General features: G+C 42.8%; 3 protein-coding genes and 1 pseudogene across 3 annotated transcripts; 2 read left to right on the top strand and 2 right to left on the bottom strand.

The window, feature by feature from the left end:
- Positions 1-34,971: 34,971 nt before the first annotated feature.
- Positions 34,972-80,575, top strand: cdh26.1 (cadherin 26, tandem duplicate 1). The gene is given in 20 exon segments (XM_055892940.1): positions 34,972-35,309; positions 44,145-44,216; positions 44,313-44,405; positions 44,628-44,786; positions 44,890-45,037; positions 45,283-45,455; positions 45,591-45,719; positions 45,873-46,058; positions 46,373-46,653; positions 48,186-48,331; positions 53,636-53,863; positions 54,096-54,317; positions 56,276-56,406; positions 57,082-57,174; positions 62,153-62,221; positions 64,150-64,257; positions 78,127-78,165; positions 78,314-78,385; positions 78,935-79,093; positions 79,095-80,575. Coding segments are annotated over 20 exon segments (2,565 nt in total). The 5' UTR covers positions 34,972-35,279; the 3' UTR covers positions 79,122-80,575.
- A 20,548-nt stretch (positions 80,576-101,123) lies between these two features.
- LOC129830388 (cadherin-13) lies at positions 101,124-125,278 on the top strand. Its single transcript, XM_055892938.1, has 17 exons — positions 101,124-101,274; positions 103,566-103,688; positions 103,900-104,049; positions 117,205-117,349; positions 118,020-118,195; positions 118,280-118,411; positions 118,553-118,738; positions 119,032-119,354; positions 119,701-119,843; positions 119,962-120,189; positions 122,116-122,337; positions 122,503-122,624; positions 122,709-122,786; positions 122,899-123,012; positions 123,116-123,157; positions 123,272-123,376; positions 123,570-125,278. Exons 1-17 carry the CDS (start codon positions 101,239-101,241, stop codon positions 123,777-123,779), a joined length of 2,535 nt encoding a protein of 844 aa, XP_055748913.1. The 5' UTR covers positions 101,124-101,238; the 3' UTR covers positions 123,780-125,278.
- A 69-nt stretch (positions 125,279-125,347) lies between these two features.
- LOC129830390 (uncharacterized protein SCO4629-like) lies at positions 125,348-126,661 on the bottom strand. Its single transcript, XM_055892939.1, has 4 exons — positions 126,526-126,661; positions 126,221-126,370; positions 125,850-126,005; positions 125,348-125,603 (listed from the first exon to the last, which is right to left on the bottom strand). The coding sequence occupies exons 1-4, from the start codon at positions 126,659-126,661 to the stop codon at positions 125,485-125,487; spliced, it is 561 nt and encodes a 186-aa protein (XP_055748914.1). The 3' UTR covers positions 125,348-125,484.
- A 2,834-nt stretch (positions 126,662-129,495) lies between these two features.
- On the bottom strand, positions 129,496-130,469 carry LOC129830391 (mitochondrial ribosome-associated GTPase 2-like; annotated as a pseudogene).
- Positions 130,470-134,872: the final 4,403 nt, after the last annotated feature.

Below are 134,872 nucleotides of genomic sequence, written 5' to 3'. Positions count from 1 at the left end.
TTAGCAGATGTTAATGCGAGTGTAGTGAAATGCTTGTGCTTCTAGTTCCGACAATGCAGTAATAACAACAAGTAATCTAACCTAACAATTCCACAACTACTACCTTATACACGCAAGTGTAAAGGGATAAAGAATATGTACATAAAGATATGAATGAGTGATGGTACAGAACGGCATAGGCAAGATGCAGTAGATGGTATAGAGTACGGTATATACATATGAGATGAGTACTGTAGGGTATGTAAACATAAAGTGGCATAGTTTAAAGTGGCTAGTGGTACATGTATTACATAAAGATGGCAAGATGCAGTAGATGATATAGAGTACAGTATATACATATACATATGAGATGGGTAATGTAGGGTATGTAAACATTATATTAAGTGGCATTGTTTAAAGTGGCTAGTGGTACATTTTTACATAATTTCCATCAATTCCCATTTTTAAAGTGGCTGGAGTTGAGTCAGTATGTTGGCAGCGGCCGCTAAATGTTAGTGGTGGCTGTTTAACAGTCTGATGGCCTTGAGATAGAAGCTGTTTTTCAGTCTCTCGGTCCCTGCTTTGATGCACCTGTACTGACCTCGCCTTCTGGATGATAGCGGGGTGAACAGGCAGTGGCTTGGGTGGTTGTTGTCCTTGATGATCTTTATGGCCTTCCTGTGACATCGGGTGGTGTAGGTGTCCTGGAGGGCAGGTAGTTTGCCCCCGGTGATGCGTTCTGCAGACCTCACTACCCTCTGGAGAGCCTTACGGTTGTGGGCGGAGCAGTTGCCGTACCAGGCGGTGATACAGCCCGACAGGATGCTCTCGATTGTGCATCTGTAGAAGTTTGTGAGTGCTTTTGGTGACAAGCCGAATTTCTTCAGCCTCCTGAGGTTGAAGAGGCGCTGCTGCGCCTTCTTCACAACGCTGTCTGTGTGTGTGGACCAATTCAGTTTGTCCGTGATGTGTACACCGAGGAACTTAAAACTTTCCACCTTCTCCACTACTGACCCGTCGATGTGGATAGGGGGGTGCTCCCTCTGCTGTTTCCTGAAGTCCACAATCATCTCCTTTGTTTTGTTGACGTTGAGTGTGAGGTTATTTTCCTGACACCACACTCCGAGGGCCCTCACCTCCTCCCTGTAGGCCGTCTCGTCGTTGTTGGTAATCAAGCCTACCACTGTAGTGTCATCCGCAAACTTGATGATTGAGTTGGAGGCGTGCATGGCCACGCAGTCGTGGGTGAACAGGGAGTACAGGAGAGGGCTCAGAACGCACCCTTGTGGGGCCCCAGTGTTGAGGATCAGCGGGGTGGAGATGTTGTTACCTACCCTCACCACCTGGGGGCGGCCCGTCAGGAAGTCCAGGACCCAGTTGCACAGGGCGGGGTCGAGACCCAGGGTCTCGAGCTTGATGACGAGTTTGGAGGGTACTATGGTGTTAAATGCTGAGCTGTAGTCGATGAACAGCATTCTCACATAGGTATTCCTCTTGTCCAGATGGGTTAGGGCAGTGTGCAGTGTGGTTGCGATTGCGTCGTCTGTGGACCTATTGGGTCGGTAAGCAAATTGGAGTGGGTCTAGGGTGTCCGGTAGGGTGGAGGTGATATGGTCCTTGACTAGTCTCTCAAAGCACTTCATGATGACGGAAGTGAGTGCTACGGGGCGGTAGTCGTTTAGCTCAGTTACCTTAGCTTTCTTGGGATCAGGAACAATGGTGGTCCTCTTGAAGCATGTGGGAACAGCAGACTGGGATAAGGATTGATTGAATATGTCCGTAAACACACCAGCCAGCTGGTCTGCGCATGCTCTGAGGACGCGGCTGGGAATGCCGTCTGGGCCTGCAGCCTTGCGAGGGTTAACACGTTTAAATGTTTTACTCACCTCGGCTGCAGTGAAGGAGAGCCCGCAGGTTTTGGTAGCGGGCCGTGTCAGTGGCACTGTATTGTCCTCAAAGCGGGCAAAAAAGTTATTTAGCCTGTCTGGGAGCAAGACATCCTGGTCCGCGACGGGGCTGGTTTTCTTTTTGTAATCCGTGATAGACTGTAGACCCTGCCACATACCTCTTGTGTCTGAGCTGTTGAATTGCGACTCTATTTTGTCTCTGTACTGGGACTTAGCCTGTTTGATAGCCTTGCGGAGAGAATAGCTACACTGTGTGTATTCGGTCATGTTTCCGGTCACCTTGCCCTGGTTAAAAGCAGTGGTTTGCGCTTTCAGTTTCACTGAAACTCAATCTGTGTTGCCATTCTATACCAGTTCTGAAAGTAATTGAAAATAGTAGTAGGTATGCCTAATAAACTAAACGTTCTCTCATTGTCAACTGTGTTAATTTTCAGCAAACTTAACATGTGTAAATATTTGTATGAACATTACAAGATTCAACAACTGAGACATAAACTGAACAAGTTCCACAGACATGTGACTAACAGAAATGGAATAATGTGTCCCTAAACAAAGGGGGAGTCAAAATCTGAATTATATCTGAATACTTCCTTCGATGTGAAATTAATTGAGATATTTGAAATGGTATTTGAACACAGGTCTGGTAACCTCCACACATAGAAAGGGGTTAACACTGTTACACAATTCTTTCACTAAGTGTCACGTTCCTGACCTATTTCTGTTAGTTTGTTGTATGTGTTAGTTGGTCAGGACGTGAGTTTGGGTGGGCATTCTATGTTTTCTGTTTCTATGTTGGTTTATGGGTTGCCTGGTATGGCTCTTAATTAGAGGCAGGTGTTTGGCGTTCCTCTAATTAAGAGTCATATTTAGGTAGGTTGTTTCACAGTGTTCGTGGTGGGTGGTTGTCTCCTGTGTCAGTGTTTGTCGCACCATACGGGACTGTTTCGGTTTGTTTGTTCATCGTCATTTTATGTGTAGGCTTAATTAGAGGCAGGTGTTTGGCGGTGTTTGGCGTTCCTCTAATTAAGAGTCATATTTAGGTAGGTGGTTTCACAGTGTTCGTGGTGGGTGGTTGTCTCCTGTGTCAGTGTTTGTCGCACCATACTGGACTGTTTCGGTTTGTTTGTTCATCGTCATTTTATGTGTAGGCTTTTTTCCCTGTTCTTGCGTTCTCGTGTGTTATGTGAGTCCGTCGTTCAGATCTGTCTACACCGTTTGTTGTTTTGTTAGTTTATTAGTCAAGTTCGTATTTTTGTGTTTTTTCTTTAATAAATCATGTCTTCAAACTCCGCTGCAATTTGGTTCAATCCCTGCTCCTCCTCTTCTGATGAAGAGGAAGAAGAAAACCGTTACACTAAGCCGGGAAGGACTGCCTAACAAATTCAAGTTAGACACTCTAGCGCGTACAGTTGAAGTCAGAAGTTTACATACACCTTAGACAAAAATATTTAATCTCAGTTTTTCACAATTCCTGACATTTAATCCAAGTAAAGATTCCCTGTTTTAGGTGTTAGGATCACCACTTCATTTTAAGAATGTGAAATGTCAGAATAATAGTAGAGAGAATATTTTTTTTCAGCTTTTATTTCTTTCATCACATTCCCAGGGGGTCAGAAGTTTACATACACTCAATTGGTATTTGGTAGCACTGCCTTCAAATTGTTTAACTTGGGTCAAACGTTTCGGGTAGCCTTCACAAGCTTCCCACAATAAGTTGGGTGAATTTTGTCCCATTCTTCCTGACAGAGCTGGTGTAACGGAGTCAGGTTTGTAGGCCTCCTTGCATGCACACGCAATTTTTCAGATCTGCCCACAAATTTTCTATAGGATTGAGGTTTGTGATGGCCACTCCAATACCTTGACTTGGGAAGTATGCTTGGGGTCATTGTCCATTTGGAAGACCCATTTGCGACCAAGCTTTAACTTCCTGACTGATGTCTTGAGATGTTGCTTCAATATATCCACATAATTTCCCTGCCTCATGATGCCATCTATCTTGTAAAGTGCACTAGTCCCTCCTGCAGCAAAGCACCCCCACAACATGATGCTGCCACCCCCGTGCTTTACGGTTGGGATGGTGTTCTTCAGCTTGCAAGCGTCCCTTTTTCCTCCAAACATAACGATGGTCATTATGGCCAAAAAGTACGATCTTTGTCCCCATGTGCAGTTGCTGAGCGGCCTTTCAGGTTATGTCGATATAGGACTCGTTTTACTGTGGATATCGAAACTGTTATACCTGTTTCCACCAGCAACTTCGCAGGGTCTGTTGTTCTGGGATTGATTTGCACTTTTCTCACCAAAGTACGTTCATCTCTAAGAGAGACAGAACGTCTCCTTCCTGAGCGGAATGACGGCTGCGTGGCCCCATGGTGTTAATACTTGCGTACTATTGTTTGTACAGATGAACATGGTACCTTCGGGCGTTTGGAAATTGCTCCCAATGAACCAGACTTGTGGAGGTCTACAAGGACGTCAAGCAAAGAGGCAGTGAGTTTATAGGTAGGCCTTGAAATACATCCACAGGTACACCTCCAATTGACTGAAATTATGTCAATTAGCCAATCAGAAGCTTCTAAAGCCATAACATAATTTTCTGGAATTTTCCAAGCTGTTTAAAGGCACAGTAAACTTAGTGTATGTAAACTTCTGACCCACTGGAATTGTGATACAGTGCATTATAAGTGAAATAATCTGTCTGTAAACAATTGTTGGAAAAATGACTTGTGTCATGCACAGAGTAGATATCCTAACCTACTTGCCAAAACTATAGTTTGTTAACAATTAATTTGCGGAATGGTTGAAAAACGAGTTTTAATGACTCCAACCTAAGTGTATGTAAACTTCTGACTTCTGCTGTAGCTCTCTCCATATAAGCTATAGAAAAATGTATCTGGTTTAGTCACAGGCTTAGCATGCTAACACTAATCTGGGAGGTTTTAAGTGTAGCCAAATTGGTTAAGCAAGCTAAGTCCTTGCTTTTTTCGCGTCATGAAGACAATATGCTACTGTTAGCTAGCAATATTCCTAAAATGTGTTTTTAATGTGTTTGTGTGTTGGGCGGAGGATAGCTATTTGTCTCCAAACCGTTTAATCTCTGGAGCTTTAGTATCTCTATGCTAAGTGTCTGTGAAGTTGATGGAGACAGAGTTAGTCGTGTTCTAAATTGAATTAAATGGACAGCCGTGTGACGGGCTGAAGCCTCAAACATGCATTTACCCTTCACTGAAGTGCTTTAATGGCTCTGGGAATACAGGACTACAGGATAGGCCAACGGTTAGCGAGTCGACCTCCCTCTTCAGGTCCAGGGAGAATAGAGTCAGGCACAGGAATCTGTATTAAGCACTTCTCCTTGGAGATATGGAGGGATGAGAAAGATTGACATAACGGTGCAAGAATTCAGACCCCTTGACTTTTTCCTTATTTTGTTACGTTACATCCTTATTCTAAAATGTAATTTAAACAAATCCTCATCAATATTAAACACAATACCCCATAATGACAAAGCAAAAAAAGGTATTTTGACATTTTTGCAAATTTTGAAAAAAAAAATGAAATATCACATTTACATAAGTATTCAGACCCTTTACTCAGAACTTTGTTGAAACACCTTTGGCAGCGATTACAGCCTCGAGTCTTCTTGGGTATGACGCTACAAACTTGGCACAGATGTATTTGGGGAGTTTTTCCCATTCTTCTGCAGATCCTCTCAAGGTCTGTCAGGTTGGATGGGGAGCGTCACTGCAAAACTATTTTCAGGTCTCTCCAGAGATGTTCGATCAGGTTCAAGTCCGGGTTCTGGCTAGGCAACTGAAGGACATTCAGAGGCTTGTCCTGAAGCCACTCCTGCATTGTCTAGGCTGTGTGCTTAGGGTCGTTGTCCTGTTGGAAAGTGAACCTTCACCCCAGACTGAGGTCTTGAGCGCTCTGGAGCCGGTTTTCATCAAGGATTTCTCTGTACATTGCTCCGTTCTTCTTTCCCTCGATCCTGACTAGTCTCCCAGTCCCTGCCGCTGAAAAATATCCCCATAGCAAAATGCATCCACCACCATGCTTCACCGTAGAGATGGTGCCAGGTTTCCTCCTGTCGTGACGCTTGGCATTCAGGCCAAATAGTTAAATCTTGGTTTCATCAGACCAGAGAATTTTATTTCTCATGGTCTGAGAGTCTTTAGGTGCCTTTTGACAAACTCCAAGAGGGCTGTCGTGTCTTTTACTGAGGAGTGGCTTCCGTCTGGCCACTCTACCATAAAGGCCTGATTGGTGGAGAGCTGCAGAGATGGTTGTCCTTCTGCAAGGTTCTCCCATCTCCACAGATGAACTCTGGAGCTCAGTCAGAGTGACCATCGGGTTGATTGCTCAGTTTGGTCGGGCGGCCAGCTCTAGGAAGAGTCTTGGTGGTTCCAAACTTCTTCCATTTAAGAATGACGGAGGCCATTGTGTTCTTGGGAACTTCCATGTTATGTGCTTTTTTTTTATTGGTACCCTTCCCTAGATGTGCCTCGACACAATCTCTAAGGACAATTCCTTCGACCTCATGTCTTGGTTTTTGCTCTGAGATGCATTGTTAACTGTGGGACCTTATATAGACAGGTGTGTGCCTTCCCAAATCATGTCCAATCAATTGAATTTACCACAGGTAGGTGGACTCCAATCAAGTTGTAGAAACATCTCAAGGATGATCAATGGAAACAGGATACACCTGAGCTTAATTTTAAATAAGGTATTTCTGTTTACATTTGTATAAATGTGTAAATATTTCCAGAAACCTATTTTCACTTTGTGATTATGGGGTATTCTGTGTAGATTGATGAGTGGAAAAAAATATTTTATCCATTTTAGAATAAGGCTGTAACGTAACAAAATGTGGAAAAAGTGAAGCGGCCTGTATTCTTTCCGGATGCACTGTAGATGGACAGAGAGATCGGCTAGACGGAGGATGAATGACCGATCTCTTACAGTACCCTATGACCACTAAGATAAGCCTAAAGGTCGTCTAAAGGTCGTCTGCATAGCCTCATGATATACTGTATATGCAGTATGTCTAACATAACTTGTGGCGGTGAGGTTGGTGTGTTTAAAGTGCCCTAATGGTGATGGTGGTTGGGGGAAGGTTCAGCCCTGCCCATTATCACTCTACTCCACTGTATGAGTGTTGTACTAATGATCTATTGTTTACTGACCCTACGCACACTCACTAGACTATATATACACACCCTATACACACTCACATACACTACATTGACCCTCCCACACACACACGCACACACGCACACACACACACACACACACACACACACACACACACACACACACACACACACACACACACACACACACACACACACACACACACACACACACACACACACACACACACACACATACACTTTAACAGTCATCATTTTCTGCTCCTACTTTCTGTTTTTTATTTCACTCTTATTATTATCTATCCTGATGCTTTATCACTTTATTCTGCCTTCATGTACATATCTATTCCTCTTGTGTTACTATTTTATTTTTATTTGCATTATTATTTTCAAGCTCTGCATCACTGGGCAGGGCTCGTAAGCAAGTATTTTATGGTAAAGTCTAGATCAGTTGATTTGACACAACTGTGTGAAGGAGTAGGTAGCAGCCTGTTGTGGTGCTGCAGTGAGCTCACACTAACAACTGATGTATCACTTGCCAGACTGCTGTGGCTGAGGGGAGAGAGGGATTGGGTCTGTAAATAATGGCAGAAATATGTAGAGATGGTACAGCTAGAGACCGTAAAGAGATGGGGGAGACTATCGCTGCATCCTCAGGGGAAGAGGAGTGGGTGTGAGCCGGCCATCAACTGTCAGAGTGATTGAGAATCACTACACTCTCTATTTCTCTCAAACATACACACACACACACACGGACAAACACAAACACACACAGAGAGAGACACACACACATACATACGAAAAGGATGACGACGGATTCATTTTGCCACAAGGGAAGCCACATAAAAGACAATGTGTAACATATGGTTTGCTACTGCTTGGTCCTCACAAGATATGGTCAGAGAGACACGCCCATTGAGCAGGGGAAGCCTACAGGTCGGCAGTGTAAAGTGGAGAGGAGGCAGACAGGTCTCACCACAAATGGATAACCATGGGGATGAGGGGTAATCATGTGGTCAGTCTCCCCTATTGGCCCCGGGCCTTTTAACCTGTACTTCCCCCCTCATCCCCCTCTCCTCTATCTCCTCCTCCTCTCTCCTCTACATGCTGGGGGAAATTCGTGGAGAGATTAATCTGCTACCCAGAGAGAAAGCGGCAGAAAGCTGATATACAAAGGGGATGGAGAAAAAAGCTAACGGGATAGAGAGGAATGACATCAGTCAAAAAGAGAGGGTGGAAACAGTTTGAAAAAATTGGATGCAGCTCTATGGGAAACTTATTTGTTTCATGGCCTGCAGAGTTTTGTGTAGCAATCCAAGTGTTTCATTGTGCAGAGCACTTAACCTGCAAGATTCATAAATCCAAACACTCACCTCCTGGTTTTCTATTGTATTCTATTCAGTTCTAGTTGGTTCTATTCTGTTTTTTTTCTCAGATAAATACTGTAGATTCTCTTGCGTGCTGAAATAATGATAAATATGTTCCACTGTAAAACTGTAAGTATAACTAATTACTGACTTTCCAGCATTCTTTTGGTTGACCTCAATATACATAACGGCATTAAAATACATGACATCATATCCTTGCCTGAGTGCTATTATGGTAAGCACTGAAACACAGCTCACAAAGCCCTTACAACGAATCGGTCAAATGACTAAAACATCAGGTATAATGCACAATAAGGCACAGACGCTTGGGTTGAGTAAAGTCCCTTTTCTTTAACTGACACGCACGCACACGCACGCACGCACGCACGCACGCACGCACGCACGCACACACACACACACACACACACACACACACACACACACACACACACACACACACTAAAAAAACAAGCTAAAACCTAGAGCAGAAGGATTGTCTGTGTGCTATGTAAGGGACTGAGGGCTTTAAGGTAATTCTGTACCAGTATTGGGTGAGACAGGAAGGAGAGGATTGAAGATGGCAGAGATCTTGTTATGGATCAAAAGTGTTGGGGAACGGCTAACTAATGTTAGCTCTGCGGATGGCTTAAGTTCGACTAATGGCCTACTACTCTGGGCCCAGTTTCCCAAAAGCATCTTAAAGCTAAGATAGAACCTTCATCAAAACATTGTTAAATAGTAGATTAATAGTGATTACCAACTGACTCAGACCATTTTTAGAACAGCTAAAGGTGTGGTTAGATCCTTTATTTCCTTTCACGTCACTTCATGCATTGAACATCTCTGCTGAACATACAATCAAGATGTCTATCCGTCTCAGATAACTTCAGAACAACGTTAAATAAAAAACAAGCGAAGGATACAAATGTGCTTCAAATGTAAACAGAGATGATTGCATTTATATAAATACAGTGAAGGCTACATATATTGAAATCATATTGACATCAAGTTCACGTTCAATCAAATGAGTTCTATTTTGCTATTTGTAGGCTACTGTCTGTAAACTCTGATATAGTGCATTATTATAGGGCAGACATTAGAATAAGGCACCTCAATATTTGCAGACATAGGCGATAATATCTCTCTGTCGTCAGTATTGTGGACTAATTCTAATGTTATTAAGGTAAGATTTGAATGGATCTTATCAGTATTGGCGTATGCTCCAAGGACATACTTAGTGAAGGTTAAATCTATGTGGTGTTTCGGGAAAAGCATGTGACATCTTCGGCAATTATAGGAAAGATGCATCGTTATAAACAACTCGTAAGCTTTAGTTCCATTGTTATTGTGAAACCAGGCCCAGGACTGTACAAAATAGTTTAGATCTTTCTGTTAACTCAGAATGATGTTACAGTGTGTCTCCAAAGTCATATCATGGGACAAGGAGAGCTTGACTTAGTCATAATAGCTTGTATGGAGTGGAGGCTAAGACAGAAAAGTGTCTGACATGTTGGGTTCACTGAACAGGGCTTTGTATGTGTTGCTCATACTGTGCATTGGTTGGCCAGTAGAGAGCAAGGGAGAAAGAGAGAGAGAGCTCTGCTATCAGACTGCTGATCTGCTGCTAGTGTTTTGCCATCAGAGCTAGAACTACCTTAAGACTGCTGGCCTTGCTGCTAGTGACATCATGATATGTTGCCATGGTCTTAGACCTTATAATCTTATGACTAGGCTCCTTTGTTTTGGTTAATCATGTCACATGGCCTTAATTTTAAGCCTTTTCCAGAGATGAGAATTGGATCAAGAATTAGACCAAGAATTAGACCAAATTAAATCAATTGTCTGAGGATGGTGCTGCACCATCTGATATAAAAGTGGGACAGTTTGATGAAAAAGCTTTAAATAAAGATTAACATCCAGGTCATGTAACCAAAACACAGGGCCCTATATGACCACTAATGTCATACACTTGTCGTGACATGACTATCATTCATGTGATGACTACTATTTATTGAATAATTACCTACTACGTTTAATAATTACTCAATTAACTGACTAACGTACAGTTAACTCATTAGGAATTTGGGGCACCACGGGTAAAGTCCTTTAACAAGTTACTATCTCATGACATAAACTCAAAAAATATTTAAATATCTCTTATGTCAATAACCGTCAATTATTGATTATTACCTCAGTCTCATTCTGAACGTCGCACAATTCGTGGATATCTGCACGAACCCTAACCTAAGTGATGAATCAGTGATACACAAATTGGCTTAATTATTTATTTACTAACTAAATCATCACACAGAATAAGTAAACACACACAACATAGGTTATTGATCATAAAAACAGGTCCCTAGTGGACTAACAAAAGCATGACCGTTTGGTTACACAATGGAAGGGAGCGGTATGTAAGGAGATGGGGAGAGAAAGTGAGTCAACTTATCGTACATGTATTTGGAAGCTACACTCACGGGAATATGAATAATATGCACATGAACGACCGCTCATTTGGAAAAGAAATGCAATGCACACTACCATTCAAAAGTTTGGGGTCACTTAGAAATGTCCTTGTTTTTGAAAGAATAGCACCTTGTTTGTCCATTAAAATAACATCAAATTGATCAGAAATACAGTTGTACAGTATTTCAGTTGTAGACATTGTTAATGTTGTAAATGACTATTGTAGCTGGAAACGGCTGATTTTAAATGGAATATCTACATAGGCGTACAGAGGCCCATTATCAGCAACCATCACTCCTGTGTTCCAATGGCATATTGTGTTAGCTATTCCAAGTTTATTATTAGAAAACCCTTTTGCAATTATGTTAGCACAGCTGAAAACTGTTGTTCCGATTAAAGAAGCAATACAACTGACCTTCTTTAGACTAGTTGAGTATCTGGAGCATCGGCATTTGTGGGTTCGATTGCAGGCTCAAAATGGCCAGAAACAAAGAACTTTCTTCTGAAACTCGTCCGTCTATTCTTGTTCTGAGAAATTAAGGCTGTTCCATGCGAGAAATTACCAAGAAACTGAAGATCTCGTACAACGCTGTGTACTACTCCCTTCACAGAACAGCGGAAACAGGCACTAACCAGAAAAGAAAGAGGAGTGGGAGGCCCCGGTGCACAACTGAGCAAGAGGACAAGTACATTAGAGTGTCTAGTTTGAGAAACAGACGCCTCACAAGTCCTCAACTGGCAGCTTCAGTAAATAGTACCTGCAAACCACCAGTCTCAATGTCAACAGTAAAGCGGCGACTCCGGGATGCCGGCCTTCTAGGCAGAGTTGCAGAGAAAAAGCCATATCTCAGACTGGCAAATAAAAATAAAAGATTAAGATGGGTAAAAGAACACAGACACCGGACAGAGGAACTCTAGAAGGCCAGCATCCGGGCGTCACCGCTTCACTGTTGACGTTGAGACTGGTGGTTTGCAGGTACTAATGAAGCTGCCATTTTCTTTTCTGAATGAGCAGTCGTTCATGTGCAAAGCATTCATATTCCAGTGAGGGTAGCTTCTAAATGTATGGACAATAAGTTGACTCTCTTTGTTTCCCCCTCTCCTTACATCTTAGCTACCGAGTGGCACAGTGGTCTAATGCACTGCATCTCAGTTTAAGAGGTGTCACTACAGTCCCTGGTTCAACGTCAGGCTGTATCACATCCGGCTGTGATTGGGAGTCTCAAAGGGTGGTGTAAAATTGGCCCAGCTTCGTCTGGGGTAGGCCGTCATTGTAAATAAGAATTTGGTCTTAACTCACTTGCCTCGTTAAATGTATTTTTTTTTTTTATTAAACCCACCATGACTTGTTAATTAGCCAAATCTGTTTTTGGTCCAATAGCATATTTCAAATAATCCATCTTCCTTGCGGATCTGTTTGCACAATCGGATCAACATTTGTATTGATTAGTATAATCACCCCTTTTGAGTTTCTTTGCCCATGACAAAAATATATTTCTCCCTCCCAGTCCTTTTTCCACCCAACCTCATCTATATTTGTAGAATGAGTTTCCTGTAAACAATAGATATTCTATTCTTTTAGCCATGTAAAAATGTATCGTCTCTTTTTATGATCTGCTAAGCCATTACAATTATAACTTGCTATACTTATTTCCCCACTTACCATAATGATACCCAAGTTTCAATTATACTTACCACAACCAATGTTTGTTAACATACCATTAAAAAGCACCATGATGATTAAGTGTCCACATAGTTGTACCATAATCATTTGCACTGTTAAGTGCACTGTAGCTGTAACTTTGTAAACCTCCAATTGTCCTAATATTCCACCCACTAAAACCTCCCCCCGTATCTAGGTCTGTTGTCACTAAGACCATCAGACCATCTCCCTGATTCATGATGCACCTTTGCGTCCTAAGGGAAACCCTTGGCCGACAATTGGTGTTGGCCAGAGGGAAAAATGGGCAGTCCCATGATAACATACATATCTATGAGGACACTTAAGAGAACTAACCAAATAACATGGAAAACAATACAAATGTAAAATAAAGAATAAAAATAGTAGCAATAATAGATAATATGAATAGAAATAATAACAACACAATGGTATAAATGCATACTCATATTACAAAGTCCTAGCAAGAATATAAGAATGTCAGCCCAGCCTGCTCACCTCATTGGATTCAATTGTTCCAATTATTTATGAAAGAATGAAGAGAAAATGACCTAAATATATCACAAGACCAGTCCTTTTTTATGTCCATTACATGCAAGACATATTTCATTTAGTCCTCATTATATCCTGTTGTATTCCGACAAAATATATATATATATATAAAGAAGAAGGAAAAAGGATTGGACGATTGCAAATAAAAATGTGATTTGTCTTAGGGTTCACGTTATATCCTGTTGTGTCGTGCCGTGGCTGTGCCAGAGCCGACTGCAAGCCAAACCCGGGCAGCCCTCTATGGGAAGACATACCCAAGTTCAACTCACATTCGACTCCGACACAGCCACGGCACGACAGCCAAGAACACATGCAGTACTGTCAATCCAGAGCGAGTAAACCTGTAAAACCAATCCTCTCTCCACCCATACTAATTATGTTTTTTATTCCAGGGTCGTTGCTCTATCACCTCGGCTGTTTTACACCTAGGCCTATATCATTAGGATCAAGGATATAAAAGGGTAGCACAAATAGCTTATGTAGAAATATATAATATACCTGTTTCTCGCTTGGAGAAGTGCTTAGCCAGTTATTTTATTAGTTCTACCGTTAACTTTAATCTCTTTATCTCATTGTTAATCAGCCCCCCACACACTAGAGACAACAACCTTGTTGACAATAGCTAATCCATCCATTTGCCGGTGTGTATCAGAAAAAGATTCATCCTTTACATTTTTGATTTTGAGATTCACTTTTTAAAAGGGTAATAACACCAATTATTTTAGGATCGTATAGACCTTTTCCAACAGAGAACCTAGGCAGGGTTTAAATTATATAATCCCTATAATAAATCTATTAATATTCATTAAGTTTTATCTTCAAAGCTATTCGTTCAGATTCACATCGGCGAACAAGGGCCATACTATATAACAGCTTTTAAGTCATAATATGCCCCGACCTCTACAATTAGCCATATCATATTGAACGAAAAAAACAACCTTGGCATTTCTAATGTTCAATCTGCAACATGAATAAATAAAAAATCATGAAGAAAAAAAGGTCATCTTTACCTGTCTTCACCTTCCCCTAAATCAAAATCTGATCTTACATCCATATAGTTCAAAGTTCCATATTTCCTAAAAAGCAAAAGGATAACTTCATCATACCCATTCAGCAATACTATAAATCCAACTTTATTCTAAGTCCACATAGTCGACGGTTCCATATGGCATGAATATAGAAATATTGTTATTATAATGTTTTTTTTTAAATCGTTCATGCAACAAAAAAATACAAATGAATCCATATTTGTACTATGTAATGCGATGCAAATATGTATCGGGGCCTACTTCAACAGGAGGTAACTATAATTCACAGCCACGTTGTAATCTTCTAGTCCTTGAACATTTGGTTGTTTACGTATCATTTATCCACCACTAGACGAACATTCTGCTTCTCTGCTTGGAGCCTTTTGAAAGTGGGGTACAGGGCACATCGACTCTCCACTATTTCAGGAGGAAATTGTACATTAATAGAGAATGGGGTGTTCTTCAATTCCCTACCCTGTTGTAACAAGGCAATTTTCATTTTGTAGTGGGCCCACTCATCCAGGCCTGCCTGCCACCCGGGCTCCCGTCGGACCCTGGCTTATGTGCCACAACGCTTTTGGTGGCCTACCATGGTTCCGGATGTCTCCTCATTCGTCGCCACTTGCATGGTCTGTGCACAGTACAAGACACTTAGACAAGTTCCAGCTGGTCTCCTTCAACCTCTGCCTGTCCTTCACCATCCCTGGTCTCACATCTCCCTGGACTTTGTCACGGGTCTCCCCCCGTCTGATGGCAACATCGCCATTCTGACCAATGTCGATCGGTTTTCCAAAGCCGCCCACTTCATTCCTCTCCCCAAGCTGCCCTCTGCCAAAGAGACGGCCCAGCTCATGGTGCAGCATGTCTTCCGGATCCATGGATTGCCAGTAGACATGGTCTCCGACCGGGGTCCTCAGTTCTCGTCCCGGTTCTGGAAGGCGTTCTGCACCCTCAGTGGACCGATAAACTACTCTGCGCCGCCTGGTCTCCGCCAACCCCACCACCTGGAGCCAGCAGCTTGTGTGGGTTGAGTACGCCCGCAACACCCTTCCCTGCTCTGCCACGGGCCTATCACCCTTTGAGTGTTCCCTGGGGTATCAGCCCCCGCTCTTCCCTGAGCAAGAAGAAGAGTTTGACATACCTTCGGCGCAGATGTTTGTCCTTAACTGTTGACGTACCTGGAGGAGAGCCCGATCAGCCCTCCTCAAGACCACCTCCAGGTATTGACGACAAGCGGATCGCCACCGGACCCCGGCACCCCGGTATCATCTCGAGGACAAGGTATGGCTGTCCACCCAGGATCTGCCCCTCCGGGTGGAATCTCCCGCCGGTTTATCGGCCCTTTTCCCAACTCCAAAGTCATTAGCCCCTCTGCTGTTCATCTTCTGCTGCCCCGTACCCTCCGTATACATCCCACCTTTCATGTGTCCAAAGTTAAACCCATGTCTCACAGCCCTTCGTCTCCTGTTTCCCAGCCCACCCCTCTCCCCTGTCTCATCAACGGCCAAACGGCGTACACGGTGAGGTGTCTCCTGAAGGTTCGACCTCGGGGCAGGGGGTTCCAGTACCTGGTTAACTGGGAAGATTATGGCCCAGAGGAGGGGTGTTTGGTCCCCGCTAGGGACATCCTGGACACAGGCCTCATTGCCGATTTCCAACGCCGGCGCCCCAAGGGGAGGGAGGGGGGCGGGGGGGTACTGTCACACCCTGATCTGTTTCACATGTCTTTGTGCTTGTCTCCACCCCCCTACAGGTGTCGCCCATCTTCCCCATTATTACCTGTGTATTTATACCTGTGTTCTCTGTTTGTCTGTTGCCAGTTTGTTTTGTTTGATGAAACCTCCTGTCTGTTCTTTCTCCTGTTTTCTAGTCCTTCCCGGTTTTGACCGTACGTTGCCCCACCTCTACCGGATTATTGACCCCTGCCTGCCATGACCCTGAGATTACCTGCTGTTCTGGACCTTTTGCACCCTCTCTGGATTACTGTCCTCTGCCTGCCTTTTGTTTGCCTGTCCCTGTACTAGAAAAAAACTTTTGTTTCTTTGACACTGTCTGCATCTGGGTCATACCTGAAACCTGATTTGACCCAATTGAGATGGTTTGGGATGAGTTGGACCGCAGAGTGAAGGAAAAGCAGCCAACACGCAATCAGCATATGTGGGAACTCCTTCAAGACTGTTCGAAAAGCGTTCCTCATGGAGCTGGTTGAGAGAATGCCAAGTGCATGCAAAGCTGTCATCATGATTCCATATGTGTTATTTGATCGTTTTGATGTCTTCACTATTATTCTACAATGTATAAAATAGTAAGAATAAAGAAAACCACTTGATTGAGTAGGTGTGTCCAAACTTTTGACTTGTACTGTATGTGTAGTATAGGTTGACATTTACATTATCAGGTCAACAGTGGGATATAAAACAATAACATTTCCAGCCATGCCATCGGACGCATTTGGTCTTGGATGTATTGATTATATAGATATCCATTAGCAACAACATATGTAAATCACGTTGGATTTACTCTGCTTCTTGTACTTTCATGACAATGAGGAGACCAAGAACAATGCACTTCTGACATGAAGGAAAAATAGAATTTGCATTTTAGGGATATACAGTAAGCTATTTCTCTGGGGCAATTATGAAATTGAGCTAACAAATAATAGTCTATACTGAGGAGAATGGGAAGAATGTCCCCAGGCACATGTCTAGTTAGGCTTGTCCTATCCTGTCCTGGTCTATCCAACTGTGTTGTGGTTGTCCTTACCACCCTCCAGTCAAACTTCCACTGGGCTCAATGAGCTGACGCTGACTCATGTCACCCCCTGTGTCTGTGTGTGTGTGTTTGTGTGTACACATGTATGCAAATGACCTGACACTGTGACTCATGTCATCACCATTGTGTGAGATGAATTACGGGGAGAGGGAGACAGCCTGTGTGCATAAACATTCAGTAAACACACAGATCTCTCTCTCTTGCTGTACCTTTGGATGTGGCTGTCAGTTCAGCCAACAATGTAAACGCTACCTGCTTCAGAGTTCATACCGACAGGGTACACAACGTCATTTCAACGTGGACATTTAGGTACTATTTGGTTGAGGCCCTGATTAATGAGATTTCTACTTTTATTCACCCACTCAAGAATACAGACAGAAGTTTGTTAAGTTCCCAATGTGTTATTACTGCACTTTCATACATCTAAAAGCACAATAAAGTTCAAATGGGATTACAATGTCAGATATTTTGTATTTATTTAACGACTTAATGTGTTTATCACTGTGCTTCCTCTCATAGCACAACCAAATTACCTGGATTGCAGTTGAGATTACATTACAAGTACATAGTGCAAGTAACTCATGCTGTTTGAGACTCTGCACAGACGTTTTAGTGAGAGGACCAATTTTCGGGATGTCTCATGCTCTGACAAACACCGGTCCAGCTCTGCCAGCTTTCACCGCAGAAGCGGAAATGCGACATCGACGGATGCGGTGGATGAAGATACATCCAATGAAAAAAACAGATATCTCTAGCTTAAACTGACTGGTTTTGATGAGGGCTTTTTATTACGTCAGTTTGATTGATGCACCGGTGTGTCAGTCGACTCTAGGGGGCTAATCAACACTCAGCCTGATACTGGTTACTCAGTTCCTACTCATTGCTTCTGGAAGCCATTCGCTCATTTGTTGGAGGCAGATAACTTTTCTGCATCCAGTTTGTTTGACTGTAGACTAACTGTTAATATACTGCAGTGGCGGTCGGTGCTGTTTAAGATGAGGGAGGACAATATATATTTTTTACGAGCATGGCCTTATTTCTGTTACAACATATTGGATGACTGTCATTCATATTCCATTCACCCAGCTCAATATAACATCGTTAAGTTTAGGCTACTACATGATATTTCAATTTTCCCTATACCTATCATGAGGTTGCTACAACGTAGGTGCACAGGTTGAGAGAATTTTATGTTTAGAGACACATTTTTGTAATCAAAGTGACATTCAATACTGTCTTGCACACTCTTGCCTGCACCTAGCTGATCTAGGGTGTAATCATTAGTCCAACAGTGGCACACGAGGGTTTTTATTCAACAAATTCAGGAATGTTTATCCTTGTTTCGTTCCGTTTGCTTCCATTTAACCATTTTTTTCAACAGAAGAGAATGAGGGAATGAATACACCCCTGATCACACGACGCCGGACATGAGAAGCAGGTACGAAGAGGGGGGTTGAACATTTAATGCAGAACAGACAGGTAACAGGACAGGAACAGCATCAGCACACGGGTAACAAAGACATACGAACATTAATGCTAAATCAGGGAACAGAGCGGGGAACCAAACAGATTTAGGGAAGGTACTGACAGAGGTGATTGAGTCCAGGTGAGTCCAATAATCGCTGATGCGCATGACGGGTGGAAGGCAGGTGTGCGTAATGATGATGGCAGGAGTGCCCAATGCTGGGGAACGCCATGGGTGGGAAGCGGGATTAGGCGTGACACACAGTTCACCCTTTCCCTTTGCTTGTGGACTTCAGTGTACAACACATCAGCTGTCATCATTGTCACCATATTAGTTAACATCATAGTCAACATAGCTTATAGAACTATTGAGTTGGTAAATCCACTACAATCATGCAGTACAGTAAGACAGCAAGCAGTTTAGCAGTAACAACGGCGGGCACATGTGGCAATAAATTAATAAACCAAAAGCTTACCTTGACATGGAAGAGTTCCAGTGTTGGATAGCAATAGCCAGCTAGCTAACATAGCATCCCTCTCTGTTTGAGCTGGGTGTTTGAGTAGGCTAAACTAGCTAGCTGCATTCGCTAGCTGAGTAAGTGAAAGGGAAAATTGTATAGGATGGTCCTTCCCTTCCTGCTCTGAAGAGGCTCTATTAATATGCCCACTGCAGAAGGGCAGGGGGGAGGAGAGACACCAACAAACCCAGGGGGTGCTCTGATAAGACAGTCACACAGGGATACCACGGCAACGAAGAGACAGCTGATGATGATTTGTGCCCTTAGCCTAAGTGCCCTTAGCCACAGACAAGGCAATAGGCAATTAGCAAGACACAAGACTTCACAGAAGTGTGATTGACTTGGAGTTACATTGTGTTGTTTAAGTGTTCCCTTTACTTTATTTTTATACGCTATTTGTGCTACCCTTTTATATTATTTTTTTAATTTTTAAATGTTTAATTTCACCTTTATTTAACCAGGTAGGCAAGTTGAGAACAAGTTCTCATTTACAATTGTGACCTGGCCAAGATAAAGCAAAGCAGTTCGACACATACAACAACACAGAGTTACACATGGAGTAAAACAAACATACAGTGAATATTACAGTAGAAAAAAATAAATTAAAAAAAATTAAAAAAAATAAGTGTTTCCAGTTTCAGAGATTTTTGTAGTTCGTTCCAGTCATTGGCAGCAGAGAACTGGAAGGAGAGCCAAAGGCGGCCAAAGGAGGAATTGGCTTTGGGGGTGACCAGAGAGATTTACCTGCTGGAGCGCGTGCTACTGGTGGGTGCTGCTATGGTGACCAGCGAGCTGAGATAAGGGGGGGACTTTACCTAGCAGGGTCTTGTAGATGACCTGGAGCCAGTGGGTTTGGCGACAAGTATGAAGCGAGGGCCAGCCAACGAGAGCGTACATGTCACAGTGGTGGGTAGTGTATGGGGCTTTGGTGACAAAACGGATGGCACTGTGATAGACTGCATCCAATTTATTGAGTAGGGTATTGGAGGCTATTTAGTAAATGACATCGCCGAAGTCGAGGATCGGTAGGATGGTCAGTTTTACGAGGGTATGTTTGGCAGCATGAGTGAAGGATGCTTTGTTGCGAAATAGGAAGCCGAATCTAGATTTAATTTTGGATTGGAGATGCTTAATGTGAGTCTGGAAGGAGAGTTTACAGTCCAACCAGACACCTAGGTATTTGTAGTTGTCCACGTATTCTAGGTCAGACCCGTCCAGAGTAGTGATGCTGGACGGGCGGGCAGGTGCAGGCAGCGATCGGTTGAAGAGCATGCATTTAGTTTTACTTGTATTTAAGAGCAGTTGGAGGTCACGGAAGGAGAGTTGTATGGCATTGAAGCTCGTCTGGAGGGTTGTTAACACAGTGTCCATTCTTGATCCTAATGATATAGGCCTAGGTGTAAAACAGCCGAGGTGATAGAGCAACGACCCTGGAATAAAAAACATAATTAGTATGGGTGGAGAGAGGATTGGTTTTACAGGTTTACTCGCTCTGGATTGACAGTACTGCATGTGTTCAGTTGAACTTAGGTATGTCTTCCCATAGAGGGCTGCCCGGGTTTGGCTTGCAGTCGGCTCTGGCACAGCCACGGCACGATACAACAGGATATAATGTGAACCCTAAGACAAATCACATTTTTATTTGCAATCGTTAGCGGCCGTTACAATCTTTGTTCCTTTTTCCTTCTTCTTTATATATATATATATATTTTGTCGGAATACAACAGGATATAATGAGGACTAAAGGAAATATGTCTTGCATGTAATGGACATAAAAAAGGACTGGTCTTGTGATATATTTAGGTCATTTTCTCTTCATTCTTTCATAAATAATTGGAACAATTGAATCCAATGAGGTGAGCAGGCTGGGCTGACATTCTTATAGTCTTGCTAGGACCTTCTAATATGAGTATGCATTTATACCATTGTGTTGTTATTATTTCTATTCATATTATCTATTATTGCTACTATTTTTATTCTTTATTTTACATTTGTATTGTTTTCCATGTTATTTGGTTAGTTCTCTTAAGTATCCTCATAGATATTTATGTTATCATGGGACTGCCCATTTTTCCCTCTGGCCAACACCAATTGTCGGCCAAGGGTTTCCCTTAGGACGCAAAGGTGCATCATGAATCAGGGAGATGGTCTGATGGTCTTAGTGACAACAGACCTAGATACGAGGGGAGGTTTTAGTGGGTGGAATATTAGGACAATTGGAGGTTTACAAAGTTACAGCTACAGTATGCTTAACAGTGCAAATGATTATGGTACAACTATGTGGACACTTAATCGTCATGGTGCTTTTTAATGGTATGTTAACAAACATTGGTTGTGGTAAGTATAATTGAAACTTGGGTATCATTATGGTAAGTGGGGAAATAAGTATTGCAAGTTATAATTGTAATGGCTTAGCAGATCATATACATGGCTTAAAGAATAGAATATCTATTGTTTACAGGAAACTCATTCTACAAATATAGATGAGGTTGGGTGGAAAAAGAACTGGGAGGGAGAAATATATATTTTTGTCATGGGCAAAGAAACTCAAAGGGGTGATTATACTAATTAATACAAATGTTGATCCGATTGTGCAAACAGATCCGCTGTCACGCCCTGGCCTTTATATCTTTGTTTTCATTATTATTTTAGTTAGGTCAGGGTGTGACATGGGGAAGTTTGTGTGTTTTTTGTATTGTCTAGGGTGTTGTATGGTTTAGAGGGTTAAGGTGTATAGATGGTTTAATGTTGTATGTAGTTGTCTAGGAAAGTCTATGGTTGCCTGAATGGGTTCCCAATTAGAGACAGCTGATTTCTGTTGTCTCTGATTGGGAGCCATATTTAAGGTAGCCATAGGCTTTAGCTGGTTGTGGGTAATTGTCAATGTCGATGTTCTATGTTGCATGTATGCACTAGTTCATTCTTAGCTTCACGTTCGTCAGTTTTGTTATTTTGTTAGTTTGTTAAAGTGGTTTCGTTTTGTGTTTGTTCTCTTCTTAATAAAAGAAGATGTTCTTTTCACGCGCTGCGCCTTGGTCCTCACTCTCTACCTTTGACGATCGTGACATCCGCAAGGAAGATGGATTATTTGAAATATGCTATTGGACCAAAAACAGATTTGACTAATTAATCTATATGACCCACACTTTTTCGAAAATATATATAATAATTTATTGAGCTCACAAGCAATGAAAGAATCTATTATTATGGTGGAAGACTATAATACGGTACCTCAATGGATCGTAAAGGAAATCACTCTACAAACTATCACCCTCAAGCAAAAAAAAAAAAATCCTGTCAAAATGCAAAGCACATAGAATATAAAAGGTTTTTACCAGATATTGTTCATCCTGTTCAGGCAGGTTTTTAACATGGACGACGTATTGGAGATATGAGAGCGAGATAGGAACTGGTTGTGCCAGACAGGTACTTTTACCTGTCTGAGACACGAGAGGGAAGGTACATGGGTAATTTAGCATGGAGGAATTTGTTAAGTACCTCTCGCCAAATGTCTCTCTGCCTAAGAGACGTCAAAGTAAACTTGATAAGTAGCATTTGGATTAATCCATTGATTCCCTCACTATCAAGACACTAAGAAGGTGGTCAGGTTTATTCAGTCCCTATATGTTCACTGTAGGCCTACACTGTTATCTGTCCATGCAGGAAGTTGTAAAGTAAACATTGATGTTAAATATTACATTGTAAATGCATACCTTATCCGACAAGTGCTCCTGGAAAAAGGTATATGCCCCATCTATCATCAAGGGATTTAGCTCATCAGTCCATTCCACCTTTCCACCCGTTTATTTATTTAATTACAGAATTAACACTTCTAATCTCAAATGTCATGGCAGTGCAACTGAGGACATCCTGTTGTTTACACAATACTGAGAAAATGATGAGGCACTGAGAAAGGATGGTAAACTGTCAATTATATTTAAAATGACCCCAACTAGGGTTTGATACACATTTCTATCAGTGGTAATTGTAGTCTTATTCTTTTAACAATTTTTATACCTTGAACGTCACTGTCATGATGTTTGGTTCCTTTTCCTATTCCTTCCTACTCATCTCTTCTGTCTGCTCCTCTCGCCCACATCAGATGTAGACAATGAAGAGGAAGACGAGGAAGATGAGAGCAAAGAGGTTGTTTACTGGGAGCGTGTGCCAATTTTGTCGGCATATCGACGGTCGCTGGGGGTCAGAATCTCGTATGTTCTCCACCTCCTCTGGTTTGAGTGACGCCAGCTGGGGCTGAACCGACAATGTGGTCCAATCAGATGAAGAGGAGGTGCACGCCGACACCCTCTTGCTGACCTCCGTGCCCCGAATGAAAGATGAAGAGACAGAAGAGGAAGAGGAGCTTATCCACTCCATCTTAGAGACACAAGTCAATCAGCTGTTCTGACAAGGAAAGGGTAAACGGACTAACTCAGAGATCGATACATACACAGTACCATCACTGTAACTTTCCATGTTACCCTGGCCGGGGTATCCTGGAATGACATTGACCTCATCCCGTCAGTAGATGATGACTGGCTATTCTTTAAAAGTGCCTTCCTCACCATCTCAGATAAGCATGCCCCATTCAAAAAATGTAGAACTAGGAATAGATGTAGTCCTTGGTTCACTCCAGACCAGCACAAAAACATCCTGTGGCGTTCTGCATTAGCATCGAATAGCCCCCGTGATATGCAACTTTTCAGGGAAGTTAGGAACAAATATACGCAGGCAGTTAGGAAAGCTAAGGCTAGCTTTTTCAAACAGAAATTTGCATCCTGTAGTACTAACTCAAAAATGTTCTGGGACACTGTAAAGTCCATGGAGAATAAGAGCACCTCCTCCCAGCTGCCCACTGCTCTGAGGCTAGGAAACACTGTCACCACCGATAAATCCACTATATTTGAGAATTTCAATAAGCATTTCTCTACGGCTGGCCATGCTTTCCACCTGGCTACCCCTACCCCGGTCAACTGCCCGGCACCCTCCACAGCAACCCGCCAAAGCCCCCACCATTTCTCCTTCACCCAAATCCAGATAGCTGATTTTCTGAAAGAGCTGCAAAATCTGGAACCCTACAAATCAGTCGGCTAGACAATCTGGACCCTCTCTTTCTAAAATTATCTGCCGAAATTGTTGCAACCCCTATTACTAGCCTGTTCAACCTCTCGTTCGTATCGTCTGAGGTTCCCAAAGATTGGGAAGCTGCCGCGGTCATCCCCCTCTTCAAAGGGGGTGACACTCTAGACCCAAACTTCTACAGACCTATATCTATCCTACCCTGTCTTTCTAAGGTCTTCGAAAGCCAAGTTAACAAACAGATTACCGACCATTTCGAATCCCACCGTACCTTCTCCGCTATGTAATCTGGTTTCAGAGCTGGTCATGGGTGCACCTCAGCCCCGCTCAAGGTCCTAAATGACATCATAACCGCCATCGATAAGAGACATTACTGCAGCCGTATTCATCGACCTGGCCAAGGCTTTCGACTCTGTCAATCACCACATTCATATTGGCAGACTCGACAGCCTTGGTTTCTCAAATGATTGCCTCGCCTGGTTTACCAACTACTTCTCTGATAAAGTTCAGTGTGTCAAATCAGAGGGCCTGTTGTCCGGACCTCTGGCAGTCTCTATGGAGGTGCCACAGGGTTCAATCCTTGGGCCGACTCTCTTCTCTATATACATCAATGATGTTGCTCTTGTTATTGGTGAGTCTCTGATCCACCTCTACGCAGACGACACCATTCTGCATACCTCTGGCCCCTCTTTGGACACTGTGTTAACTAACCTCCAGACGAGCTTCAATGCCATACAACTCTCCTTCCGTGGCCTCCAACTGCTCTTAAAAACAATTAAAACTAAATGCATGCTATTCAACCGATCACTGCTCGTACCTGCTCGCCTGTCCAGCATCACTACTCTGGACGGCTCTGACCTAGAATACGTGGACAACTACAAATACCTAGGAGTCTGGTTAGACTGTAAACTCTCCTTCCAGACTCACATTAAGCATCTCCAATCCAAAATTAAATCTAGATTCGGCTTCCTATATCGCAACAAAGCATCCTTCACTCATGCTGCCAAACATACCCTCGTAAAACTGACCATCCTACCGATCCTCGACTTCGGTGATGTCATCTATAAAATAGCCTCCAACACTCTACTCAACAAACTGGATGCAGTCTATCACAGTGCCATCCATTTTGTCACCAAAGGTCCATACACTACCCACCATTGCGACCTGTACGCTCTCGTTGGTTGGCCCTCGCTTCATACTCGTCGCCAAACCCACTGGCTACAGGTTATCTACAAGTCTCTGCTAGGTAAAGCCCCGCCTTATCTCAGCTCACTGTTCACCATAGCAGCACCCACTCGTAGCACGTTCTCCAGCAGGTATATCTCACTGGTCACCCCCAAAGACAATTCCTCTTTTGGTCGTCTTTCCTTCCAGTTCTCTGCTGCCAATGACTGGAATGAACTGCCAAAATCTCTGAAGCTGGAGACTCATATCTCCCTCACTAGCTTAAAGCACCAGCTGTCAGAGCAGCTCACCGATCACTGCACCTGTACATAGCCCATCTGTAAACAGCCCATCTATCTACCTACCTCATCCCCATACTGTATTTATTTGTTTATCTTGCTCCTTTGCACCCCAGTATCTCTACTTGCAAATTCATCTTCTGCACATCTACCATTCCAGTGTTTAATTGCTATATTGTAATCACTTCGCTACCATGGCCTATATTATTGCCTTAACTCCCTTATCTTACCTCATTTGCACTCAATGTATGTAGACGTTTTGTTTTCTTTTGTTCTACTGTATTGTTGACTGTATGTTTTGTTTATTCCATGTGTAACTCTGTGTTGTTGTATGTGTAGAATTGCTTTGCTTTATCTTGGCTAGGTGGCAGTTGCAAATGAGAACTTGTTCTGAACTTGCCTACCTGGTTAAAGAAATAAAATAAAATAAATGCCACTGGAAACACCTAGCATGGACACCTCTTGTAGTGTGTTGTGTGTTGTTGCGTAACTATGAAAATGACTTATTGATGACGTCTCATCATTTCAACTTAGCTCTATTGAACTTAGCTCTATAGTTTTCACTGGGTGTTTTTTCTGTTGCTTCAGAGTATTATACTCATATTTTGCTTAACCATTATCAAGTTGCCAATAATGTGTTTGTCATATTTGTCATACAAAGAATATAATTATCAGAGGGAGAAATTAAGACTGATCCAGATGTCTGTCATAAGAATCTGTGAACATTGAGAGACTACATCCTAGATCCAATCGTATCCATTCCTTGATGCTGCTATTAAACACTGAATTCTGATAGATGAGTCTCTTTGCAGCATGATTGGGTTCAGTTAGTGGTAGTGTTAATAACCTGCTTGGGATAGGGGGCAGCATTTTCACGTTCAGATGAAAAGCGTCCCCAGAGTAAACTGCCTGCTACTCAGGCCCAGAAGCGAATATATGCATATTAGTAGTAGATTTGGATAGAAAACACTCTGAAGTTTCTTAAACTGTTTGAATGATGTCTGTGAGTATAACAGAACTCATATGGCTGGCGAAAACCTGAGAAAAATCCTCCAGGAAGTGGGAAATCTGAGGTTTGTAGTTTTTCAACTCATTGCCTTTCTAATATACAGTGTCTATGGGGTCATATTGCACTTCCTAAGGCTTCCACTAGATGTCAACAGTCTTTAGAACCTTGTTTGAGGCTTCTACTGTGAAGGGGGAGAGAATGAGAGCTGTTTCAAACAGATGTCTGGCAGAGTGCCATGACATTGCATTTCTAAAGACAAAGGAATTCTCCGGTTGAAACATTATTGAAGATTTATGTTAAAAACATCCTAAAGATTGATTCTATACATCGTTTAACATGTTTCTACGAACTGTTATATAACTTTTGGGACTTTTCGTCTGAACTTTTGCCTGGACTTGCCCGCGCCTCCTGAGTTTGGATGTGTGAACTAAACGCGCGAACAAAAAGGAGGTATTTGGACATAAATGATGGACTTTATCGAACATTAACAAACATTTATTGTGGAACTGGGATTCCTGGGAGTGCATTCTGATGAAGATCATCAAAGGTAATTTAATATTTATAATGCTATTTCAGACTTCTGTTGACTCCACAACATGGCGGGTACCTGTATGACTTGTTTTTGTGTCTGAGCGCCGTACTCAGATTATTGCATGGTGTGCTTTTTCGTAAAGCTTTTTTGAAATCTGACACAGCGGTTGCATTAAGGAGAAGTATATCTTTAATTCTGTGCATAACACTTGTAACTTTTATCAAAGTTTATGATGAGTATTTCTGTAAATTGATGTGGCTCTCTGAAAATTCGCCGGATGTTTTCGAGGCACAACATTACTGAACATAATGGGCCAATGTAAACTGAGATTTTTGGAAATAAATATGAACGTTATCGAACAAAACATTAATGTATTGTGTAACATGAAGTCCTATGAATGCCATCTTTTAAAAAATATATATATTTTATCGTTATTTAACTAGGCAAGTCAGTTAAGAACAAATTCTTATTTTCATTGATGGCCTAGGAACAGTGGGTTCAGGGGCAGAACAGCAGATTTGTACCTTGTCAGCTCGGGGATTTGATCTTGCAACCTTTCGGCTACTAGTCCAACGTTCTAACCACTAGGCTACGCTGCCGCCCCAAGATAATCAAAGGTTAGTGATTCATTTTATCTCTATTTCTGCTTTTTGTGACTCCTCTCTTTGGCTGGAAAATGGCTGTATGTTTTTTTTGTGACTAGGCTCTGACCTAACATAATCATATGGTGTGCTTTCGCTGTAAAGCCTTTTTGAAATCGGACACGATGGGTAGATTAACAAGAAGTTAAGCTTTAATTTGGTGTATTGCACTTATATTTGAATTTCGCTAGCAGAACCCCTAGCCGTAAGAAGTTTTTAAGCAGTTTGGTTTCATTTGTTCTCAGTCAAGGCATTTACCTCCCTTCATGTAACAGTTGAAAGGGGATAAATATGTAGCATCAGTCACTCACACTCTACATGTAGACTGGATTTTCTGATTTGGTTTCTGCTATTACTATTACCTCCAGCTCAGCACACCTTGATCACACCCATTTTCTTTGAACTTGAGAGGGTGAGAAAGAGGGGGAGAAAGATCAAAGTGTGGTAGTTCAACATTAACAGAAACAACCCAGTGTGGCATTCTCCCAAGTAAATAGGCCTATGAGTTAGGAATTTACCAGGTCAACACCTCACCAGAACAACACCTTGGTAAAGGCCTCTATATTGCTTTGATAATTCTGCAATGACATTTCAGATTACATTGTGGACCAGGGTTTCCCAAACTTATTCCTGCAACAAGGTTTCCCAAACTCGGCCCGGGTTTTGGTTTTTGCCTTTGCACTACACAGTTGGTTCAAATAATTAAAGCTTGATGATGAGTTAGTTATTTGAATCAGCTGTGTACTGCTAGGGCAAAAACCCAAAACCCAGGACCGAGTTTGGGAAACCCTGTTGTAGGCTTATCGATGCATGAAACAAGAGTTGTGTGTACAAACAGACTGTCTTTCCTCCCTGTATCCTCCTCCTGAGATGAGTGTTGAGCGCTACAACCAAAGTGGTTTACGCAGCTCTACAGGTTTAAGAGTCTATCAACAAGCTGGAATGGTGTGTCTGTTTGTGTTTGCTTCAGTGAGCGTGTGTACATGCGTGTGATGATTGCATGGGTATAGGAATCCTCATGCTAAGTTTGTGAGTGTGCATCTGCTTTTAAGATAGTCCTTTTTGACAGTGGAAAAACTTTGTGTATGTGTATAATTTCTCTCTCTCTTTTTCTGAGTCAAGATCAAGAATACAAATATGAATAGAATTATTCAATAAATAAGTACAACTTTTGCATCCTTTTTTCAGAGTAAAATGCTGTTGGTTGTGTTTGTTACCTCAAGCTCTCTAGACGAAACCTTTAAAGGTCATACAACCAAGTAAATTGGAATGGCTTTTTGAACACTTCTAAGCTTGTTACATAGGTTGCTGCTAAATTACAAACCATGTAAGTACCTGTATGAAAATGTTGGAACACTACCGTCATTCTTATCCTCTAAGAAAATTGACTGATGTTGTTATAGGTTGAGGTTCAATCCATTGACTCCACATATGCCTCTGTTTAGTTAAAAACGTCTTATGGCTGAAGGGGCAGTATTGAGTAGCTTGGATGAAAGGTGCCCATATCAAATGGCCTGCTCCTCAGTCATAGTTGCACATATTTGCATATTATTATTAGTATTGGATAGAAAACACTCTAAAGTTTCTAAAACTGTTTGAATTATGTCTGTGAGATTAACAGAACTCATATTGGCAGGCAAAATCCTGAGTTGAAATCAAAACAGTCAGAAATCTGAGCTTGTATGTATTCACCAGAGTCACCCATGCATACCCTACAAGACATGCCACAAGAGTTCACTTCACAGTCCCCAAGTCCAGAACAGACTTTGGGAGGCACACAGTATTACATAGAGCCATGACTACATGGAACTCTATTCCACATCAAGTAACTGACGCAAGCAGTAAAATTAGATTTAAAAAAACAGACGGGGACTGTGAAGCAACACAAACATTGGCACAGACACATGCATACACACACACACAGATACGATAACATCCACACTATACATACTAGAGGTCGACCGATTATGATTTTTCACCGCCGATACCGATACCGATTATTGGAGGACCAAAAAAAGCCGATACCAATTAATCGGACTATTTATTTTATTTTATTTGTAATAATGACAATTACAACAATACTGAATGAACACTTATTTTAACTTAATATAATACATCAATAAAATCAATTTAGCCTTAAATAAATAATGAAACATGTTCAATTTAGTTTAACCTCTACTTCCTCAGAAACCCGGGTCCGGGAGCACCCCCACCAGTAAAAAAGCTGACTAGCATAGGCTAGCATAGTGTCACAAGTAAATAGTAGCATCTAAATATCATTAAATCACAAGTCCAAAACACCAGATGAAAGATACACATCTTGGTAATCAAGCCATCATTTCTGATTTTTAAAATGTTTTACAGGGAAGTCACAATATGTAAATCTATTAGCTAACCACGTTAGCAAAAGACACCATTTTTTTTACTCCACCAGTTTTTGACTCCATCAGTAGCTATCACAAATCCGACCAAATAAAGATATAAATAGCCACTAACCAAGAAACAAATTCATCAGATGACAGTCTGATAACATATTTATTGTATAGCAGATGTTTTGTTAGAAAAATGCGCATATTTCAGGTATAAATCATAGTTTACCATTGCAGCCACCATCACAACTCGACTAGAATAACTACAGAGAGCAACGTGTATTACCTAATTACTCATCATAAAGCATTTCTTAAAAATACACAGCGTACAGCAATTGAAAGACACAGATCTTGTGAATCCAGACAATATTTCAGATTTTCTAAGTGTTTTACAGCGAAAACACAATATAGCGTTATATTAGCTTAGCACAGTAGCAAACCAAACAACAGCATTGATTCCAGCCAAACATAGCAATAACGTATTCACCACCAAAATATATTAATTTTCACTAACCTTCTCAGAATTCTTCAGATGACAGTCCTGTAACATCATATTACACAATGCATATAGAGTTTGTTCGAAAATGTGCATATTTAGCGGCACAAATCGTGCTTATACAATGAGAAAAGTTGCCAAGCTGCCCAGATAATTTTGGGCGCCATCTTGGAGAGTCACCTAGTCTTATCAATAAATAATCATAAACTTGACAAAAAAATACAGGGTGGACAGCAATTGAAAGACAAATTAGTTCTTAATGCAATCGCTGAATTACATTTTTAAAATTAACCTTACTGCGCAATACAGGGTGCAATACAGGGTGCGATAACGCAAGGCTACACGGCAAATAATGGCGTCTTATGCATTTTACTTTTTCAACAGAACAACGAATTATCAGCATAAATAGTTCTTACTATTAGCTGAACTCCCATCAGAATCTTGGGAAAGGTGTCCGTTGGCCAAAATAATCTGCTGGGTTGGAGAATGTTTCCTTCCACGTTGCAATTAGCAGTACACAATGGCATGCGAGAGAGAGATACCCAACTCAATACAACGTCAGAAAAGGAAATGCCCAAAAAAATCGCAATATACTGACATAAACTGATATAAATCGGTTTAAAATAACAAGATTATGATGTCTTTAAAGCCTATATCGAATAAAAACAGAGCCGGATATATCTAGTTTCTAAAACCAGAGCTTCTAAAAAGACATGCCAAGACCCTCTCTGCGTCAGCGCGAAGATCCAAAAGGGTGGACACCTCGATTCCAATCAATTTATAAACTTTGGGAACTACGTAGAAACTCCATTTCAAGTCTCCCTATTCGCTAACAACCAGGGGAAGGCGTATGCAGTGCATCTCAACCAATAGAGGACAGGAAAATTAATACACAGGTCTCAGAACAGCCAGCAAAATTCTGCACTCTGACATAGACATAGGAAAATTGCTCTAAGTCAAATTCTGTTTCACCCACAGATATAATTCAAACGGTTTTAGAAACTAGAGAGTGTTTTCTATCCAATAGTAATAATAATATGCATATTGTACGAGCAAGAATTGAGTACGAAGCAGTTTAATTTGGTAACACCAAGAAAAAAATTGTGCTAACAGCTCCCCCTATTGACAAGAATTAAATAATGCAAAAACAAAGTGTTGGAGAAAAAAGTAAAAGTGCAATATGTGCCATGTAAGAAAGCTAACGTTTAAGTTCCTTGCTCAAAACATGAGAACATATGAAAGCTGGTGGTTCCTTTTAACATGAGTCTTCAATATTCCCAGGTAAGAAGTTTTAGGTTGTACTTACTATAGGAATTATAGGACTATTTCTCTCTATACCATTTGTATTTCATATATTGGATGTTCTTATAGGCACTTTAGTATTGCCAGTGTAACAGTATAGCTTCCGTGCCTCTCCTCGCTCCTACCTGGGCTCGAACCAGGAACACATCGACAACAGCCACCCTCGAAGCAGCGTTACCCATGCAGAGCAAGGGGAAAAACTACTCCAAGTCTCAGAGCGAGTGACGTCACCGATTGAAACGCTATTAGCGCGCACCCCGCCAACTAGCTAGCCATTTCATATCGGTTACACCAGCCTAATCTCGGGAGGTGATAGGCTTGAAGTCATGAACAGCGCAATGCTTGAAGCACAGCGACGAGCTGCTGGCAAAACGCACGAAAGTGCTGTTTGAATTAATGCTTACGAGCCTGCTGATGCCTACCATCGCTCAGTCAGACTGCTCTATCAAATCATAGACTTAATTATAACATAATAACACACAGAAATACGAGCCTGAGGTCATTAATATGGTCGAATCCGGAAACTATCATCTCGAAAACAAAACGTTTATTCTTTCAGTGAAATACGAACGGTTGCACTACCTTCAATGTTATGTCATAATTACGTAAAATTCTGGCAAATTAGTCCGCAACAAGCCAGGCGGCCCAAACTGTTGTATGTACCCTGACTCTGCGTGCAATGAACATAAGAGAAGTGACTCAATTTCACCTGGTTAATATTGCCTGCTAACCTGGATTTCTTTTAACTAAATATGCAGGTTTAAAATATTTACTTCTGTGTATTGATTTTAAGAAAGGCATTGATGTTTATGGTTAGGTGCATGTTGGAGCAACGACAGTCCTGTTTCGCGAATGCGCACCGCATCGATTATATGCAACGCAGGTGTAACGGCTGTCCTAGGGATTGGACCAAAGCGCAGCGTGATGGTTTAACATAACGAAGTTTATTAAAGTTAAAACGAAAACCGAAAACACTTCAACAAACTACAAAATAACAAAACGACGTAGACAGACCTGAACATGGAACTTATATAAATACACAAAGAACTCACGAACAGGAACAGACGAAATTTAACGAGCGAACAAACCGAAACAGTCCCGTGTGGTGCAACATACACAGACACGGAAGACAATCACCCACAAACAAACAGTGTGAACAGCCTACCTTTATATGGTTCTCAATCAGAGGAAACGTCAAACACCTGTCCCTGATTGAGAACCATATAAGGCTAATTACACCTGACCTAAACATAGAAACACAAAACATAGAATGCCCACCCCAACTCACGCCCTGACCAACTATACACATACAAAAATAACAGAAAACAGGTCAGGAACGTGACAGCAGGACACGCTAGATAAACTAGTAATATCCTCAACCATGTGTAGTTAACTAGTGATTATGTTAAGATTGATTGAATAATTGTTTTTTCTAAGATAAGTTTAATGCTAGCTAGCAACTTACCGCATTTGCGTAACAGGCAGGCTCCTCGTGGAGTGCAATATAAGGCAGGTGGGTAGAGCGTTGGACTAGTTAACCGTAAGGTTGCCAGATTGAATCCCCGAGCTGACAAGGTAAAAATCTGTTGCTCTGCCCCTGAACAAGGCAGGTAACCCACCGTTCCTAGGCCGTCATTGAGAATAAGAATGTGTTCTTAACTGACTTGCCTAGTTAAATAAAGGTGTAAAAAAAAAAAAAAAATCGGTCAAATCGTTGTCCAAAAATACCGATTTCGATTGTTATGAAAACTTATACATACACATGGATTTAGTACTGTAGATATGTGGTAGTGGTGGCGTAGGGGCCTGAGGGCACACAGTGTGTTGTGAAATCTGTGAATGTATTGTATAAACTTGCTTAATTTTGGTGGACCCCAGGAAGAGTAGCTACTGCTTTGGGAGCAGCTAATCGTGACCCATAATAAATACGCATACATTCAAAAACAAAAAGAGCCAGAGAACCAAACAATTTTCAGTTTGCATTCAACCATCAGGAGTCTCTTCCTTGGAGTTGAGGTTGGGTGGAAAATAGATCTGTTAATCCCTGGTATGTTTTAAAGCCCAGGGGCACTAGTGGAGCTGATGATGAGAGCGAGATAGTAACTGGTTGTGCCAGACAGGTACTTTTACTCTCTCTTACAAGGAAACACAAGAAGGAAGGTTCGGGGTAATTTAGAAGGGAGGAATTTGTTAAGTACCTCTCGCCAAATGACTCTTTGCGTAAGAGACGTCAAAGTAAACTTGATGAGTAGCATTTGGATTAATCCATTGATTCCCACACTATCAAGACACTAAGAAGATGGTCAGGTTTATTCAGTCCCTATATGTTCACTGTAGACCTACACTGTTATCTGTCCATGCAGGAAGATGTAAAGTAAGCATTTATGTTAAATATTACATTGTAAATGGATACCTTAACCTACAAGTGCTCCTGGAAAAAAAGTATATGTCTCTGTCAGAAGTAGTGCCAATGGAGATTCTAACAAGAGTGTGGTCTTTGTCATCTATCCATCTTAGTGTTATGTAAGTATGTAGACGTATTATCCTTAGCTGCCAACCATAGCGCTGAGTCGACATGAAATCCAATCTGTCAGTCAACCATAGCAAAAAATGAATTTTGTCGAAAGTAAAATGTACAATTTAAGTCAAATCCATACCTCTTCACTTCTAGACACAGCTCAGCTGCCTAGAGCATAGAGCACCTTGTCGTAAAGTCTGGCATCTTCTCACACCCCCAGGACACAAAGCAGATTATTGGGTTGTGTTCTGAGAAATACTTGCGTTGCAAAGGGTTGGGTCGTGAGGAGGGATAGGCTGGGATAATATTTGTTTGAATTGTGTTTATAATGTTCACTGAGCCAACCCTCTGCCATATGCAATTCTGATGAAACCTGGACACTCAACCTACTACACTTTATTGACCCTAACCTCGAATACAATACAAAATTCCAACAACAGTATCTGTATTGTCTGCAGGCCTATAAAATCCTTTCTGATTTAGACATAACCCTAGAAATCTGGGTAATGTCTAGGATGAGTCATCTCGTCCTGTAGGACGAGGTTTAATAAAATATGAGAACCTGAGAACGGCAGGGAGGGTCTTACTCTGACCTCACAAACTACGCCCCTCACTAAAACCCTGGGGACCTGAGATGTGTCACATAGCAGGCAACAGGTTATTAGTGGCACACCTATACACGCACACACTAACGCCTGCATGCATGCACACACAAACACACATGTACACGCGTATATACTAAACACCTACACTCACACGCACACTCGCTCACACATACACAATCTCTCTTTCTTTCTCACGCACACACACATACTTGGTGAGGACACATATCTGGGACAAAAGGGAAAAAAACGACTGTGTCAGATGTTCAGTGAGCCTGGAGGGATAGTGGGCCGTCCCTCACGTGCTGCCTGTACCAACTGTCTCAAGTACCTCTACCACATTTGAGTTCTTGACACTTACGCAAAGGATATCAAGAGGAACGGTCCAAAATGGCGAAGGTGTCCTTTCTTCTACTGATGGTGAGTACAAAACCAGCTTCTGCACAATTAGCTTTGACACAATAGGTACATTTGCATAAACGTAAACACACATACATTTGACCTTCTAGTAATTTTGCAGACGCTCTTATCTAGAGAATGTGAGTGCATACTTTTTAAAATACTTTTTCATACTATATGTTGTACTGAAATATAGATCACGGAAGTGTCATGTGGGTGCAGTATATCATGTCATAATATTAGTATGACACTTTGCAATTCTTTGAGTTTTTTCTCTCTGAACGCTGAAAGGTTATGAGTCTATCTAGCCTACCTTATAAACAATAGCACAAAATGGCTGCCAGTGGTTTTAATGATGTTCAGTCAGAGACGGTAGAGAAAGCTAAACAAGCCACTCCCTTTTTCTGATTGGAGCTGAGCCACTCTGGTCTTCTTAAGTATAGCCCCCGACCCGCAGAGGCATCTCACTGGCTATATTTTTTATTAAAGTCAAAAAATGTATTGAAGGGTGTCTCCCGGGTGGCGCAGCGGTATAAGGCACTGCATCACAGTGCTTGAGGAGTCACTACAGACCTGGGTTCGATCCCAAATGGTGCCGTGACCAGGAGTTTTACTTGGCTTTACTTGGCTCATTGTGCTTTTGTGGCGGGCCGGGTGCCTGCAGGCTGACTTCGGTCGTCTGTTGAACAATGTTTCCTCTAACACATTGGTGCTTCCGGGTTAAGCGGGCAGGTGTTAAGAAGTGCAGTTTGGCAGGTCATGTTTCGGAGGATGCGTGACTTGACCTTCGCTTCTCCCGAGCCTGTTGGGGAGTTGCAGTGATGAGATGGGATATCATGAAATTTGGGAGAAAAAAGCTGTAAAAATAAACTGGCTCATTTATTCAATAATTATTAGCGTTCCTTATAATTATTGGATCATTCATCGGGTATCTTGGTCTTCAAGCTTTTTTTCTTTTGTGGTCTCTAACAAATTTATTTTTATGTATTATACATGTCAATTGGTTGCAGTAAATATGATCCCAACCCAATTGTTATAAACCTCACCTTGCGTTCAACCATAACAGCTTTGGACTTAAATAAATGAATGATATGATATGATATAAAAAAAACATTGTACCCCATCTGAACTCAAAATATAAGCTTGTTTTACTCCAATGTTAGCAAACAAAGTAGATGTAAACAACCAAAACATGGTTAAAACTCTCATTTTTATATAATGGAGTCCTTGCATCCGTAGCTCTGTCTATGAATTTGAGAGTGATTACATTTCTCCAGTCCCATCCCTCAGCTTTTTACCGAAACTGGCGGGAGAACGCTTTGTTATTTTTTCTACTGCTGATTGCTGCTTTAAATCCTCATAACACACACCCCATTGAATCTAAAGCCTGACTCTGAATAAACATACTTTATGTTGTTTATTCATTTTCAATTTGACCATCCCTTTACCAAGTTCACCAACCCAAGGTGACTATCCCTTAGTTGGTCTTCAAGCTTTTATATTTTTTTATTTGTTGTCTATAAAAAAATGTATATGAAATGTTTGGTAGCCATATTTTCTGTGCTGTATACAAAGTGAAGGTGTCTCGTGCATTGTTGCTCTCTGTTTGCTGTGGTACACTGTCTGGAATCTAAATGGGTTCTTCGGCTGTCCCCTTCGAAGAACCCTTTAAAGAACCCTTTTTGGTTCCAGGTAGATCTCACAGAGGTTTCTACATGGAACCTAAAAGTGTATTGACCGCTAGTCAAAGAAAAAAGGTCCCAATCGCTACTCCACCATTCATTTTTCCCAAATTAGCATTTCTTTTTGGGGGGGTAATTACAGGCGAATATATTGATAAAAGTCACCTTGTCCTAGAGCGAATATATTGATAAAAGTCACCTTGTCCTAGAGCTATTTACACGGTTATCAAAACGTCACGCCAGGATAAGCCTACACGAAAACACAGCCCTTATTTCAAGTGTTTCTAAAAACTCATATGGGAAAAATGAATGGTGGAAAAATGATTGGAACCATTTTCCTGTTTGACTGCTAGGTTTTATGGGTATTATGAATCATACTGTGGTACTCTATGGGGACAGCCAAAGAACCTTTTTTTCCAAGAGTGTAAAAGATCAAATGTATGTAGTTTCATTACCATTTCATGGCTTGCAATTTTGGGCATTGTTGTCTGATTGTTTCAATATCACAGGTTTATGATCAAATGAAATTCTATTGATTATATGTGCCGAATACAACAGGTGTAGACTTTACAGTGAAATAGTTACTTATGAAACCATTCCCACAATGCAAAGTAAAAAAAAATCTGACTAATTAAAAAACTATTGGTGGCTAAATAAGGAGAACTGACAGACCACGTAAAAAACAGCTGGTTACTAAATCTGACTCGAAGGACCATGTAAAAACAGTTGGCTGGAATGCCCTCACCCGTCTGAGCGGTCGGCTGTGAATAACCTCAAACATTATATACTTATAACTGATTGGTTTGGTTCTGCCCACTATAGTGCTGTCCGGTTAGAACACGATGTTGAGGCCCATACTGAACACTTTGTCAACACCACATGCTCAAACACACACACGCAGACACAGCTGTTTCTATTTGAGGATATGATTGCGGTAATCCGAATGACTTGGAATCTTATTGTTGTGGTTCTATAAAACAAAGATATGCACACATGTAAACAGTACCAGTTAAGGGTCCTAACTATATAATATACATACACACTACCGTTCAAAAGTCTGGGGTCACTTAGAAATGTCCTTGTTTTTGAAAGAAAACCACATATTTTTGTCCATTAGAATAACATCAAATTGATCAGAAATACAGTGTAGACATTGTTAATATTGTAAATTACTATTGTATGTGGAAATGGCTGATTCTTTAGGGAATATCTACATAGGCGTACAGAGGCCCATTATCAGCAACCATCACTCCTGTGTTCCAATGACACGTTGTGTTAGCTAATCCAAGTTTATCATTTTAAAAGGCTAATTGATCATTAGAAACCCCTTTTTCAATTATGTTAGCACAGCTGAAACCTGTTGTTCTGATTAAAGAAGCAATAAAACTTGCCTTCTTTAGACTAGTTGAGTATCTGGAGCATCTATCAAGTATCCAAGACCCAAGTGCAGACCATGTTGAAGTAGCTATGTTTTTTGCAGCAAACAGAGGCAAAGGTACAGGGCGGCAGGCAGGCTCAGGACCAGGTCAGGCAAAGGTCGGAATTCCAGATAGGGGCAGAGGTACCGGACAGCAGGCAGGCTCAGGGTCAGGGGCAGGCAGAGTGCTCAGGTGGGCGGGCTCAGGATCAGGACGGATAAGGGTAAAAAACCAGGGGGGCGAGAAAAAGAGAGGCTGGGAAAAGACAGGAGCTGACAGGACAAAACACTAGTAAGCTTGACAAACAAGATGAACAGGCAACAGACAAACAGAAAACACAGGTATAAGTACACAGGGGATAATCGGGAAGATGGGCGACACCTGGAGGGGGTGGACACAAGCACAAAGACCAGTGAAACAGATCTAGGGGCGCCACCTGGCATCCTACCTGGGCGCATACCTGGTTGACCGTGGTTCCGGTAGAAGTCGGCGATGAGGGCTGGGTCCAGGATGTACCTAGCGGGGACCCAGAACCTCTCCTCCGGGCCATAACCCTCCCAGTCAACCAAGTACTGAAAAACCCCGCCCTGTGGTCGAACCATCAGGACACGTCTCACCGTGTATGCCGGATGGCCATCAATGACACGGGGAGGAGGGGTGGGCCTGGAAATGGAAGACAAAGGACTGTGAGACACAGGCTTAATAAGGGATACATGAAAGGTGGGAAGGGTACGGGGCAACAGAAGATGAACAGCAGAGGGACTAATAATTCTAGAGATGGGAAATGGGCCTATAAACTGGGGGGAGAGCTTGCGGGTATCCACCAGGAGGGGCAGATCCCGGGTGGATAGCCATACGTTCTGCCCATAATGATACCGGGGAGCCTTGATGATCCCGGCGATCCGCTTGGCGTCAATACCTGTAGGGGGTCTTGAGGAAGACCGACCAGGCTCGCCTCCAGGTATGACAACATCGGTGGACAATCATCTGGGCAGAAGGTATGACGACCTCTTCCTGCTCAGGGAAGAGCGGGGGCTGATACTCCAGGGAACACTCGAACAGTGATAGGCCAGTAGCAGAGCAGGAAATGGTGTTGCGGGCGTATTCCACCCAGACCAGCTGCTGACTCCAGGTGGTGGGTGGGGTTGGCGGAGACCAGGCAGCGTAGGGTGGTTTCCAGGTCCTGGTTGGCTCACTCCGGCTAGCCGTTGAACTGCTGGTGGAACCCGTAGGATAGGTTTGCCAACGACCCAATGAGGGTGCATAACTCCTTCCAGAACTGGTACGAGAACTGAGAACCCCGGTCGGAGACCATGTCCAGGGGCAGTCCATGGATCCGGAAGATGTGCTGCACCATGACCTGGGCCATCTCCTTGGCAGAGGGTCGTTTGGGGAGAGGAATGAAGTGGGCGGCTTTGGAGAACTGATCCACCATGGTCAGGATGGAGATGTTGCCATCAGACGGGTGTAGACCCGTGACAAAGTTCAGGGAGATTTTGGGAACAGGGACGGTGGGGGACAAGCAGAGGTTGGAGGAGATCAGCCGGAGCTTGCCGAGTAGTCTTGTTCTGTGCACAAACTGTGCAAGCGGCGACGAATGCGGACACGTCTGGGATCATGGTAGGCCAGGGTCCGGGTCCGACGGGCGTCCGGGTGGCAGACCAGCCTGGAGGAGTGGGCCCACTCCAGGACCACGGAGCGGACGGTGTCAGGAACCAACATCCGTTTTTTTACTGGGAACGCTGCGCTTCACGAACCTGCTTCCCTATTCCCCAGCTGAGTGTCGTCGCCAGGCATGAGGTGGGAAGGATGGTCTCGTGTTCCAAGGTAGTAGTCCTGGGGCTGTAGCGGTGGAACAGGGCATCCGGCTTGACATTCATGGATCCCAAGCGGTACGAGAGGGAAAAGTTTAACCGTGTGAACAGCAGGGCGCATCTGACTTGCCTGGAGTTGAGGCTCTTGGCGGTGCGGAGATACTCCAGGTTCTTGTGGTCAGTCCACATGAAGAATGGATGTTCCGCCCCCTCCAGCCAGTGCCTCCATTCCTCCAATGCCATCATCACCGTGAGAAGCTTCTGATTCCCAACATCGTAGTTTCTTCCCATGGCGTTGAAGCGAAAACACAGTTGCCCCCTGGAGCGGCTCGAAGGCTGAGGAGATGAGTGGTAGCGGGTAACGGTTCTTAACTGTAATGTCGTTGAGTCCCCGGTAGACAATGCACGGGCGCAGGGGCTTGTCTTTTTCTCCACGAAGAAGAAGCATGAGCCAGCGAGAGAGGAAGAGGGATGGATAAATCCAGCAGCTAGGGAGTCCCCAATTTAGGTATCCATAGCCTTAGTCTCCCGTCCCAACAGAGAGTACAGATGTCCTCGGGGCGGCGTGGTGCTAGTTAGATGGCGTGCCAGAACGAGCTCCAACCCAATACCACGGGAATCAGAGGGGACTTGATGAGCAAGAACTGGATAGACTGGTTCTCTGACACCCGTAGGTGGATGGGAGTGGTGTTGTGGGTGACTCGGCCTTCAGAGCGCCCGTCCAATGCTCTAACGTCGATGGGAGTGGAGAGGGTCTGAGTGGGGTTGTTCAGCTCGGACGCCAGGGTAGCGTCCAAAGAATTATTGTCGGCCCCAGAGTCACCCACAGCAGAATGCCATGAAAAGGGGTGTGAGCAGGGGAAGCAGGAACATTCTCCAAATCCTTGCTCTTACCGGTGAGCCTGGCTTCTTTAAAAACAAGAGGACACAAAATGGACAAGAGTCCCGCAATACAGACAACTCTTCGTGTCAATTCCATAGTACCGTTCTGCTGGCAATAGCCCAGCTCTGCCTAGTGGCATAGGCTTAGGAAGCAGTGACTCGGCCGTCTTCGGCAGCCTTCGTGGAGGGTCGGGAAGCGTCTGGTCCTCTCGGCAAAGAGACCGTCGGGCGCTTCCGGGTTGGCAAGGTGGGATCCCTGGGCATGCAAGCAAAATCAAATTTCCTCTCCCACCGTCGTTCCCGTAATCACCTCCGGGCTGCTTCTCTCCCGGAGAACAGGGCGCGAAAAGCCTTCTTCACCTCTGCCACGAATCCCTCCAGACTAATGCATATGGCCGGCAGTAGCCCAGGTGAGAGCCGTGCCGGATATCAGCATGATGAGGTAGGCGGTCCAAGGGGATGAAAGCTCGAATACAAGGGCACACTGATCTAGGAATGCCTGACAGGTGCTCGGCTCTCCATGGAATCGTTCCGGAGGAGGTAAGCGGGGCTCCAGAGAAGGTGGAGTGACCAATGAGCCGGCGCTGCTAGCAGCTGAATTGCTGAGAAGCTGTGGGGTTACCACCATGGTAGGCGGCCTCCCCGACAACCTGTGGAATTGCTCAAGCAAACTGTCCAACGCTCGGTCATGGCGTTCAGCTAACGTTTGTACCCCCTCCGCAAGGCCACAAATCAATTCCTCATGCATACCTATGGTGTCTCCCTGGAAGGAGATGGCGTTGTGCAGCGGGCCCGGGTCTGCTGGGTCAGTCATGGCCAGTTCGTATTATCCATTATCGTAAGTATCCAGGTAAGACCCAGGACAACAACCTCTTCCTTAATGTGATCAAGACAAAGGAGCTGATCGTGGACTACAGGAAAAGGCGAGCCGAACAGGCCCACATTAACATCGACGGGGCTGTAGTGGAGCGGGTTGAGAGTTTCAAGTTCCTTAGTGTCCACATTACCATCAAACTATTATGGTCCAAACACACCAAGACAGTTGTGAAGAGGGCACGACAAAACCTTTTCCCACTCGGGAGACTGAAAAGATTTGGCATGGGTCCCCAGATCCTCAAAAGGTTCTACAGCTGCACCATCGAAAGCATCCTGACCGGTTGCATCACCGCCTGGTATGGCAACTGCTAAGGCGCTACATCTGACCATAAGACCCCCGCTACTCGCTGTTTGTTTGTTACCTATGCATAGTCCCTTCGCCCCCACCTACATGTACAGATTACCTCAACTAGCCTGTACCCCTGCACACTGACTCGGTACCGGTGCCCCCCTTTCTCAGGACAAGAATAGACTGACGAGTTTCAGAAGGAAGTTCTTTGTTTCTGGCCATTTTGAGTCTGTAATCGAACCCACAAATGCTGATGCTCCAGATACTCAACTAGTCTAAACAAGGCCAGTTGTATTGCTTCTTTAATCAGGACAACAGTTTTCAGCTGTGCTAACATAATTGCAAAAGGGTTTTTTGATGATCAAATAGCCTTTTAAAATGATAAACTTGGATTAGCTAACACTAGTTGCTGATAATGGTCCTCTATATGCATATGTAGATATTCCATGAAATAATATGCTGTTTCCAGCTTCAATAGTCATTTACAACATTAACCATGTCTACACCGTATTTCTGATCAGTTTGATGTTATTTTAACGGACATAAATGTTGCTTTTCTTTCGAAAACAAGGACATTTCTAAGTGACCTCAAACTTTTGAACAAGTTTGAATAACTTGTTTGAATTGTATAAATGGCAAATGGCATTATATGTAAAACATGTCTTTAAAGGCTTATAAACATTAGCATCAATATAAACATACACTTAAACCTTCAGTTCTTGGAGGGAGAGAGAAACGAATTACTTAGATTGACAAAGGGTCTAGATTTATGGCACCCTCTTCTCCAGCCTTGTGTGAGAATCAGCCAGGCTGAGGCCATATCAGATCTGGCCTGGCGCCACAGGGTCGTAAATGAATCTGTGCATGCTGAAGAGCTGTCTGGGAGGACTCTAGAAGCTCGCCCATGGCAGCGCACTAAAACACCTTAATAAGGCCACTATGGAAAACGCTGTGTTAGCGTTCGCATGCAAAAGACTATGTTTACCAATACGTCGAAATAAAAAATAAAACCACTTCTGCAAAAGTACTTGTGCAACGCAATAATGACACGTATGGCAGTACGGAATAATACTACATACGATAAACAGTACACAAAGCAGTATTGGCACCTCTTAGTAATACTTAGTAATACTATAGTAGGACATATGGCTGAAATGTATCAAAGTAACATGAAGTGAATGACCTATTATTACACATCATGTAAAATCCCCAATAAAACCCCCCTGCAACTTACATATCGATGCACGACCCTAAATTCAGACATTTGTGTTACTGTCGACAATACTAAGTCCTCCGAAACATGCTTCTTCTCCCTCCGGACTACGGTAACCCTCTGACCTGAGTGGGCCGGTGCAGTTCTGATTGGTTGGGAATGGCAGGGCTATGATTGGTGAGGGATATGTGGGTTAAATAAAGGTGAAATAAAATCACATTTAAAAAAAAGTAGGCTGAGCAGCCAAACTAATGGGACGGGACTTAAGAGAAACTGAAGGGACCTTGCGGGGAAGTTAGGTAGAGGAGAGGAACAGGGTGGCCTTTTTTACAATAATAGTTACAGTGTTCAGTTAATCATGCAATGTGTTTGCATTGCAACTTTCTGGCATGTGAGACTAATACAGACAATACACAGAATGGCAATGGCAACACGGCTCCATACAATCATCCCCTGCTGCATATAATCTACCTCCCAACCGTCATCATTGCTCATCATGCACGCACACACAAACGCACGCACACCACTATACAGTACACCCAAACTCTCCCACTATCATGATGGCTTCCACAGGTCTGTCACCTGCAATGATTCATACCTTCATCTTTATGTCTTTTTTTACTACACACACACCTGTGTACACATTCTCTCTAATTGCATGTTTGCACTCTTATGTCATCAGGTCTCCATGGCGGTTGCATTAGCACTGGCACATGACACTGGCAACTATACACTGAACAAGCGGGAAAAGAGGGTATGTCATGAGTATTTCCAGAAATGAAAATACATTTGAGTTTAAAAACACAGGTACAGTGACCCTCTTCCCCTCACCTTCTCTGATCTCCTAAAGGAGCTGCTGCTGCGTTCCAAGAGAAGGTGGGTCCTATCCACAATTGAGCTAGTGGAGGAGGACCCTGGACCTTTCCCTAAATTCGCCACACAGGTAAAAACATCATACAGCAACAAACAAGACACATCTGTCTACACATGCGACCTCAGTAAATGTAGAAAACCACTGGGCCCATAAATAGTACATAATCATTCAAGAGAAGAACAGTTCCAACATAACTCTGTAGTAAGCTGTACTGTGAACCCTCTACCACTCTCGGGCTTCTCCTAAACCAGACCCAGTGTACATAGCCCTGAAAACTGGTCATCTTTCCAGATGTTCAACGATAGAACGGCTGTTTTCGAAAGACATCAGTTCCGTTTGTCTGGAACTGGAGTGAACGAGGAACCGGTGGGCGTGTTCTCCATCGACGACAATGACGGAGTGGTGTACGTACACAAGCCGATCGACAGGGAGAAGTACCCCTTATTTCATGTAAGCATCAAAAGATAAAGACCGACGGATGGACGGACAGACAATCTAAACAGACAGACCAACCGAATATCTAACCACAACAGTAATACATTATTTCCCACAGATTGTGTTTGACATCATTGACACGGAGACTGGTACGCCGGTGGACAAGACTCTCGCGTTCGACGTGGCAATTACGGACATCAATGACAACGCCCCTTACTTTGAGCAGCCTGTCATGAAAGCAAGTGTAAAAGAGAACATGCCAGAGGGTCAGTACACACAAAGGGATGTAAATCATGTGCCTGTATATAAAGTATACTTAGCTAGACTGTTCGCCCGAGAACCAGGCAGTTGTCGCGTTCGGCTGAGAAATGAAGTGGCAAGTGGTTCCTCTTTCTTGATCATAGAGAACATGTAAAGGGGAACTAATTTCCCCTCTTCTCCTCCTCCTATTCCTGTTATCCTTCTCACACCCCCCCCCCCCCTCTCCTCCTTCCCTCTTCCCCTGTATCAGGGTATCTGCCAGTGCCTCTGACAGCCAGGGACATGGATCAGGTGAACACACAGAACTCTAACATCAGTATAAGGGTGTTGTCTCAGGAGCCAGCCGAGCCCAAGATCAAGCTGAAGCAGGTGGAGGGCACCAAGATGAGCCAGCTCACCTTCACCGGCTGCTTTGACTATGACGTATGGCTCCACTATGACACACACACAATTGTGCAAACACACACAATTGACGCACAAACTCTCTCACGCACACACAATCAATAACTGTTTGTAAAATGGTGGATCAACATTTCACTTCTTTTGTTGTTCCCGTAGAAAGTAAAGATGTATAAAGTGGTTGTTGAAGCTAAGGATCATGGGATGCCAGCCCTGTCCTCAACTGCGGTGGTCAACCTCCACATAACGGACTCCAACACTCACCAGCCAGTGTTCAAAGACAAGACCGTAAGTTCCAAGTTGATCGATTGATTGACTGGTTGATTGATTGGTTCAATGATTTGTTGGTTGGTTGGTTGTCTGATCAACTGATCGATTGATTGAAAATGTCTTTATTGATTTTTGAAGCACAAATGCTTACTTTACCGTCTTTCTTTGCAGTACAATACTCACATGATGGAGATGGAATCCAATAAAGAGATACTCCGAGTGGCTGTGACTGATGCAGACACCCCCAACACCCCCGCATGGCGAGCCGTTTACTCCATTGTGATGGGGAACGAGGAAGGAAACTATAAGATCGAGACCGACCCCAAGACCAACGAGGGTATACTGACTGTCATCAAGGTGAGTCTGTTTGACCTTATGACCTTACATGAGTAGGTCAACAACGTCCTGAGCATGAGCATCACTTTGTCAGTCCCTCCAGGATTTCACAGTTTTTTTTGTGTGATACAGTAGTTGCAGTCCAAAATGCTTGATTTTGCTGCAGCAATAAATAAAAAAATGTCACGAAAATGTGCTGACAAGGGAAAACATTTTTGATACTTGATTGATCTATTTTATATAAGAGAAGCGCAGTAATTGGTTAGAATTGTGCACCCCGTTTTTGTAGTGTTGTGATTGAACAGTTAACGTGACGATTTGACTGTTTTTCTCAGGGGAAGGATTTTGAGAAGACAACATTAACCAATGTGCAGATCGCCGTGGAGAACGAGGAGCCTTTGTTTGTCTGTAGCGCCGGCGGGGCCGTGTCCTCTGGTAAGACCCTGACCGTGCCCCCCCAGACGGTCAACGTGACTGTGAAGGTGATTGACGTGAACGACCCCCCGGTGTTTGACAATAAAGTGACAGACGTGTATGGAAAGGAAGAGCAGGAGGTGGGAAAGGTGCTGTACAAACCCAAAGTCACCGACGTTGACTCAGATGTGGACAAAATCAGGTGGGTGGCATAACATGTTGTGCCTCAGAAACATCATGATGATTCTTCATTTACCTAGGTTGTGATATTGATTCCCACAACTTACAATATATATACAAAAGTTTGTGGACACCCCTTTAAATGAGTGGATTCGGCTATTTCAGCCATGCCCGTTGCAGACAGGTGTATACAATTGAGCACACAGCCATGCAATCTCCATAGACAAACACTGGCAGTAGAATGGCCTTACTGAAGAGCACAGTGCCTTTCAATGAGGCACTGTCATAGGATGCCACCTTTCCAACAAGTCAGTTCATCAAATTTCTGCCCTGCTAGAGCTGCCCCAGCACTGTAAGTGCTGTTATTGTGAAGTAGAATCATCTTGGAGCAACAACAGCTCAGCCACGAAGTGGTAGGCCACAAAAGCTCCCAGAACGGGACCACTGAGTGCTGAAGCGCGTAGCGCATAAAATTCATCTGTTCTCGGCTGCAGCACTCACTACCGAGTTCCAAACCGTCTCTGGAAGCAATGTCAGCACAAGAACAGTTCGTCGGGAGCTTCATGAAAGGGGTTTCCATGGCCGAGCTGCCGCACATAAGCCTAAGATCACTATACACAATGCCAAGCATCGGCTGGAGTGGTGTAAAGCTCTCCATTGGACTCTGGAGCAATGGAAACGTGCTCTCTGGAGTGATGAATCACGCTTCACCATCTGGCACTCAGACGAATCTGGGTTTGGCGGATTCCAGGAGAACGCTACCTGCCCCAATGCGTAGTGCAAACTGTAATGTTTGGTGGAGGATAATAATGGCCTGGGACTGTTTTCATGGTTCGGGCTAGGCCCTTTAGTTCCAGTGAAGGGAAATCTTAACCCTACAGCAAACAATGACATTCTAGACGATTATGTGCTTCCAACTTTGAGGCAACAGTTTGGGGAAGGCTCTTTCCTGTTTCAGCATGACAATGCCCCCATGCACAAAGTGAGGTCCATACAGAAATGGTCTGTTGAGATTGGTGTGGAAGAACTTGACTGGTCTGCACAGCGCCCTGACCTCAACCCCATCAAACACCTTTGGGAGTAATTAAAACCGTGACTGCGAGCCAGGCCTAAACGCCCAACATCAGTGCCGACCTCACTGAGCTCACTAATAATGCTCTTGCGGCTGAATGGAAGCAAGTCCCCGCAGCAATGTTCCAACATTTAGTGGAAAGCCTTGCCAGAAGAGTGGAGACTGTTATAGCAGCAAAGGGGAACCAAATCCATATTGATGCCCATGATTTTGGAATGAGATGATTGAGGAGCAGGTGTCCACATACTTTTGGTCATGTAGTGTATATTGAAATTGTGTGTTCACATTAAGCATCTGCACTTTATTTGAAGCCTTTGTTTAAGTTGGTTTCACCATTATTACTTATGACAGTATAGAAAAGCCATGTGTTGACCTGTCTGTCTGTCTGCCTGTCTTGTCTGCCTGTCTGTCTTGTCTGCCTGTCTTGTCTGCCTGTCTTGTCTTGTCTGCCTGTCCGTCTGTCCTCTCCGTGTCCTGACCAGGTATGAGTTAGTTGAGGACCCAGCAGGCTGGTTCACCATAGATCCCAAGACAGGAGAGGTGACTACAGTAAAGAAGATGGACCGGGAGTCACCTTACGTCAACAAAGACAGCATCTACACTATTCTAATCCAAGCCATAGACAACGGTTAGTGTGTATGTGTGGATGTGTTTGTGTGTGTGCTTGCATGCAGCTGTGTGTGTATGTACAGTTGAAGTCGGAAGTTTACATACACTTAGGTTGGAGTTATTAAAACTTGTTTTTCACCACTCTACGAATTTCTTGTTAATTAACAAACTATAGTTTTGGCAAGTGGGTTAGGACATCTACTTTGTCCATGAGTAATTTTTCCAACAATTGTTTACTTATAATTCACTGTATCACAATTCCAGTGGGTCAGAAGTTTACATACACTAAGTTGACTGTGTCTTTAGACAGCTTGGAAGATTCCAGAAAATTATGTCATGGCTGTAGAAGCTTCTGATAGGCTAATTGACATGATTTCAGTCAATTGGAGGTGTACCTGTGAATGTATTTCAAGATCTACTGTAACGGCGTTCCTCTCTCTCTTCATAAGAAGAGGAGGTGTAGTGATCGAGCCAAGGCGCAGCGGGTTGTGAATACATGATTATTTATTAAATAAACAAAACAGACCAAACTAATACGAAAACGAACTATACTTGATATAACTAACAAAATAACAAAACGATGTAGACAGACCTGAACAAACGAACTTACAAATACACGAAGCACGCCGACACAGGAACAGACTACATAAACGCACGAACAAACCGAAACAATCCCGTATGGTGTAACATTGACACAGAAACAGGAGACAATCACCCACAAACAAACAGTGAGAACACCCTACCTAAATATGACTCTTAATTAGAGGAGAACGCAAAACACCTGCCTCTAATTAAGAGCCATACCAGGCAACCAAAACCAACATAGAAACAGATAACATAGACTGCCCACCCAAAACACATGCCCTGACCTAAACACATACAAAAACAACATAAAACAGGTCAGGACCGTTACAGAACCCCCCCCTCAAGGTGTGAACGCCGGGCGCACCAGCACAAAGTCCAGGGGAGGGTCTGGGTGGGCAGTTGACCACGGTGGTGGCTCCGGCTCTGGACGCTGTCCCCACACCACCATAGTCACCCAACGCTTCTGTCTACCCCTTCCAATGACCACCCTAAAACTCACATCCCCTAAATAAACGGCCAGCACCAGGAGAAGGGGCAGCACCGGGACAAGGGGCAGCACCGGGACAAGGGGCAGCACCGGGACAAGGGGCAGCACCGGGACAAGGGGCAGCACCGGGACAAGGGGCAGCACCGGGACAAGGGGCAGCACCGGGACAAGGGGCAGCACCGGGACAAGGGGCAGCACCGGGACAAGGGGCAACACCGGGACAAGGGGCAACACCGGGACAAGGGGCAGGTCCCGGCTGATATACTCTGGCAGATCCTGGCTGAGGGACTCTGGCAGGTCTATGCAGGCTGACGGCTCTCGACGCTCATGGCAGGCTGACGGCTCTCGACGCTCATGGCGGGCTGACGGCTCTCGACGCTCATGGCGGGCTGACGGCTCTCGACGCTCATGGCGGGCTGACGGCTCTCGACGCTCATGGCGGGCTGACGGCTCTCGACGCTCATGGCGGGCTGACGGCTCTCGACGCTCATGGCGGGCTGACGGCTCTCGACGCTCATGGCGGGCTGACGGCTCTCGACGCTCATGGCGGGCTGACGGCTCTCGACGCTCATGGCTCTCTGACGGCTCTCGACGCTCATGGCTCTCTGACGGCTCTGGCAGATCCTGTCTGGTTGGCGGCTCTGGCAGATCCTGTCTGGTTGGCGGCTCTGGCAGATCCTGTCTGGTTGGCGGCTCTGGCAGATCCTGTCTGGCGGACGGCTCTAGCGGCTCCTGTCTGGCGGACGGCTCTGGCAGATCCTGTCTGGCGGACGGCTCTAGCGGCTCCTGTCTGGCGGACGGCTCTAGCGGCTCCTGTCTGGCGGACGGCTCTAGCGGCTCCTGTCTGGCGGACGGCTCTGTAGGCTCATGGCAGACGGGCGGCTTTGCAGGCTCATGGCAGACGGGCGGCTTTGCAGGCTCATGGCAGACGGATGGCTCAGACGGCGCTGGGGAGACGGATGGCTCAGATGGCGCTGGGGAGACGGATGGCTCTGGCCGGATACGGCGCACTGTAGACCTGGTGCGTGGTGCCGGAACTGGAGGCACCGTGCTAAGGATAAGCACCTTCCTACTAGTGCGGGGAGCAGGGACAGGGCACACTGTACTCTCAAAGCCTACTCTATCCCTGATGCGAGGTACCGGCACTGGTGACACCGGGCTGAGGACAAGCACATCAGGATTAGTAGGGGGAGAAGATACAGTGTGTTCAGGGCTCTGGAGACGCACAGGAGGCTTAGTGCGTGGTGCCGGAACTGGAGGCACCGAACTGGATACACGCACTACAGAGAGAGTGCGTGGAGGAGGAACTGGGCTCAGGAGACGCACTGGTAGCCTAGTGCGTAGTATAGGCACTGTAGGTACTAGGCTGGGGCGGGGAGGTGGCGCCGGAAATACCGGACCGTGGAGGCGTACTGGCACTCTTGAGCATTGAGCCTGCCCAACCTTACCTGGTTGAATGCTCCCGGTCGCCCGACCAGTGCGGGGAGGTGGAATAACCCGCACCGGCCTATGTAGGCGAACCGGGGAAACCATGCGTAAGGCCGGTGCCATGTATGCCGGCCTGAGGAGACGCACTGGAGACCAGACGCGTTGAGCCGGCCTCATGACACCTGGCTCAATACCCAATCTAGCCCTACCAGTGCGGGGAGGTGGAATAACCCGCACTGGGCTATGCACTCGTACAGGAGACACCGTGCGCTCTACTGCGTAACACGGCGCCTGCCCGTACTCCCGCTCTCCACGGTAAGCCTGGGAAGTGGGCGCAGGTCTCCTACCTGCCCTTGGCCCACTACCTCCTAGCCCCCCCCAAGAAATTTTTGGGAATTACTTACGGGCTTTTTGGGCTTCCGTGCCAGACCGTTCCCTCATAGCTCCGGTTCCTCTCTCCGGTAGCCTCTGCTCTCCCCAGTGCCTCCAGCTGCTCCCATGGCTTTTCGGGCTTCCAGCCACGTCTCCTTGCTGCCTCCTCAAACCACCGCTCCTGGGCTTTAGCTGCCTCCCTCTCTTCCTGAGAGCGGCGATTCTCTCCTGCCTTAGCCCAGGGACCTTCTCCATTCAATATCTGCTCCCAAGTCCAGAAATCCTTGTTTTCCTGTCCCTTACTCCAATTACTCCGCTGCTTGGCTCTGGAATGGTGGGTGATTCTGTAACGGCGTTCCTCTCTCTCTTCATAAGAAGAGGAGGTGTAGTGATCGAGCCAAGGCGCAGCGGGTTGTGAATACATGATTATTTATTAAATAAACAAAACAGACCAAACTAATACGAAAACGAACTATACTTGATATAACTAACAAAATAACAAAACGATGTAGACAGACCTGAACAAACGAACTTACAAATACACGAAGCACGCCGACACAGGAACAGACTACATAAACGCACGAACAAACCGAAACAATCCCGTATGGTGTAACATTGACACAGAAACAGGAGACAATCACCCACAAACAAACAGTGAGAACACCCTACCTAAATATGACTCTTAATTAGAGGAGAACGCAAAACACCTGCCTCTAATTAAGAGCCATACCAGGCAACCAAAACCAACATAGAAACAGATAACATAGACTGCCCACCCAAAACACATGCCCTGACCTAAACACATACAAAAACAACATAAAACAGGTCAGGACCGTTACATCTACCTTCCTGGGGCGGCCTGGGGGCGGCAGGTAGCCTATTGGTTAGCGCGTTGGACTAGTAACTGAAAGGTTGCAAGTTTGAATCCCCGAGCTGACAAGGTAAAAATCTGTCTTTCTGCCCCTGAGCAAGGCAGTTAACCCACTGTTCCTAGGCCGTCATTGAAAATAAGAATTTGTTCTTAACAGACTTGCCTGGTTAAATATATATATATCCAATTTGTAAGTCGCTCTGGATAAGAGCGTCTGCTAAATGACTTAAATGTAACTCAGTGCCTCTTTGCTTGACATCATGGGAAAATCTAAATAAATCAGCCAAGACCTCAGAAAAAACATTGTAGACCTCTACAAGTCTGGTTAAACCTTGGAAGCAATTTCCAAATGCCTGAAGGTACCACGTTCATCTGTACAAACAATAGTACGTAAGTGTAAAGACCATTTGACCACGCAGCCGTCATACCGCTCAGGAAGGAGACGCGTTCTGTCTCCTAGAGATGAACGTACTTTGGTGCGAAAAGTGCAAATCAATTCCAGAACAACGGCAAAGGTCCATGTGAAGATGCTGGAGGAAACAGGTACAAAAGTATCTATATCCACAGTAAAATGAATCCTATATCGACATAACCTGAAAGGCCGCTCAGCAGGAAGAAGCCACTGCTCCAAAACCACCATAAAGAAGCCAGACTACGGTTTTCAACTGCACATATGGACAAAGATTGTACTTTCTGGAGAAATATCCTCTGGTCTGATGAAACAAAAATAGAACTGTTCTGGCCGTAATAACCATCGTTATGTTTGGAGGGAAAAGGGGGAGGCTTGCAAGCCGAAGAACTCCATCCCAACCGTAAAGCACGGGGGTGGCAGCATCATGTTGTGGGGGTGATCTGCTGCAGGAGGGACTGGTGCACTTCACAAAATACATGGCATCATGAGGAATGCAAATTGTGTGGTTATATTGAATCAGTCAGGAACTCCAAGCTTGGTCGCAAATGGGTCTTCCAAATGGACAATGACCCCAAGCATACTTCCAAAGTTGTGGCAAAATGGCTTAAGGATAACTAAGTCAAGGTATTGGAGTGACCATCACAAAGCCATGACCTCAATCCCATAGAAAATGTGTGGGCAGAACTGAAATAGCGTGTGCGAGCAAGGAGGCTTACAAACCTGACTCAGTTACAACAGCTCTGTCCAAGGAGGCCTACAAACCTGACTCAGTTACAACAGCTCTGTCAGGAGGAATGGGCCAAAAATCACACAACTTATTGTGGGAAGCTTGTGGAAGGCTACCCAAAATGATTGACCGAAGTTAAAACAATTTAAAGGCAATGCTACCAAATACTAATTGAGTGTATGTAAGCTTCAGACCCACTGGGAATGTGATGAAAGAAATAAAAGCTGAAATAAATCATTCTCTCTGTTATTATTCTGACATTTCACATTCTTAAAATAAAGTGGTGATCCTAACTGACCTAAACGTCAGGAATTGTGAAAAACTGAGTTTAAATATATTTGGCTAAGGTATATGTAAACATCCAACTTCAACTGTACATATGCATTTGTGTATGGTATTGAGCATAATAAAGTATTCAAAGTCTCTGTCTTCGTTTCTCAGGGGAGCCCCCTGCCACGGCTACAGGCACCATTCTGGTCCACCTGGGGGATATCAACGACAACACGCCCTATGTGGTGGAGAAGAAGCTGGTGATGTGTGGTAACACGGTGATTGTGCCGGTAGCAGACAAGGACCAGTCTCCCTTTGGATGTCCCTGTTTCCTCTCCCTGGGAGTGGACAACGGAGACAAAGCACTGAAGAGCCACTGGAAACTGGACCCTGCCACTGGTTAGCAGAATCACACACGTCCATATACACACACACCAAAGCTCTGCATTTATCCTGATAATATAGTAATCTACTATTTCCGCAGTCACAGACCTCTTCCAAAGTCCATAAATATACATGGGCATTTCAGCCAATCTCAACACAACCTGCTAACCTAGAATTGAATATAATTAACCCCCTACCTTATTTTCCTCTCCCTCCACCCCACTCTCTCTTTCTCCCTGGTGGTCAGGTGTGGAGGCGAGTCTGGTCAGTTTGAAGAGTCTGCCGTACGGTAACTACACAGTGCCTCTGGTGATCCAGGACCAGCAAGGGATGGTCGCAAATGACACTGTCCAGGTTATGGTGTGTGACTGTGGGGGAGGGGACAAGTGTAGGGCCTCTCTACCCCGGACCTCCAGCCTGGCCTTGGCCGCTATAGGACTACTGCTGGCTGGACTGCTTCTCCTCTTACGTGAGTTAGAAGGGAATAGGTAGGGATTACTGTAGATAGAGATAAAGGATAGTTAGATGGATAGTCACTAAGTCAGTTACTCAGACAGTCTTAGAACTAACCATAGTGCTTATAGCCTGAAATCTGGAGTGGAGAAAGATTTGAAAGATACCAATTCAGTCTAACCCAAATCACATCTATCGAATTGAGATCAGATTTGTGACGCAATATTGCTAAAACATGTTGACAGACAGCAGTAATATAGCAATGACACGCTATGAAGTGTTATACAAACATGGCTTTAACTTCTACTTGCACACAATCCCGGATCCGGGAGCACCCTCATCAGTAAAAAAGCTGGCTAGCATAGCCTAGCATAGCGCCACAAGTAAATACTAGCATCTAAATATCATGAAATCACAAGTCCAAGACACCAGATGAAAGATACACATCTTGTGAATCCAGCCATCATTTCTGATTTTTAAAATGTTTTACAGGGAAGACACAATATGTATTTCTATTAGCTAACCACGATAGCAAAAGACACAACTTTTTTTTCCCACCATTTTTTTACTGCATAGGTAGCTATCACAAATTCGACCAAATAAAGATATAAATAGTCACTAACCAAGAAACAACTTCATCAGATGACAGTCTGATAACATATTTATTGTATAGCATATGTTTTGTTAGAAAAATGTGCATATTTCAGGTATAAATCATAGTTTTACATTGCAGCCACCATCACAACTCTCACCAAAGCAACTAGAATAACTACAGAGACCAACGTGAATTACCTAAATACTCATCATAAAACATTTATGAAAAATACACAGCGTACAGCAAATGAAAGACAAAGATCTTGTGAATCCAGCCAATATTTCAGATTTTTTAAGTTACAGCGAAAACACAATATAGCATTATATTAGCTTACTACAATAGCCAACCACACAACAGCATTGATTCAAGCCAACAATAGCGATAACGAATAAACCAGCAAAATATATACATTTTTTCACTAACCTTCCCAAACTTTTTCAGATGACAGTCCTATAGCATCATATTACACAATACATATAGAGTTTGTTCGAAAATGTGCATATTTAGCGGCACAAATCGTGGTTATACAATGAGAATAGTAGCCAAGCTGCAAACAAAATGTCGGGAGAAATCTTGGGAGAGGCACCTAATCTAATCGATAACTAATCATAAACTTGACTAAAAAATACAGGTTGGACAGCAAATGAAAGATACATTAGTTCTTAATGCAACCGCTGTGTTAGATTTTTAAAATTAACGTTACTACGACATACAGCGTGCGTTAAAGCGAGACCGCACCGAAATTAATGGCGGAATAGTAGGTCAAGATTTTTCAACAGAACAACGAATTAACTTCAAAAATAGTTCTTACTTTTTGATGAGCTTCCATCAGAATCTTGGGCAAGTTGTCCTTTGTCCAGAATCATCGTTGCTCGGTTGTAGATTGCCGTCTTCAACTTGGGAATTAGCAGCAAACATTAGCTATGTGGCCCAGACGTGCCCAACTCACTATAACGCAGCACAAAGAAATATCCGAAAATCGCAATATACTGATATAAACTGATATAACTCTGTTTAAAATAACTACATTAGGATGTCTTTAACACCTATATCGAATAAAATCAGAGCCGGATATTTCTAACTCCTATAACGAGAGCTTTTCAGAATGCATTCCTGAGGTCTGTCTTGCGTCATGGCGAACGTTAAAAAGAGTGCACCCCACGTTCCAAAACCCTTTATATGGCCTCAGATCGGCCTAGCAACACCATTCCAATTCTCACTGCTTGCTGACATCAGGGGATGGCATATGCAGTGCATGTCGACCAATAGAATACATGCAAATTAATAAACTGACACCCGTGAGTTGTTTGTACGGTAACATGCGATGTGATACGTATGACTGTTAGTAGTGACAATGTGGTTGTGTGTCCCTCTCCCAGTGCTACTGCTTTTCCTCCTGCTCTGTGAGTGTGGCGGTAAGACGTTCACACACCTCCCCCTCAACCTGCAAGACGAGGGGAACCAGACTCTCATCAACTACAACGAGGAGGGAGGGAGCTCCGCGTGCAGGGTGCGTGTGGGTGTGTGCATGTGGGTCACCCGTGCAAATGTGTGCTCATGTGTGCATCCGTGTGTGTGTGTAGTAATAATATAGGTTTATTAGCTATTCATTGTACACAATGTGCAATGTTTGGGGTGTTCAGCACACAGGCAGGAGTGTACAATACAATCCCTTACCGGGTTGTGATGTGCTTACATCATTGTGGTTATTGAGACTGCGTGTGGCAGGTCTGGGTATGACAGGTCTTTACTGGCATGTACTCATGGCAAGACAGGTGTTCTCCCTCTGGTATGCGAATGGCTCTGTATTTATTCTGACATGTTTCATGTTGTAATAACGTTTAATTGTTCTTGTCATTTCCTCTTTTAATGTTCTCTTCTCTCCTCACCCCTTTTCTCCTTCTCGTTCCGCCACTGCTTTCTTAAACTCTTCTTTTCCAATCCTCTCTGCTATCCTCTCCTGCCTCCACTCCTCCTCTCTCCTGCCTCCACTCCTCCTCTCTCCTGCCTCCACTCCTCCTCTCTCCTGCCACCACTCTTCCTCTCTCCTGCCTCCACTCCTCCTCTCTCCTGCCTCCACTCCTCCTCTCTTCTGCCTCCACTCCTCCTCTCTCCTGCCCCTATCCTCCCCTATCCTCCTTCTTTCCCTCCCTCCTCTCTCTCTCCTCCTGTCCCTCTCTCTTAGGGTGAGCCCATGTTGATCTTGACTCGCCCCACTCCCAACCATGTAGCCGTGGACGTGGTAGATGGAATGAAGCAGGCCACCACAGACATAAAGGTAAACTGGCCACTATTCTTACTTTCCTCTCTTCTTCTTCTTCTTAATTTTGTCTTTAACTTATCTCTTTCTGCTTCACAACCCTTATTAATAAATGGTCTATGGTCAAAACAGGGTTTGAGGTTTTTCAATGCTGTGTGTGTGTGTGTGTGTGTGTGTGTGTGTGTGTGTGTGTGTGTGTGTGTGTGTGTGTGTGTGTGTGTGTGTGTGTGTGTGTGTGTGTTCTGCACGGTTAGGTGGAGAGAGTGTATGAGATGTACCGTGATGGAGGAACAGAGTTAATAGAAGTCATTAATACAATGACAGCTACAGCTGATTAGTAGTTTCTGTGTAGGGTGTGTGTTTCCCTCTAATATGTACTATAAGTATGGAAAGCACGAACTGAAGCAGGTTCTGTCACCACTAGCATCATTTATTTGCTATTGTACCAATGAGAGAGAGTAAAATAGCTCACATACATGATTTGGGTGTGACTCGTGGCTTGTGACTCATGAGCACATGTGCCACATGCAGAGTGAGTAGGCTTACAACACTGACCACATTCTCCAAACCACACATCCATGTCTAGTTTGACTGGGCAGGGAAGACGAACCAGTCTGCTAATAGAATGTGTTGGTGGCCCCGGAAATGGTGGCAGTTACACTTGCTTGTAAATAGCTGTAGGCCTAGTTGATCGGCTTGGATGACTTGTCTTTTGTATTAAGTATAGAATACAGTACAGACAGCGGCCTCCCGAGTGGCGCAGCCATCTAAGGCACTGCATCACGACATGGAAACCCAGGTTAGGGGAGGGTTTGGCTGGTAGGGTTTCCTTGTCCCGTCACGCTCTAGCGACTCCTTGTGGCGGGCCGGGAGCTTGCAAGCTGACTACGGTCGCCGGTTGGACGGTGTTTCCTCTGACACATTGGTGCGGCTGGCTTCCGGGTTAAGTGAGCAGTGTGTCAAGATGCAGTGCGGCTTGGCAGGATCGTGTTTCGGAGGACACATGGCTCTCGACCTTCGCCTCTCCCGAGTCCGTAGGGGAGTTGCAGCGATGGGACAAGACTGTAACTACCAATTGGGGAGAAAAAGGGGTAAAAGTACAAAAACCAGAAGAAAAAAAGGCATATCATAGTAGTACTAGACATTATTGGAGTGTACGGGATAAAATGGAGTGAAGTAATGTGAACTAAGATATTTAAAATAGTGGACTGTGTAGGGCACAGTGTGCACTAGAGGGCATAGTAAAGTAGGATGGGGGGAGAACATTCGTGAGATTTAGAAGATTTATGAGGGCGCTAAGTTATATAGTGCATAATCTTTTATGATGGTTTCCTAAAAATAATGGACTTGTTGGTACAAGCATGCAATCAGCTTGTCAATGGAGAATGAGTTCGAGCCAAGTCTCCAAACAGTAAGATAGCCCTACTGTTGAACAGAGCTACCTACTATCTACCTTAGGGCTCTATCTGCTACGCTACACCTCTTCATATATCATATTATTAAATCTTTCACCAACAACAACAAGACTAGTTACTATATACAGATGTGGTAGCTTAATCTGAGCCAGTTTGCTACAGCAGGAAAATAATCCTGCAGCAACAGGAAATGTGAATTATTATGTGGATTATAATTAATGGACATTTTTGTAGGCGTTGATACATTTTCAGGTAGCACTTTATAATAACGTCACATAATTCCAATGCAATAGTAAATTGTTTATTCATAATTTGTTAATCATTACTCACACGTTTGTAAATGTTAGTAACCTAGTTATTTACATATTTGTAAACAATGTTTCAAGTATTTAATAATGATTCGTAAGATAATTTATAAGACATTTAATATAGATCCTTATAAACCATTTACTAATCATTAGTTGTCTTTTTGCATGGCCTCGTCTAAAGTGTGGGCTATTTTTACTTTATAAATACTATAGAAATGTTTTGAGTGACCAGTGTAATTTTTCTCCAAAAGATGGACATGCCATTGGTAGACATTCTATCTGTTAAGAGCAGTCCGTAGATTGCTTACGAGGTAAGGAAAGAAATATCGGAATATTTATTTTTTGCTGAACTATCCTATTACATTTAAATAGTTACTACCTGCCCAGTAAAGATCCAGCCAAGCAAAGCCATGTGTGAAAATTGTCTGCTGTTTAAAGAGTGAAGCAATGGAAGCATTTAAAGGTCATGATGTAACATGTCAACCTGTAAATCATACTTGTAACATGTCTTCCTCAATCACATATCAGTAGTAAGGAAAGAATACAAACCCACTCGACAAAAGCTGTCTGGTCCTGCCAGCTGTTGTGTGTAGAATACCTTTCCCTGTTTTATGATTAGTTTGCGTTTGAAAGGTTGCAAAACGTTAGCGAAACATTAGCCCACACTTTAGATGAGGCCACGCAAAAAGACTTCACTAATGATTAGTAAATGGTTTATGAGGACCTATATTAAACATCTCATGACTGGAGTAAGGATGAATTATATTATGAAAAAACTATTTACTAATCCATTATAAATGCTGTGTTATTTGAAGGTTATATAAAGTGCTATTAGATTTCGTAAGGGAAAATTAAGTCTGAAATGTAAAAGTGGAAATTACAAACTTCAGAAGCCTTTTTAAACCTCAAATGCACTAAAAGTTTTACATTTCCTGCATTTCTACTGCAAAACGGGTGATCAAATTAAGATCCTACATCTGTACTCCACTCTTCCACCATTTCACTACAACACAGTGATCACAGTCTAAATCCCTGTTGTTTAACCTGTCTAGGACTGGGGTGCCCCCCCCACCCCCACTGAAAAGGCAGAGCCGCGAAATTCAAAATGTTTTTTTTTTTTTTTTTTATATTTAACTTTCACACATTAAAGTCCAATACAGCTAATGAAAGACACAGATCTTGTGAATCCAGCCAACATGTCCGATTTTTAAAATGTTTTACAGGGAAGACACAATATGTAAAGATGTAAATCTATTAGCTAAACACATTAGCATAATCCACCATCTTTTCTTTGTCCACCAACACCAGTAGCTATCACCAATTCGGCTAAACTAAGATATTGATAGCCACTAACCAAGAAAAAAACTCATCAGATGACAGTCTGATAACATATTTATGGTATAGGATAGGTTTTGTTAGAAAAATGTGCATATTTCAGGTAGATGTCATAGTTTACAATTGCACCCACCGTCACAAATGGACTAGAATAATTACATAGAGCAACGTGTTTACCTAATTACTAATCATCAAACATTTCGTAAAAATACACAGCATACACTAATCGAAAGACACAGATCCTGTGAATACAGACAATATTTCAGATTTTCTAAGTGTCTTACAGCGAAAACACAATAAATCGTTATATTAGCATACCACATATGCAAATGTTACCAGAGCATTGATTCTAGCCAAAGAGAGCGATAACGTAAACATCGGCAAAATATATTAATTTTTTCACTAACCTTCTCAGAATTCTTCCGATGACACTCCTGTAACATCATATTACACAATCCATATACAGTTTGTTCGAAAATGTGCATATTTAGCCACCAAAATCATGGTTAGACAATGACAAAAGTAGCTCAGCTGGTCAGAAAATGTCCAGCACCATATTAGACAGTGATCTAGTCTTATACATAAATACTCATAAACTTGACTAAAAAATACAGGGTGGACAGCGATTGATAGACAATTTAATTCTTAATACAATCGCGGAATTACATTTTTTTAATTATCCTTACTTTTCAATACAGTTTGCGCCAAGCGAAGGTACGTCAAACAAGATGGCGTCCTAAGCCATTAACATTTTTCGACAGAAACACGATTTATCATAATAAATTGTTCCTACTTTGAGCTGTTCTTCCATCAGAATCTTGGTCAAAGAATCCTTTCTTGGGTCTAATCGTTTTTTGGTCGAAAGCTGTCCTCTTGCCATGTGGAAATGCCAACTGCGTTCGGCATGAACTGGAAACCTGCCCGGCTCTTCAAAAAGTCTCAGAAATAAATGTCCCAAAATCGCACTAAACGGGTATAAATTGCTATAAAACGGTTTAAATTAACTACCTTATGATGTTTTTAACTCCTATAACAAGTAGAAACATGACCAGAGAAATATTACTCCCTACACTAATGCTTGGAACAAGTGCAGGTCGGTGGCCACCGCGCGCCTGACGCAGCTGGAAAAGAGTTCCTACCTACAGGTTTTTTTGATTTATAGTGGCTGTGATTGGGCAATCGACACCATTCAAATCGTCATCACGTAAAGGCATCCAGGGGAAGACGTAAGCAGTGTCTGTATGCTCATAGCTATAACAGTGGCCTTTAAACTGACTCCAGATCAGGGGCCAAAATGTGTGAAATCTGACTCCATGTCAGGGAAATTGCTGTAGAATGAGTTCTGTTCCACTCAGAGACAAAATTCCAACGCCTATAGAAACTAAAGACTGTTTTCTATCCAATAATAGTAATACTATGCATATTGTACGATCAAGAATTTAGTAGGAAGCCGTTTAAAAAATTACACGATTTACATAAATAGTGACAACAGCACCCCCTAGCCTCAACAGGTTTTAAAGGAAACGCCTGAAACTAGATCCCCCACATCAGGGCCCTCCAACCCTGTTCTTGGAGAGCTACCGTCCTTTAGGTTTTCAATCCAACCCGTAATCTAGCACACCTGATTCTAATTAGCTGGTTGATAAACTGAACCAGGTTAGTTAAAACTGGGGTTAGAGTAAAAACCTACAGGAGGGTAGATCTCCAGGAACAGGGTTGGAGACCCTTCCTCTACATACTGGTCTTGACGTGAAGGGAAAACAACTGTTGGGGGAAGTTCTCTTCTGCACTGTTCAACCAATCCAGTAAAGTTAAGTGTAACCTTGTTAACGTTCAAAAGCTCTCTTTCCATATCCCCTGAAAACCGAAACATCCGGTTTTTGGCTACTCGGCAGAGGCTTTTTATGCTGTGCTTGTCTTTCTGCTCTGATCGGACAGCTTACTCGGGAGACCAATGGGATGACCCAAGAGACCAAGGAGATGTACAGAACCACAGGGAGGTCCGTGGTAGGTGACAGCCTTGCTGACCAACCTGATTTCTCAAGCGTTGAAGTTTCAGCCTAAGTTCAGCATAATGGAAACATCAAGTATATGTTTTAAAACGTGTTGTGTTTTAAAATACCTTTGAACTACTTTTCCCTGGAGAGCTACTGTCCTGTTGGTTTTCACTCCAACCCTAATCAAGTGCACCTGATTCTAACAATCACCTGGTTGATCAGCTGAATCCGGTTAGTTACAACTGGAGCTGGAGTGAAAACCTACAGGAGGGTAGTTCTCCAGGAACAGGGTTGAAGTGCCCTGCTCTAGCTCCTTCTGAAGTTTGGGGAACTTTGTAAATTGCCAATGTTTTATCTACTACAGCTTGGACCAGTTGTACTATCCCTGACTGTTCAATTGCACTGAATAGCATTGTCTTTGACCCGTGTCATCTATTTATGAGAGATGTAATCAAAGAGCATTACATGTTCTTTCTACCTGTCTCAGTAGTGTACGTCTCATAGTTCTATGTTGAGTGGTACTACATCACAGTGTGCAAAACACAATTTAACTCTTTGTAGTCCTTAGTTAAAGTTTCATTTAGCACTTTGTGCATTTACACTTTTACCCTGTCATTATCTAACATGCGCATATCATGGCCTTACTTAGCTCAAGAAAATAGTGGTGACAACAGTGGTACACAATTCTGATGGAGGATACTCCTAGCTGATGGAGTAGGGCATCAGTGTACACTACATGCTTGTCGGACATCTCATTTCAAAATCATGGGCATTAATATGGAGTTGGTCCCCCCATTTGCTACTATAACAGCCTCCACTCTTCTGGGAAGGTTTTCCACTGGATGTTGGAACATTGCTGCGGGGACTTGCTTCCATTCAGCCAACGAGAGCATTAGTGAAGTCAGGCACTGACGTTGGGCGATTAGGCCTGGCTCACAGTCGGCGTTCCAATTCATCCCAAAGGTGTTTGATGGGGTTGAGGTCAGGGCTCTGTTCTGGCCAGTCATGGACCTCGCTTTGTGCAAGGGGGGATTGTCATTCTGAAACAGGAAAGGGCCTTCCCCAAACTGTTGCCACAAAGTTGGAAGTACTACAGAATTGTCTAGAATGTCATTCATTATATACTGTAGCGTTAAGATTTTCCTTTACTGGAACTAAGAGGCTCCAGACCATTATTCCTCCAACACACTTTACAGTTGGCACAATGCATTCGGGCAGGTAGCGTTATCCTGGCATACACCAAACCCAGATTCGTCCATCAGACTGCCAGATGGTGAACTGTGATTCATCACTCCAGAGAACGCGTTTCCACTGCTCCAGAGTCCAATGGTGGCGAGCTTTACACCACTCCAACCGACGGTTGGCATTGCACATTGTGATCTTAGGTTTGTGTGCGGCTGCTCGGCCATGGAAACCCATTTCACGAAGCTTCCGACGAACAGTTATTGTGCTGCTGTGGCTTCCGGAGGCAGTTTGGAACTCGGTAGTGAGTGTTGTAACCGAGGACAGATCATTTTTGCTCGCTATGCACTTCAGCACTCAGCGGTCCTGTTCTGTGAGCTCGTGTGGCTACCACTTCGTGGCTGGGCCATTGTTGCTCCTAGACATTTTCACTTCTCAATAACAGCATTTACAGTTGATTGGGGCAGTTCTTGCAGGGCAGAAATTTGACGAACTGACTTGTTGGAGAGGTGGCATCCTATGACGTCGCCATGTTGAAAGTCACTGACCTCTTCAGTATGGCCATTCTACTGCCAATGTTTGTCTATGGAGATTGCATGGCTGTGTGCTCGATTTTATACACCTGTCAGCAACTGGTGTGGCTGAAATAGGCAAAACCATATACTTTTGTGTATATATAGTGTACATTATAAGGTATATCATGTATAATGGCAGTTGTGCCCATTATCTCAGTACTCATCCTCCATCTCTCCCCAGGTCACCAAGCTGTCCTCCTCAGGAGGGGGAGGGTTCTCAGGAGGGGGAACATTCCAGAGAATGAGCGAAGCCAACGGAACTCTGAGAAGCCAGGATGGGCAAGGCAAGGTAAGTGACATCTGCTCCAGGCAGCCACAAGTGGGTGACATAACCCTCCTTTTTCTACCTTAGCGCTGCATACAGTGCCTTCAGAAAGTGTTCACACGTCACACCCCTTGACTTTTTCCACATTTGTTGTGTTACTACCGGAATTGATTATATTGGCATTTTGTGTCACTGGCCTACACACAATACCCCATAATGTCAAAGTGGAATTATGTTTGCAGAAATAATGTACAAGTTAATAAAGAAGGAAAAGCTGAAATGTCTTGAGTCAATACGTATTCAACGCATTGGTTCTACTAATACTGTAAAGAAAGATAGCAGATCAAAGGGCGGGTGGTACGGCAGGTGCTGCTTCTCCTCCATATTCTGTTATTTTATCTAAAAGATCAGGTGTATGCCAACCTGGTCTCAGAGCATTTCATATTATTCTGCACGTAAATCTATCAGGGATGAAGGTAAGACACAGATACAGACCACATCGAATAAACACTAGTTTAATATTCCAACAGCGGCAGGCAATAGACAGGTCAAGGCAGGCAGGGGTCAGTAAACCAGTGGGGGGCAAAGGTACAGGTCGGCAGGCAGGCTCAGGGTCAGGGGTAGGCAGAGTGGTCAGGCAGGCGGGCTCGTAGTCAGGACAGGCAAGGGTCAAAACCAGGAGGGCGAGAAATTGGAAAAAGCAGGAGCTTGGACAAAACGCTGGTTGACTTGAACAAACAAGATTAACTGGCAACAGACAAACAGAGAACACAGGTATAAATACACAGGGGATAATGGGGAAGATGGGCGACACCTGGAGGGGGGTGAAACAGATCAGGGTGTGACAAAATCTGAAACAAGCTTTTAGTTTGATATGTTATGTTTCGTATGATATGCATTAATTTGTGGATGTCCATCACCCATTTTGTCTGATATATTACGAATTACAAATCATATTATATGTTGTGAATTTGCAAACCTACAAAATGTAAATTTGCAAAAACGTACAATATGTTACGAATTTGCAAAATGTATGATATTTTAAGAATTATAGCTAGGTAGCTAATGTGAGCTAGCTCACTAACATTAGCTAGGCTAGGGGTTAGGATTAAGGTTAGGGTTATGTTTAGGAGTTAGGTTAAATGATTAAGGTTCGAGGAAGGGTTAGCTAAAACGGTTAAGGTTAGGGGAAAGGTTAGCTATCATTCAAAGTAGTTGCAAAGTAGCTAAAAAGTAGTAAGTAGTTGAAAAGTTGTTAATTAGCTAAAATGCTAAAGTTGTCCGTTATTGACATTCAAACTCACAACCTTTAGGTTGCTAGACATTAGCGTTTTACGCCCACTCCGACCAACTATCCACCTTTCGTTTTTGCCTTAAGTAACCACAGTACTTAAGGCAGTATCTAAAGCCGAGAGTGTCTCGGCTTTAGATACAGAATAATACGAAATGCTCTGAGACCAGGTTGTGTACGCCAACCATAGCTAAATAACTCACAAAGATTTAAAGCGCAATTATGCATTTTATCTCTAGTAAAATTGTCAGCTATGTAGCTCTGTTCTATTGATAATTTCAGTGCATCCTTGCTGGGATGACACAATGAATCTACTGTCGGCGTCGGGGAATGCCATCTCTGGACAGGACACAGCATGATGTCCTGATTAATGGCCAAGTCTACCTCGCTTCCTACTTGACTGAAACACTTGGGAGTAACAAACAAGTCCTTCAACCCCTATCGGAAACTGCTAAGCTACCTGTTGACTACCCTCCTGCTCTCCAGGGACGGACACTTCAACCCTGGGCCTAACATCACCAAGCTAAAAAACTCACCGGAGTGGAAAGCAGTGGATGGCAGTGGTCCCATGATTTCTCTTGAGTCGTCCGTCTCCAAGATGAACTTTGACTGTCCAAACATAGTGCATACAAGTTCCAATACGTGACAACCAACTCTGCTTCTGGCACGCAAGCTGTTTTTAATTAGTTCCTCGCATGCAGTGCAAGCACGAGGGATAGCTAATTGCACTACCGAACTATCCCCCAATCAAAACTAAACAGCCTAAACCCAGCAGTCAGAAAACACTGAATATATATATATATATCACTCTCGAGTCATCTGGAACCCACGAGCTAAGCCCAAGGGACTACTAGGGGGGGGGGTACTTGAACATTTGCAGTGTCATTCCAAAAAGTTCTCAAATTCAACATCTGTCTGGTGAAGTCCACAAAGCATATTGTGTGTAAAAAACAGTTACATGACCTATAGCATGGTCAAGAAAGTTAATGTTTCAGACATTTTCGGAATACAAAAAACTATTGATTTACAGTACCAGTCAAAAGTTTGGACACACCTACTCATTCATGGGGTTTTCTTTATTTTTTACTATGTTCTACATTGTAGAATAATAGTGAAGACAGACATCAAAACTATGAAATAACACATAAGGAATCATGTAGTAAGCAAAAAAAGTGTTAAACAAATCAAAATATATTTTAGAATCTTCAGATTAGCCAACCTTTGCCTTGACGACAGCTTTGAACACTCTTGGCATTCTCTCAACCAGTTTCACCTGGAATGTTTTTTTCAGCAGTCTTGAAGGAGTTCACTCTGCAGTCCAAATCATCCAAAACCATCTCAATTGGGTTGAGGTCAGGTGATTGTGGAGGCCAGGTCATCTGATGGAGCACGCCATCACGCTCCTTCTTGGTAAAATAGCCCTTACACAGCCTGGAGGTGTGTTGGGTCATTGTCCTGTTGAAAAACAAATGATAGTCCCACTAAGCGCAAACCAGATGGGATGGCGTATCACTGCAGAATGCTGTGGTAGCCATGCTGGTTAAGTGTGCCTTGAATTCTAAATAAATCAAAGAAAGTGTCACAAGCAAAGCACCCCCACACCATCACACCTCCTCCTTGCTTCATGGTGGGAACCACACTTGCGAGATCATCCGTTCACCTACTCTGCGTCTCACAAAGACACTGTGGTTGGAACCAAAAATCGCAAATTTGGACTACTCATACCAATGGACAAATTTCCACTGGTCTAATGTTCGTTGCTCGTGTTTCTTGGCCCAATCAAGTCTCTTCTTATTCTTATTCTTCTTCTCTCTTTTAGTAGTGGTTTCTTTGAAGCAATTCGACCATGAAGGCCTGATTCACGCGGTCTCCTAAGCATTTATTCGGGCTGCATTTTCTGAGGCTGGTAACTCTAATGAACTTATCGTCTGCTGACTTGCCTAGTTAAATAAAGGTCACAGAAAAGAAAAACAAAATAAGAGGAAACTCTGGGTCTTCCTTTCCTGTGGCGGTCCTCATGAGAGCCAGTTTCATCAGAGCTCGAGGGTTTTTGTGACTGCACTTGAAGCTTTCAAATTTCTTGAAATTTTAAAGGATTGACTGAGCTTCATGTCTTACAGTAATGATGGATTGTTTGTCTTTGTTTACAGTGACTTGCGAAAGTATTCACCCCTTGGCATTTTTCTTATTTTGTTGCCTTACCACCTGGAATTAAAATAGATTTCTGGGGGGGTTTGTATCATTTGATTTACACAACATGCCTACCAATTTGAAGATACAAAATATTTTTTATTGTGAACAAACAAGAAATAAAAAAAATAGAAAACGTGCGTAACTATTCACCCACCCAAAGTTAATACTTAGTAGAGTCACCTTTTGCAGCAATTACAGCTTCAAGTCTCTTGGGGTCTGTCTCTATAAGCTTGGCACATCTAGCCACCGGTATTGTTGCCTATTCTTCAAGGCAAAACTGCTCCAGCTCCTTCAAGTTGGATGGGATCCGCTGGTGTACAGCAATCTTTAACTCACACCACATATTCTCAATTGGATTGAGGTCTGGGCTTTGACTAGGCCATTCCAAGACATGTAAATGTTTCCCCTTAAACCACTCAAGTGTTGTTTTAGCAGTATGCTTAGGGTCATTGTCCTGCTGGAAGGTGAACCTCCATCTCAGTCTCAAATCTCTGGAAGACGGAAACAGGTTTCCCTCAAAAATGTCCATGTATTTAGCACCATCCATCATTTCTTCAATTCTGACCAGTTTCCCAGACCCTGCTGGTGAAAAACATGGGGGGATGGCGTTCTCGGGGTGATGAGGGGGCGGGTATGCGCCAGACATAGCATTTTCCTTGATGGCCAAAAAGTCTTATCTGACCAGAGTACCTTCTTCCATATGTTTGGGGAGTCTCCCACATGCCTTTTTGCGAACACCAAACGTGTTTGTTTAATTTTCCTTTAAACAATGCCTTTTCTTCTGGTCACTCTTTACTCTGTGGAGTGTACGGCTTAAAGTGGGCCTATGGGACAGATACTCCAATCTCCGCTGTGGAGCTTTGCAGCTCCTTCAGGGGTATATTTGGTCTCTTTGTAGCCTCTCTCTTTGTAGCCTCTCCTTGCCTGGTCCGTGAGTTTTGGTGGGCAGCCCTCTATTGGCAGGTTTGTTGTGGTGCCATATTCTTTCCATTAAAAAAAAATGATTTATTGGTTCTCCGTGGGATGTTAAAAGTTTCAGATTTTTTTTATAACCCAACCCTGATCTGTACTTCTCCAGAACTTTGTCCCTGACCTGTTTTTGAGAGCTCATTGGTATTCATGGTGCTGCTTGCTTGGTGGTGCCCCTTGCTTAGTGGTGTTGCAGACTCTGGGGCCTTTCAGAACTGGTGTGATCATGTGACAGATCATGTGACACTTAGATTGCATACAGGTGGACTTTATTTAACTAATTATGTGACTTCTGGTGGTAATTGGTTGCACCGGATCTTATTTAGGGGCTTCATAGCAACAGGGGTGAATATATATGCACGCACCACTTTTCCATTTTAAATTAATGTAATTTAAAAAAGTTTTTTTTCCCATTTCACTTCACCAATATAGACAATTTTGTCCATTTCCATTACATGAATTTAAATTACAGGTTATAATGCACAAAATAGGAAAAATGCCAAAGGGGGATGAATACTTTTGCAAGGCACTGCAAGCCTGATCAGCTCAGAACACCTAAGGGTGAGTTAAATGATTTTGAAAAAAGCAATTACGGGAATTAACTGGAATGATCTTCTGTCCTATAAAAATGTGGAAGCTGACAGTCAGGTTTTTCTATCCACAATTCAGACTACAAATGGCTACAAGGAAATCGAAACCTGGCCAAAAGAGCACTCTTCCTTGGCTAAATGGAGAAATCTGAAAACTGATGAAAATGTTATATTTTTTTATTTCACCAGGTAGGCCAGTTGAGAACAAGTTCTCATTTACAACTACGACCTGGCCAAGATAAAGCAAAGCAGTGCGACAAAAAACAACACAGAGTTAAACATAGGATAAACAAAAGTACAGTCAATAACACAATAGAAAAATCTTTATACAGTGTGTGCAAACGCAGTAAGGAGGTAAAACAATAAATAGGCCATAGTAGCGAAGTAATCACAATTTAGCAAATTAACACTGAAGTGATAGATGTGCAGATGATGTGCAAGTAGAAATACTGGTGTGCAAAAGAGCAAAAAAGTCAATAAAAACAATATGGGGATGAGGTAGGTAGTTGGGTGGGCTATTTACAGGTGGGCTATGTACAGCTGCAGTGATCGGTAATCTGCTCTGACAGCTGATGCTTAAAGTTAGAGAGGGAGATATAAGTCTCCAACTTCAGCGATTTTTTTGCAATTCGTTCCAGTCGTTGGCAGCAGAGAACTAGAAGGAAAGGCAGCCAAAGTGGGTGTTAGCTTTGGGTATAACCAGTGAGATATACCTGCTGGAGCGTGTGATACAGGTGGGTGTTGTTATGGTGACCAGCAGCTGAAATAAGGCGGAGCTTTACCCAGCAAAGACTTATAGATGACCTGGAGCCAGTGGGTCTGGCGATGAATATGTAGCGAGGGCCAGCCGACGAGAGCATACAGGTCGCAGTGGTGGGTGGTATATGGGGCTTTGGTGACAAAACGGATGGCACTGTGATAGACTACATCCAGTTTGCTGATTAGAGTGTTGGAGGCTATTTTGTAAATGACATCGCTGAAGTTGAGGATCGGTAGGATAGTCAGTTTTACAACGGTATGTTTGACAGCATGAGTAAAGGAGGCTTTGTTGCGAAATAGGAAGACGATTCTAGATTTTGGATTGGAGATGCTTAATATGAGTCTGGAAGGAGAGTTTACAGTCTAGCCAGATACCTAGGTACTTGTAGTTGTCCACATATTCTAAGTCAGAACCGTCCAGAGTAGTGATGCTCGGCGGGAGGGCGGGTGCGGGCAGCGATCGGTTGAAGAGCATGCATTTAGTTTTACTAGCGTTTAAGAGCAGTTGGAGGCCACATAAGGAGTGTTGTGTGGCATTGAAGCTCGTTTGGAGGTCTGTTAACACAGTGTCAAAAGAAGGGTCAGATGTATACAGAATGGTGTCGTCTGCGTAGAGGGGGATCAAGGAATCACCCGCAAAGAGAGTAACATCATTGACCTATACAGAGAAAAGAGTCGGCCGAGAATTGAACCCTGTGGTACCCCCATAGAGACTACCAGAGGTCCGGACAATAGGCCCTCCGATTTGACACACTGAACTCAATCTGAGAAGTAGTTGGTGAACCAGGCAAGGCAGTCATTTGCGAAACCAAGGCTGTTGAGTCTGCCGATAAGAATACGGTGATTGACAGAGTCGAAAGCCTTGGCCAGGTCGATGAAAACGGCTGCACAGTACTGTCTTTTATCGATGGTGGTTATGATATTGTTTAGTACCTTGAGCATGGCTGAGGTGCACCCGTGACCAGCTCGGAAACCGTATTGCACAGCGGAGAAGGTACGGTGTGATTCGAAATGGTCAGTGATCTGTTTGTTAACTTGGCTTTCGAAGACTTTAAAAAGGCAGGGCAGGATGGATATAGGTCTATAACAGTTTGGGTCTAGAGTGTCTCCCCCTCTAAAGAGGATGATGACTGCGGCAGCTTTCCAATCTTTAGGAATCTCGGACGATACAAAAGAGAGGTTGAACAGACTAGTAATAGGGGTTGCAACAATGGTGGCAGATAATTTTAGAAAGAGAGGGTCCAGATTGTCTAGCCCAGCTGATTTGTACGGGTCCAGGTTTTGCAGCTCTTTCAGAACATCTGCTATCTGGATTTGGGTGAAGGAGAAGCTGGGGAGCCTTGGGAAGGTAGCTGTGAGGGGTGTGGAGCTTTTGGCCGGGGTCGGGGTAACCAGGAGGAAAGCATGGCCAGCCGTAGAGAAATGCTTATTGAAATTCTCATTTATTGTGGATTTATAGGTGGTGACGGTGTTTCCTAGCCTCAGTGCAGTGGGCAGCTGGGAGGAGGTGCTCTTATTCTCCATGGACCTTACAGTGTCCCAGAACTTTTGGGAGTTAGAGCTACAGGATGCAAATTTCTGTTTGAAAAAGCTATCCTTTGCTTTCCTAACTGACTGTGTGTATGGGTTCCTGACTTCCCTGAAAAATTGCATATCCCGGGGACTATTCGATGCTAGTGCAGTACGCCACAGGATGTTTTTGTGCTGGTCGAGGGCAGTCAGGTCTGGAGTGAACCAAGGGCTATATCTATTCTTAGTTCTACACTTTTTGAAAGGGGCATGCTTATTTAAGATGGTAAGGAAATTACTTTTAAAGAACAACCAGGCATCCTCAACTGACGGGATGAGATCCCAGGATACCTAGGCCAGGTCGATTTAGAAAGGCCTGCTCGCAGAAGTGTTTTACGGAGCGTTTGACAATGATGAGGGGTGGTCGTTTGACCGCGGACCCATAACGGGTGCAGGCAATGAGACAATGAGGCAGTGATCCTGATTGAAAACAGCAGAGGTGTATTTGGAGGGCAAGTTGGTCAGGATAATTTCTATGAGGGTGCCCATGTTAACGGGGTTTAGGGTTGTACCTGGTGGGTTCCTTGATAATTTGTGTGAAAGAACGAGATCATGCACCAGAAAACAGCCATGAAGTCCAAATTAGAACATGATGGATGTAGGTTTACCATGTTGAGAGAAATAAGACAATGAAAGAAATCAGACAGGCCAAGGCAAACTTATTTTATTAACATAATTGGTGAAGCTAAGAAATTCTAAATTGATCTGGGAGAATCTAAAGAAGCTAACAGGGAAAGACCATAGTAACACTGTAAAAATACTAGAAATCAATGTGAATGTCAGTCTAACACAGGATGCAGTCGAAATAGCAACAGCCTTCAACTCATACTTTGTTGTCTCTGTCAAGGTACTAACACATAACTCCTCCACTGGTTTCTTGGGCTCAGCGCCAGTGAATGAGACTCAACATGTCTTCACCATAAAGGAGGTTTCTGAGTCAGAGGTGAACAAGGTGATTAGCTCACTAAAGAAATCTAAAGACAAATATGTGTTTTGGCTGGACTCTACCTTTCTTAAAACTACAAAAATCACTCACTGGCCCCATTACCTAGGTCACCAACACATGTATTGGTCAGTGGGTGTTTCCAAGTGTCTGGAAGTCGGCCATAATAACATCTTTAAATCAGGTGACTCTGCTGACGTGAGTAACTACAGGCCCATTAGTATACTACCTGTGGTGTTGACTTTACTAAAAAAGTGTGTAGAACAACTGATTGCCCACCTCAAAAAAATCCCCTTCACATTACACTCCATGCAGTTTGGCTTCAGAGCAAACAACTCCACAGAAACGGCCAACTGCTTTCTTCTGCAAAATGTGATGTCCAAGATGATGGTGGGACTGTGTTTCTAGAAAAGCCTTTGATACTGTTATCCACGAGGTTCTCATCACAAAACTGTCCAAATTCAACTTTTCCCCTGATGCCTTGAGAAGGATGAAATCATACTGTACCTTGAAGGCTGAACCCAGTGTGTCAGTAAGCAATGAGATGTCGCCCACCCTCAGCTATGATGTGGGTGTGCCCCAAGGGTCAATACTGAGGCCCCTCCTGTTCAGCCTGTAAATTAATGATCGGCCTTCTGTCTGTTCTGGGTCTGAAGTACAAATGTAGGGAGATGATACAGTGATATATGTGCATGCAAAGAGCAAACAACAAGCTTCAAAATAGCTCACTACTGTAATGGTCCAGGTTACAAAGTGGCTCAGTGTCTCATGTTTGCATCTCAATGTGAATAAACAGTCTGTATGTTCTTCACAAAGAGGGCAACTGATGCTACTGGGCCAGATATGTGTCAGGGGAGAAGTGGTAGCTTGGTATCATGGTAGCTTGGTATCATACTTGATTCGAAACTATCTTTTAAAAAGCAGGTGGAAAGGTTTACTCAAGTTACCAAATTCAACCTAGCTAATGTCCCCCCAAAAAACATTTCATTGACTACAAAGGCAGAAAAACTGTCATTCAATGCTATGATACTCCTTACCTTAACAGACTGCTTGACAAGTTGGGACCAAGCTTGCAGTACAACATTAAAACCCATTCAGTCTGTAAACAGGCTCTCAAAGTGATTGGTAGAAAGCCCAATAGCCATCATCACTGTTACATCCTCAGAAAGCATGAGCTGCTAATTTGGGAAAATCTTGGGCAATGCACAGACGCGTGTCTTGTATTCAATATCCTAAATGGCCTGGTCTGCCATGAGAGGTGACTGTATAGTCCCATTAAGGAAAAGCACCATTATTCAAACTGCTTTTTCTGTAGGAGCTTCCCATGTCTGGAACACACTGCCATCAGACATACATATTTGCACCACCTATTGCACATTCACAAAATAAAACAAAGACATGGCTAAAAGACTATCAGACTTGTGAACATAATCCCTAGCTGTGTATTGCCACTTTCCATGTAATCTGTTGTTGTGTAGCTTGTGAGGTGTAGAAACACTTTGTTTCTTCTATGTATTTTGTATCAGGACTCAGGCTAAGACCCAGATGCAGACACAGAAGGCGGATAGTACGAGTCTCAGAGTTTATTTTAGTACAAGAGGCAGGCAAAATGTAAGTCAAGGCAGGCAAAGTAATCCAAATCAGAGTCAGGCAGGTACAGGACAGCGGGCAGGATCAGGGTCAGGACAGGCAGAAAGGTCCGAACTGGGAAGACTAAGAAAAAATAAAACTAGAGCACAGGAAACATGGGAACACGCTGGTGGGACTTGACGGGACAAGAAGAAATGGCAACAGACAGCCAGGTGGCTAAAACCGGCACTTTTACTGAAACGTTGATTAATATGCACTATCCCTTTAAAAATAAACTCAATAAAAATAAACCCCCTTTGATAAGGCCTAAATAAGTTCAGAAGTAAAAATGTGATTAAGTCAAATAATAAGTTGCGTGGGCTCACTCTGTTTGCTATAATAGTGTTTAACATGATTTTTTAAATGACTACATCATCTCTGTACCGCACATACAATTGTCTGTAAACTGTTCTTGTCACATACAAATATTTAGCAGATGTTATGCGGGTGTAGCGATATGCTTGTGTTCCTAGTTCCAACAGTGCAGTAGTATCTAACAATTCACAACAATACACACAAATCTAAAAGTAAAAGAATGGACATAAGAAATATATAAATATCAGGACGAGCAATGTCGGAGACCGGAGTGTGTATACCTACAGTTGAAGTCGGAAGTTTACATACACTTAGGTTGGAGTCATTAAAACTCGTTTTTCAACCACTCCACAAATTTCTTGTTAAAAAACTATAGTTTTGGCAAGTCGGTTAGGACATCTACTTTGTGCACGACACAAGTAATTTTTCAAACAATTGTTTACAGACAGATTATTTAACTTATAATTCACTGTATCACAATTCCAGTGGGTCATAAGTTTACATACACTAAGTTGACTGTGCCTTTAAACAGCTTGGAAAATTCCAGAAAATGATGTCATGGCTTTAGAAGCTTCTGATAGGCTAATTGACATAATTTGAGTCAATTGGAGGTGTACCTGTGGATGTATTTCAAGGCCTACCTTCAAACTCAGTGCCTCTTTGCTTGACATCATGGGAAAATCAAAAGAAATCAGCCAAGACCTCAGAAAAAAATATGTAGACCTCCACAAGTCTGGTTCATCCTTGGGAGCAATTTCCAAACTCCTGAAGGTATCTCATCTGTACAAACAATAGTACGCAAGTATGAACACCATGGGACCACGCAGTCGTCATACCGCTCAGGAAGGAGACACGTTCTGTCTCTCCTAGAGTTGAACGTACTTTGGTGTGAAAAGTGCAAATCAAAACCAGAACAACAGCAAAGGACCTTGTGAAGATGCCGGGGGAAACAGGCACAAAAGGTGGAGGCTTGCAAGCCGATTAACACCATCCCAACCGTGAAGCACGGGGTGGCAGCATCATGTATTGGGGGTGCTTTGCTGCAGGAGGGACTGGTGCACGTCACAAAATACATGACATCATGAGGGAGGAAAATGATGTGGCTATATTGAGGCAACATCTCAAGACATCAGTCAGGAAGTTGAAGCTTGGTCGCAAATGGGTCCTCCAAATGGACAATGACCCCAAGCATACTTCCAAAGTTGTGGCAAAATGGCTTAAGGACAACAAAGTCAAGGTATTGGAGTGGCCATCACAAAGCCCTGACCTCAATCCCATAGAAAATGTGTGGGCAGAACTGAAAAAGTGTGTGCGAGCAAGGAGGCCTACAAACCGGACTCCATTACACCAGCTCTGTCAGGAGGAATGGGCCAAAATTCACCCAATTTATTGTGGGAAGCTTGTGGAAGGCTCCCCAAAACGTTTGTCCCCAGTTAAACAATTTAAAGGCAATGCTACCAAATACTAATTGAGTGTATGTAAACTTCTGACCCACTGGGAATGTGATGAAAGAAATAAAAGCTGAAATAAATCACTCTCTCTATAATTCTGACATTTCACATTCTTAAAATAAAGTGGTGATTCTAACTGACACAAGACAGGGAATTTTTACTAGGATTAAATGTCAGGAATTGTGAAAAACTGAGTTTAAATGTATTTGGCTAAGTAAACTTCCAACTTCAACTTTATATACAGTACCAGTCAATTTTGGACAAGGGTTTTTTCTACATTGTAGAATAATAGTGAAGATTTTAAAACTATGAAATAACACATTTGGAATCATGTAGTAACAAAAAAAGTGAATAAATCAAAATATATTTTATAATTGAGTCTTTAAAGTAGCCAATCTTTGCCTTGATGACAGCTTTGCACACTCTTGGCAGTTTCTCAACCAGCTTCATGAGGTAGTCACCTGGAATGCATTCAATTATTAACAGGTGTGCTTTGTTACAAGTTAATTTGTGGAATGTCTTTCCTTCTTAATGAGTTTGAGCCAATCAGTTGTGTTGTGACAAGGTAGGGGTAGTATACAGAAGATAGCCCTATTTGTAATATGCAGTATATACATTTGAAATTTGTAAAACATTATGTAAAAATTATTAAAATGACTAGAGTTCCATTTTTAAAGTAACCAGTGATTCCATGTCTATGTACATAGGACAGCAGCCTCAGGTGCAGGGTTGAGTAACTGGGTGGTAGCCGGCTATTGATGGCTATTTAACAGTCTGATGGCTTTTTTCAGTCTCTCAGTCCAAGCGTGGATGCACCTGTACTGACCTCGCTTTCTGGACGATAGCGGGGTGGCTCGGGTAGTTGATGTCCTTAATTATCTTTTTGTCCTTCCTGTGACGTTCCTGTGAAGTCAGCTGCTGTAGGTGTCCCGGAGGGCGGGCAGTGATCCCTTGGTGAAGCGTTGGGCAGACTGCACCACCTTCTGGAAAGCCCTGCTCTCAATTGTGCATCTGTAGAGGTTTGTGAGGATCTTAGGGGCCAAGCCAAATTTCTTTAGCCTCCTATGGTTGAAGAGGCGTTGTTGCACCTTCTTAACCACACTGTCTGTGTGGGTGAACCATTTCAGATTATCATTGATATGTACGCAGAGGAATTTGAAGCTTTTCACCTTCTCCACTATGGTCCCGTCAATGTCGATAGGGGCGTGCTCCCTCTGCTCTCAGTCCACGATCGTCTCCTTTGTTTTGTTGACGTTGAGGGTGAGGTTATTTTCCTGGCATCACACCGCCAGGGCCCTCACCTCCTCCCTGTAGGCTGTCTCGTCATTGCTGGTAATCAGGCCTACTACTGTTGTGTCGTCTGCAAACTTGATGATTGAGTTGGAGGCGTGCGTGGCCGCGCAGTCATGGGTGGACAGGGAGTACAGGAGGAGGCTGAGCATGCACCCTTGTGGGGCCCCTGTGTTGAGGAACAGTGTAGTGGAGGTGTTCACCACCTGGGGGCAGCCTGTCAGGAAGTCCAGGATCCAGTTGCACAGGGCAGTCTACCGACCCAGGGCCCAGAGCTTAATGATGAGCTTGGAGTGTCTTATCAAGACGACATGGAATGTTCCTGAGTGGCCTAGTTACAGTTTTGACTTTAACCTCCTTGAAAATCTATTGCAAGACTTGAAAATGGCTGCCTAGCAATGATCCACAACCAACTTGACAGAGGTTGTTGGTTGTGCAAATATTGTACAATCTAGGTGTGCAAAGCTTAGAGACCCAGAAAGACTCACCGCTGTGATCGCTGCAAAGGTGATTCTAGCATGTATTGACTCAGGGTGTGGATACTAATGTAATTGAGATATTTCTGTATTTCATTATCAAGAAATTTGCAAGAAATTCTCAATATGTTTTCACTTTGTCATTATGGGGTATTGTGAATAGACTGGTGAGAATTGATTTTGTTTTTAAATCCGTTTTAAATTCAGGCTGTAATACAACAAAATGTGGAACAAGTCAAGAGTTATCAAAACTTTCTGGAGGCCCTGTATATGATTCGACAGTTGTATAGATGCAATTTATGACAGGTTATTACATATTTAACTACAGATGATCAAGGTTTTATACAGTGAAGTGGGTGCGTTAATGCAGTCGATCATTCTCATATCAACAATGTGAATATGAATTTTCCAATTGCAGTACCAGGCGTGGACTACAAGCAGGAACAATACCATGAGGGTAAGTGTTGCTGTGCACTAACTATCAGAATCGTGTCTACTTGACACCACACCATTGACACATACGCACTACATAAAATGTTGTTTCCGCCATCAAGCCTTCATGTTAATTTTCCTGTGTTTTCACGGCTCCTCTGCTCTCTCCTTAGAGTAACTCTTCGAAGTACTCCCGCTCTTTCGGCCTGCTGTCGGACCAGCACATTTCAGAGCACATAGACCGGGTAAGATACCTGTCCCCAAGCAACACAGCTATTACAGAACCGGTTGTGTGTACACCGGTTGTGTGTTCCCAGAGAGGGAACTGTGGGTCCCAGAGGGGGAACCACCTCAGGCCAGCCCCTGTGTAATCACATAATGAGAGCCGTAATCCTCACTAAGAGGCATTTTAGCACAACTTATTTGTATTAGCGTGGTAGAGTACTGTGTAACACCAGGTGTTTGTACAGTACGAGGGCTTAAAACATCAGACCTGACACGTATGTGACATGTAGAAAATGTCCCAAATAGCCTGTGCTGTGAAAACAGAGACTGACAATTACGTCAAGATGTAAATGATGCACCATGTGGTCTTGAAAACAGTAACTATGGTGGTGATATGTCTTATCGCTACTATATACATTCTTTAATGTAAGAAATATCCCTCAGTTGGATATATTATAAAGACTTAATTAGTTACTAGTATTGAGAGTTTTTTTAAGATCTTGTAGAAATGTAATTCTTGAAAAGTTGAATAGTTAACATCCTCTAACGTTGGCGTATTGGTTCCCCAGAGGCTGTATATGATTGGAGATGAGGTGGACGACCAACCCTACGAGTACAGATACGAGGGGAGAGGCAGCACGTGCCAGTCGCTGGATGAGCTATCGCTAAGTAACCTGGGGGATGACTTGAAGTTCCTAGAGGACCTGGGGTCAAAGTTCAACACCCTGGGGGGGCATCTGTCACCAGGACATGTAGGAGAGGAACATTAGGGTGTAGACACACACACCTGGCTGGACTGGGAAATGGTGCTTATTAGCCACATTAGACTGGGGGGGGGGGGGGGTGACCTATCAGTTGGAGAAAAGGACACAGCTACACCACACTTCCTCCATTTTGCTTTTAGAACAAGCTTTGCATTATCGACATAAGTGGGGCATTTTCGTACAGACCGAAACTGTTTTGGATTGGCTTTTACCTAGAAGAAGGACTGGGAGAGACACTTCTGATATTTTTTTTTCCTGACACAATGAATGATGAAATGACTGTACTGATACGGTTTGTATCATGCTCGGATGGCGTTATGGACTTTGGTTTTGACAGGGCTGGGTTGTGTTTATATGGCAATTTGTTTTGTTTTGTTATGTGTTTTTTTATCATCGCCACGCTTCACAGTATTTTCAATAGAATTGTATAATCTCTTGATCTACTGGTTATGCCAGAATGGGCTTTACGGGCTTCACTTCAATGCTATGACTTCGATAGAAATGTCGAAATGTCAACATCACTTCTGTGGGAACATTAGCATGGTGTGTATCATGCTTTTTATGGCCTTTTTCTGCTTAGGTTATGGATATGGATTTACCCAAGTAGCTTAAAATATTAATTACAAAAAAAATCCTGGAATTAATGTGTACATTAGCCATTATGACAACCCACCACAGAGTAGATGTAATATCTACATAAGTACAATGTAATTACTAGGTGTTACACAGGATTTAGCTAGTTAAAATGAAGTGTATCTTGAGGGGTACTTACTTGTAATTAATGTGTACTTATATAGTACATTACCCATCCTGACAACCTGGCCCTCAATTTAAAGCTTCTGGAAGCCCCACCTAAGTGAGAAAATAAACACATTAGTATGCCACAGAGTACATGTAATATCTGCATAAGTACAATGAATTAATAGGCGTTACACAGGATTTAGCTAGTTTAAGTGAAGTGTATTTAAATGTAATTACTTACTACTCATTACCAAGTGAAAATACCTACAATCATAAGATGAGCTTCTACTTTAGTCAACTTTTTTGCAACATCTAAAAAATACCTTACATTTCTTACCAAATAATAAAGATTTATATTGTCAATAAACTGATTAATTAGATTAAACAAACATATAGGCCTCCTCAATAACATAAATATGTGGCCTACAGTTTGGTGAGTAGCTTAGATCATTGTTTCCCAACTCCAGTCCTGGACTATCCCCAACATTAAACATTTGTTGTAGCCCTGGACAAACCTGACTCAACTCATAGAGGGCTTGACGATTAGTTGACAAGTTGAATCAGGTAGTGTTTGCCTGGGGCTTCAATAAAAAGGTGTACTGTTTGGGATACTCGAGAACTGGAGTTGGGAAACACTGACCGAGATAGTTCATTTAGAACAACATGATTGTATTTTTCTTCGCTTTTGAATAACCCTTAAGAGTCTAAGGGGGGGGGGGGGGGGGTCATACCAAGGATCATTTACGAAGCTATTTGATTTTGAATTTTAAGACCATTTGATGTATCAAAAATATAAATAAATACATTATTTGATGAAAAAAAATGTTTGGGTCTCATTCCTATTGTGCTATTATCCCATACAAACACATTGAATAACAGATTCACTACACGGAACAACAGTCCCCCCCCCCCAAAAAAAATCGAAATGAAGTTTGTTCTGAAGTGTCTGTCCTATATCTGAAAGATATAAAGAATGATCAGTAAACATTAGTTATTTTTTGTATCTAAGCAGTCTCCATATACAGTATATTGTACTTCCATTCGTTTTTTTCAACTGATACTGTGGAACTTTCAAACGAGTCTTGTTAGGCCTGTGGGCATCATAGAGCAAAACATGTAAGTGTTCGTGAGAGTCTCACCTTTACATAGATGGGTCATGTTATTGTGTTGCCCAAACTGTTTGGACGCTACAGACAGAAGTTTTCAGATCGACTTCAGAGTCCCAAGACGCTTGTGGATGTTACCCTGTTCTTTGTGCACTGTCACATAGTGCAAAACGGAGAACACCATCGTGTTCGGGAGTCTTATCTTTCCATAGAGGGATAATAATAGTTTGTAGACGCTACAATAAGGTGACCAGATTTCTGAAATTAAAACCGGGGACATTTCCAGTTCGGCGGTCAATATATCATTAAAATATCCAATGTTATTATCTATGAAATAAAAAACGGGGACAATTCCGGTTTCATGTATTTAGTCTAACGGACACACTGTGATAGAGAAAACAACTATATTACAGAAACACTACAGACAAGACAGAACTGTCCGATCTGAACAGCCATTCAGTGGTCCTGGTAGAATAAGAGCAGAAGAGAACATGAGAAAAATAAAAAAAAACAGACAATAGTCTATGTGAAATACTTAACATAATAAAGAAATAAGACGGAGATATTATGTAGTTACCACTTATACCAAGCTAATCTGTATATTTCTCAGAAGAATGTATCTTCTTCAGGATTGCTCTGTCTTTGGCCAGCTTCTCCATGAACTCCTGGCAGGGGAGGTTGAAGTTTGTCTTCACAATAAGCATGGCCTTGATGGTAGGAACTGTATTTCTTGCTGCTGTCCATATATCATTCATTTAGGAGAACACTCTCTCGACTGGTGTATTACTTCCAGGTAAGCACATGACAACAGACGCTAATCTAGCCAGGTTAGTGTGTGGGATGTCGTTCTCTTTAAAGTGGGTAACTCCATCTTTGACTAAGCGGTGTCTCCAATGTTTTCCATTCTTCAAGCGATCGCCCCCTTTAGGAACTCTTGCAGGCCAGTAACCTCGTCAAACAATGCATCCTCATTGATGGTCACATGGGGGCATTTTTCCTGCAGTGTGCCTGCTGCCTTCTGGATCTCTTCAAGCTGAGGTTGCCTTTTTAAAAGGAGACAATGTAACCCTTTTAGATTATCTGTGTGCTTTCCCCATGCTTGCAAGTAGTTCACAGCCATAGTGAAGAATGATTGAGATGTTTTGAGAAAGCTCTCTTTAGACATTGCACCATTACCCTCTAGCTCTCTCAGAAATCCTCTGACCAAAACTGGAATGATGTTGTCATCACGTCTTGCAGTCAATTTTGCATCAATGTTTCTCAGAATAGCAGCTGACTCCACAGCACAGCGGTCCTGGCCTCCAAGCATCTTGATCGTGTCACTGAATACGGTCAAGTTTCCAAGGACAAAGGCCAGCCAAAGTTCAGTCAGTGGATCTTCGAACATTGTTCGCAGGACAACAGGGCATTTGTCTTCAGAAAGAAAAAAGGATTTCAATGGCACATACCTTTTCAGCACTCTTTCTAGAGCAGGGAGCATGGACATCCAGCGAACATTGCTGTGTCCTAATATGCTATGGTACTCCTGGCCAACAAACTCACAAAAGCCCTTCAGTCTTTCTACTCTGACGGTGAAAATATGACAATATCTTTGTGAGCAGGCACTCAACATCAAGGGGAATCCTATCCAAAGCTGTTCTGGCCGTGTTATGAATGATGCGGGCAGGACAACCTAAGCCAATCACCTCCCGCTGCAGAGCATTTTTAACTTTGGTATGGACATTGACCTTCCCCAGTCTATTCAGTCCTCCAAAGTTGGTATTTGTGTTGTCGGCAGAGAATGCCACGACTTTGTTTTGCAGGTTACATTTTTGGATGACCACCAGGACCTCAGCTGCAATCTCCTCTGCTGTTTCTCCTTTCAATTCAACAAAATCAAGCAGTTTTGTTTCCACATATATCTGACTACTATTGGCAGCAGCTTTACATGTCCATGACTGGACACATCAATGGACAGGGACACACATTCAACCTGGTCTAGGTCCTGTGTTACCAAAGTAGTTGCCCATGGTGCTAACACTTTACTCACTGTGGTGTCACATTTTGTCCTAGCACATGTAAACTTCGGCTCACAAAGCTTCCGTGTCAGTTGTGCTGTGCAGCCCAGAGATCTGTAACTATGATTGTGTCACATAGTGTGGTATGCAAAGACACCCTCCTGCACAGCTAAACGATATTCTTCTTGGGAAGGCTCTACCTTCTTGAAGAATGTGGTGACAGAGGGCATACCAACACGGGCAATCAGAGAGGCTTTATGCTTTTTTTGTCTGTTGATGTTCTACCACTGCCGTTCTTCTCGGGCTGCCAATTGAAAAAGAGGAATTACAAAGGGTGCAGTTAACCATTCTATCGTCTTGACCTGAGCGTATAAATGGAAATTCTCTCGTCATGTTGTCATTAAAATGGCATTTCCGTTTCTTGGAAAGAGCTATTGTACCTCCTCTGTCTGCTCTTCTTCACTCTCCTTGTGTCACTCTTCTTACTCTCTTAACTTTTTCTTCTCCTCCAATCATCTTCCTGATCTTTCTTCCTTTCCTTCTCTTTACCTTTCCACCTCACTCTTCCACACTCTCCTCGCTTCACTCTTTTTACTCCCTTAATTTTTCCTTCTCCAATCTTTAATAATAAATATTACACTATTAGATAAAATATTTTGGTTAACAGATTCCCATTGCTTGCCTCATTTTGTATTTTATCTCAAAAACATTGTTTGGAATAATAAATTGGCAGGCTCTGTAATCATATCTTTACCTTTCCTCCTCTATCTCACTCTGCTTCCTATCCAGTCTTCCTCCTTTCCACTCTAACAGAAAACATTATGCTAATGTTATCCATGAAAATGTCAAAATATATTTTCACACTACATATAATGCCAAACCATTTAAATTGTAATCTACAAATAAATATTCTCATAATTGTGCATTAATTTAAAATAATCATATTTTCAAAATAGGCCGTCCACTGCATGTTTACATGTGAACGTTTTTTAACCTAGCTAGCTAACTTAGTCGACATAGCTAATGTTAGCTAGCATAACCTATTTAAAACCATATAACACAGACCATTTAACTATAAAATAAGTTGTGAAAGAACATCATTAGCTAGTATCTCAAACGAGTGTAACTTACCTGGCTTGAAAAGACGTGTGTGGTAATGTTATGGATTCACTTGACACTTGCTAGCTTCTGGCCGAGTTTTCCACAGCAGTTTTCTCTAAAACTAGCGCGAACAAGTAGTTAGAAGAAGTAGAAGAGTGAATGAAGCTGATATAGCGAGCGGCCCCCTCTGCTGGACAAAACAAGCACAACAAGATTGAGACGTCAACCGGTAGACTCTGATGCCCGGTCTTTTTTGCCACGTAAAATATTATTTCACGCACAGTTAAAAACGGGGACATTTCCGGGGACAACTCCAGCCGGGGACAGGCCACTAAAAACGGGGACTGTCCCCAGAAAACGGGGACGTCTGGTCACCCTACCAGACGATTTGGGAGGAGACTGATTTTCGGGATGTCTCATGGTCTGACAAACACTGCTTTAGCTCTGTTGCCTTTCACCGCAGATGAGGAAGTGTTACATAGGTGGATGAGGTGGATTAAGACGCATCCAATGCAAAACTGATATCTTTAGCTTAAACTGACAGATTTTTATGGAGATTTTTGCATTATGCAAATTAAATTTCAGCAGACATTGATCTTACAAAATGGAAATCTACAACTGTCTCTGTCTTCATCTGTTTCTTTCTTGAATTTCCCCATCCTGGAGACTGAGACCTTGTAGAAGTCTGTGGTAGAGAAAAATTATATATGACAATTTTGCATAGACACTCATCATCATGATTTCTATAGTTTAGGCATACCTAGCTAGTTGTTGTGTTATCCTTACTAGCAATAATAGTGCTTACCTAGCGTTTAGCTACATTGAAAAGGAATGTTACGCGTAGTGTGTTGGCACAAGTAGCTAGCTAATGTTAACATGCTGGGTGTGTCTCACGTATAACCCTTGGGGTACGGATACCCTGTAAACAAGGTTCAGGGAAGATAAGACCATCGGGCCCAGTTAACGTTAGCTAGTAGCGACCATAGCATAATTGCCAGCTTTAGGTAGCTTGTAGGGTGACCAGACGTCCCCGTTTTCCGGGGAGAGTCCCCGTTGTTGGTGGCCTGTCCTCGGCTGGAGCTGTCCCCGGAAATGTCCCATTTTTAACTGTGCGTTAAAAACAGAACAAAGTGAAATATTTTACTTGGCAAGAAAGACCGGTCAGCAGAGCTTACCAGTTGACGTCTCAATCGCGTTGTGCTTGTTTTGTCCAGCAGAGGGGGCTGCTCGCTTTAGCAACTTCATTCACTCTTCTTCTACTAGCTACTTGCTCGCGATAGTTTTAGACAAAACTCCTGTGGAAAACTCGGCCAGAAGCTAGCAAGTGTCAAGTGAATCCACAACATCACCAGAAATGTATTTTCAAGCCAGGTAAGTTACCATCGTTTGAGATACTAGCTAGTGATGTTATGTCACAATTTATTATATTAGATAGATGATCTGCTCTATAAGGTTTTAAATGGGTTATGCTAGCTAACGTTAGCTATGTAGACTAAGTTAGCTAGCTAAGTTAGCTAGCTACTGTTATGGTAGCCAGGTTAAAAAAACATTCACATGTAAACATGCAGTGGATGGGCTGTTTTGAAAATATGATTATATTAAATGAATGCACAATTAATTCGGAGAATATTTTTGTAGATTACAATTTTAATAGTTTGACATTTATAATAAGTAGTGTGAAAATATATTTAGAAATGTTCATGGATAACATTAGTAGTGGAGAGGAAGAAGAGTGAAGGAGACAGAGGAGGAAAGGTAAAGATATGGTTTCAGAGCCTGCCAATTTATTATTCCCAACAATGTTTTTGAGATCAAATACAAAAATGAGGCAAGCAATGGGAATTTGTTAATTATCTGATAGTATGCTGTTTATTAATACAGATTGGAGAGAAAGGAGAAGGAAAAATGAAGGGAGTAAAAAGAGTGAAGCGAGGAAAGTGTAGAAGAGTGAGGTGGAAAGGAGAAGAGAAGGAAAGGAAGACGAGTGAAGAAAAGAGGAGAAAGATTTGAGGAGAAGAAAAAGTTAAGAGAGTAAGAAGAGTGACATGAGGAGAGTGAAGAAGAGCAGACAGAGGAGGTACAATGGCTCTTTCCAAGAAACGGAAATGCACTTTTTATGAAAAACATGATGAGAGAATTTCCATTTATACGCTCAGGTCAAGACGATAGAATGGTTAACTGCACCCTTTGTAATTCCTCTCTTTCAATTGGCATCCGGAGAAGAACGGCAGTGGTAGAACATCAGCAGACAAAAAAGCATAAAGCCTCTCTGATTGCCCGTGTTGGTATGCCCTCTGTCACCACATTCTTCAAGAAGGTAGAGCCTTCCCAAGAAGAATATCGTTTAACTGTGCAGGAGGGTGTATTTGCATACCACACTATGTGACACAATCATAGTTACAGATCTCTGGGCTGCACAGCACAACTGACACGGAAGCTTTGTGAGCCAAAGTTTACATGTGCTAGGACAAAATGTGACGCCACAGTGAGTAAAGTGTTAGCACCATGGGCAACTACTTTGGTAACACAGGACCTAGACCAGGTTGAATGTGTGTCCCTGTCCATTGATGCGTCCAGTCATGGACATGTAAAGCTGCTGCCAATAGTAGTCAGATATGTAAGATATATGATGGCAGCACATCTGTGGAAAAAACTGCTTGATTTGGTTGAATTGAATGGAGAAACAGCAGAGGAGATTGCAGCTGAGGTCCTGGTGGTCATCCAAAAATGTAACCTGGAAAACATTCTCTGCCGACAACAAATGCCAACTTTGGTGGACTGAATGGGCTGGGGAGGGTCAATGTCCATACCAAAGTTAAAAATGCCCTGCAGCGGGAGGTGATTGGCTTAGGTTGTCCTGCCCGCATCATTCATAACACGGCCAGAACAGCTTTGGATATGATGTTGAGTACCTGCTCACAAAGATATTTGGATATGTTCATATTTTCACCGTCAGAGTAGAAAGACTGAAGGGCTTTTGTGAGTTTGTTGGCCAGGAATACCATAACATTTTTGGACACAGCAATGTTCGCTGGCTGTCCAGGCTCCCTGCTCTAGAAAGAGTGCTGAAAAGGTATGTGCCATTTGAAATCCTTTTTTCTTTCTGAAGACAAATGCCCTGTTGTCCTGCGAACAATGTTCGAAGATCCACTGACTGAACTTTGGCTGGCCTTTGTCCATGGAAACTTGACCGTATTCTTTGACACGATCAAGATGCTTGGAGGCCAGGACCGCTGTGCTGTGGAGTCCGCTGCAATTCTGAGAAACGTTGAGGCAAAATTGACTGCAAGACATGATGACCACATCATTCCAGTTTTGGTCAGAGGACTTCTGAGAGAGCTAGAGGGTAATGGAGCCATGTCTAAAGAGAGCTTTCACAAAACATCACAATCATTCTTCACTATGGCTGTGAACCACTTGCAAGCATGGAGAAATCACACAGATAATCTAAAAGATTTACATTGTCTCCTTTTAAAAAGGCAACCTCTGCCTGAAGAGATCCAGAAGGCAGCAGGCACACTGCAGGAAAAATGCCCCAATGTGACCATCAATGAGGATGCATTGTGTGACGAGGTTACTGGCCTGCAAGAGTTCCTAAAGGGGGATTGCTTGAAGATTGGAAAACATCTGAGACACCGCTTAGTCAGAGATGGAGTTACCCACTTCAAAGAGAACGACATCCCACACACTAACCTGGCTAGATTAGCGTCTGTTGTCATGTGCTTACCTGGAAGTAATACACCAGTCAAGAGAGTGTTCTCCTAAATGAATGATATATGGACAGCAGCAAGAAATAGATTCACTGTTCCTACCATCAAGGCCATGCTTATTGTGAAGACAAACTTCAACCTCCCCTGCCAGGAGTTCATGGAGAAGCTGGCCAAAGACAGAGCAATCCTGAAGAAGATACATTCTTCTGAGAAATATACAGATTAGGTTGGTATAAGTATATTATGTGGTTACCAATCTCATCAGTCTATTATTTCTTTATTATGTTAGGTATTTCACATATACTATTGTCTGTCTTTTCAATTTTGCTCATGTTCTCTTCTGATCTTATTCTACCAGGACCACTGAATGGCTGTTCAGATCGGACAGTTCTGTCTTGTCTGTAGTGTTTCTGTAATATAGTTGTTTTCTCTATCACAGTGTGTCCGTTAGACTAAATACATGAAACCGGAATTGTCCCCGTTTTTTATTTCATAGATAATAACATTGGATATTTTAATGATATATTGACCACCGAACTGGAAATGTCCCCGGTTTTCATTTAAAAAATCTGGTCACCTTATTGTTAGCTAATCCCAAACAACTCAACATATTACATGGAAAGTCTATTCTGTGGTTAGTAAACTAAGCTAGCCTAGTTGGTAGGCAGATCAAAAATGGCAGCTAAAGTTTGCTAGCTAGCTACAGTTAACTGGCTAGCCAACACAGTAGGCTAGCTAGCTAGCAAATGCTAGCTAGCTAACTACCTATGCTAAATTGTCCAGCAGATGTATCCAAAAAAGCTCATCAAATTGCATGAAAAGCATACTTTCTCTCTACTGTGTTGACGTTTTTGACCAACACTTTGCACACTGATGTTCACAACCTTGTTCTTTGTGCACTGTCACATGACGTCAGTGTTAAGACTTGGGCACATTCGAGGTCGCCCTTATTTAGAGGGTGTTGTGCAGATCTTGACATGATGCCTTAATCCCTGCTATAAGTAAATAATTGCCCCAATGCATCCCATCCAAAAGTGCAAATTTCCTCAACAGTTAAACCCTTGCAAGATTACATGATGGAATAAGAGTTTGTCTTATCATTTTAAACCTTTACTTAACCAAGCTTAATAGGCTGACAATTTGGCAAACAGGAATGATTATCTCACAATTTTAACTATAACTGTTTATTAATGTGTCCATTTTTTTTATTGATGGTTAAAGTAATTGACCAATTGTCAAATGCACCGTTAAAATGTTTTTAACAATTTAAAGTATTTTTTTAAGTGAACCGTTTGTAAACCCGTCTTTGCCATTAGGCCTGGGCATCAGACTCCAGGGCCCTTTTTTGCAGAGTTAGGTCAATGAGGTGGTCAGTTGGCTAACACTTATCACAGTGGTTTGTACAGTTTGAAATATGGTGTGGTCCGTGCTATTCAGATCCTAGGGATGTCCCTACCCCATTGAAGTTGACATTTTAAATGGTTAAGGTAAGAGTAAGGTTAGGGTTAAAGTTAGGTAAGGGGTTAAGATTAGGGTTAGGGTTTAAGGTGAGGACATCCCAAGGACACCGAATAGCACTGGCCAATAGCACTGGTGATTTGTTGAGATCAGTGGAGTTCAGTGCCGTTTAAGATGAGGGAGGATGATCCCTATTTTTATGAACATGGCCTCATTTCTATTACAGCACATTGGATGACTGTCATTCATATTCCATTCATCCAGCTCAATGTAACGTCGATAGGTTTAGGCTCCTACATGATACTACCATTTTTCCTGTTCCCATCATGAGGTTGCTACAACCTAGCCTATGAATGAAAGTTTACAATGTAGTTGCACAGGTCGAGAGAATTTTGAATAGTCAAGGTGACAGACAATGACACATTCAATACCGCCTTGCATCTAGCTCACCTGCATCTAGCTTAGGCCAACAGTTGCAAGAGAGTTTCTATTGGACAAATTCAGGTATGTTCATTCCCGTTTCGTTTGCTTTCGTTTGCGGAACTTTTTTAACAGAATCGGCACACTGAAAACACGCCTGATCCATGAGCCTCCTACGTCAATGTAGAGGAGGACAGAAGCTAGCTGTCCTCCGGCTACACTATGGTGCCACTCTACAGAGAGCTGCTGAGGCTACTCTAGACCTGCATTGCAAAACAGAGTGCTTTAATCAATTATTTGGTGACGTGAATATGTTTAGTGTAGTTTTTTTATGTTTCACTCTTTTTATTTTTATGAAATTCACTGAGGAGGATGGTCGACCTCTTCCTCTTCTGAGGAGCCTCCACTGGATGGGATGCTATTGTGAACTTTAACATTTGTAAAAAGCATGGTATCAAGCATTCATTGTAACATCTTTGTAATTACAGTAAAGCACATATGTAATTTCACTGTAATTAGGACCCCTTCAAATTAAGTGTTACCAAATTGCCTTTCATTTTCAGCATCAGAGCCTCCTAATTCTCACTTGAAACATATTGTTTTGTGTTGAATAGGCCAAATTACACACTCTGTAAAAAAAAAAATGACCCCAGAAGGATTTGTTCTTGCAATTTGTAGTCTATGACATTTCAGATTTAAATATGATGTTTTGTCACGGCCGTCTGAAGAAGAGGGAGTGGGCCAAAGCGCAGCGTGGTAAGTGTTCATGACTTTTTTATAAAAAACTGAACACTGAAAAAAAATAACAAAAATAGAACACGAAACAGTTCTGTCTGGTGCAGACACAAAACAGAAAACAACTACCCAAAGAAACCACGTGGGAAAAAGCTACCTAAGTATGGTTCTCAATCAGAGACAACGATAGACAGCTGCCTCTGATTGAGAACCACACCGGCCAAACAACAAAGAAATACAAAACATAGAAAATGAACATAGAATGCCCACCCAAATCACACCCTGACCAAACCAAAATAGAGACATAAAAAGCTCTCTACGGTCAGGGCGTGACACGTTTTCATGAAGTACAGTAGCTTGGATGTAGTGAACTACTTTTTCAAAGTAGCTTTAGTTAAATAAACTGTATTTTTTCTGAAGGGTAGATTTAGTGTAGCTTAACTTGTTCCAGTGTCAAGTAATTAGCAGTTTGGTAAACTATGAGTTCAGAGTAGTTTCCCCAACACTGGTATCCACCACCTACTGTAAATGACATGGGAGATGAATTCGCCTCCCATACAGTCAACAACCTTGTTGGTTTTGTTCATGAATGGAGAATGTGATTCAACTGGTTGACGGAGGGGTGGGTCCTTCACTCCTTTCGTTAATAATGGATTAGAGCAATTGTACTGACATATACACTTTTTCTCATGTTATGGCAAGCTATGCATTATTGAGAGAAAAAAATGTACTGCAGCAATAGAGACAAACAGCATGGGCTTAGCTTGGGCATTTATCAAGTCTTTCATTGTCTACTTAGGGGTGTTGTGAAGAAGAAGGGTATGCTACTGTAACAGATTGGAATAGGGTTTCAGTACAGAAGATGATAGGGGTCAGTGCTGGACATTTGAGACTGAAAGAGTTATGGATCAATAGGCAACAGGTCATTATAGACAAGATAACAGGCAATGATTTACATCAGTCAGTAACAACCAGCAAACTGCCATAGCTGTACCTGCTATGCTTCACTGCATAGAGGTCCTCCCTCTCCAAAAATGCTGGTGTGTAACTTTGTTCACTTTGACCATTTCCAGTCTTTACCCTCCCACATTTTCTGTTAGTAGCACCAACTTGGCATACTGTAGTATCTATCTATATTTGTTTTGTTCTTGAATGCTTGAACACAAGGATTTTGATTTGTTTTCTGGTTACTACGTGATTCCATATGTGTTATTTCATAGTTTTGATGTCTTTTTACAATTGAGAAAATAGTCAAATAAAGAAAAACCCTGAAATGAGTAGGTGTGTCCAAACTTGTGACTTGTACTGTATATGGTAGTATAGTAGTGGCCTGAGGGCACACAATGGGTTGTGAAATCTGTTGTGAATGTATTGTAATGTTTTTAAAATTGTATAACTGCCTTCATTTTGCTGTCACGCCCTTACCTGAGATATCTCTGTTTTCTTTATATTTTGGTTAGGTCAGGGTGTGACTAGGGTGGGTACGTTAGTTTTTGTATTGTCTAGGGGTTTTGTATGTCTAGGGTTGTTGAAGGTCTAGGTGATTTGTATGTCTATGGTGGCCTGATATGGTTCCCAATCAGAGGCAGCTGTTTATCATTGTCTCTGATTGGGGATCATATTTAGGTAGCCATTTTCCCTTTGTGTTTGTGGGTTCTTGTTCTATGTTTAGTTGCCTGTCTGCACTACTCATATTAGCTTCACGGTTCGTTTTGTTATTTTGTTCGTTCGTTCAGTGTTCCGTTCTTATAATAAAGAAGAATGCACGCTTACCACGCTGCGCCTTGGTCTCCTCCTTACAACGGCCGTGACATTTGCTCCATTACCGAAATCTGTGAGGAGTATTATTTTTTACCTGTCAGGGTGTCACGACTTTCGCCGAAGTTGGTCCCTCTCCTTGTTCGGGCGGCGTTCGGCGGTCGACGTCACAGGTTTTCTAGTCACCACCGATCCACGTTTCATTTTCGATTTGTTTTGTCTTCATTGTACACACCTGGTTTACATTCCATAATCATTGTTCCACTATTTAACCCTCTGGTTTCCCCCTTTGTTTTGTGCGTGTTTGTTCTTGTCAAGTTGTCTCGTTTTGTGACCTGGATTATTTGTCTCCTTCATGGAATATTGTTTTTGAGTAAAGTTACGGTTATTACTCATCTCGGTGTCCTGCGCCTGACTACGCCTTACCAGCATCACCTAGACTTTTGACACAGGGACAAATTGTAACAAGACCCTGCAATGACGATCCTTGTGTTTGCGTATCAGATCACCACTGATAAGCCCTGTAATATGCAAATTATTCTTCACAGACACCTGCAGCTCACAGTGCGCTCTGGCCTTTTCGTTAAGCGTATGTCGACAGACGATGTTTGACACAAAAAAAAGAGAGTGTGTAAATAAAGTACAATATAGTCATGTCTGTTGGATGTTGGATGTAGCAATGTGACTTGATCAACCCAGCAACAGGACCGCATGTTAAAATGTTGTCCCGATCACTGCAACGAAAAGGGAGCCTTTATGATGCATGTGCAGCGTTGTAGTCATAACCATTCTACGATCTGAATCACATTTTGACAATTGTCAAAAAAAGGTGTATTGCTTACTTAGTTGTCTTCATCCCGGGTGCAACATAAGGTCGCAACAATCTTCAGACACTGGAGTCTGTCTTTGGCCACAGCTTGTGCCCTGAGAGACCTCTTCTAGCCAAGCCACCACTGTTTGTCACCATGCTGTTTTTGGCCTGCCTTGATTATGCATCTTTCCCGGACGGAACATGCCTGTATAAAAAAGTGTATAGTTGTGTAAAATATGTGTTACTCTATGCCTGCATAAATGGACAGCACCTGTCTTGTCTTCTCAATCAAATATTATACCATCATATCCTCACCCTCACCCACACATAATCATAGCACAATAGCTGAAATCAAAATAATGTAGAATGTTCCTCTGTCATAACACGTCTGTTTTCTGATCTGATACTGACTCATGGTGGCTTCCTGTCTTAGTGTTTGTTTAACAGGTTGATGCTTCCTGTGTGATGGGAATGGGTATAAGTGGAGAAAGGTGTTGAAATTGCTCCTGGGAAAGTATCAGACACATGCTCTGTATTGGCTCCCATGGCTTTCATCAGAATACATTTGCAACGGTCATTAAAGATACTCCAAACTTTGAGAATTGTTATAACTTCTTTGGGCTGCAAGCCCGAAGCCGGGCACAATATGACAACAGCCACTTCAAGTGCAGGGCGTGAAATTCAAAATATACATTTTTTTGAAATATTTAACTTTCACACATTAACAAGTCCAATACAGCATATGAAAGATAAACATCTTGTGAATCCAGCCAACATGTCCGATTTTTAAAATGTTTTACAGCGAAAACACCACATATATTTATGTTAGCTCACCACCAAATACAAAAAAGGACAGACATTTTTCACAGCACAGGTAGCATGCACGAAGCCAACCTAACTAACCAAGAACCAACCAAACTAACCAAGAAACAACTTCATCAGATGACAGTCTTATAACATGTTATACAATACATCTATGTTTTGTTCGAAAAATTTGCATATTTGAGCTATAAATCAGTTTTACATTGCAGCTACCATCACAGCTACCGTCACAAATAGGACCGAAGCAGCCAGAGTAATTACAGACACCAAAGTCAAATACCTAAATACTCATCATAAAACATTTCTGAAAAATCGATGGTGTATAGCAAATTAAAGACAAACATCTTGTCAATCCAGCCAACATTTCCGATTTTTTTAAGTGTTTTACAGCGAAAACACAATATAGCATTATATTAGCTTACTACAATAGCCTACCACACTACCGCATTCATTCATCAAGGCACGTTAGCGATAGCAATAGGCACGTTAGCGATAGCGAATAAACCAGCAAAAGATATATAATTTTTGACTAACCTTGATAAGCTTCATCAGATGACAGTCCTATAACATCAGGTTATACATACACTTATGTTTTGTTAGAAAATTTGCATATTTAGAGCTGAAATCAGTGGTTATACATTGTGCTATCGTAGCATTTTTTTCCCACAACGTCCGGATATTTTTCTGACACCCACATATTCTGACCAAATAACTATTCATAAACATTACTAAAAAATACATGTTGTATAGGAAATGATGGATACACTAGTTCTTAATGCAATCGCCGTGTTAGAATTCTAAAAATAACTTCATTACGACATCCAGCTTAGTTATAGTTAGAGAGTGCCCAAAATCTGGGCGCAAACTACTAGTACAACATGTTCGACAGATATATGAAATAGCATCATAAAATGGGTCCTACTTTTGATGATCTTCCATCAGAATGTTGTACAAGGGGTCCTTTGTCCAGAACAATGGTTGTTTGGATTTAGAATGTCCTCTTCTCCAGTCAATTAGCACGGAAAGCTAGCAAAGTGGCGCGAAGCTCTCCTTCCTGAACAAAGGCACACAACGCAACAAGCCTAACGTCCCGAAAAAAATTAAATAATCTAATAAAACTATATTGAAAAAACATACTTTACGATGATATTGTCACATGTATCAAATAAAATCAAAGCCGGAGATATTAGTCGTCTATAACGACAGCTTATCAGAAGGCAAAACCAGGTCCCTTCACGCGCTCTCCAGAAAACAGGAAACTGGTGACACGTCATGCCGAGAGCTTTTATTCGACCCCAGATCAAGTTATACACTCCATTTCTTCTCTCACTGCCTGTCGACATCTAGTGGAAGACGTATGAAGTGCATGTATTCTAATAAATATCAAGGACATTTATAGGCAGTGTAACAGTCCTGACCTGTTTTATGTTGTTTTTATGTGTTTATGGTCAGGGCGTTAGTTTTGGGTGGGCAGTCTATGTTATCTGTTTCTATGTTGGTTTTGGTTTGCCTGGTATGGCTCTTGATTAGAGGCAGGTGGTTTGCGTTTTCCTCTAATTAAGAGTCATATTTAGGTAGGGCATTCTCACTGTTTGTTTGTGGGTGATTGTCTCCTGTGTCTGTATGTATGTTCGTACCACACTGGACTGTAGCGTTTGTTTGTTTCGTTTCGTTTCGATGTCGTCTGTTTCCTGTACGTGAGTTTATGTTTAGTTATGTAAGTTTATGTTCAGGTTTCGTCTACGTCGTTTTCTTGTTTTGTAGTTTTGAAAGTGTTTTGTTTTGTTTCGTGCCATCGTCGTATTTATAATAAAGATGGCTTATTTCCCACAAGCTGCGTTTTGGTCTGAAGATCCTTCTCTCCTCACCTCATCTGAGGATGAGGAGAGCACCAGCCGTTACAGGCAGGCCCTAGAACAGAGCATCGATTTCAGATTTTCCACTTCCTGTCAGGAAGTTTGCTGCAAAATGAGTTCTGTTTTACTCACAGATATAATTCAAACGGTTTTAGAAACTAGAGAGTGTTTTCTATCCAATAGTAATAATAATATGCATATTGTACGAGCAAGAATTGAGTACGAGGCCGTTTGAAATGGGCACCTTTTATCCAGGCTACTCAATACTGCCCCTGCAGCCCAAACAGGTTAATCTATCCAATATCGACGGAATTACAGCACAGAAAACATTTGACTGACATTGACAAATAATTAAGAACGATCCAGGTATTCAATTTCTTGTCAAATGTATCTTCTTGGAATGCACTCATATACCACTGAACAAAAACATAAACGCAACATGCAACCATTTCAAAGATTTTACTGAGTTACAGTTCATAGAAGGAAATCAGTCAATTGAAATAAATTCGTTAGGCCATCATTTATGGATTTCACATGACTTGGAATACAGACGTGCATCTGTTGGTAGGGGGCGTGGATCAGAAAACCAGTCAGCATCTGATGTGACCGCCATTTGCCTCATGCAGCCTGACACATCTCCTTTGCATAGTGTTGATCAGGCTGTTGATTGTAGCCTGGGGATTTAGTTCCACGCCTCTTCAATGGCTGTGCAAACATGCTCAATGTGTGACATGTCTAGTGAGTATGCAGGCCAGCTCCTAGGAATCTCTGTGTGTACAGATCCTTGTGAGATTGGGCAGTGCATTATCATGCTGAAACATGAGGTTTGAATGACGGATGAATGCTACGACAATGGGCCTCAGGATCTCGTCATGGTATCTCTCTGTGTATCTCTGTGCATATTGCCATCGATAAAATGCAATTGTGTTCGTGGTCCGTAGCTTATGCCTGCCCATACCATAACCTCCACCATGGGACACTCTGTTCACATCAGCAAACTGCACAAGCTGTCTGCCATCTGCCCGGTACAGTTGAAACCGGGATTCACACTTCTCCAGCGTGCCAGTGGCCATCAAAGGTCAGCCTTTGCCTACTAAAGTTGGTTACAACGCTGAACTGCAGTCAGGTCAAGACCCTGGTGAGTTCAGATGAGTTTCTCTGAGACGGTTTCTGACATTTTCTTCAGAAATTCTTCAGTTGTGCAAACCCAGTTTTATCAGCTGGTCTCAGACAATCCCGTAGGTGAAGAAGCCAGATGTGGAGGTCCTGGGCTGGTGTGGTTATACGTGGTCTGTGGTTATGAGGTCGGTTGGATGTACTGCCAAATTTTCTAAAATGGCATTGGTAGAGAACATTAAATCCTCTGGCATCAGCTCTGTTGGACATTCCTGCAGTCAACATGCAAATTGCATACTCCCTCAAAACTTGAGACATCTGTGGCATTGTGTTGTGTTTAGAGTGGCCTTTTAATGTCCCCAGCACAAGGTGCACCTGTGTAATGATCATGCTGTTTAATCAGCTTCTTGATATTCCACACCTGTCAGGTGGATGGATTTTATTTGCAAAGGAGAAATGCTCACTAACAGGGATGTTAACAAATTTGTGCAAATATTTTTAAAGAAATAAACATTTTGTGCATATGGAACATTTCTGGGATCTTTTATTTCAGCTCATGAAACATGCAACCAATACTTTACATGTTGTGTTTGTGTTTTTGTTCAGTGTATGTGTTACAGTATTGTAAGATTTGTCACGCCCTGACCTTAGAGATCCTTTTTATGTCTCTATTTTTGGTTAGGTCAGGGCGTGAGTTGGGGTGGGCATTCTATGTTGTGTGTTATATGTTTTCTTTTTCTGTGTGTTTGGCCGGGTGTGGTTCTCAATCAGAGGCAGCTGTCTATCATTGTCTCTGATTGAGAACCATACTCAGGTAGCCTTTTTCCACCTGTGTTTTGTGGGTAGTTGTTTTCTATTTTGTGTTGCTGCACCTTACAGGACTGTTTCGTTTTGCTCACTCTCTTTGTTGTTTTTGTTGTTTCAGTGTTCAGTTTATTTATTAAATGAACATGAACACTTACCACGCTGCGTTTTGGTCCGATCCTTCCTCCTCATCCGACGAAGACGAATATCGTGACAAGATTTTATTTTCTATCACCACACAGTCACAAAAAACACCCTGGCAGACGGGTGGAATCTTTCTCAAGTCAACCAATATCCCTTTAATGTGTGTGGACCTTGCAGTAAAAAGCAGCAGACAGTCATTACGCAATGCATTGTGCATGTTCACTGGTGTCTTACAGGGAAAACTTACATCACTGGGGCTGAGCTCCCTGCCATCAAGGACCTCCTATACCAGACAGTGTCAGAGGGAGACCCCGACAATTGTCAAAGTCTCCAGCCGCCCAAGCCATAGACTGTTCTCTCTGCTACTGCAAGGAAAGTGGTATACTCTTCGAGGGTTACAAAGGAGTTCTTTGCTGGAGATAGGGTTCTACCAAGAACAGTTTTGATCAGAATAAACATTTTTTTGCAAGAAAGGGTTCTTTAAGGACTCTTTGGATGGCAAGAAGGATTCTTTGAAAGGCAAGAATGGTTCTATAAAGAACCATATATTGCAGGGAGATGTTCTGAAATGTTGATTTACTGTTATCTGTTGTTTTTGCATTGATTGGTTGATTAATTTTATGCTACACAAAGATAAATAACATACCGTTTTCTGAATTAGTCCAAGTAATTGGATTTACTGCACCCATTACTGAGATGGTTATTCCAGTTTAGATGATTGAGGTAGTCTCAGTATTCAATCTTCCCTACCCTGGCAGTCATTCTGAATGCAGGTTGCGGGTGATTAACAATTCCCCTTGTTGGATATTCTAACTCAGTCTGAATTCCAAAATGAAATACACGTTACTTTGCAGGCCAGCATAATGTTACTTGCAGACCTGATGTGGCCTGTAAACCAGGAGATTCCTAACACCCCTGTGTTACGGTATAACAAGACCCTGAAAGAAAGGCCTTAGTATATGTCGTGTATTGTCATAAACCATTACATTTTAAATGGTAATAAGGCTGGTGGAACCGTGCATAGAGGGTTCTAAGACGAACCCTCCAAAGATAAAAGGGTTCTCGGTAGAGCCCTTCATAGACGGTTCTAGGAAGGACCTGTGGATGATGAAATGGTTCTTGGTAGAACCCTTCATGGAGGGTTTTAGGCAGAACCATATACAGGGGGTTATTTGAAGAACCCTACATAGAGGGCTTTAGATAGAACCCTCTGCAAAGGGTTCTACCCAGCACCAAAAAGGGGTTCTGCTATAAGGACAAACTGAAGAACCCTGTATGGTTTAACTTAACATCTTTTTTTCTAAGAGTGTACCAGTCCACCAAGTCTGGAACCAATAGGACCCTGAACAGTTTTTACTCCCATAGCTACCTCACTTACTTTGTACCCCTGCACATCGACTTGCTACTGGTACTCCCTGTACATAGCCGTGTTATTACTGTGTGTGTCACTAGAGGCTCATTGTAATGTCTGGACTGGAATGAATGGAATGGAATGGAACACATGAAACATATGTAAATCCACGTTTGACTACGTTCCGTTTAAGCAATTACAATGACCCCGTCCTCCTATAGCTCCTCCCACCAGCCTCATCTGGTGTGTGTGTGTGTGTGTGTGCGTGCGTGCGTGCGTGCGTGCGTGTGTGTTTATGCCCGTGCGTGCGGTTGTAAGAGAAAGCGAAAGCAAATTGAGTGATAGTATCAGAAATCCAAAAGCTTTTAGTGTGAGCTAGCACACACACGCAGCTGTCTTACCATACTTCTGAGGACCTTTTGAGGACCAGCAATTTATTTCCATTCAAAGTCATATTCTTCTTAACCCCTAAACCTAACACTAATCCTTAACCTAGCCTTAACCCCTAACCTGAAACCTAACCTTAATTCTAACCCTAACCCTAAACCTAACCCCTAAGTCTAAAATATCCTTTTAACAAGTGAGTACCGACACAATGTCCTCACTTCTCTGAATTTTAGTTGGTTTATTATTTTTGTGAGGACTTCTGGTACTCACAAGTACCAGAAGTACACACGCACGCACGCACGCACACACGCACACACACACACACAAGAACAGCTCAAATAATCAAAGATCAATGACAGGATGATTTTAAGACATGACATTACCTCTTCTGCAGAGGATAAGTTCATTCAAGTGCAGTTAACTTTGTGTTTTGCCAAATAGAGCTATCTTTTGTATACCACCAATACCTTGTCACAATACAACCGATTGGCTCAAACACATTAAGAAGGCAAGAAATTCCACTATTTAACTTTTAACAAGGCACACCTGTTAATTGAAATTTTTTATTTTTTATTTTATTTTACCGTTATTTTACCAGGTAAGTTGACTGAGAACACGTTCTCATTTGCAGCAACGACCTGGGGAATAGTTACAGGGGAGAGGAGGGAGATGAATGAGCCAATTGTAAACTGGGGATTATTAGGTGACCATGATGGTTTGAGGGCCAGATTGGGAATTTAGCCAGGACACCGGGGTTAACACCCCTACTCTTACGATAAGTGCCATGGGATCTTTAATGACCTCAGAGAGTCAGGACACCCGTTTAACGTCCCATCCGAAAGACGGCACCCTACACAGGGCAGTGGCTACATTGAAGAATCTCAAATATAAAATGAATGTTGATTTGTTTTCTGGTTAACTACATGAATCCATATGTGTTATTTCATCGTTTTGATGTCTTCACTATTGTTCTACAATGTAGAAAATAGTAAAATAAAGAAAAACCCTTGAATGAGTAAGTGTGTCTAAACGTTTGACTAGTGCTGTAAGTAGTAGTAGTGTAGTGGCCTGAGGGCACACACTTAATGTGTTGTGAAATCTGTTGTGAATGAATTGTAATGGTTTTAAAAATGCATAACTGCCTTCATTTTGCTGGACCCCAGGAAGAGTAACTGCTGCCTTGGTAGCAGCTAATGGTGATCCATAATAAATGCAAATACAAATACAAATACATACACACGGCAGGTAAGGCAGCAGGTAGCCTAGCTGTTAGAGCGTTGGGGCCAGTATCCGAAAGGTCACTAGTATGAATCCCTGAACCGACAAGGTAAATCAATTGCTGATGTGCCCTTGACCAAGGCACTTAACCGTAATTCCTGCAGGGTTGCTGTTGATAATGGCTGGCCATGACCAACCTCTGAGGGTGTCTCAGTGGGGATATGGAAAAAAGCAATTTTCCATTTCACACATACGTACTGTATAGCACACTTGAACATTTGTGAAATAGGACAATTAAATGCACCCACCAAATCCGTATTACACACTTCTGCCTAAAACCAGGTGTCAGCTTGCACCCACCTACTGCAGGGTTTTTGAATTGCTCAGCTATGTATGACATCACCCATTTCAGCCTGCGCTTGCCCTCCCGCCCATAAATGCTGTAGCCGGAGCCAGGACACGTCTCTTCAGCTGTGTTTCCACCTCAGGTGGACTGAGTCTGTACTGTATTTAGGGACAAGCCTACACTCTGTGGCATTGGAGTACCATATCAGCTCACACATCTGGATACAATATGGGGACTAGAAGTACCTGTCTGCTCATGACACTGGTAAGGTTTGATGTTTGAAGTCAATCATCTGTTGAATAGAGGGTCAATGGATTGATGTGCAGACAGACACCGTGGCTTATCATGCTCAACCATTTACTTGGATACAGTTTGGGATGGGACTTTCTGTGTTCATTCAGACTAGGATTTGAATAGCATATTTAAATCAAATGTATCATACTGATTAAGTAACCAGAGTTTCAGCATTTCTTGTTGAATATATAGTGCTTTAGATCTTTGGGTCTGGAAGATGGGCGAAATCTGGAATTGTGATATTTTTTTAGCAGGGTTTAGTAACCAATATACAGTCTTGCACTCATGTGCTCCTTCTCTGGTTCAGGCTGTTGAAGAGCTCCAGACTGCTTTTCAGTCACCACAGGCCTCCGTTTATGGTCTTAAACTGTTCTTGAATGTACAAAAAAACTAAATGCATGACCTTTACCACATCTGGTGGCTTATGCATTGAAAAAGTGTAATCCTACAAATACAGGTTAAGAAGGAAGTTTACGTACACCGTAGCCAAATAAATTTAAACTCAGTATTTCACAATTCCTGACATTTAATCATAGTAAAAATTCCCTGTCTTAGGTCAGTTAGGATCACCACTTTATTTTAAAAATGTGAAATGTCAGAATAATAGTAGAGAGAATGATTTATTTCTTCTTTTATTTATTTCATCACATTCCCAGGGGGTTAGAAGTTTACATACACTCAATTAGTATTTGGTAGCATTGCCTTTAAATTGTTTAACCTGGGTCAAACATTTGGGTAGCCTTCCACAAGCTTCCCACAATAAGTTGGGTGAATTTTGGCCCATTCCTCCTGACAGAGCTGTTGTAACTGAATCTGGTTTGTAGGACTCCTTGCTCGCACACGCTATTTCAGTTCTGCCAACACATTTTCTATGGGATTGAGGTCAGGGCTTTGTGATGGCCACTCCAATACCTTAACTTTGTTGTCCTTAAGCCATTTTGCCACAACTTTGGAAGTATGCTTGGGGTCATTGTCCATTTGGAAGACCCATTTGCGACCAAGCTTTAACTTCCTGATTGATGTCTTGAGATGTTGCTTCAATATAACCACACAATTTGCATTCCTCATGATGTCATCTATTTTGTGAAGTGCACCAGTCCCTCCTGCAGCAAAGCACCCCCACAACATGATGCTGCCACCCCCGTGCTTCACGGATGGGATGGAGTTCTTCGGCTTGCAAGCCTCCTCCTTTTTCCTCCAAACATAACGATGGTCATTATGGCCAAATAGTTATATTTTTGATTCATCAGACCAGAGGACATTTCTCCAAAAAGTGCGATCTTTGTCCCCATGTGCAGTTGCAAACTGTAGTCTGGCTTTTTATGACGGTTTTGGAGCAGTGGCTTCTTAGTTGCTGAGCGGCCTTTCAGGTTATGTCAATATAGTACTTGTTTTACTGTGGATATAGATACTTTTGTACCTGTTTCCTCCAGCATCTTCACAGGGTCCTTTGCGTTCTGGGATTAATTTGCACTTTTTGAACCAAAGTACGTACATCTCTAGGAGACAGAACGCTTCTCCTACCTGAGCGGTATAACGGCTGCGCGGTCCCATGGTGCTTATACTGTGTGTAACGTTGTACGAGATCTTCAGTTTTTTGGCAATTTCTCACATGGAATAGCCTTCATTTTTCAGATCAAGCATAGACTGACGAGTTTCAAAAGAAAGTTGTTTCTTGCCATTTTGAGTCTGTAATCGAACCCACAAAACCCACAAATCTAAAGAAGGCCAGTTTTATTTCTTCTGTAATCAGCACAACAGTTTTCAACTGTGCTAACATAATTACAAAAGGGTTTTCTAATGATCAATTAGCCTCTTAAAATTATAAACTAACACAACGTGCCATTGGAACACAGGAGTGATGGTTACAGATAATGGGCCTCTGTACGCCTACATACAGCCGTTTCAAGCTACAATGATCATTTTCAACATCAACAATGTCAAATACAGTGTATTTCTGATCAATTTGATGTTATTTTAATGGACAAAAATATGTGCTTTTCTTTAAAAAACAAGGACATTTCTAAGTGACGCTAAACTTTTGAACGGTAGTGTATATAAATGTGTATATATAGAGAATGAGATGGAGAGATGAGCTCAGCTAAATGTCTTTACGTTCCCATGGCTTTCAGTCCCATTCATTCTTATGTACACTTTAACCGTACCTTATTGAGCCCCTACTCACAATAGAGACAAGCTCACCTTTCAAGGAAATACCTTTTTTAACCAATGCATCTGTTCCTGTCTGGTTTGCTCTGCAGTGTCTGGGGATTGTCAGTGTGTCCTCTGAAGAGTTACTGCATCGACAGAAGAGAACCTGGATTGTAGACTCTTTTAAGATAGAAGAGGCGAGGCCCGGACCTTATCCTTATGCACTGGGGAAAGTAAGTAAAGATCACACTCTTTTGTCGAGAGGGAGATGCCTCCTTTTTCTTTGTAATCACATGTGCATTGATTCAAACACACACACACACACGCACACACAGTCGAACAAGTAGGCGGACGGACAGACACGGGTGCGTGCACATGCACACACATGCGTGCACGCATACGCAAACACACAAAGTCATGCACTGAATGGATGTTTTGTTTCAGATTCAGGTTGAGAAGGCGTTCCGTGTGGGTTTCCATCTACACGGTCAAGGGGTTGATCTGGACCCCAAAGGAAAACTGTCTATCAATACAGACACTGGAGATATCCTAGTTCATGGAGAACTAGACTACGAGCTTTACCAGAAGCTTAAGGTGGGAAAGAATGGAACTCATTAACCATAAAAAAAGACAATTCAAATATATTTTTTAATAACATTTACAATTGGCCAAATCATTTATTTGAAACAATTCTAATTGTATACATTTTAATTACACTGAACATAATATAAACGCAACATGTAAGGTGTTAATCCGATGTTTCATGAGCTGCAATAAAAAATCCCAGAAATGTTTCATATACACAAAAAGCTTATTTCTCTACATATTTTGTGCATATCAAGAAGCTGATTGACCTGTCTAGGATCAGCGTGCCGCTAGCGGCACACCCCCCCCCCCCCCCCCCCCCCCACTGAAAAACCAGTGCCGCGAAATTCCAAAAAAATATCTTTTTTAAATATTTAACTTTCACACATTAAAGTCCAATACAGCTAATGAAAGACACAGATCTTGTGAATCCAGTCAACATGTCCGATTTTTAAAATGTTTTACAGGGAAGACACAATATGTAAAGATGTACATCTATTACCTAAAAACACATTAGCATAATCCACCATCTTTTATTTGTCCACCAACACCAGTAGCCATCACCAATTCGGCTAAACTAAGATATTTATAGCCCCTAACCAACAAAAAAACTCATTAGATGACAGTCTGATAACATATTTATGGTATGGGATAGGTTTTGTTAGAAAAAAGTGCATATTTCAGGTAGATGGCATAGGTTACAATTGCACCCACCGTCACAAATGGAATAGAAAAACTACTTAGAGCAACGTGTTTACCTACTTACTAATCATCAAACATTTCGTAAAAATACACAGCATACACGAATCGAAAGACACAGATCCTGTGAATACAGACAATATTTCAGATTTTCTAAGTGTCTTACAGCGAAAACACAATAAATCGTTATATTAGCATAGCACATAGCACATAGCAGCCCAGCATTGATTCTAGCCAAAGTGAGCGATAAAAGTCAACATCGCCAAAAGATATTAATTTTTTCACTAACCTTCTCAGAATTCTTCCGATGACACTCCTGTAACATCATATTACACAATCCATATAGAGTTTGATCGCAAATGTTTATATTTAGCCACCAAAATCATGGTTAGACAATGTGAAATGTAGACAAGCTGGTCAGAAAAATGTCCTTGCGCCACTTAGACAGTGATCTACTCTTATACATAAATACTCATAAACGTGACTAAAAAATATAGGGTGGACAGGGATTGATAGACAATTTAATTCTTAATACAATTGCGGAATTACATTTTTTAATTTATCCTTACTTTTCAATACAGTTTGCGCCAAGCGAAGCTACGTCAAAAAACATGGCGTCCTAAGCCACTAAAATGTTTCGACAGAAACACGATTTATCATAATAAAAATGTCCTACCTTGAGCTGTTCTTCCATCAGTATCTTGGGCAAAGGATCCTTTCTTGGGAGTAATCGTCTTTTGGTGGAAAGCTGTCCTCTTGCCATGTGGAAATGCCAACTGCGTTCGGGATGAACTGAAAAGCGTGCCCGGCTATTCACATCGTTTCAAAAATAAATGTCCCAAAATCGCACTAAACGGATATAAATTGCTATAAAACGCTTTAAATTAACTACCTTATGATGTTTTTAACTCCTATAACGAGTGAAAAGATGACCGGAGAAATATAACAGGCTAAACTAACGCTTGGAACAGGAGCGGGTCGGTGTCCAGCACGCGCGTTACGCACCAAGGAAAGACTTGCTAGCTACAGGGTTTTTTAATTTATAGGGCCTGTGAACGCGCAATCGACCCCATTGGAATCGTCATCACGTAAAGGCATCCAGGGGAAGACGTAAGAAGTGTCCGTATAGTCATAGCAATAACAGTGCCCTTTTAACTGACTTCAGAACAGTGGCCAACATTTCTCAAATCTGACTCCATGTCAGGGAAATTGCTGTAGAATGGGCTCTGTTCCACTTAGAGACAAAATTTCAACTCCTATAGAAACTACAGACTGTTTTCTATCCAATAATAATAATAATATGCATATTGTACGATCAAGGATTTTGTGGGAAGCCGTTTCAAAAATTACCCAATTAGCATAAATAGTCTAAACAGCGCCCCCATCCCCAACAGGTTAAACAGCATGAAATTACACATTTCAGTGGGTTAACTGCCTTGTTCAGGAGTAGAACGACAGATTTTTACCTTGTCAGCTCAGGGATTCGATCTTGCAACCTTTCGGTAACTAGTCCAAAACTCTAACCACTAGGCTACCTGCTGCCACATATCCTAGTCCAGATCAAAACAATCTTGAAGCATGGATTCCGATAGGTCAGCCCAGCGTTGAACAGACCTTAGCACCGGTACTTCCTGTTTGAGGTTCTGCCTATTGGAAGGGAGGAGAAAAATGTAGTCGTGATCTGATTTGCTGAAAGAAGGGGAGGGCCTTGTAGCCATCTCAGAAGAGGGAGTAACAGTGCTTAAGTGTTTTTGCCGCAAGAGTACTACAGTCAATGTGTTCATAGGTAGCGTTTTCCTCAAATTTACTTTGTTAAAATCCCCAGCTACAAAACATGCGGCCTCAGTACATGTGGTTTCCAGTTCGCACAAAGTCCAGTGTAGTTCCTTGAGGACCGTCCTGGTATCGGCTTGAGGGGGAATATACATGGCTGTGACTATAACTGAAGAGAATTCTCTTGGGAGGTTATACGGTCGGCATTTGATTGTGAGGTATTCAACGTCGGGTGAACAAAAGGACTTGAGTTTCTGTATGGTGTCACAATCACACCACGAGTAGTTAATCATGAAACATACACAACTGCCTTTGTTCTTCCAGGACAGTTCTTTCTTCCTGTCTGCGCGATGTACTGAGAACCCAGCTGGCTGTATGGACGGGGACAGTATATCCAGAAGGAGCCATGATTCCGTGAAACAGAGTATGTTACAGTCCCTGATGTCACTCTGGAAGGAGATCCTCCGAAAAGGCCACTCTAAAATATGAAGTTTTGTCACACAACACAATAACCAGGAATACGACTTTGTTCGTACCCCCCAGGGCAATTGAACTTATCCCAGAAGCTGCTCCAAGATGCCCCCGGCGGGGAAGAGGTATTTGGAGTGGACATCTAGTACGACTCAGGAGGCCTGCACACCATCCACCACTTCCGAGTATATTACTCGCTACTGCTCAGTCTCTGGACAATAAAGTAGATCAGGAGAGACATCAGGGACTGTAACATGCTCTGTTTCACAGAATCATGGCTCTCTCCGGATAAACTGTCCCCGTCCATACAGCCAGCTAGGTTCTCAGTACCTCACGCAGACAGGAATAAAGAACTGTCCTGGAAGAAAAAAGGCAGTTGTGTATGTTTAAAGATTAACTACTCGTGGTGTTTTAACCCTCGCAAGGCTGCCAGCCCAGACAGCATCACTAGCCGCGTCCTCAGAGCATGTGCAGACCAGCTGGCTGGAGTGTTTACGGACATATTCAATCTCTCCCTATCACACTCTGCTGTCCCCACTTGCTTCAAGATGGCCACTATTGTTCCTGTACCCAAGAAAGCAAAGGTCACTGAACTAAATGACTATGCCCCACAGCACTCACTTCTGTCATTACGAAGTGCTTTGAGAGGCTAGTTAAGGATCATATCACCTCTACCTTCCCTGACAACCTACCTTCCCTGACAACCCTTTGATTTGCATAAGGCCCCAATAGATCCACAGACAATGCAATCCCTATCACACTGCCATATACCATCTGTACAAGAGAAATACCTATGTAAGAATGCTGTTCATTGAATATAGCTCAGCCTTCAACACCATAATACCCTCCAAGCTCATCATTAAGCTCGGGGCCCTAGGTCTGAACCCCTCCCTGTGCAACTGGGTCCTGGACTGCCTGACGGGCCGCCCCCAGGAGTTGAAGGTAGGATACAACACCTCCACTACACTGATCCTCAACACGGGGGCCCCACAAGGGTGTGTGCTCAGCCCCCTCCTGTACTCCCTATTCACCCATGACTGCGTGGACACGCAAGCCTCCAACACAATCATCAAGTTTGAAGACGACACAACAGCAGTAGGCCTGATTACCAACAATGACGAGGTGAGGGCCCTGGTGGAGTGGTGTCAGGAAAATAACCTCTTCCTCAACGTCAACAAAAAGAAGGAGCTGATCGTGGATTTCAGGAAACAGCAGAGGTAACATGCCCCTATCGACATCGACGGGACGGCAGTGGAGAAGGTGAAAAGCTTCAAGCTTCTCTGCGTACACATCACTGACAATCTCAAATTGTCCACACACAGAAGCAGTGTGGTGAAGAAGGCACAACAGCGCCTCTTCAACCTCAGGAGGCTGAAGAAATTTGGCTTGGCCCCTAAGACCCTCACAAACTTTTACAGATGCACAATTGAGAGGCATCCTGTCGGGCTGTATCATCACCTGGCACGGCAACTGCACCACCTGCAACCGCAGGGCTCTCCAGAGGGTGGTGCCCAACGCATCACCGAGGGCACAACACCTGCCCTCCAGGACACCTACAGCACCCGAAGTCACAGGAAGGACATCAACCACCCAAGCCACGGCCTGTTCACCACACTATCATCCAGAAGGCGAGGTCAGTACAGATGCATCAAAGCTAGGACCGAGAGACTAAAAAACAACTTCTCTCTCAAGGCCATCAGACTGTTAAATAGCCATCACTAGCTGGCTACCACCCGGTTACTCAACCCTGCACCTTAGAGGCTGCTGCACTATGTACATAGACATGGAATCACTGTTCACTTTAATAATGGAACACTAGTCACTTTCATAATGTTTACATACGACTTTACTAATTTAATATGTATATATTGTATTCTACTGTATTTTAGTCAATGCCACTCCGGCATTGCTCCTCCTAATATTTATATATTTCTTAATTCCATTCTTTTACTTCTAGAGTTGTGTGTATTGTTGTGACTTGTCAGATACTACTGCACTGTTGGAGCTAGGAACACAAGCATTTCGCTATACCGGCAATAACATCTGCTAAATATGTGTATGTGACCAATAACATTTGATTTTATTTGACGTCTCAAAGTTTGAGGGAGTGTGCAATTGGCATGCTGACTGCAGGAATGTTCACCAGAGCTGTTGCCAGAAAATTGAAAGTTCATTTCAATACGTCACAGTAGGCCAATGTCATTTTAGAGAAAATGGCAGTACGTCCAACCAGCCTCACAACTGCAGACCACGTGTAACCAAGTCAACCCAGGACCTACATCTGGCTAATTCACCTGCGGGATGGTCTGAGACCAGCAACCTGGACAGCTGATGAAACTGTGGGTTTGCACAATCGAAGAACTTCCGCACAAACTGTCAGAAACCATCTCAGGGAAGCTCATCTGAGTACTCGTCGTCCTCACCAGGGTCTTGACCTGACTGCAGTTCGGCGTCATAGCCGACTTCAGTGGGCAAAGGCTGACCTTCGATGGCCACTGGCACGCTGGAGAAGTGTGCTCTTCACAGATGAATCCCGGTTTCACCTGTACTGGGCAGATGTTAGACAGCATTGGGAACATAGTTCCCCATGGTGGTGGGGTTATGGTATGGGCAGGCATAAGCTACGGGCAACAAACACAATTGCATTTTACCAATGGCAATTTGAATGCACAGAGATACCGTGATGTGATCCTGAGGCCCATTGTCGTGCCGTTCATCTGCCACCATCACCTCATGTTTCAGCATGATATTGCACATCCCCACGTCTGTACACAATTCCTGAAAGCTGAAAATGTCCCAGTTCTTTCATGGCCTGCATACTCACCAGACGTGTTACCCATTGAGCATTTTTGGGATGCTCTGGATCGACTTGTATGACAGCATGTTCCAGTTCCCGCCAATATCCAGCAACTTTGCACAGCCATTGAAGAGGAGTGGGACAACATTCCAAAGGCCACAATCAACAGCCTGATCAACTCACGCTAGATGAGGCAATGGTGGTTACACCAGATGCTGACTGGTTTTCTGATCCACAGCACAACTTTTTTTTAAGGTACAGTTTTCATGACCAACAGATGACTGTATCCCCAGTCAAAGATTAATGAATTTGTTTCAATTGACTGATTTCCTTATATGAACTGTAATTCAAAAAAATCTTTGAAATTGTGACATGTAGTGTTTATATTTGTGTTCAGTGTACATTCCAATGTATATTACGGAATGTATTTCAAATGAATATATAAATGTATGTAAAATGTATATCACAATATATTTTAAATACATTGGAAAATGTATTTAATATATTTCAAAATACATTCTTAGCAATATACACTGCTCAAAAAAATAAAGGGAACACTTAAACAACACAATGTAACTCCAAGTCAATCACATTTCTGTGAAATCAAACTGTCCACTTAGGAAGCAACACTGATTGACAATAAATTTCACATGCTGTTGTGCAAATGGAATAGACAAAAGGTGGAAATTATAGGCAATTAGCAAGACACCCCCCAAAACAGGAGTGATTCTGCAGGTGGTGACCACAGACCACTTCTCAGTTCCTATGCTTCCTGGCTGATGTTTTGGTCACTTTTGAATGCTGGCGGTGTTCTCACTCTAGTGGTAGCATGAGACGGAGTCTACAACCCACACAAGTGGCTCAGGTAGTGCAGTTCATCCACGATGGCACATCAACGCGAACTGTGGCAAAAAGGTTTGCTGTGTCTGTCAGCGTAGTGTTCAGAGCATGCAGGCGCTACCAGGAGACAGGCCAGTACATCAGGAGACGTGGAGGAGGCCGTAGGAGGGCAACAACCCGGCAGCAGGACTGGTACCTCCGCCTTAGTGCAAGGAGGTGCACTGCCAGAGCCCTGCAAAATGACCTCCAGCAGGCCACAAATGTGCATGTGTCTGCTCAAACGGTCAGAAACAGACTCCATGAGGGTGTTATGAGGGCCCGACGTCCACAGGTGGGGGTTGAGCTTACAGCCCAACACCGTGCAGGACGTTTCGCATTTGCCAGAGAACACCAAGATTGGCAAATTCGCCACTGGCGCCCTGTGCTCTTCACAGATGAAAGCAGGTTCACACTGAGCACATGAGCACATGTGACAGACGTGACAGAGTCTGGAGACGCCGTGGAGAACGTTCTGCTGCCTGCAACATCCTCCAGCATGACCGGTTTGGCGATGGGTCAGTCATGGTGTGGGGTGGCATTTCTTTGTGGGGCCGCACAGCCCTCCATGTGCTCGCCAGAGGTAGCCTGACTGCCATTAGGTACCAAGATGAGATCCTCAGAGCCCTTGTGAGACCATATGCTGACACATGCACATTTGTGGCCTGCTGGAGGTCATTTTGCAGGGCTCTGGTAGTGCTCCTCCTTGCACAAAGGCGGAGGTAGCGGTCCTGCTGCTGGGTTGTTGCCCTCCTACGGCCTCCTCCACGTCTCCTGATGTACTGGCCTGTCTCCTGGTAGCGCCTGCATGCTCTGGACACTACGCTGACAGACACAGCAAACCTTTTTGCCACAGTTCGCATTGATGTGCCATCGTGGATGAACTGCACTACCTGAGCCACTTGTGTGGGTTGTAGACTCCGTCTCATGCTACCACTAGAGTGAGAGCACCGCCAGCATTCAAAAGTGACCAAAACATCAGCCAGGAAGCATAGGAACTGAGAAGTGGTCTGTGGTCACCACCTGCAGAATCACTCCTGTTTCGGGGGGTGTCTTGCTAATTGCCTATAATTTCCACCTTTTGTCTATTCCATTTGCACAACAGCATGTGAAATTTATTGTCAATCAGTGTTGCTTCCTAAGTGGACAGTTTGATTTCACAGAAGTGTGATTAACTTGGAGTTACATGTGTTGTTTAAGTGTTCCCTTTATTTTTTTGAGCAGTGTATTTGCCATATATTCCAACATGCATTTAAATGTAGTTATTATTCAAATGCATGGCAAATACAAAACATTTGCCGAATCTTATTGTAACAAAATGGTGACTGTCTTTACAATTCAACTTTAGTAGGCCATTTTAATTGCAGAACACATAACACATTAACAGGCATGACAATCAGGTCTCATGGGAGGCCAAAAAGCATGGGGCCAAAGCTACGACCCCAGCCAGCCACGCCCCCAACCAGCCACACCTCCAAGTATTTTAATAGGCTACCGCCACTACAAAATATTTGGTCAAAATGACTACGAAATGATTACAAACATTAGGTCATGTAGTGACACCATGTCTTTCATGTGCACATGACAACTAAACAAAAAAACTTGACGAGAGCATTGCAACCAACGTCCAACTGGCAGAACTTAACTTGCACTGGGTCTTTCCACGAAATGAGTCCCTTGAATGTGTTAAATAGAAATACTGCAACAATGTTGCATTTTAAAGGCATGTTATGTTATATGAAGTGCCGTTTAATATAGACCACATGGAGAATTAAATAAATCAGATTCTCAATGTGAATAAAGACCTGCTAAAGTATTTAAAATTCTGCATTTTGACATCCCTCTGTACACCCTTTCTTTTTTTTTCTTTTTTCCTTTATTTAACCAGGTAGGCTAGTTGAGAACAAGTTCTCATCTCATTTGCTCACTTGCTACATTTGCAACCCTCTGTGACACCTAGGAAGAATTTAACCCACTAACCTCCCAAAATACAACTATATAAAATACCATTATTGGAAAGCCTTCGTTATTTCATTGCTTTGACAAAGTGATTTCTGAAGATTATTTCATGTGATTAGTGAATAATTTACATCTGTCCTTCATTTTAAGGTCAACCTCTTTCATTTTAATATGGTGAAACTATTCGTTTTTAAATATTTCTTTCAAAAGAAACATTGAACATCTAATAGTCACACCATAGTGTAAAAGCAGGTGAGCAGGTTCTACTCTGTTTGGCCATTTTCTGTTGCTTTGTCGTGAAAAACTGAGCGGGTCAAACGTAACACGTCAAACCTGTAACCCATAGAGAGACAGGCTAGAAATGTTTTAACAAGTGAATTTTGCTTTCAATTGACCCTCCCTGTTGTATACAACTAGTTTCCATTCCCCATCACAAGGTGATTCATAGATGATTTAACTAGTAAATACCAGTTGGAGGGCCATTCAAGTGGGTTTTCTCCACTTGGTTACGAACACAGCACACCGTAACACCGCTAACCATCCACTGTATAACAATATTCATTTGAAACACAAGACCTAGACCTATACATTGACATATTGTGGAATGTTGTACGGTGTATTGTTTCAATCAATAAAAATGTAAATAAAAATATAGAAAAACAGTGCCCAATCTCTCATTACTTAATTCAACTGAAGAGAGACACTTGAAAAGTTGAGAGTAAAAGTAAAGATACCTTAATAGAAAATGACTCAAGTGAAAGTGAAAGTCACCCAGTAAAATGCTACTTGGTTTTAAATATACTTAAGTATCAAACGTAAATGGAATTGCTAAAATGTACTTAAGTGTCAAAAGTAAAAGAATAAATCATTTCAAATTCCTTATATTAAGCAAACCAGACGGCACAATTTTATTACATTTTTTATTTACGGATAGCCAGGGGCACACTCCAACACTCAGACATTTACAAACTAAGCATTTGTGTTTAATGAGTCTGCCAGATCAGACGAAGTAGGGATGACCAGGGATGTTCTCTTGATAAGTGTGTGAATGGGACCATTTTCCTGTCAAAATGTACTTTTGGGTGTCAGGGAAAATGTATGGAGTAAAGTTATTTTCTTTAGGAACGTAGTGAAGTAAAACAAAAAATATATAAATAGTAAAGATACAGATACCCCAAAAAACTACTTAAGTAGTACTTTAAAATAGTTTTACTTAAGTACTTTACACCACTGCAAAACACTATATATCCATTTTCAGAAATGTTGGTAAATTTGCTTTAATTGTTTAAATAAATTCTTAAAGAAATTGGTGTCTTTTTGCTGTTGTTCTGGGATTGATTTGCACTTTTCGCACCAAAGTACGTTCATCTCTAGGAGACAGAATGTGTCTCCTTTCTGAGCGGTATGACGGCTGCGTGGTGCCATGGTGTTTATACTTGTGTACTATTGTTTGTATAGATGAACATGGTATCTTCAGGCGTTTGGAAATTGCTCCCAAGGATGAACCAGACTTGTGGAAGTCTACCATTTTTTTCTGAGGTCTTGGCTGATTTCTTTTGATTTTCCCATGATGTCAAGCAAAGAGGCACTGAGTTTGAAGGTAGGCCTTGAAATACGTCCACAGGTACACCTCCAATTGACTCAAATTATGTCAATTAGCCTATCAGAAGCATCTAAAGCAATGACATCATATTCTGGAATTTTCCAAGCTGTTTAAAGGCAGAGTCAACTTAGTTTATGTAAACTTCTGACCCACTGGAATTGTGATACAGTGAATTATAAGTGAAATAATCTGTCTGTCAACAATTGTTGGAAAAATTACTTGTGTCAAAGTAGAAGTCCTAACCGACTTGCAAAAAAGTGTAGTTTGTTAACAAGAAATTTGTGGAGTGGTTGAAAAATGAGTTTTAATGACTCCAACCTAAGTGTATGTAAACTTCCCGACTTCAACTGTATCTAGTTTAATTATGACCTCGTACCCCTGTAAAATGACTCGGCACTGGTACCCTATGTATATAGCCAAGTTAAAGGTGCTGCATGGCCAATTCGACGTCTGCATTCATACTTCTTGCACTTCACGAAGCGGCGCAGCGTTGTTGTGGAAGATGTTGTCAAGGAAGTGAGCTTGTGTTTATACAGGACCTCCTGCCCCCAGCTACCGTCGACCAATCATGTCAATGCAAAACTAGTGCAAAACTTCCACATTGTAAAAAAAAAGTGGGAGCTACACGGTGATGCAGTACACAGCTAAACTTAGCCTATGGATGCCTCCGGAGGCTCCTTAATTGCGTCACACCCTCCATACGGAACCTCCGACCACATTTTCGGATCATGTCTTTTATCGTTACTCGTTGTGTATTTATCATTACGTGTATTATTCCATGTTTTACTTTTCTATTATTTCTCAATGTTATATCTCTCTGGATTGTTGGCAAGGGCCCATAAGTAAGCATTTCACTGTTAGTATAAACCTGTTGTTTACAGGTTTATGTGACAAGTAACATAATGTTTTTTGTATATAGGTCCTGAATGGCAGGAAGCTTGGCCCCAGGGGTGTACTGGGCCGTACGCACAACCCTCTGTAGAGCCTGGGGACCCATGACAAATCTTTTCAGTCTCCTGAGGAGGAAAATGTGTTGTCGTTACCTCTTCACAACTGTCTTTGGGCCATGATAGTTTGTTGGTGATGTGGACTCTAAGGAACTTGAAAGTCTCGACCCGCTCTACTACAGCCCCGTCAATGTTAATGGGGGCCTGTTCAGCCCCCCTTTCCCTCTAGTCCATGATCAGCTCCTTTGTCTTGCTCACATTGAGGGAGAGGTTGTTGTCCTGGCACCACACTGCCAGGTCTCTGACCTCCTCCCTATAGGCTGTCTCATCATTGTTGGTGAAGGCCTACTACTGTTGTGTCGTCAGCAAAGTTAATGATGGTGTAGGAGTCGTGCTTGACCATGCAGTTGTAGGTGAACAGGGAGTACAGGAGGGGACTAAGCACGCACCCCTGAGGGGCCCCAGTGTTGATGATCAGTGTGGCAGATGTGTTGTTGCCTATACTTACCACCTGGGGACGGCCTGTCAGGAAGTCCAGGATTCAGTTGCAGAGGGAGGTGTTTAGTTCCAGGGTCCTTAGCTTAGTGATAAGTTGAGGGCACTATGGTGTTGAACGCTGAGCTGTAGTCAATGAACAGCATTCTCACATAGGTGTTCCTTATGTCCGATAGGGAAATGGGATTTGTGGAGTGTGATTGAGATTGCATCATCTGTGGATCTGTTGAGGCGGTATGCGAATTGGAATGGGTCTAGGGTTTCCGGCGTGATGGTGTTGATGTGAGCCATGACCAGCCTTTCAAAGCACTTCATGGCTACCGACGTGAGTGCTATGGGGCGGTAATCATTTAGGCAGGTTATCTTCCCTAACTTGGGCACAGGGACTATGGTGGTCTGTTTGAAACATGTAGGTATTACAGACTTGGTCAGGGAGAGGTTAAAAATGTCAGTGAAGACACTTGCCAGTTGGTCACGCATGCTTTGAGTACATGTCCTGGAAATCCGTATTTGTGAATGTTGAACTGTTTAAAGGTCTTGCTCACATCGGATAGCGTGATCGCACAGTTGTCTGGAACAGCTGGTGCTCTAATGCGTGCTTCAGTGTTGCTTGCCTCAAAGTGAGCAACAAAGGCATTTAGCTCATCTAGTAGGCTCACGTTACTGGCCATCTTATGACTGGGTTTCCCTTTGTAGTCCGTAATAGTTTTCAAGCCATGTCACCTCAGACGAGCGTCAGTGCCGATGTAGTAGGATTCAATCTTAGTCCTGTATTGATGCTTGCCTGTTTGATGGTTCGTCTGAGGGCAAAGCGGGATTTCTTATAAGCGTCCGGATTAGTGTCCAGCTCCTTGAAAGCGGCAGCTCTAGCCTTTAGCTCCGTGCGGATTTTGCCTGTAATCCATGGCTTCTGGTTGGGATATGTACGTACGGTCATCAATGCACTTATTGCCTGACTGAGGTGGTGTACTCCTCAATGCCATTGGATGAATCCCAGAACATATTCCAGTCTGTGCTGAAAAGCAAAACAGTTCTGTAGCGTAGCATCCACGTTATCTGACCTCTTCTATATTGAGTGAGTCACTGGTACTTCCTGCTTTATTTTTTGCTTGTAAGCAGGAATCAGGAGGATAGAATTATGGTCAGATTTGCCAAATGGAGAGTGAGTGAGAGTTTTGTATGCGTCTCCGTGTGTGGAGTAAAGGTGGTCTAGAGTTTGTTTTCCTCTTGTTGCACATGTGACATGCATTAAAGTCCCCGGCCACTAGGAGTGCCGCTTCTGGTTGAGCATTTTCTTTTTTGCTTATGGCCCAAATGTATCTACATGTATTGGAAATACATTTTACATGACATGAAATATATTGAAATGTATTTTTTTCTGTATGGGTATTGCGTTGTGTTATTTTAGTTTGGTTTAGTTTTTATTAAATGTATTGCTTGATTGCTTAATAGTTTGCTTGATGTATTGATTGGTGGATGTATTGATTGGTTGGTTGGTTGATTGGTGGATTGATTCACATCTTCCTTATCACATGGGACTACAGCTGACATTTGAGGCCAGAGATACATCCAATAATGCATTGGACACCCGACTGGGAGTGGAGGTGGAGATTCTAGACATCAATGACAACCCACCGGTTTTCCAAAAGAACACTTACACCGTCAACCTGAAAGAGTCTACCTCACAAGGTAAAATATTTGATTTGTTTGTGTCTTTCTTTCTTTTCTTTCTTTCTTTCTTTTTTCTTTTATTCTTGCTGTCGTCATTTTATTTATTGCCGATAAAGGAAAACCACATTTGTGTGTGTTCACTCAGAATGTTTACGATGTATTGTTAAAGTAACTGTGAAGTGTTCTTTGAAATATGAACTATAATGATTTACAATATGAGGGAAATAGCTTTCATTTTTTAAAGTATGTTAAAAAGCAACTGTTCTGTGTTGGAATGGTGTGGACGTACCCCAACAACAGAATGGTGTGGGCGTATGCTGGTCATTAAATATGGAGGATGACATCAACCTCTATGAGGAAATAACAAGCATTTTTGAAGCAGTCTCTTTTGAGATGTTTTTTTAAGTGTTTCTTTCTCCAATTTATTATTTGGCCACACATATGAGTTTCGGCTGAGTCAACAACACTATTTCTGTATGAGTTAACAGCATATACACTTGTAAAAGTGAGATTTTTAAACAGACAGTTACTTTAAAATCGACACAAATTGCCGACATTGATGACGGATTTTGCTGCGACACACACAGAGTAAACATTTTGAGTGAACCTGCGGTGTGGTTGTGCTTTAACTATGATTGGTTGAATTGGGGCCTCTGAAACCATAACTCTCTGTTTCCTCTCATATCAGGAGATTTCGTGACAGCTGTAGTGGCAACAGATAAAGATCAAAGCAGGACAAACAACGGCACATTTGACCTAAAGATGGTCTCCATCACCCCTACACCCCCAGACGACCTGGAGTTCTTCCTTGAGCAAAGTGGTTCGACTGGAATCATCAAATTCAAAGGGTGTCTGGAGCACGAGGTAAGAGGTGCCTCTATTTATGTCTATCATTTTTATTTCGTTAACTTTCATCTATAGTGTGATTGTTTCAATCATCCACTTCAGAAATCAGAGAAATACACCATCCTGGTGGAGGCTAAAGATCGTGGAGAGGTGGTTCAGCTCTCCAGCACCTGTACAAACATCATCAATATAGAGGACGGAAACAACCATTTGCCTGTCTTCACTGGGCAAACGGTGGGCAAAATAATTCTATCCTCTTCACTTCATCACAAGATGTGGTGGAGGTATTTGTTCAAATATACTAAGGAATCTCCGGAACCGCAACTATATCCCTCTTATAATGCTCCATCCTCCTGGGATATTATATTATTTCAGGGTGCAGGAAGCATCAAGGAGAGAGACAGCGGTGATGTGCCAATTCTTCGGCTCCAGGTTTCAGACCAAGATACCAAAGGTACTGAAGCCTGGAAGGCCAAATACACTATCCACGGAGACAAGGACCAGAACTTCAGAATCACCACTGATCCAGACACCAACGAAGGAGTCTTGTTTGTTAAAAAGGTCTGTTACCTTTCAAATAAGTTAATGCCTCCTAAATAAGATCATGTATGTCATGTGAGACTTTCAGATTATCTGCAATTTACATTTTTACTGTTGTTCTATTAATCATATTTTTGTTGCTGTTGTTGTTGTCGCAATCAAACTAATAGCAGACCTGTAGTATTAGTTGTAGTAGTATCTGATGAACTGTGCTCATAAATGTGGTTGCAATAATCATATCCGTGTATCCATTTGTTTGACTGAACACTAAATCATCCTTCCGTAACCCACATTCTCCCTCTGTCTCCTGGTAGCCTCTGGACTACGAGGATGGCTCTCAGAGGAACCTGTCAGTCAGTGTAGAGAACGAAGCGCCCTACTTCTCTTGTAAGGTCAAAGGTCGTCCTGCCACAGACCTGTGGGATGTGGTCACCACAGGTGGGGCATCTTTGACCGGCCTCAAACCGCCCCTGCTGCCCACCCGCCAGGTGACGGTCACGGTGGAGGACGTCAACGACCCGCCCATCTTCCCCTATGCCATCAAAAACGTGACGGTGGAGGAGAATGTGGAGGTGGGCTGGTACCTGGAGACGTTCACTGCCATCGATCTGGACAGGAGCCATGCCAACACCTTCAAGTAAGACTGGGGATGCATTTAACCCACCCTTCAGTGGGACTTCTGTTCTATCTCCTACTGTACTGTTCTGCAGCACATCCTACTGTTTATCAAGCTAGACGGGGAATTTAGCCCAGTTCTCCATGACAATTATTTTTACAGTTCATTACCAGTTTATCCCTCGAATTAATTTGACCTCAAACCACAGATCCTTCTTGATTTTTATAAAAATTCTACTAAAAGTCTCATACCTAGATCATATGTTGTGAGGATGCACGCTCTTGAAGCCAATCAGGCCAACCAAGCCAACCTTTTGCTAGACCTGTAGTCGAAATCACATCTTACATGCCCAAACCATGTCTTGTAGGTACGTGAAAGGAAAGGACCCTTGTGACTGTGTGGCAGTAGACGCAATGACTGGCAAAATAACCACAACTAAGATCTTAGACCGAGAGTCACCTTATGTGAAGGACAATGTCTATCAAGTGACAGTGTTTGCTATTGACGACGGTAAGAACTATTAAAAAGTACTATTCCAATACAGTAAATTATACCAAAATCAGTGAAATAACACTATCATCCACAGTACCGCCAGCATGTGTCAGTTGCGAGTTTCTCTGATTGACAGGCCAGCCTCCCATGACCGGAACTGGAACGCTCAACATCCACCTAAAGGACCAGAATGACAACCTTCCGGAGCTTGAGATGGCCACCATGGACATGTGTCTTTCAGATGAGCACAGCGAGGTCAACATCACAGCCTACGACCGGGATGGAGAACCCTACAGCGGACCATTCTACTTCCAACTCCAAGGGGACGATGTCAAGGGCAAGTGGAGGATTGCCCCCGACAGCGGTAAAGGTTTTCCTCCTAATAAATGTCTCGTACACTCTATCTGACCTCTCATTCATAATACGTTATTCCATATAGCCCATATGGAACTCTCTACATACCTACAGTTGAAGTCGGAAGTTTACATACACCTTAGCCAAATACATTTAAACCGTTGTTCACAATTCCTGACATTTAATCAGAGTAAAAATTCCCTGTCTAAGGTCAGTTAGGATCACCACTTTGTTTTAAGAATGTGAAATGTCAAAATAATAGTAGAGAGTGATATTTATTCAGCTTTTATTTATTTCATCACATTCCCAGGGAGTCAGAAGTTTACATACACTCAATTAGTATTTGGTAGAATTGCCTAAAATAGTTTAACTCGGTCAAACATTTTGGGTAGCCTTCCACAAGCTTCTCATAATAAGTTGGGTGAATTTTGGCCCATTCCTCCTGACAGAGCTGGTGTAACGGAGTCAGGTTTGTCGCACACGCTTTTTCAGTTCTGCCAACAAATTTTCTATAGGATTGAGGTCAGAGCTTTTTGATGGCCACTCCAATACCTTGACTTTGTTGTCTTTAAGCCATTTTGCCACAACTTTGGAAGTATGCTTGGGGTCATTGTCCATTTGGAAGACCCATTTGCGACCAAGCTTTAACTTCCTGACTGATGTCTTGAGATGTTGCTTCAATAGATCCACATAATTTTCCCCCCTCATGATGCCATCTCTTTTGTGAAGTGCACCAGTCCCTCCTGCAGCGAAGCGCCCTCACAATATGATGCTGCCACCCCCGTGCTTCACGGTTGGGATGGTGTTCTTCGGCTTGCAAGCATAACCCAGACGGCATTTCTCCAAAAAGTACGATATTTGTCCCTATGTGCAGTTGCAAACCGTAGTCGGGCTTTTGTATGGCGGTTTTGGAGCACTGGCTTCTTCTTTGCTGAGCTGCCTTTCAGGTTATGTCGATATAGGACTAGGTTTACTGCGGATATAAATACTTTTGTACCTGTTCCCTCCAGCATCTTCACAAGGTCCTTTGCTGTTGTTCTGGGATTGATTTGCACTTTTCGCACCAAAGTACGTTCATCTCTAGGAGACAGAACGTGTCTCCTTCAAGGGGTATGACGGCTGCGTGGTCCCATGGTGTTTATACTTGCGTTCTATTGTTTTTACCAATGAACGCGGTACCTTCAGGCGTTTGGAAATTGCTCCCAAGGATGAACCAGACTTGTGGAGGTCTACCATTTGTTTCTGAGGTCTTGGCATATTTCTTTTGATTTTGCCATGATGTCAAGCAAAGAGGCACTGATTTTGAAGGTAGGCCTTGAAATACATCCACAGGTACACCTCCATTTAGCCTATCAGAAGCTTCTAAAGTCATGACATAATTTTCTGGAATTTTCCAAGCTGTTTAAAGGCACAGGCCACTTAGTGTGTGTAAACTTCTAACCCACTGGAATTGTGATACAGTGAAATAATCTGTCTGTAAACAATTGTTGGAAAAATGACTTGTGTCATGCATAAAGTAGATGTCCTAAACAACTTTCCAAAACTATAGTTTGTTAACAAGAAATTTGTAGAGTGGTTAAAAAACAAGTTTTAATGACTCCAACCTTAGTGTGTGTAAACTTCCGACTTCAACTGTAGCTTTTGCACAAGAAGGCCTAAGGCCACGTCGACATGCTCGTAACCTCAGAGTTCAAATCAATGTAAGTTATTTGCATAGAGCTTCCTATTGGTTGATTCTGATACTTCCCAAGTGGAACACTCGGAATCATCTTTCTACAACGAGTTAGCAAGTCAGAAATGTCAGCGTTTTCTATTTCCGACTCGCATGTGAATGTGGCATAAGTCTCTCCATACTATAGGCCTATACTTCATTCAGCCCTCAACTAGCTAAACTAATGCTATTGCTATCTCTCTTTCTCACTACACATTCCTCCAGGCTACACAGTGAAACTGGTGAAGGAGAACACAGTGTACGCAGGTCACCACAACCTGCTGCTGAAGGTGTTTGACCTGCAGGGTCAGGGTGCCCTCCACAACCTGTCGGTCACCGTGTGTGACTGCTCCAGGGTGGCCAGCTGCCGCATGCGCAGGGTCACTGGAACCAAGATTGGAGAGAGTGCTGTAGGGGTTGTCCTCGCTGCCATGTTGCTACTACTAGGTATTTGGCCTTTTGAGTCTTGTGTTTGGTGGAATGGACAAACTGGCCTACATCGCCACCTAGTGTTTATTTGGCAAATTGGCTCCCACTAAATACGTTTAGAACAGCACAGGTTAGTGTGAAGGAAGATTTGTATCTAATCAAAATGTGTGTGTACCCTCCTAGGTGTTGTACTGTTGGCCCTCCTGATGACCTGTAAGAGAGATCTGAAGCTGATCCCTGTAGATGAAATCTCTGGAGAACATCTGCTCAAATCTAACATTGAGATCCCAGGAACTGATTGCAAGGTAACCACGGACAACATTACTATCACATGTTCATCTCTGGAAATGGCTTTTCTACATCATACGATGTGCTGTTTCTGATCCCAGGTGCCTACGGCTCCCATGCTCCAAGTGGACAGCCAGGTGGAGACAAAAGCTGCTTTTCAACCAATCCACAGGATGTCGGTTAGGAAACCTGCAATATTCAATTACCGTTATTCTTTTGGTTCATACTGGGCATATTTGACAAATGGAAAACTGTTTAACCATGACAAGTAAATGTTATATATTTTCCCAGGCTGTACAGAAGTCAGCCAGTATGCGAGCATCGGTACGTTCAGGCTATTCCAAGTATTCCTCCTACCAAGAGCAACAAGAGGGACAGTTTCAACGAGGAACCTCCCTGCGCAAGGTAGGCTATAGCAATCAAATAAATCTACTACCTTTATACATTTTTGTCCTGTCAATTAAATTCTCAGTGACACTGTACTACAGCAACATTTAACATGTTTCAGAGTGCGCCCACAAAACTACGCTCCAATGGTTATTATGAACAGGTATTTCAAAATTTCAATTTTTTATGAGACTTTCATTTTACTAATGTTGCATTGTGTTGGTTGTATGTGTGTGTGTGTGTTCTGTGTAGTGATATTATGTTTCTCATCACTCAGGGGTCAATGGTGAGCAGATCAATGAAGACAAGAACAAGATACTCCTCATGGGAAGAAGATAATTATCTCAACAAATCCGGGAACTTGATGACCCTACTGAATCAGGTGACAATGTGCAACAGTCACAAACAGTCATGGCTGTAATCAATGAAGTAAAAAAAAATCTAATTGTGATTTTTTTGATGTACTAGTTGAACTGTTTTATTCATTGTGGATTAACCTTATTGTGACCACAACTCTCCTACATTCACTTCAATCTCGCCCTCCTTCCTTCCATCCATCCCTCCACCTTCTCCAGAGGATGTACACCTTGCAAGTTAAAGGAGAGGAGCTGGGGGACTATGCCCCGCACCCCTACGCTGAAGAGGGGGACCTAGAGACAGACCTCCAGCTGGATGCTATCTCCATCCCTGAGACCCTCTTCGACCAGGACACGCTCCTCTACCTGGGCCCCAGGTTCAACACCCTGGCCTCCTTCTGCAACACCCCAGACCTCAGCGCATCCTAAGCCCATCTTGCCCTCACCCTCTGGGGCAAAAGGCTCTGCCAGGACTGGCTAGTTAGCATTGGCATAACAGGCTAGGTCACCGGCCGCACTCCTGGATTATAAACTGGACTGGATCACTCATTCTTCAAATGAGGTAGAACAGCAAACTTGCTCTTGCAAAATCTGGATAAGAACAAGCAGTGTCATTTTTTTTAAACAAAAAACATCAAATGCACACAGGACTATGAAGATCAGTGATCAACCAACACAAAGACCAAGATGGAACTCAGTGTTGAAAGGAGAACAATGAAATCTACCACTGAGAACACACACAGAGTAGTAGAAATGTAGTGGAAAATACTTGCATGGCATTGACTTGCTCTGTGCTTTTATGAATGTGATGGCTGCAATTTAGAGGTGAATTAACAGTGAAAATACCACACCATCTCTTACCTCTTTAGTCTTCAGAAAATACATTGAGTCAGAATAGTCTAATAGTGTTTTCTATGACGCTTATGGTGATGGTTCCCAAATCAAATCGTATGTGTCACACGCTTCGTAAACAACAGGTGTAGACTAACAGTGAAATGCTTACTCGCGGGCCCTTCCCAACAGTGCAGTGAAACAATATATAAATAGTCCCAAAAAATTGAACAAAATGTATGAAAAACAAAAACACAAGGAATAAATACACAAGTAATTAAAGTTTGGCTATATACACGGGTTACCAGTACCGAGTCAATGTGCAGGGGTACGAAGTAATTGAGGTAGATATGTACATACAGGTAGGGATATAGTGACTAGGCAACAGGATAGATAATAAACAGTAACTAACAGCAGTGTATGGGGTGAGTCAAAAGAGATTAGTGCAAAAAGAATCAATGCAGATATACCAGGTAGCTATTGGTTAACTGTTTAACTAACTATTTAGAAGTCTTATAGCTTGGGGGTAGAAGCTGTTCAGAGTCCTGTTGGTTCCAGACTTGGTGCAACGGTACCGCTTGCCGTGCAGTAGCAGAGAGAAGAGTGTATGATTTGGGTGGCTGGAGTCTTTGACATTTTTTAGGGTCTTCCTCTGACACCGCCTCGTATAGAGGTCCTGGATGGCAGGGAGCTTGGCCCCAGTGATGTGCTGGTCCGTACACACTACCCTCTGTAGCGCTTTGTGGCCCGGATACCAAACAGTAGCCAAACCAAGCGGTGATGCACCCCGTCAAGATGCTCTCAATGGTGCAGCTGTAGACATTTTTGAGGATCTGAGGGCCTATGCCATGCCAAATGTGTGTGGACCATGATAGTTCCTTAGTGATGTGGACTCCGAGGAACTTGAAGCCCTCAACCTGTTCCACAACAGCCCCATCTATATACATGGGGGTGCGCTTGGATTACCAGTGAAAGCTTGGGTTGAAAGTTTTGCGCTGAAGTCTGGTTGATTTCTTTGTGTGTATTGGTGTTGGCTTTGAATGTATATTCTATATGTGTTTATTGGTATCTAAATAAAGGTAACTGTTTTACATTCATTTAGTTTTAAGTATATTTTCATGCATCTCAATTCACGGTTTCAATGAAACAAGCATCTTTTCAAAATATAAGTTCACTGTGATTTAATGTTCAATTCCCAACCATCCCAACTTATCAGCAGCATCAACATAGCAAAACGCAGGGACAAGTGTGCGTACGTGGAAGTGTGTGCGGGCATTCATGCACGGGCGTGTGTGTTGTGCATTCACTTGGGAATGTAGCCAGCATGCAGGAGCCATTGGTAGGCAGAGAGAGTCCTGGGTGTGATCTCCTGTTCCAACTGGAAGCCTTTCTGTGGGTGGTCACGGATCCTCCCTAGAACACCTGGAATACACAAACAAAGTTTACACCTCGCACATAGCATCATATTCATGCCTGTTATTCCTACATTGCGTCAAGGGAAAACGGTTGGCAATGGAAAAATACTGACTTTCAGAATATTTTCATTCTGAATGCATTCATACATTCCTGCACGAGAAAGATGAGGCTTGCTGACCTGTGAATAATAATCTGACATGGTCTAAAGTTCTATCGAAAAACACACAAGTCTTGATATTACGGACAGAGTACCTAGCATGTACGTGATGAGGTCTGTGGCAGTGGCCACAGCGGGGTGAGGGCGAGGCAGAGATTCCGTGTGTTCCCCCTGGTCATGCCACTGGCGCAGGAAGGTAGCAAAAACCCTGCGCTCCATAAAGGGCTGCTGGACCAGGATCACCCTGTGGGCTGGGATAGACACATGACAAACACAATCACTAATGGGTAAATTACAAAAATACACATAGGCCTTATGTATAAGCATAACAACACGATCCCGGCTTGTCTAAAACGTGTTTCCGTGATTCAGTTGTGCTCCTCTGCACCTCAGTTGTAGAATAATGCCACACCAACAACAGTGTTTCTCCTCTCCATCGGTGTGTCTGTAATGAGGAGAGTCTCACCTGGGATGGTATTCTCCTTGAGGAGCCTGCGGAAGCGGATGTTCTCTCCAGTGTTGGTGGCCTCTGTCTCCAGCAGTATGTTCCCCCTGGGCACTCCCATCCTCAGAGCAACATGCAAGAACACGTCAGCCTCTGGCCTCGTCCACACACCTGGACCACGCAACACACACACACGAGAGACATTGGATTGTAACATACAAGCGCGGTATATGTGCGTTGATGCGTGTGTGTGTTTTCTTGCATGGGCAGAAAGAGGGACAGAGAAAGACAGAAATAGCGGGAAAGATGCCCAGTGTCTTGCTGACCTGCAGTCTGGTTGCCTAAGTAACCAGTGAAACGCAGCCAAGGAGCCAATCCTTCCAGGAAGAGATCAGCTGACCTCTCCGCCACACGCACGTCATGGCAACCCAGGCCTATTATGACATCACTCTGAGAGAACATGCATAATTATGACACAATTTGAACAGAGGAGACAGCATCGATTATTACAGAACCCTGAGAGAAAATCTATGAGTATGACATGGAATATGACATCATCGTAAGAGAGGATAGTTCATTATGATGTTATTTTGGGTGAAGCCAGACGAGCTAATCATGACTTCCCAAAGGAGTGTAGCATTACACTACTTAAAATTCAGTTTGAATCCCATTTGAAATGTATCCTGTCAAAATGTATCTTATGTGTATATACAGTCAGATATGAAGGTTTGCCTTTTCTAGAAATTGGTGCAGACAAAGGTAGTCCCACAGAACTCTGGCCCACTTACTGTCCATTCGTCTCACATGCTGCCCTGTAGGAGAGAACACACACACACTTCAAAAGCAGAACCAAATCAAATAACCATAACAAAAACGATGACACTGAATGAATCAATAGCGATACTTATTCACAGGTCAACAGTGTCCTCATTGAATACACGTGTGGAGAGGAAGTACCCTGCTTCACCTCAGGCGGAGCACAAACAGAGCTGTAATGGTCCACTCCGTTGACACAGCAGCAGCATCTAGACAATAACAGCTCCCTGAGGGCAGGTGACGTGAGTCATCCTTTAAAGACAGCAGTAGCAGTGGCCAGGCTCAACGCTGCACTGCACCAGTGTTCAACTCATTCATACACATAACATCATTCAGAAGCAGTTAACGTTGACATTCCATTTCTCATTTGTCCCAAGGATAAAGGTTTTGCACACCCCAGCGGCTCTCGCTCCCAACGTTCTCTCTTTTCTCCTCCACCTCTCAATTGATTCATGAATGAAGCAATGTTCTTCCTTTACCCAGGATGCACTGCCAGTGTTCTGGTATATTAACACTCTGGCATTATTGTGAATGGCTAGTCTAAATTGTATCCAGTTATTATCTCAGTGTAACTCTCATTGGCTAATGTACATGTCAATGTTCTTTATCTAGATTTACAGTACATTTAAGTCATTTAGCAGACGCTCTTATCCAGAGCGACTTACAAATTGGAAAGTTCATACATATTCATCCTGGTCCCCCCGTGGGAATTGAACCCACAACCCTGGCGTTGCAAGCGCCATGCTCTAACAACTGAGCCACACGGGTCCCGTGTGGCTCAGTTGGTAGAGCCGGGATCTAACTGGCTGATTAGGACTACTGTCACTTATTCAATCGGTTGGTGAGTCTCCTGTAAATCCGGTTTTCCTTTAGCTGCTGTCAGCCCCCTCCCTTACTGAATAATTGGCCTTGTCCATTTGTATTTGACTCCGATTGGCTGAGTGTCGGCTGATGATAGTGTTTCTTTGTGAAGTAGAACGAAGCGAAAGGTCCCATAGAAAGACCTGGGGGAAATAAACTTCTTCAATTGACCTCTGCTGCTGCACTGTTAACACCAAGATTTTTCCTGCTAACCTGCTTGCACACCCACTCTGGTTTAGATTGGGTGTTGTTTTGTTTTTGTCCCGAACTGGTCCCAACTCCATCCACAACCTAATAAGACAGATGGTTACTTAATGCAAAAAAACTAAAGTAGGGTGGTTAGTCGGGCATATAACGCAAAAGTCTAGCAACCCAAAGGTTGTGAGTTGGAATCTCATCAGACAACTTTAGCATTTAAGCTAATTAGCAACTTTTCAACTACTAACTACTTTTTAGCTACTTTGCAACTACTTAGCATGTTAGCTAACCATTCCCCTAACCCTTAACCTAACCCCGAAACTTAATCATAGCTTCACTGACGTTAGCCACCTCCATAGGATTCCTTAACATATCATACCTTTCGCCAATTTGTACCATAGTGTACGTTTTACAAATTCGTAACATATAATATGAATTGTAATTCGTAACATATAATACGAAATGGGTCAAGGACATCCACAAATTACTACATACCATATGAAACGTAACATGCTTGATGGCGTGTCTGCCCAGTTCTATTCTATCGGTAGAGGGGAGTAAACAAGGACAGGGGGAAGGAAAACGTTTTGTGGAATGAAATGCAGCCATGGTGTGCCAGCCCTGACTGCTCATCTAACTGCCTGACCTGCTCGCTCTCACTGCCCTCTGGAAGTCCAGTCAGCAGCAGCACACAGTAAACATCCACTACTGTGTGTGACCCATGGTGTGACCCCGGGCACAGAGGTCAAAAGTCAGCCCAAACACACACTGTTGTTTTTTTTAACCAAAAAATACATCGAAAAATCCTTTAGCGAGGGTGACAGAAGTGTCACTGAGAATTCCTGATTTCTTGCTCTGAAAATGTTGTTAAAATAGAAGTTGATAGCTGAGACCAAGTGTCTAACGGCAAATGCTAAGTGGAATCCTTGGGACGACCTTACCCTACCCTTACCTTAACTGTTTTACATGTAATCTTCAACGGGGACACGTCAGAGTTAGACGTCCCAAGGATTCCACCTAAGGCTCGTCCAACACGTACCAGTACTTGCATTTTTTATTGGAGTGTGTTTCTCGACATCCTAAAGGTTAAATGTGTGATGTTGATATTATAAGGGAAAATCCTGAAGTAAATTTGACATCACAATAACATCAGCACTGACCCCTGTAATGTTGTGATAAGTATGAGTATAGTGCATTGTTTAAATAAAACAATGCAGAATCAAGTTAAATTAAACACATTAAATCATAAATAAATACCATATTTCACAGTTATATAAATATTTCTTTAGTCCTATAATATGAACAAACTACATTTGGTAGGTGCTAAACAGTGAGGAAAAGGCATGGACGTCTTTCACTCCTCTTCCCTGGCAGACCTACAACCTGGTGGGCTTTTCCTCCCCACTGCCCTGTCCCTGGGTCTACAGGTAGACATCATACAGCTCCCTGAGGTGAATTATCAGCTCCTCTGTGTTCTGGCCTGTGAGGGCTGACACAGGGATCACCCTTTGGGCCATGTGGCCCCTGAGGGCGTCCATTTTCCCCCGAGCCCCAGGCAGGTCCATTTTGTTGGCCACGATAACATAGGGCCAGTGGGAGAGTCCGGCTCGTACTGGTCCAGCTCGAAACGCAGGTGCTGGAGCTGGGTCCAGGGTTCTGGGGAGGACAGGTCCAGGACAAGGAAGTGACAGGAAGCAGGAAGTGACAGCACTCAGCGTGGCGCAGGAAGGAGATCCCTAGGCCTCGGTTCAGATGGGCCCCATGGATGATACCAGGGATGTCAGCCACCAGACATTGGGGAAAGGGAGGGATGGTAAACTGCATGATCAACCTCTGTGCCCAACATAGTATACAACAGTAGGACAAACTCCATTACCTGCCACTTGCTCATGGTCCCTGTACTTAACAATGCCCACGTGGGGTTGAGGGTTGTGAAGGGGTAGGCAGCCACAGCAGGCCTGGCATTGGAGATGGCCCACAGCAGAGATGATGTCCCTGCATTGGGAAACCCAACCTGAAGTGGAAAAAACACACACTAACATGTAAATGTAAGAAAATGTTATACATTTCTGTGGTATCAAGTAACATCCCATTTATACGTCCACAATTTTATTGTAACCAGCCCACATTATCATAACATAGACCTAGTCGGAGGAGAGTGAGCCCCACTCCCATGTCTCACCAGTCCGGCATGGGCCACGGTACGCAGCTCCAGCTGGAGGACAACTCTCCTGGCCTCTCTCTCCCGGGGTGGCCATCATTGGGGCATGGCTCTCATTGGACAGAAAGCTCGGTTCCCCTTTTCCCCCGCCCCTCCAAACACAGCCACGTACTCCTGGCAATGCTGGGAGAGGTCTGCCATAGTCTCCCCTGCTCCTTCACCACCGTGGCCACTGGCACCTGCATGGATCCAAAACACCACACACAACATTCAGTTTGACCTTCACTTTATTATAGTCAGCATTACGGTATTTGGTATTAAAGTAATTCAAATCAATGTTCATACAAAAGCCCCTAATTCAAAGTAACACCCCGGCCGTAGCCATGAGTACTAACGCACAGCGATGTAGGTTGTGCTGGCGTTGCGTCCGTAGCAGTTCTTACAGCCTCCTGAGTGGCCCTCACCTCCTTTGTAAATGAGGGTGAACTGCGCCAGGCATTTCACCTGTCGTTCGACTGGCGCAAATAGCAGATAGACGGAAATAGGACTTGATGTAAGCATACGAAACCTTTCTCCAATGTCCTGGTTAAAATATCCCTGCCGATTAAAAATGTTCTTCAGCCTCATTCTATCATTGTTTCAAATTTTAGGCCAATTGTGGATTTCGTCGATCTGAATAGGTCAACGAAAGCTTCTCAGAAGATCAAGACTTTTTAACCAGATTATAAACAATGTATAACCAGGTCGGTTTGAGAAAAGTGCAACACTGTTGAGAGTGACCGTGTCTCTCACCCACTTTTGATGATGTTCCCTCCGTCCGGTCCACCCCACTCTTTCCGGGGCTCACTATGGAAGGTGCAGGCCCCTTTCCCACCTGCTCCAGCCAGTAGCTTCTCATTGCGGTGGTCCACAAAGTGGCGAGTCGAAATAGAGTGAGAGCTTAAAGGCATCTACCTGCATTCTAAAATCATATCCCACTTGCACCCTCTTGAAAACTTAACTAAGCTAATATCATTGTCACATCTTATAGTCTAATCAATATTTGCTTATCCTTATTTGAGTCAGTGTTCACTTCGTCAACAATAAGTGACTCAAATATTAATTACACACCTATTTTTCAGTGGCAATTGACGAGACTAGAACTGACTAAATTGACCCAGAAAAATATATATTTCAGTTGACTAAAACGAGACAAGACGAAATGATCTGTGACTAAAATCTCACTACTAAATGGACTGGACAAGAGTTTTTGGAGAGATTGAGAGCTTTGAGTGATAAGCACAATGAATATTGGCAGCACAGAAGCACAGCTCAGTTCTGTTAAGCAGTGTGAAGGACCCGCCACACACAGCCGAGCCTACATCAGCTTGTCAGCTGCGGGGGAGTAAGCGATGAGTGTGGGTGGGCAGACAGGCTGATAGGCTCCGCTTCGCCTCCGATCATACACATATTCAACGTAACTAACCAGTCACCACCAGCCTTCTAGTTAGATACCCTTTGCCTGGTTAAGAAACACAAGCTGCTTAACTAAATGAAAAACAATAGCAGCAGCATTAAGTTTAATAGTAAAATAACAGTCTAGCTATGTTTTTCTCTCCCTTGAGTATAGAAACGTTTTTGAATTTGTAGTCTCACTCAACCCTCACACTTTTCCCACTGCATTTCATAGACAGGTTCTGTAATTAACGTACTAGCCAGGTCTCCCTCTTTTCCTCAGAGAAAACGGCTTGATTCTAGGCATTACCGTTCAAAAGATATTATCCATAATACCAGCACTCACTTTTTTTCTTTCCATCGCGCATTGGTGAGCCGCATTTTACATTCATAAAGCATATCACGGCCCTTGCCAAGAGTGTGCAAAGCCGTCATCAAGGCAAAGGGACGCTATTTGAAGAATCTCAAACATAAAATATATTTAGATTTGTTTAACACTTTTTTGGTTACATGATTCCATATGTATTATTTCATAGTTTTGATGTCTTCACTATTATTCTACAATGTGGAAAATAGTAAAAATCAAGGAAAACCCTTGAATGAGTAGGTGTTCTAAAACTTTTGACCGGTAGTGTATGTTTGTCATATTTCTGCTGTTGGCAAGAAAATTGGATGTTACGCAGAAGAATACGTTGGTAGGACAAGTCTATGTATGTTTGTGTACATGGAAGACAGTGATTTATGTTTACTATAGGTTAATGAGGCAATACAAATGTGATGTGACTAAAAATGAAAGGGCATTTAGTTGACTAAAATGGCCCACTGTTTCTTATTCTGACATTAAATCGACCAAATCATTATTCAAATGACAAAAAATGCAACTAAGACAATGATATTTTAGTCAAAATGATTAAGACTAGACCACTTTTTTTTAATGCAAAAATGAACACTGATTTGAATGCATGAAGGAACAAGTAAGCCTTGTCCAGATTTCTCCAAAGTGCAGAAAAACTAGTGGATAGGCATTGTAACCTATCTAGCTATAGTATAATCGGAAAGCATTCAGACCGCATTACTTTTTTCACATTTTGTTACATTATAGCCTTATTCTAAAATTAATAAAATAGTTTTCCCCCCCTTCATGAATCTACACACAATACCCCATAACGATAAAGCAAAAACAGGTTTTTAGAAATTGTAGCAAACTTAATTTCAGTCAAAAGTTTGGACACATCTACCCATTCCATTTTTGTTTTACAATTTTCTACATTGTAGAATAAAAGTGAAGATATCAAAAATATGAAATAAAACATATGGAATCATGTAGTAACCAAAAAAGTGTTAAACAAATCAAAATATTCTTCAAAGTAGCCGCCTTGATGACAGCTTTGCACACTCTTGGCATTCTCTCAACCAGCTTCACCTGGAATGTATTTCAATTAACAGGTGTGCCTTCTTAAAAGTTCATTTGTGGAATTTATTTCCTATTTCCGTTTGAGCCAATCAGTTGTGTTGTGACAAGGTAGGGGGTATACAGAAGATAGCCCTATTTGGAAAAAGACCAAGTCCATATTATGGCAAGAACAACTCAAATAATCAAAGAGAAACGAGTCCATCATTACATGAAGCTCAGTCAAGTGCAAAGTTCCTTCAAGTGCAGTCTCAAAAACCATCCAGCGCTATGAAGAAACTGTCTCTCCCGAGGACCACCACAGGAAAGGAAGACCCAGAGTTACCTCTGCTGCAGAGGATAATTTCATTAGAGTTACCAGCCTCTGATTGCAGCCCAAATAAATGCTTCACAGAGTTCAAGTAACAGATACATCACAACATCAACTGTTCAGAAGAGACTGCATGAAATCAGGCTTTCAAGATCAAATTGCTGCAAAAAAAAACACTACTAAAGGGCACCAATAACAAGAAGAGACTTGCTTGGGCCAAGAAACCAGAGCAATGGACATTAGACCGGTGGAAATCTGTCCTTTGATCTGAGGAGTCCAATTTAGAGATTTTTGGTTCCAACCGCCGTGTCTTTGTAAGACGCAGAGTAGGTGAACGGATGATCTCCGCATGTGCGGTCCCCACCATGAAGCATGGAGGAGGAGGTGTGTTGTTTGTTTTGCTGGTGACACCGTCTGTGATTTATTTAGAATTCAAGGCACACTTAACCAGCATGGTTATCACAGCATTCTGCAGCGATACGCCATCCCATCTGGTTTGCACTTAGTGAGACTATCATTTGTTTTTCAACCTCCAGGCTGTGTAAGGGCTATTTGTCCAATAAAGAGAGTGATGGAGTGCTGCATCAGATTACCTGGCCTCCACAATCGCCTGACCTCAACCAAATTGAAATGGTTTGGGATGATTTGGACCTCAGAGTGAAGGAAAAGCAGCCAACAAGTGCTCAGCATATGTTGGAACTCCTTCTAGACTGTTGGAAAAGCATTCCAGGTGAAACTGGATGAGAGAATCACGGCCCTTGCCAAGAGTGTGCAAAGCTGTCATCAAGACAAAGGGTGGCTACTTTGAAGAATCTAAAATATATTTTGATTTGTTTAACACTTTTTTGGTTACTACATGATTCCATGTGTTATTTCATAGTTTTGATGTCTTCACTATTATTCTACAATGTAGACAATAGTAAAACAAAAATAATTTAAAAAAAAAACGTGAATGAGTAGGTGTCCAAACTTTTGACTGGTACTGTAAGTATTCAGACCCTTTACTCAGTACTTTATTGAAGCACCTTTGCCAGCGATTACAGCCTCGAGTCTTCTTGGCTATGACGCTACAAGCTTGGCACATCTGTATTTGGAGAGTTTCTCCTATTCTTTTCTGCAGATCCTCTCAAGCTCTTTCAGGTTGGATCAATGCGGCATCAATGTTTTGGTACCCTTCCCCAGATCTGTGACTCGAGACAATCCTGTCTCAGGGCTCTAAGGACAATTACTTGTACCTCATGGCTTGGTTTTTGCTCTGACATGCACTGTCAACTGTGGGACATTATATAGACAGGTGTGTGACTTTCCAAATCATGTCCAATCAATTGAATTTGGACTCAAATCAAGTTGTACAAACATCTGAAGGTTGTTCAATGGTAACAGGATGTACCTGAGCTGAATTTCGAGTCTCATAGCAAAGGGTCTGAATACTTACGTAAATAGGGTATGTTTTTTAAAATTGGTAATACATTCGCAAAAATT

The sequence above is a fragment of the Salvelinus fontinalis genome, chromosome 31, assembly GCF_029448725.1.
Source record: "Salvelinus fontinalis isolate EN_2023a chromosome 31, ASM2944872v1, whole genome shotgun sequence".
Classification (NCBI taxonomy): Eukaryota; Metazoa; Chordata; class Actinopteri; order Salmoniformes; family Salmonidae; genus Salvelinus; species Salvelinus fontinalis.
This window is presented reverse-complemented; position numbering and strand designations above follow the sequence as displayed.

Bases quoted from the DNA above. Each gene is read 5' to 3' on its own strand.
- LOC129830388 (XM_055892938.1), top strand. From the start codon at position 101,239: ATGGGGACTAGAAGTACCTGTCTGCTCATGACACTG. The intron at 103,689-103,899 runs GTAAGTAAAGAT...GTTTTGTTTCAG, and splicing joins ATCCTTATGCACTGGGGAAA to ATTCAGGTTGAGAAGGCGTT. The intron at 119,355-119,700 runs GTAAGACTGGGG...CATGTCTTGTAG, and splicing joins AGCCATGCCAACACCTTCAA to GTACGTGAAAGGAAAGGACC.
- LOC129830390 (XM_055892939.1), bottom strand. From the start codon at position 126,661: ATGTTCTCTCAGAGTGATGTCATAATAGGCCTGGGTTGCCATGACGTG. The intron at 126,371-126,525 runs GTCAGCAAGACA...TGCGTGGTCCAG, and splicing joins CTTAGGCAACCAGACTGCAG to GTGTGTGGACGAGGCCAGAG. The intron at 126,006-126,220 runs GTGAGACTCTCC...TGTCTATCCCAG, and splicing joins CAAGGAGAATACCATCCCAG to CCCACAGGGTGATCCTGGTC.